This window comes from Canis lupus, chromosome 7 (assembly GCF_003254725.2).
Source record: "Canis lupus dingo isolate Sandy chromosome 7, ASM325472v2, whole genome shotgun sequence".
In the NCBI taxonomy this organism is placed as follows: Eukaryota; Metazoa; Chordata; class Mammalia; order Carnivora; family Canidae; genus Canis; species Canis lupus.
In genome coordinates this window covers 21493034-21637212 of record NC_064249.1, presented here as the reverse complement: position 1 = coordinate 21637212, position 144179 = coordinate 21493034, and the positions used below count along the sequence as shown (strand labels likewise).

The window sequence follows — 144179 nt, the reverse complement described above, 5'->3', positions numbered from 1 at the left end:
TAAATAAAATTTCTAAGGTTAAGTCCTAAAACAACTCAATGAATTTTACAGCAACAAGATTCATCATTTCTGTGCATCAAATGACACCATAAAGTTAGTTAGAAGACAGATATTTTCAAGGTTTAAACCTGTACAAAATTAATATCTAGAATCTAGAAGGATTATAAATTAACATCAATGAGAGCATCTCCATTAGAAAAATGGGCAACTAATATAAACACACAATTCATAAAGAGGAAATCCAAAACCTGAGAAGCATATCAAGAAATGCTCAAACTCATCAGTAGTCAGAAAAATGCAAATTAAAACAACACTGAGATTTCACTCTATACCAATTAGACTAGCAAAAATTAGAAAACTGGATAATGCCAAGCATTGAAGCAGGGAATGCAGGTATACTGGAATTCCCTTGCATTGATGGTGGGTATACAGACCAATGCCATTTTCAGGTGAAACAGTTTTGCATTATCCATACAAACTAAAGGTACATATTTTATGATCTAGGGCGTCTGTTCCTAGATTATGTACTTAAAAGAAATTTTCACAGAAGTCCAAAAGGGGACATGTTCAAGAGATATGCTATAAGGATTATTTGTTGTTTGGCAACTCCTGGAATGGTACAGGTGACAACCTGGTAGGCTATACACAATGGCCTGAACTTGGTCATCCATGACTGGGAGAGTATGTCAAATGTGGAGATGCGCACTATGTAGTATCATGCAGCATTAGATGCAGCAGGCATTTATATACATACAAACATGAAGAGATCACAAAGCATAGTTCTTAGTGGAAAAGTCAGAAATGTGCGATACATAATGCAAGACATACTTCTTTCGAAAACTAAAATTACATACACACAAAGCAAAAATAAACATTTTATAAGAACACATATGTACTCCACTCTGCCACTGTAACCAGAAAGCAGCCACAGAAAGTATGTAAAGATCAAGCATGGCTGTGTCCCAATTAAACTTTATTTACCATAATAGGTGGTGGGCAGGATTTGGTTCATGGGCTATAGTCTGCTGCATTAAAGGACTCTTTGTTATAAAGACTTTGTTTACAGACCCAAAAATCTTGTTGTGTGGCCTGAAAAATTCCAGTATATTGTAGTGAGCAAAAGAATGGATTAAAGAACCAAAACAGTCTCAAACAACCCTTGAGTTTAGTGTCTAGAATTCCAGGCAAGAGAAGATAGGACTGAACTGATTTCTAGGTAGAGTTATTCTTCTGAAACTCTACTAGTTTTTTAAATTGCTACTTCCATGGGAGCTACCAAATCTAAAAGAGAGGCAGAAGCTGGTCAGGGTTCTATTATTAGAATTCTTATATAAGCAGAAAATGACAGATACCAGGATTCCATATTACAGTCCTACAATCCTATAAATATCATTTTCTTCTTCTGGGAAGCATGTCTGACCACAACATATGAAGCAATGTGACAGGCTAGTAAAAGAGAATAGAGGTTTAAATGTCAGTTGAAACAATGTTCATTTCCTTAAAAAAATAAAATAAAATCATTTGCACAGCTCTTTGAGCCACGAAGTGAACCTCTTACAGTCTGAAGTTCATCCAGAAAATCCTTTGGCAAAATATTTGCTGAAACGCTGTAATATAGGAATTGTAAGAGATTAAGGTTTGTTCAGTTTCTCTACCCTCACATCTATGCTCCCTGAGCTGACTTCTACACCCTGGTAAATCCATGTGTCTGAGGCCCAGATTCCAAAATTAACATGTCACTCTCCCACTCCCAACAAAAGCTAAAATGTTACTGAACTGTCTGTCTTATAACTAAAATCTGCTTCAGTGAGTAGACTACAGGTCTGTCTGTCTAGCAATCCTGTTAGGCCCCAAACACCCCCAAAAGATCCTCTTTTATCCTTCACTTGTTCTGATATCCATAAAATCCTTGCACTGTTAGTGTTTCAAATACAGTGTGTTCCCTGCCCTCAAATCACTACTGAGCTCAGCCACTGAGGATCACAGAGAGAACAGCTGTGTGGCAATGACCCCAAGTACAAAGGTTCAAAGAGGGGAAGAATGAATGTGGGCTGCAGTGGTCTGGAGAGATTCATATAGGGAGCCCACCTTTCTGAGGGCACAATGTCCTGGAACAAAGACATCAAAGTATAAGGAGATGCCTGGCAGGGAAAAATGGCATTGTGGTTTTATATTAACTACACAAATGAGAAGGTGCACAGCACCCTTGTTTAGGACACAGAATTTTAAAAGGCTTGAGGATTTTTCACTGGCTGCTTGCTAACGTTTGTTTTTATCCACTTTTCTTAATAGAAATCCCTGTCACAAACATAGATGTTGCAATCATATTATTTACCAGTCAGGTATTTTAAAAGTAAAAAGGATTTCAGCTTTCTTGAACTGCCATGTCATCAAATTTTATAGCCTCACCTCAGCTGCTGGGTTCACACTGACCCTTATCCTATATGAAACATACGTGGGTCTTAAAATGTATAAACTGAATCTTCTCTACTTCATCCCTTTAGCCTTGGCCACATTGTTTTCCACAAAACCTTTTGCAAATACCTATACTGTATAATAGAAACTGTATTCAAATATGCCCAGGGTTTAGTTAGATAATGAATCTACAAACCCAACTTAGTCCATCCCTGTAACTAGTCTTGAACGTTGCCTTGCTAGAACAGTTGTCATTCATATTCATATGCATATGAATGTGTTGCATGAATGTCTGTGCAACAATATGTAGAATAACATTCTGCCTTCCTTAATCATTGCCTCGGCCACCTATATGCCACCCCCACCTCCCAACTGTCTATGAAAGCAGACAACCATGAGGGGAAGTATGAGAGCAGAGAGAAAGAGAACACTGGGAAAGCAAGGCATGGAGGCTAACATGGTGGTCACCTGTGCTATCAGTGGAGCATTTCTGGTTCTCCTCCCTTTGGGGAAGACAGTAGGTCCTGACCCTTCAGTGAGGATAGGACCATGGGACTAGTTGTGTAACTCATGTGTCACTTCTAGCTCAGTGTGGGGCCTCCCAGAGCTTCTTTTCCTCCCTCTGACATAGTGGCCAGCACCATTCAGGGGATAGCTCCTTTTCAGTAATGATAAACAGAGCCTCCCTACCAACAATAGAGAAGTAACTTAAACAAGATTTTTTTCCATGTTGTCTTTAACTCCCAAGGCTTAGGGGAGTTTGTTACCACAACAGAATGTAGCACATCTTATTACATTAGAAGAAAGAGTACACAATTTTCTCCTCATCTCCATCTTATGTTCCTATCATCCTCTACGCCAAAAGTGGGAGCTTAAAGAGAAGTATTTTTAGAGACCAAGGATACCAGAAGAAAATAGGAGAATGGCCTCTTTTTCTCTGTTAAATTATCTGCTTATGCAACAAATTTGCTGCCTATTTGACCAAGTGAAAAATGAACAAGAAGGAGGCAGCAAAGCAGAGAGAGAGGTAGTAGGATTTCAGTTGACTAAACATCCACCGTGATACCAAGGATGTGAGAGGTTCCTATGGGTCAAAAGAAAAGACCTTCCAGGTTACCTGGGCTAACTCTACCTAAGTGCAGATCATTAAGACCATAACACTCACCATAAGCAAACATTCACCTGGGACACATGATGCCAGTCTTCCCCATACACAGGCTCCCCCAGTTTCTATAATTGATTCTTTGGGGCCCTCTCCTCCATTGTCACCAAAATAACTTCATTTGGCTGATCAAGACGGTAAGCAATAGCTGAATAGGATACATATGTCCATTTGTTCATCTTGGTTCTCTTTCCAACATGCTGGAAGATAAAAGGAATGCTGAAGAGGGACCTTCCCTTCCTCAATGGTAGGTACATCCCTTCACCATGGGCAGTCCAGGAAATGGGACTAGCAAAGCAAGACTGTGGACTCTTAATAACTGAAAGTGGCCAAAAAGCTACAAGAAAACATCTATGATACCATTCTAAGAGAGGAAAGTTGGACAAATATGGTCAAAAGCAATGATCAAAGAAAGGAAAATTGCTTCATGCTTATACTGCAATGAGTCTGGAATGCTCACTAAAACAATACATATTTAGCTAAAAATAATATATTAATTTTTTCTAAAGCACTGAAGAAGTCGTATAAGCAAATGGTACTGTCCTTCAAAGTAATCTCCAAAGCTACAACTGTTAATCCAGTAATGTTGTCATTGCTCAAAACATTTTTGAAACTGCCTTCAGAGTCAGTTTATGAACCAAATAATAAAATGTCTCTTTATAGCCACAGCTCAGCCTTCCTTGGATTACTTCTTTATTTGTCCTCTCTCCCTCTCTTCCGACTGACTTTATGCAGTCTAAAGTCCACACTTCTCCCTCCCACTCTATCAAATAAGGCAAGCAAATTTCATGCTTCCTCTAGAAGAGTCCTATAGGTTGAAGGATATAAAGGGTTGAAGAGATGAAGCAAGGAAGCAAAGGGAGTTTTATGAGGAGCAGCCCAGTTGGATGATGCCCACTAAAAAGCAGTAAATTGCTAACAAGGGCATTGCTGACTGACCATCACAAATATGATCCCCAAAGTTTAATTCTTCTGATTTTAAAAAACCATTTGGGACCATAAAACAAGTCTCAATAAATTTAAAGGGATTCAAATCAGACAAAGTATGTTCCATGACCACAATGGAATTAAATTACAAATCAATTACAGAAAGATATGGAAATTATCTCCCAAATATTTGGATACTAAGTAACACAGTTCTAAACAATCCATGGGTCAAATAACAAATTAAAAGGGAAATTAGAAAGAATTTTGAACAGAATGAAAATGAAAACACAATATACCAGAATTTGTGGGATACTAGTAATATAGTACTTAGGGGATATTTCTAGCACTAAACAAACACCTATATTAGAAAAAAAGAAAAGTCATATATCAATGATCTCAGTTTCGAATTTAATAAACAAGAAAGAAAAGAGAAAATTAAGCCCAAAGTAAGCGAATAAAGTCAATAATAAAGGTCAAAACAGGAATCAATGAAATAGGAAACAGGAAAATAGAAAAAAAAGCAATGAAACCAAAAGCTGGTTCTTTGAAAAAAAATCAGTAACATTGATAAACCTCTAGGGACACTGATCAGGAAAAAAAGATAAAGAAAATACTAACTGCCATATTGGGTATGAGAGGTGACATCATTATAGATTATACAGATAACAAAAGGATAATAATATTATCAACACCTATATGCCTATAAATTCAACAAGTTAGATTAAATGGTCAAATATCTTGCAAGATACAAACTAAAAATCTCACTCAAGAGTAAATATATGGAGTATAATTCAATAAAATAAAACAATTAGGTAATAAATAAATAAATACGTAGCCTGAATAGACCTATTTCTAATAAAGAAATTTAATTTGTACTTGAAAACTTTCCCACAAAGAAAATTCCAGGCTCAGATAACTCCACTGATAAATTCTAACAAACACTAAAGAAAGAAATAACATCAATTCTAAAACAAATTTCCTCCAAAAAATTGCAGAGGAGGAAATATTTCTCAATTCAGGCTATGAGGACAATGTTATCCTGATACTCCAAACAAAGCATCACCACTAGAAAAGCAAACAATAGACCAATAGCCCCATGAACACAGATGCTACATTTCCAAACAAAATGTTAACAAACTAACAATATATAGAAAGGATAATACATTATGACCAGGTCGAATTTATTCCTGGAATGCAATGTTGATTTAGCATTTAAAAATCAATCAATGCAACCCACCATATTAACAAGCGAAACACCAAACAAACAAAGAAAAAAAAAAAAAACAGGTGATTATCAACATAATGGAAATATAAAGGAAAAAAGAATCAAGGATGAATTCTGGGATTTTGGGGGGAAAAAAAGTGTCAAATGTCACAGAAAACTCCAGTGGAACAAAAGAGATACCAGCACAGCCATTTAGGTTTGATATACAGGAGGTCATTTATAGATTTTTATAATGGTTTCAGTAGAAGGATGGGGACAACAGAGATGATGAGTAAAGGGAGGAAGGGGGTAAACATCACCCATCACAATCCCCAACCACAACCACAACCTTTGACAGAAGAAGAATATATCTCCACTCTTCCTATCTGGATATAAACTACAATAGATAAAATATTCTGAGTTTTGACCCAATAAAAATTGAGTCTTGGTCCTATATAAAACCCAACTATACTTATAATGTACTTACTGAAAAATATGCTAAAGAAAGTCTTAGCCACACATTGTCTCTCAGAACCTAGAATTTAGGAAAAAAGAAAATGTGGTGGTAAAGCACTAGATGCTTTAGACCTAATTGACAAATTTAGAACCAAATAAATTACCAGGAGTAGATGGCACCCACCCAGGGTCTGACAAAACTCAAGGATGAAACTGAAGCTGCTGGCCTTGTGGTTACAAATGGCCACATGCCACCGCAGTGGCAGATTGCTGGTGTGACTTCTCTCCATGACAGAGGCTGCAGGGAGGTCAGGAAAGACCTCCCACTGAGGCGAAGAAGGGTGGTCCGGGGAAATGAGCAAGAGCTAGAAATTGGGAGGACCACTCTACTGTCTGTTCTGCCCCTCCTGAGACTGTGATAACCCTGTGTCTCATTGTCAACAGCAAAATAGGGATATCTACACCCATAAAATTGTTGGGAGGTTGAGAGGCAATAACAGAGATGATTATGCTTTATGTTTAAAAAAAAAAAGCCTACATCAATCTGTGGCATTCGTGCATTAAGAAGGATAATAACAAGTATTCTGTTCTACTAAATGTCTGAAGAGGGTGAATCTCCAGTGACTGCTCCTCTGTCATGACACTGTCAGCCACCTCCTCTTGTCTCTCCTCTCCCGATTTTCATTATTTTGTATGCATCACCCTTCACCCCAGGCTACTCTGAGCCTCAATCCTGAATGAAATCAGTTTCATTCCCAACTTCTGTCTCCACCATGTTCCTTGTTTCTGCTAATGGTACAGCAATCTTACCTATGACCCAGCTCTCAGACCTTTTCTCCTCCACTAAAACTCAAAAGTGTACAAACAAAAAAATAATAATAATAAATAAATAAAAATAAAAATTTTGCTAATGCTTGTCAATTCTCTTTCAGAATGGCTCTGGAATCCATGCTTTCATTTGATTCTTCCCCCTGGATAAACGAATTCAGCCCCTGCTATCCCAGTCATTCTCTGAGAACTTGAGACTCTCCTATGTGTCAGGTATCATGAAAGATGCTGAGGATGTGATGGTGAATAAGACATGAGTCTTGCTCAAAAGTTTCTCAGAGTTGAGAGTTGTCAGATGAGGCTTTCTATAAAAAGGAGATTACATTATGTGGCAAGTGCAGTGACCAAGCTAAGAAGTAGGGCCTGATAATAACAAAGGATCTAGGAGAGACACCTCCTCCAACATAAGGTGATCAGGAGAAGTTTCCTGGAGGAGGAGATTCTTGAGTGAAATCTTCCAAGTGGAGACTGTGGAGCCATAGGCCTGCAGAGGAGACAGGAAGGTATATAGGAAGGAAAGCATTCTAGTCAGAAGCTGCAGAAAACATTCAGGAAATTATAAGCATCTCAGGATGTTGAAACATGCCTTATGAGGGAAGAGGCAAAACAAAAGTGTTTAGAGGGAGGCAAGAGCTGGATGTTTGGGGGGCTTGTAAACTATGGTACAGTACTTTCACTTTAGGAAGAAAGGAGAAGTTCTGTACACGGATGTGACACAGATGTTGTAGGGGTTTTTTTTAGTGAAATCACCCTGTCAGAGCCAAGCCCTATATCTCAGGGCCTGGTATCCTACCTCAAATGCTCAGAGCATGTCACCCACCCAGCTTTGTCTCTGTACCCAGAGCATGCCAGCCTGTTGAATGCCTCTCCACCCATTGCTGCCCAGAGACTGGACCTCCCTTTCAGGCTACAGATGAGTCCTGGGGAGCAAGCTGCACCTCACCCCCAGAAGACTGTCAGGACCTCTTGCCTTAGCAAATGTAGGCCATATGACTCAGTCTTCCTCAGTTGAGGCCCTTATGACGGTTATGCCTCTTCTTTTCCTTATTTCTAAGCAGCTGGGTGTTTCTTCTCCCTAGATCCAACTTCTGGCACTCACATTTCTCCTAAATCCTTGCCCTATGTCTCTGGATTGTCCATTTGTTAAATACCCTTGCACTCGCAACTTCACCACATGTCCCTTTTCTCCTTTATCTTGACATGCTGTTCCCCTGAGAACCCTACTTCCCCTGTAGCCATCTCAAGTGGAGTCTTCTTGTTTACCTAACACCCCATGTTCTTCAAGATCTGCAGCCAGTCCAAAACTCTGTAACCAGCAACTCCCAGACCATCATTCCACCCTCCTGCATAATCCAGCCTGGCTCCCTCCCCTGAGGCAGTTGAGCAGTCCTCAGCCTGGTCACCTACTGCCTTAACGGACACTGTGCTTCATTTGCTGAAATCTGCAGAGCCTCCCCCAAGTCTGCCACCATTCTGACCAGCCCCAAACACCCTGACTTCTGAGTAACAGTTTTTGACTTTCCAAACTCCCAAGAACTTCTCTATCTAGTTTCTTATCTCCACCAGAAACTCTTTTATTTCTGAAGACTATACCCTATAATCATACAACATGCCATCCATCCAGTTCCTCACTCAGGGACTCACATCATACCACTTCTTCCTCCTTCCTGGGGCTTCCAGTCCATGGACCTCACTAATCTCGCCTCAACTCCTCCCCACTCCCCATGCATTTTATACTTTGTAATCCATTACTTGAATCACTCTTTGGCTGACATGCTATACTGAGTCTTTGTAGAACCAATTCAGTCAGTACTCCCATTTTCAGAACCCCATGCCCTGTGCCAAATGGAGTATCTCTGTATTATCAAAAGACTCCTAATCAGTATCATACTATTCTAATATTCTTTCCACTCTGAAACACCTAGTACCTCAATTCCTAATCATTTGCCTAAGGCTGGGCTCTGGTTACTCTACTACTCTGCTCACGTATTGTCAAGCAACACCAATTGCCTAGCAAAGTAACTTCACCCATCTGAGACTTGTATTCCAGAACCTCCCCCACCCCACTCCACCTCTCTGGTCTTATCCTCCTCATTTCCTGTCCATTTTTAGTATCCTCTAATCACCCTGATCTCACTTCCCACTCATGTCTCCAACACACCACACTTTTCTCTTCCTCCAAAGGCAGGGGTAGGGGTTCGTGTGGGTGAGTGTGTCCTGAATTACTGTTGTACAGCCAGCTCAGTGCCATGCCTCCCCAGAGTCATGCCAGCTTCTGCGGGAAGAGCCCAGGGATAGCCCAGGGATAGCCCAGAGCCTTGTCTGCTGTCCTTTCCCCATCCTGCCCACAGTGGTGGTCACACGCACCATGCACTGACACACCACTCCCAGGGACAGAGCCATTTCCCATGTGTGATTCTATCCCAGGATTCCTCTGCCTGTACCACTCTGAGCTGCTTCCTCAGCTTCCCTTTTCACAGGATACCCCAGGGAACCATGATCTCATGTAATCTTTAAAGAGAGCTTTTGGGTATTCCCAACATTTCACAGAGGGTTTGTGTGAAATCCACATTACACTTTTTGTTTGCAATCTCTCTTCATAAGAATCAGCCATAAGGCTATGAAGACTGGTTGGCAGAGAAAGCCTCACATAAAGTGATCTTTCTTTGAGCCCTTTCCCCTCCCCCACTCCCAACCTCTGTCATCATGTCTCCCCTGGAGCCAATCACAGACCCAGTCAATAAAAGGCTCTCTTTTCACGGTGAAGTTTTCTGTGAAGCTTGGCAGAAAATTCTGGTGACCTTGAGAGAGAGCCACTTGGCTTTTCTGAGGGGATACCTCAGCTGCCTCATCTAGAGCAGCGCTGCTGTGAGAACCATCCAAGTGATACAGCTAAAATAAAGCTGTAAATCATCAAACATTACAGACATGCAAGCTCCTCAAAGGCAGAAATCTTGGTGTCTAGCCAAGAACAAATCAATTAACTTTCGACACTTTGGTTTCTCCATCTATAAAATGGGCTAATAAAGATGATCTCATAAAGCCATTTTGAGAATAAAATGTATAGGGGATGACTAATACTGTACTTCTGACAAGAAGGCCTCACAAATCTAGAGATGATGCGATGGCGATGGTAGTGGTGCTATTCCATGAGAGAAGGTAAATATGATGTCCCTACTGCACACCTAATATAACACCATGTGTTAACTAGACTGGAATTAAAATTAAAAACCTAATAAAAAAGATGATATTCCTATCTTGAAACCTGAAGGTTTTTAGCCTGCTTATATAAAAGTCTAGCTGGATCTTCACTGATTTGCTGATCTTACCCAAAAGAAACAAAATACCAATTAGTACTAGAAATCCTCCAAAGGGAGATTTCTTGTTACTTAGAAAACATTTGAAGATTTTCTAGTAAAGGAGTTTCAAAATTCATCTATATTATAATATTATCCAATATCCATAAAACATCATTACATGTAACAGCATTTATAATTTGAATGTTTCAAAATCTAAGATATTACAAAAATTCTATTGCTATAAAAACATATTTGCAATGTTGGCATATTATAATATTATACAGATATACTTTTATAACATCAGTATAATTGGTTAGGGCCAAGTTTAACTTTTGTCTGGTATATTTTTGCCCAAGATTTAATTTGGGGATAAACAGTCCAATATAAGCAAAGCAAAAAAAGGCACCACGTGGTAATTTCATATTTTCAGCACATTGTGTCTGGCCATACATTTTTAATATAATAAAATTGGCTTGTTCTGTAATATTTTGATTGGAGATTTATGCACATTGTTGCCACATTCTTTAAACAGATGTGCAGTAAATTTGATGAAAAAAACAATCTCTTCCTCCTGAAACTAGGGCACTTGCTCATTTAAATAATATAGAACAACAGTCACTGTGGATGTTTTAGAAACACAGGATGTTCTGCAAAGTAAAAGGCCTCAAAATGTACGGTCACGGTTTTATTCCCAATTCACTACAGATCTTCCAAACATCCAGCTGATGTACTGCTTTATTTCCTACAGTGGTCACTCCTACCCATATTGTCTCATGGTCAGTAGCAACACAACACACCAAGAAGCAAGAAGACCGACCCTCTTGGTCAGCAATGGCAGCCCATAGAGGGAGTTAAATTGATGGTGTGCAGGACCTAATGGAGACTGCACAGAAAAATGGAGACAGCCCAGGCTGTGGAATTAGACATCCAGAGTTCTGATTCCAGCCCTAGAACTTACTGCCCTATGGAACTCTGTTCTCCTTCAGTTTCCCTGTCACATGGAGATAAAACCTACTCTGCATGAAGGCTGTAAGAGTTTGAGAAATCATCCATAATGCCTACAACAGTACATGGCACACAACAGATTCTCTGTAAATTATATTCAGTATAATTTATATGTTATTATAATAATTATCTTGCTAGTAGGTATCCTTGATCTAAATGAGCCTCCAGATATATGGTGAAAGAATCTTCATAAATCCCCACCAGCGACTAGAAAAATAACAATAACCACCATCACAGTACTATGGTAAAAGATCTTATATGCAGAATAACAGTTACATTAAAAGCCTCCCTAAACCCACCTTCTTTGTGAAATTTTTTTGTAAGTTGTGGTTTTAAGTGGCCTTTGCACACCATTTTGAACAAACTTCCTAATTCCAGAGACCATACACTCTAAAACACCTGAACTAGTTTGCATATTCTGTGTGATGTTTTTATTCAGTGCTCTATCTGTATTAATCCACAACTAATCCCAAACCTCATTTAAATGAGTTGTTTCCAACTCCTCCCCAACTGAGGCTTTTACTAAATTATTTTCACCAGTATCCAAAGGGACTGATTTGAGTTCTTTCTCCTCTGGTGAAGATGCTAATGAACACCGATAGTCAAATGCCAAAATACCAAAGGGAATCCAGGGGGTCTGGATTATCTCCTAAGGATAGATAATTAAGCATAAACTATATTTTAATTTCATATATTACTTGGCCTTAGCAAACTTTACATCCGGAGTCATTCTGTCAATCAAACCCTCTTTTATCTGTCATCCTCCTCCAGCGACCACTCCATTTCTCTGCCCCCTTTGTAAGCAGAACTAGAGTCATCTGTCTTTATTATTTCCACTTTCCCTCTCCCTTTCATTCTCAAGCCCACTTCAACCAGCTTGCCCTTTAAATGCTTCACCGAAATGCTTCTGTCCTAGTCACAAATGACTCCCATATTGACAAATTTGGTGGTTATTGTTTTTCTTTTCATTTAGAATTTCTTTGGCAATATTTACACCATGCAAAAAGTATAAATAATTCAGTGATTATCTGTGTACCTACCACCCAGCTTAAAAAGCAAAATATTACCTATGTTGCTGAATGTCTCCTGTGCATCCCTACTGAATCACTCTCTTTCCCCACTCTTAAAACCAGTATCCTAAATTTCCTACGTTGTATTTCCATGTATTTCTTTATACTTTTACTATGTAGGTTCCTCTAAGCAATGTTTGTTTTGCATGCTTTAAACTTTGTAAGTGGTATTCAACTGCTCATATTCCTCAACTTTTTTCCTCACTGCCATGTTTGTGGGATTTATCCACATGATTCTCATTCATTTTTCAGCAGAATAAAATTCTACTGTGCAAACATAGCACAGTATGTTTACTCATTCTCCTGTTGATAGACATTTGGGAATGCTTCCAATATTTTGCTAAAAATAAACAGTGCTTCTATGAGCACTCTTGTATGGTTCTTGTATTGACCCCAATAGTCAATTCTCATTGCTCTCCTTACTTGACCTCCTGGAGACATTTGACGTGGAAATCACTTCCTTCTTAAAATGAAGTTCTAACAGAACTTGACTTTAACTTGTCTTTTAACCTGACACCACATTCCTGTTTCCTTCCAACATCACTGCTGCTATTCAGTTTCCTTCACTGGCTCCTCCTCTTTCCAACCTCTAAATGTTGAGGTGCCCCAGGAATGAGGCTTTATCACTCCTCCTTTCTTTCTTTTCACTCTCTAATCTCATCCACTCCTATGGCTTTAAATCCCAAAAATGAGATTTAAATGTAGATCATTACCTCTGTCCTCTCCCTTGACCTTCAGCTTCTTTAACCAACTTCCTATTCAGTATCTCTTTGGGATACATAAATTTAACATATCCAAAATTGATGGTTTCCACCTGTTGTCTCCCCAAAGCTTTTTCCTTCCTGTGTTCTCTCCATTTCATTGAATCAAATCATTCAGTTGCTCCACGGGAGGGGGGAAAAAGCTCTCCTCTTTTCTTCCTGTACATCACTTTAAACACTTCAAATCCACCCAAAAATCCTATGGGATCTACCTTCAAAATACAGTTCAAAACAAACCAGTTCTCAATACTGCCACTCCTACCAAGCCACCACAGTCTCCTACCCAGACTATGTAATAGCTTCCTGGTCTGTCTACTTTCACTCTGGTCTCCCTGCAAGCCACAAAGCAGCCAGACTTCTTTAAGAAAAGTAAATAACATAAATCATATTATGTCTTTCCTCTTCTTAGAACTCCCCAGTGACTGCCCATAATCCAAAATCCCTGCCATAGCCTGTGAAGCTCTAGGTGGCCTCGCCTCCTAATTTCTTAGCTTCCTAATCTCCAACCACATCCCCTTGCTCACTAGGCTCCTATCACCCTGGCCTCTTTACTGTTCTTCAAACATACTTAACATTCAATACCTCAGATCCTTTGCATTTGCTATTCCTTCTGCCTGATTGCTCTCCCTCTCCCTAGATTTGCATAACTTGGTTTCTCATATCAATCACATCTCTGCTCAAATGACTCCTTCCCTGACCATCTTACAGAATATTTCTCCTCCATTACTCCCTATTCCCTCATCCACACCCCTCTTGTGAAAATGGTCTAGATTCCTTTGGAATACCAGCTGCTCTTTCTCTCAAGTGTTTGGGAATTGAGGTCAAAGCAGAATTTTTCAGTATTTCTGTTTGACATTTGCATTACTATGATTCTTCCCACGAGTAAACAGAAATGCCTGACAGGAGCTTCAAGGAATGTGCTGAGGGATACATTTTTACTCTGTTTTCAGGCCACTTAAACTACTCTTGCCCAATCCAAGATTCCCTAGAATACTGGTGTAGACAAAAACTGCCAATTCTGTCAGCTGAAACTTGCCTTTGACTTTCATGGAAGCGTCATGGAGATCTGGAGACACAGAGCTCTTGTGGAAGCTGCAGGAATAAATTAAGTGTGGAGCAACCATAAGGTACAAAGCACCACTACCACTCTATTCAAAAGTACAAAAGTGTAAGGCATGGTCTCCACCCATCTCCATGTTCCAGAGGCCCATCATGCTGCCAGTGATGTACTGTGGTATCTGAGGAGTGATATACTGGGTGCAAATAACAAGACATGTGCTGCAGAAGGTCAGAGGAAGAAGGTCAGCAAGTAATAACAGCTAGCATTTGTTGAGCAGTGTGTAAGGCTCAGAGAGCTAAAAGATTTATATATATTATTTTGGTTCAGACTAAAAATAATCCTTGAAAGTAGACATTTACTATTATCCCCATTGTGCAGATAGAAAAACTGAGATCCAACATCACACCACTAGAAGGACCTAGGTCTGTTCCACAGCAAAGTCTGAGTTCTCCACCCCTATGCATGCATGAGAATTTTTTCTATGCATGCATTTTTTTTTTTTTAGCCGTTGATAATAAATTTATTGAGAGGCCGGGTGAAGGGTAGAAGCTTGCAGCAGCAAACCACTAGAGTACAGTCCAGGAATGGAGCTGGGAGAAAGCTCTAGGGCTACAAGGTGAGACGGCCAGGGCCAGGAGAAGGCCTAGCAGGTGCACAGGCCCGGGGCTAGCTGGCTAAGGGGGGCAGGGGCAGGGGCCGCGGGGCACTGGTCCGGTGCCAGCTCCGGACCGCAGAGCCGGACTGAAGGGTCAAACCCGGGGCCACCCACGGTGCTGGGAGTGGGCTTCATCCCCCGTCCCGCACCCCCCCCCCCCGCCCATGGTGGTATCACCCAGTCCCTGGCACTCAGGCTTCAATGAGAGGGTGAGTGCAATGTCACCCTCTAGGAGTTCTGCCCTCTGAGCCCGCAGGGTCTATCTCAGTCACAGTAGAGCTTGGAAGATCAAAGAACCAGAATGCATTCTATTCACAAATATTTATTTAGTATCAGCATTGTACCACAAGCTGAGGGAATAAAGATGGACAAGCTGAGCCACCATCAGCATAGAGATCAAAGCTGAGTCAGGAAATAGCAGTAAAGGTTGTGCTATGGGAGTTAGATTATCCAGGTTGAAATCCTAGTTCTTCCACTTACTTACAGAGTAGCTTAGAAAAGTTATGTCACTCTATAAAATGTTGCCTTGTTCATGCATTCATTTAGCAAATTACTTTTGAGTATATATTATTTGTTCTAGCCGTTGGGAAACAAACTGAGCAAGACCAACAAAGTCTAGGCTTCATGGATCCTTCCACAAAGGATCAGAGTCTACCCCACAGCTTTTTATAAACATAAAAAGAGATGGTAAGCATTTAATATGTGTTAGCTATTAATATATTTTCAAAACATTCATTTATTCAACAAATGTTTGTTGGCTGCCTCTAATGTACCAGGTGCTGGTTTAGGTACTAAGGATATAAAAGTGACCAAAATAGGGCAGCCCCGGTGGCTCAGGGGTTTAGTGCTGCCTTCAGCCCAGGGCATGATCCTGGAGACCCAGGATCGAGTCCCACATTGGGCTCCCTGCGTGGAGCCTGCTTCTCCCTCTGCGTGTGTCTCTGCCTCTCTCTCGCTCCTCTCTGTGTTTCTCATGAATGAAGAAATAAATAACATCTTTAAAAAAAAAAAAAAAAAAAAACAACAAATAAAACCCTCATCTTGTTTTAAAAAAAAAAAAAAAGAGTGACCAAAACAGATGAAGTCCCTTGCCCCCATGGAGTTTACACTCTAGATAAAGAGACAGAAAATGAATAGATTAATAAAAACCATGAAGAAATATAAAACAGAGTAATAAACCAGAGAATGACTGGGGCGGGGGGGGGAGGGTAGTGGTGTGGAGGGGGGGTGTTAATAATGTGGAAGAAATAGAGCAGGGAAGGCCTCCCTGGGGAGATGTCATTTGAATACAGACATCTGAGAGGAGAAAGACAGATGCTATTATTTGAGAGGAGAGTGTTCCTTTACTACTCTCTGAGGGCAGAGAGAAGGCCTGAGGTGCAAGAACATGCCACCCATGGTTAAAAAAAAAAAAAAAAAAAAAAAAAAAACAGTGTCCACAAGCAAGAGGGAATTCTCCAGCAGCCTGCCTTCAGACTTCTTCTGTCATCTCTCCTGGGTCTCTGGGCTTCAGGCCTTCAGGCCAGAACTGTACCATCAACTCTCCTCAGTTTCCAGGCCGCTGGCCCACACTGCAGATTCTGGACTTGCCAGCCTCTATAATCATGTGAGCTATCCCTTATAATGAACCTCCTTCTATACACAGACACATCCCCCAGGTTCTGTTTCTCTAGAGAATCCTAATACACATGGGAAACACTGATGGTTGTGAGCAAAGAGTTACACAGTTTAATTCATCTTTGTCTAGCTTCCACGTGCAAGATGTCTAGCTTCCACGTGCAAGATACTCTGTAGTTAGGCAGACATGGAGGCAAGGAGATCAGGTCACATAGAGCTCAGTAATCATGATTAGAAATGACCGTGGTCTGCACTGGAGTGGTAGAGGTGGATGTGGTGGGAAGTAATCGAACTTGGAATATATTCTGAATATATTCTGAAGGTAGAGCTGACAGGATTTGTTGATGGAATAATTATTATAATCATCGTAGAAATCAATTATGACAGAATGTGGTAAGAGCCATAATTAAGAGATACATAAGGTCATCTAAGATCAAAGATTAAGGAGAAATCAGTTCCTCCAGGAAGGAGAGGGTTTCTAGCCAGAAGAGCACTGAGATACAGTAAAGTGACCTTGGGTAGAGCTTCAAAGAACAAGTCCATATTTCAGGTGAGGCAAGAGGACATTCCAGGCTGAGACACACCCAGAGGTAGATGGGCAAGAATACCCACAGCGCATCCAGGGAAGGTCCAAGTAGCCTCGTGAGACTTGAGCAGAGGTCCTAAGGGGGAAATGCCTGGAAAGGAGTTTGAAATGGTGATTGGGAAGGTAGACAGGGGGGTCAGCAGGCACTTTATCCTATGCTAATAAGGTGACAGTATGTGAGAAGATGCATTTGAAGGAGCTCGTAGTGGATTTCTGGGGCCCCCCAGGCCAACAAAAGTACCTGGAAGGCATATCCAATTCCAGCTGAAAGCGGCCAGTGACCATGAGCAGCTCACACTGCCTAGGTCTAGAAGTAAAACCAGTACTTTCAGAATCAATTCCATGGATGCAGACTTAGATTCATCATCTAATGCTAAAGAAAAAGTTATTTCATTCTAAGATGAGAAAAGCAGTTGGGCTATTCATTCCTACAGCTTAAATTTGCCCTCAGCACCTGCTAAACACATTTTTTACAATCTGGCAGCAATCTTTGCGTATTAAGCATCTCTGGCCACAGAGAAGTGATATTGATTTATTTTATTTTTACAGCCAGAGGTATTTATTCCTATTTACACCCATGCTTCATTATCCCAGCCTTAAAAATATCTATGGTGGTGGTAGATCCTGGAGCTAATGATTCATAATTGGGGACATTTGAAGGAAGGGACACTGAAGGTGAATAGATGTTCATCATGACTTTCTCCTGAAGACAGAGCGAGCATGTAGTCTTTCCTGGTTTGGCTAGACAAAGTTGAAAAGGATTCATAATCACTGCAAAAAGAAGGGTCCATGGGTTCCAACCATTTATCTCATTACTCTAGATCCACTATATGCCAAATGCTGTGCTCAGAGCTGAAGGTATGAAGATGGAGGTAGGTAGGGCCTTTGGCCACAAACAGTGGTTACAGTGGGAGTCGGATATGACAATAAAGCAAACCATTATGATAGAAGATGGGCACTGCTTTAATGGATGTGTGAACACTGTTAAGGGTAGTAGAACCCCAAAGAAAGAGCACTCAGATCATCCCAGGGAGGTGAAGAATGGGCCCACTGGGAGATGACCTACAGCTGAGATGTGAGGAAAGGAGTCATGAGGCAGACAGGAGAAGGGCATTCTGCACAGAGGCAAGAGCTTTAGAGCAAATGATGCTTTGGATATAGTCTAACAAGAAAATTCCAGCAGTCTCTCTGCTCGGTAAAACTTTACCAGGGACAAAAGTTCAGCCATTCATTTCAGACTGGCTACTTTGAAAAGATACTGGACATTGGTTTTGTAAAGAAATACATGGCAGGCACTTTAGATTCCCAGTTTTAATCCAAGTGTCTCCATTATTGTTTTAAATTCTGCAAGTGTGGGAGTTTGCGGCCAACCCTCCCCTTCTGTGATGCTCTCACTGGGATCAGAAATGACTTCAAAGGCATCAACAAAGTGGGGCAGGTCTAGAGAACCAATGGCTACTCTAGTCATAGACAAAGCCACAGGCAGGAGAGAAGGTAAAAGAGAAAGAATGAAAAGCAGCAGAACAGGGGAAGGACAAATAGGGAGGAAAATGGACCAAGAGAATGGAGGATCAGTTTCATTTGAGAGCTGGGGAAAAAGGCCTTACCAACAATTGCCACCCACGTTTCTACGCAGGCACAGGACCTAGATCTGCCGTGGTGTGGCTCACTAACAGCAGTCTCCAGGAGTCCTCAAGGGTGAAACAAGGGGTGGGAGCTACCAGCTGGCAAGAAGATGCCTGCTGCTGCTTCAATGGAGTCTCCAGTCTGAAAGCTTCCCAAATATCTTATAAATATCTTAGACCTTCCTTAAAAAAACAAAAGTGGCTCCAAATACAAAAAGTGTAAAATTGAAATTAAGTGTTTAATTGAATGTCTACAAGATGTAATACTATGTCGACTCCATTAATTGTTCAATTTGGTATTCATCAAAAAAGTCATTATATTAGAAAATCATTTAAGATTCCTCATCCCATGAGAATTCTTGAATATGGATATTTCTAAAAATCACCCATCATAAATAGTTTTAAAACCAAAATTAGAAAAAAAATTTAAATTTAATAGCAAAAAAAGAGAGAAATTTACTGGGGTCCGTGGAGGCATTTCAGATTCTATCATAGACTTAGGATATTTGAGAAGATTGAGGGTGAGTCTTCATGGGTAAGAGGGCACAGGGCACAGACTTCTGAGAAGGGGCCTGGCTATCCTACAGGGTCCCTCTTGATCATTTTCTGGGACTTCCTACCAGCATCTTTCACCAAGACAACAAAAAGTATCTGGAACCACTTCTGAGTGATTCAGAATATCCTCGGGTAATAAATAATGCTCACTTGGAGCTATGTTTGATTACACTGTCTGGCGTAGGCTCAGATTCTTGGAATGTTTTCTGGAATTCCCAATAAGTAACAGAATGCCTTTCCAAGACGTCACTTTTCCTGAGGGTGGGATTTCCCTGACAAGTGAATGACTTGATGAATGCCTATCACAGTACTTAGCACTTAGTTAGTGCTTAATAAATATTTATCTAATGGGCAAAAGCTCCTTCTAGGACTCCACAGTGCTTCAGAAATCTCCACCTCCAATGCAGCATGTGTCTACTGCACTGCAGCTTTTGGTGTGTTTTTTTTTTCTTCTTTAGGCCTGAGTGTCTCCTCCACTTAGTTATGTACTCCAGGAAGATAGGCACCATACTTCATTCACCACTGGATATGGAGTACCTAACACGGTGCATACTAGGTGTTCAAAAAGTTGAATGAATGAGAGGCTAAAGGATAGAGAGAAAACAAATCTAAACGATTAAAGCAAGGTTTTCTCCTAATGGGTCAGCTTGTACTAATTCCAGTTCTAATAATTCTACCTACCAATTTTTGAATGGTTAGTGTGCCACTGCATGCCACATGCTTTTCAGTGAAGCCCCAGATGTGTATGAAGAAGGCAGTATTAAATAAAGATAATGAGACTGAGATTCAGGGACATGAAGCAAGTCGCCTAGGGTCACACATCTAGGAAGAAGTGAGATATCATTTGAACCAGTATTACTGATGTCCTCACAAAAAAAACAAAAACAAAACAAACAAACAAACAAACAAAAACGAGCTTTCTTTTACTCTGTTCTGTACTATGGTCTTGCTTGCTCTGTCCAAGAGACTCAAGATCTCATGGACATGAAGTGGGTCAGAATTCCTGCTCCAAAAAAAAATAAAATAAAAATAAAATAAAAAATAAAAAAAGAATTCCTGCTCCCCACATCCATGGTCCTGATTTCCCAGGCCTAAATTCTGACCATCCCTTTCAGGAGGGGGCCGCTGCCCACTAACCATGCAGTGAGCACACACAGGAGTGGAAAGCAGCAAGGGCGGGGGGGGGGGGGAGCGAGGGGGGGGAGGACCAAGAGTCATCACAGTGACCCCCTAAGCCCCTCCAGGGGCCACACACCATGAGGGACAGGATGCTGGCTCAGGGCAGGAAGCTGGAGCTCAGGGTTCTGCCTCAAAGCAGCTGTGTGACCTCTGTTAAGCCTGCCAGCTTTCCTGGATCATTCTCACAGCCTCCTAGGTGCTAATGTCCTCTCTGCCTACAGGCCCAACCTCACCTCCACCTTTTTTGTATCCCAGGGGATGTGCCTCTCCTCAACCTGGCCATCATGTCATGTCTGAGCACCGAGGATGAATTACCTCAGGAAATGTAGGCTTAACCAGTGTAACTGCCAAAATGGCTGTTAGTCTTCCAGCCATCTGAAAGCCCAGCTAACGGCTTGCCTCAGTTAATAGTGAGCAGGTTAGGTTCCTTCACAGGTTAATTACACATTGAGAGGAGAGCATTTCCTTTCATCAGTTCTAAATTTGCTCCCTTTTAATTTTGTCAAGTGCGGCCTCTTTCTCCTATTAGGGGAAAGGGCAAGAGGAGCCTGCAATTGGCTCACTGCTCCCATTCATTACACCGCCACCTCAGAAAGTGCTCACCCCTTTCCTCTGCTCCCTTCAGAGTGAAATGTTTCATCTTTCTTGGTGCGGAAGTCGCCCCTCCCCCCATATCCATCTGTTCTGCCCTTCTGGGAACCTTTTCTATTTCTGCTGTGTCCTATCCAAGATGAGGTGAGCCACAAAGTGAAAGAGGTAGTCAAGGTGAGGAGAGAGTGCAAATCTACCCGATAGAGTAACAATTCTTCTCCAATTGTGCTCTGGTTCTTTCTTAATGCTGGCTAATGTCTTGCTCACCTTTTGGCTTACTCTTTCCCTTTAGAAATGAAATCCAATAGTGTATTCAAGATAACTAGTAGATCCTTTTTACCCAAAAGGGTGCCAGTAATTTAAGACTCAAACTCAGAAGTTTAAATTTCTCTCTCCAGCGGTAACTGGGACCTTTGCTACTTTGCTCTTTGTCAATATGTAATGTCATCTTCACAAGAAAAAGAGAAATTTAAATTTGTTCCTTGAAGTAAAACAGCATACTACTCTCAAGCCCAGGAATCCTAGGCCCAGAAGGCATCTGTGCACTTGGCACCGAATCCCGGTATTTGGATCTGGATATGGCATTCAAGGCCATCCAGCAGGACTCTCTATTAGGGCTACCAAGCCCAAAAAGTTTACTGGGTTGTCCCAAGTATGCCATTCTCCATTTGACTACTTAACAAATATTTCTTGAGTATTCACTATAAGCAGACACCATCATAGGCATTGAAAACACAAGGATAAATAAAACAGATCTAATCATAACAGCTACCAGTTTCTGAGAGCTTGCCAGGCATTCTATAAATCACTTCATATGGTATCTCACGTCATCCTACCCACAACTATGAGGAGAACACAGCTATTCTCACGCTCATTTTTCATGTCAGGACACTGAGGCTTACAAAGGTTACAAGATTTGTCCTAGGTCCCACAGCCGGAAAGTTGTGGAACCAGGAGTCAAACCAAAGAGGTATGACATCAGATGGTGGCTACACTCACTCTCCCTCCTGGGCCTGAGTCAGCAGACTCAGCCAGCTATCTGGGAGCTTGCTGCATCCTTCCTTTAAAACTAGGCTAGGAGCTTTCCTCTCACTATGGGATACTCATTATTTCTTCCAGCTCTCATCACTCTACCATGTCTCAGCCCATCAAGGGCTTTTGGGCTATACCTAAGACCCACATTAACATTTGAGCCCTGGATTATACCCAAGCAGAGCTTTTCAGGACTTATAAGTGGTACCAACAATTCTGAGGTTCAGGGCTTTGGATTCAAACCCATCCCCCCCATCCCCGCTCCTTTAGCCTGACTCAGAATGCTATTCTCAAATCAGATGCCAGAACCCAGAGCAGGGAGTGGCAGGATGTTCCTGAAAGAGGGTGCTCACTAGCCCTGCTCCTGGAAGGGGCTTCTACTGGGCTGCTTGAGGCCCGTGAGAGAGAAGCAATGTTCATACGTGTTCATATGGGTTCTGGATGACGATGATGAAAATAGGTAACATTCAGTGAGCATTCACTATGGACCAGGCACTATGCCACGTGCTTCACCCATATTCCCTCATTTAAGACCCACAACTGCCCTATGAAATAGGTTCTATTACCTTCTTTAACAGAAAAGACTGAGACACAGAAAGGTTAATTAACTTGCCCAAGGTTGCAAAGGGAGGCAGGATTCAAACCTGAGCTATCTGATTCCACAAGGGGAATTAAGAGGGAAAGTCTCAATGTTTGAAGAAAAAAAACCTTATAGATAACCATGGAGGTCAGTGGCCCATCACAGGCTCCTGGCTCTCCTACACAGAACTAGCATATGGATTTTCTCTCCTGAGTTCAGGCCAGCCATGTGACTAGAATCCAGGAGCAGAAAAAGAAGCCTCTGCCCTTCCCCAGTAGCTCTGCCTGCTTAAAGCTGCGGCTGTTTATTACTGACTTCTCCTGATCTAATGGGAGTTGAAATTTCCATTAATTAAGAATATAAATAAATAAATGGGTAGGAAAGAAAGCGAGATGGTGGCATGGTGCCCAGAAGGCTCTGCTGAAAGCAGCCAGTTCACGCTTCATTAGCATCTTTGCTTCCTCTCCAAACCTGCTAGCACAGCCTTTCTCTGAGACATACTCAGGGAACTCCAGTTTGGAGGGGATGCTTTGGTTCAATGCTCCTGTGTATTTCTCACTGGCCTTTCATTGTCTTTAAAGACCAGCTTGCCCCCAACCCAGGTTACTGCCTCAGCTCCATCACCCTCTTTCCCACAATGCCTTCAAAAAGAAAACTATTTCTGCAGTCCCCCCAATGGGAGCCTCAATGCAGTCACAATGCAATGGTGTGATAGTGACTCAACTGGTAATTAACATTTTCTTGGTCAAGTTCTCCCCTCAGCTAGGTCTTTATGTTCCTCAGGTCAAATCTCTTCTCATCAGCCTGGGTTGAAACAGCATTGCTAGAAGTGAGCATTTTATCAGCAGGCTGCTACTATAGACCAGAAGCAAGAATTGGAAGGAAGAAATGAAGACGGGACAACAGTGGGAAGTCCATTCCACCAGCAAGCATGCCCAGCTTGAGTCGGATACAAGGTGGTGGAGCAAGTTCCCTGCCCTCCATGCACAGCCATTGAAGGGAGAAGACATAATACGACCACAGGCAGCATTTAACAGGACAAAACTGTGTGCCGTAGACTCCATACAACGGAGTTCAGGAGAGGCAATGGGGGTGGTAGAGGTAGAAAGAAGCTCCAGAACATCTATATGGTAGGGACATGGAGAGAGGACCTAGGCTACGACTTGTTTCACAGCTGCCCAGCCAGCACAAGCACACTGCTTTACTTTGCTACAGCTTAATGGAGAGAAGGGTGCCATCAGCACCTCCCATCAAGCTGTCCTGTGGTGCTGCTACACTCATTGAGGGCTATGCCATCCTGGAAGCTGAGGCTCGCGCTGGTCCAAGAAAGGATGGTAGACATTCCATTCTGCTTCCTCGTGAAAAAATAGTATTAGCAGCTAAAGTGGGTGACCAGAGCTGGGCTCAATGGAGAACTGTTGCAAAAGCAGAGTCAGAGAACTCAGCCACATGCCAAACAATGCAACTGGACCATTGTCTTACACTATCCACAAAAATTGACTCAAAATGAAAAGGCAATCTACTGAATGGGAGAAAATATTTGCAAATCATATATCTGGTGAGGGGCTAATATCCAAATTACATAAAGAACTCATACAACTCAATAGCAAATAAACAATCTGACTAAAAAAGGGGGCAGAGGATCCAAAGAGACATTCTTCCAAAGAAGACATACATACTGACCAACAGGTACATGAGAAGATGTTCAACCATCACTCATGAGGGAAATGCAAATCAAAACTACAATGAGACATCACACCCATTAGAATGGCTATTATCAAAAAGACAAGAAATAAAAATTTTTGGTGAAAATGTGGAGAAAAGTGAACCCTTGTGCACTGTTGGTTGGAATGTAAGTTGGTCCAGCCACTACTGGGAAACAGTATGGAAGTTCCTTAAAAAAAAAAAACTAAATATTTTTAGGTTAATTCCACTTCTGGGCATTTAGCTAAAGAAAAAAACACAAACTCAAAAAGACATATGCACTCCCATGTTTGCTGCATTATAGCCAAAACATGGAAACAACCTAAGTGTCTATCACAGATAAGCAGATAAAAGAAAATATGGCATATGTACATGGTGGAATATTATTCAGCCATGAAAAAGAATGAAATCTTGCCACTTACAACAACATGCATGGACCTCAAGGGCATTATGCTAAATGAAGTAAGTCACACAGAGAAAAATATCATATGATCTTACCTGTATATGGAATCTTAAACAAAATCAAAAACAAGCACGTGGATACAGAGAACAGATGAAGAGATTAGTGACTGCCAAAGGGTGGAGGTGGGAGAAATGGGTAAAGTGGGTCAAAAGGTACAAATTTCCAGTTGTAAAATAAGTAAGTCACAAGGATGTAATGCACGGCGTGGCAACTGGAGTTAATAATGCTGTCATGCACACTTGAAAGTTGCTAAGAGAGTAGATCTTAAGAGTTCTCATCATGTAAGGGGGCGCCCTCAAATCCTAGAGCCGCTTACCCACAGCCCTGCCCTGGTGACAAGGAGAGAACAGTGAACCGAAAGGGTTCCGGGGCACCTGGCCTGTGTGTCCTCCCCAAGGCCATTTGTAGCCAGCTTCAGATCCCATTCCTCATGGACAAAAACTGTTTTAAAAAATAAATACATAAATAAATAAACAAACAATTTAGGCGATGCAAACTTTCACACTTGCTGAAGTGAACAGTCTCCTTGAGGAGAACTGCAAAATTGGGGGTGGGGGGATAAGAAGATTTTATAGGATATGAAAGAAAAAAAAATACAAGGAAGAAGCTAATAATAGACGTAAAAAACATCCGATTGGCTGCGGTCACACAGCCAACCTTGTTTGGGGTGAGAAGGCCCAGAGTCGGCTTCATATTGGCGGCTGGACACAGTTTCTGATCCAGCACAGCATTCATAAGTACGAGGAAGTTGTTGAAATTCCCATTTGCTGAGGTGGCACCCTGGGCAGGAGCGGTTCCATCTTGGATGAGAAATTTATTTCAACAGACCCCAACCCTGTTCTTATCTCTGCCTTCCATACTTTGCTTAGCTTGCTTTCTTTCTTTCTTTCTTTCTTTCTTCTTTTCTTTCTTTTCTTTCTTTTCTTTCCTCTCTCTCTATCTCTTTCTTTTTTTTTTAAGTAAGGGTAAGGCAGCAGCTGCTGGTCCTCTGGGCCTGTCGCTGGCTTCCGCCTGACCGGGGCGCCGGCCCAGGGCCGCCCCTTCTCCCCGCCTCCCAGCGGCCTCTAACCTCCAGAAGCACCTTGTCCGCCACCCTCCGCCCCGCCAGCAGCCGGCGGGGCGTCGTGAGCTTCGTCGTCGTCGGTGTCGCCGCCACGGCCCGCGAGCTCCCGGCTTCACCCGAAGGACGCCAGCACCTGTGGGCCTCGCACGCTCCTCCCTCGGGGCGCCCGCTGGGCGGCGACGAGGCGCCCCCGACGGCTCGGTGACTTCCGGGCGGCCACTTCCGGCACGAGGCGTCGGTGACTTCCGGGCGGCCACTTCCGGCACGAGGCCCTCCCGCAGGCTGCGAGCCCCGGAGCCGCCCCGCCGGCCTCGCCCCCCTGCCGCGAGCCGGGGCTTCTCTGCCCGAGCCTCCCCCTGCCCCGCCAGGCACCGTGTCACCCCCTGCACCCTCTCCCGAGCCGTGGGCCAAGTGGAAACGGTAAAGCTTTATTGCGGGGGGGTGGGGGTGGGGGCAGAATATAACAGTAATATTCCCTGCAGTCGGCCTGCTTCTTAGGTTAGCCTCATCAAAAGAGCTTCACAGCATAATTATTATAAATATTGTCCTGCTTTGGATTCTTGGAGGTTGGGTTAAACTTCAGAGTCATTGACTTAGGAGTTGGGGTGGGGGTTGGGTGTGAATAAGGACAGGGACACGGTTTAGGGCATTAGAAGGAGCTCATCCAGCGTTTCTAGCTTCCTTCCAAATTAAAGTGCAAATCATGTCCCGTTTCATTTCTTCTGCCTCTCAGTCCCTGCCTAGTCCTCTCAGAGTTTCCAGAGAATAAGCTCACCCACCTTGATTGTTCAAATGAGAAAGGAGGTGCTATTCTTAGCCAAGGAGATTTCACTTGTGTTGCTCTAACAACCTGCCTTTCTCTACTTTCCCCTAGGAGCACGTCTTTTTCTCTATTGCGGTGGTTTTCAGCCCAGTTACATATTAGAATCGCCTGGGGGTGCTCTTTAAAAAAAAAATACCAACATCTGGGCCCCAACTTCAGTGATTCTGACTTAATTGCTCTGCAGAATGTTTCTAATATTCAGCCAGGTTGAGGATAACTGCTCTAATGTCTGAAATAAATTTATCATCCATTTCCCTACCCTCATCAAACAATAGGCTTTTCCTTTTCTCCGATGGGGTGAGAGTCCAGTTCTACTCACAACTTGCCTAGCTTTGGATGGATTGAGATTTTTTTTTTATTAGTTTTTGGTTTTAGTCAATTTGAGAATTAAGATCTTTATCTTTCAGTGAACTGTCAGGATATTACATGAACCAACTCACCTTTCCTTTGACCAAAATGAAACAGAGCAAAATATTTTTAAAATAAGACTCTGAAACTCAGTGTACGCTCAGAGAATTCAGTGTAACACTTTTGAGGGATAGTAGGATCACTTATTCCAGGATTCCTCAACTACAGGCTGCATCAGAATCACCTGTGTCCTGCTCAGTGTCCCATTTTAATCCAGATACCAGGGCCCATCCGTGGAAATTCTGATTCAGTAAATCTGAAGTAGGGACCAGGAATCTGAAGCTAAAACAAGTTACCCAGAATATTCTGATACATAGCTAATTTGGGGAAGCACTTATTTTGACAATTTCTCACTTGCATTAATAGGTGTGAATGCCTTAGTTTCTAAAGTCGTGTCCTTCAACCATCCTCTTTCAAAATGGTGTCCAACCTTTGAACTGTTGATGCCTCATCCCTAGCATCCCCCTCTATATACCCTCCGGCACATATAGCATGTCCTGTTTATAAGTAGAGAAAGTTTGTGTTGAAGATTCTGAGAAAAAGTTTGGGGCTAGGGTTAGGGTTGAAATAGGATCACATAACTCCCTTTGGAAATAGCACCAGACAGGTATACTGCAGTGAGAACACACTAGAATCAGGAATACAGTGGAAGGGAGAAATAGTTGAATAAGAACTTGGCACGCTCCCTGTTCAAAGACCATGAAAGGGTCCCTTTCCTGGATGTTCACAGAGGTCTATCCCCCCCTCCCCAACCCTCTGTGTGCTCTTCAATGCAAAGGAAATTAAACAGGAGACTTAGAAAACTGAGGGAAAGCTAAGATAGAGGGGAGGGTAAAAATCCTGTAAGGAACAGTACTGAGAAGAATCCTAATCGAATTTGACATTAGGAAAGAAAAAACCTCAGAGAGAAAATAGGATACACCATATGCCTCAATCCCTAGCACTCTGACTACAAGTCTTCGGGATGTCCATGGATCATTCCCATCTCTGAACACACAAAACCTGATGCAGCACCATTTTTCCAACAGAGCAGTATCCAGCATACAGATGTGAAATGGGGCTCCACTGTTTACCACACTTCTTTACCAACTTACAACATCCCTATATTGGTTCCTACCAACAGAAATTTTAGAGAAGTGGAGGGGAGCCAGCCTACAGGTGGAGTTCTACAAATATGAGTTGAAGTTGAGATCCAGGGAGGCAGTGCTTTGGGCATAAGTTATCCAATCACTCGACTTTCTCTTTTTACAATATCACTGAGCACTTGTTAGCTATCTTGCATTTACCCACACATTATCTCATTTTGTCCTCATTAGGGCCCTAAGCAGCAGGACTACCATTTACATTTTACCGATAAGGAAACTAAAGCTTCAAGAAGTAGCATGAAACATGATTGATCCAAAGAAGTAGAGCCTGATTCAAACCCAGATCTTTCTTTACCAAAAACAGTGCTCTTTCCACCATCCCCCACTGCCTTTAGATTTAAGCTTCAAGTTTTGTGAACAGGCCAATAACCAGGGAGGAAATTGAAGCAGTCATCAAAAACCTCCCAAGACACAAGAGTCCAGGGCCAGATGGCTTCCCAGGAGAATTTTATCAAACGTTTAAAGAAGAAATCATACCTATTCTCCTAAAGCTGTTTGGAAAGATAGAAAGAGATGGAGTACTTCCAAATTCGTTCTATGAAGCCAGCATCACCTTAATTCCAAAGCCAGACAAAGACCCCGCCAAAAAGGAGAATTACAGACCAATATCCCTGATGAACATGGATGCAAAAATTCTCAACAAGATACTGGCCAATAGGATCCAACAGTACATTAAGAAAATTATTCACCATGACCAAGCAGGATTTATCCCTGGGACACAAGGCTGGTTCAACACCCTTAAAACAATCAATGTGATTCATCATATCAGCAAGAGAAAAACCAAGAACCATATGATCCTCTCATTGGATGCAGAGAAAGCATTTGACAAAATACAGCATCCATTCCTGATCAAAACTCTTCAGAGTGTAGGCATAGAGGGAACATTCCTCGACATCTTAAAAGCCATCTATGAAAAGCCCACAGCAAATATCATTCTCAATGGGGAAGCACTGGGAGCCTTTCCCCTAAGATCAGGAACAAGACAGGGATGTCCACTCTCACCACTGCTATTCAACATAGTACTGGAAGTCCTAGCCTCAGCAATCAGACAACAAAAAGACATTAAAGGCATTCAAATTGGCAAAGAAGAAGTCAAACTCTCCCTCTTCGCCGATGACATGATACTCTACATAGAAAACCCAAAAGTCTCCACCCCAAGATTGCTAGAACTCATACAGCAATTCGGTAGCGTGGCAGGATACAAAATCAATGCCCAGAAGTCAGTGGCATTTCTATACACTAACAATGAGACTGAAGAAAGAGAAATTAAGGAGTCAATCCCATTTACAATTGCACCCAAAAGCATAAGATACCTAGGAATAAACCTCACCAAAGATGTAAAGGATCTATACCCTCAAAACTATAGAACACTTCTGAAAGAAATTGAGGAAGACACAAAGAGATGGAAAAATATTCCATGCTCATGGATTGGCAGAATTAATATTGTGAAAATGTCAATGTTACCCAGGGCAATATACACGTTTAATGCAATCCCTATCAAAATACCATGGACTTTCTTCAGAGAGTTAGAACAAATTATTTTAAGATTTGTGTGGAATCAGAAAAGACCCCGAATAGCCAGGGGAATTTTAAAAAAGAAAACCATATCTGGGGGCATCACAATGCCAGATTTCAGGTTGTACTACAAAGCTGTGGTCATCAAGACAGTGTGGTACTGGCACAAAAACAGACACATAGATCAGTGGAACAGAATAGAGAATCCAGAAGTGGACCCTGAACTTTATGGGCAACTAATATTCGATAAAGGAGGAAAGACTATCCATTGGAAGAAAGACAGTCTCTTCAATAAATGGTGCTGGGAAAATTGGACATCCACATGCAGAAGAATGAAACTAGACCACTCTCTTTCACCATACACAAAGATAAACTCAAAATGGATGAAAGATCTAAATGTGAGACAAGATTCCATCAAAATCCTAGAGAAGAACACAGGCAACACCCTTTTTGAACTCGGCCATAGTAACTTCTTGCAAGATACATCCACGAAGGCAAAAGAAACAAAAGCAAAAATGAACTATTGGGACTTCATCAAGATAAGAAGCTTTTGCACAGCAAAGGATACAGTCAACAAAACTCAAAGACAACCTACAGAATGGGAGAAGATATTTGCAAATGACATATCAGATAAAGGGCTAGTTTCCAAGATCTATAAAGAACTTATTAAACTCAACACCAAAGAAACAAACAATCCAATCATGAAATGGGCAAAAGACATGAAGAGAAATGTCACAGAGGAAGACATAGACATGGCCAACATGCATATGAGAAAATGCTCTGCATCACTTGCCATCAGGGAAATACAAATCAAAACTACAATGAGATACCACCTCACACCAGTGAGAATGGGGAAAATTAACAAGGCAGGAAACAACAAATGTTGGAGAGGATGCGGAGAAAAGGGAACCCTCTTACACTGTTGGTGGGAATGTGAACTGGTGCAGCCACTCTGGAAAACTGTGTGGAGGTTCCTCAAACAGTTAAAAATATACCTGCCCTACGACCCAGCAATTGCACTGTTGGGGATTTACCCCAAAGATACAAATGCAATGAAACGCCGGGACACCTGCACCCCGATGTTTCTAGCAGCAATGGCCACGATAGCCAAACTGTGGAAGGAGCCTCGGTGTCCAACGAAAGATGAATGGATAAAGAAGATGTGGTTTATGTATACAATGGAATATTACTCAGCTATTAGAAATGACAAATACCCACCATTTGCTTCAACGTGGATGGAACTGGAGGGTATTATGCTGAGTGAAGTAAGTCAGTCGGAGAAGGACAAACATTATATGTTCTCATTCATTTGGGGAATATAAATAATAGTGAAAGGGAAAATAAGGGAAGGGAGAAGAAATGTGTGGGAAATATCAGAAAGGGAGACAGAACGTAAAGACTGCTAACTCTGGGAAACGAACTAGGGGTGGTAGAAGGGGAGGAGGGCGGGGGGTGGGAGTGAATGGGTGACGGGCACTGGGTGTTATTCTGTATGTTAGTAAATTGAACACCAATAAAAAAATATATATATAAATAAAAAATATTAAAAAAAAAGCTTCAAGTTTTGGTCTAATAGAACTAGAATGTCATTTTTTCCTATTAACTGCTACCTGTAGAATATGAAAAAGCCTCTCATGTTAGAAGAATTAGTAAAATTTAGGAGATGAATGCATTAGAGGACATCCCTTTGTTACTTTCTTTTCCCTAAATTTTCCTCACTCTGTTGGTTTCCTTACAATTGCCCTTTGCTTGTCCCCAGTCTTATAATCAGAACAGTTCTCCAGCAATCTTCTCAACCAGCTAGACCATGTGGAGGGTCATCTGCAAATGGAAGAATAGTTATTATAACTATCATTTATTTATTTTATTTTATTTATTTTTAGCCATCATTTTTTTTAGTGAGAGCATATCATGTCAAGAAACTAAAGTAAGTACTTCATAGATATTATCTCATTTAATCCATACAATAAATTCTTGTGAGCAGTTCAGTTAGTATCTCCATTTTACACATGCGGAAACTAAGACATAGAATTTATGTAACTTACCCGAGATGTCACAGCCATTGAATGGGTTACTCCAGAGATTCAGACCCATATCAAACCACAGAGTTCACATGACTACACTAACCTAGATGAGTTAAGAGAACCCTGAAGCTCTCAGGCCAGACCATTCAGAAGTAACATAAAGCCCATACCAGAATTTCACAAATGGAATGAGCATGATATCAAAGTGTTAAGCAATAATTTGAATACTAAAGTTAATATGAACCATAAAAGACCCCCAAAAAGCCAAAGCAATCTTGATAAAGAAGAACAAAACTAAAGGCATCATGCTTCCTGCTTTCAAACTGTATTACAAAGAGTAATAAAAACAATAAGATATTGGCATAAAAACAAACACATAGATTAATGGAACAGAACAGGGAGTCCAGAAATAAAGTCATGCATATATGGTCAATTAATTTATGACAAAGGAACCAAGAATATACAATAGAGAAAGGACAATCTCTTCAATAAATGATGTTGGGAAAACTGGACAGACATGCAAAGGGTAAAACTAGACCACTGTCTTACATCATATGGAAAAAAATAACTCAAAATGGGTTAAAAACATGACTATAAGACCTAAAACCATAAAATTTCTACAAGAAAATACAAGCAGTAAGCTCCTTGACATCAGTCTTGACAGTCATGATTTTCTGGATTTGACACCAAAAGCAAAGGCAACAAAAACAAAAATAAGCAAGTAGGATTACATCAAATTAAAACGTTTCTACATAGCAAAGGAAACTTTCAATAAAATGAAAAATCAATCTACAAATGGGGAAAAATATTTACAAATCATACATCTGATGAGGGACTGATACCCAAATTATTTAAAGTCATACAACTCAATAGCAAATAATCTGATTTTAAAAAGGGACAGAGCAGCTGAAGAGACATTTTTTCAAAGAAGATATACGTATTAGCCAGCAAGTACATGAAAAGATGCTTAACGTCATTCATCATCAGGAAAATGCAAATCAAAACCACAATGAGGCCTAACCATTAGAATGGCTATTATCAAAAAGATGAGGAATAATAATTTTTGATGAAGATATGGAGAAAATGGAACCCTTGAGCATTATTGGTGGGAATGTAAACTGATGCAACCACTGTGGGAAATAATTCGACTTCTGAGTATTTCTCTGAAGAAAATGAAAGCACTAATTTGAAAATATATGCAGCCCCATGTTCCTTGCATTTTATTTGCAATAGCCAAAATATGAAAACAACCTGAGTGTCCATCAACAGGTAAATGGATAAATAAATGTGGTATATACATAAAATGGAATTATTTGGCCATAAAAAAGAAAGAAATCCTGCCATTTGTGATAACATGGATAACAAATACCATATAATCTTACATATAGAATCTTTAGAAAAAGAAAAAGAACTCATAGAACAGACTGGTGGTCACCAGAGGCAGTGGGATAAGGGGGAAGGGAGAAATGGATGAGAAGTTCAAAAGGTATAGATTTCAAGGTATAAAATAAGTCCTAAAAATGTAATGTTTAGCTTGATGATAGCTAATAATACTTAACTATGTATTTTAAAGTTTCTTTTTTAAAAAATATTTTTAATTTATTTGACAGCACAAGTAGGGCAGATGGAGAGGGACAAGGAGATTCCCCACTGATCAGGGAACCCAAAATGGGGCTCAATTCTGGGATCATGACCTGAGTCAAAGGCAGATATGTAACTGACTGAGCCACCCATGCACTCCTATTTGAAAGTTTCTAAAGGAGTAAAACTTTCCATCACAAGAAAAAAGATTTTGTAACTATGTGTGGTGACAGATATTAAGTAGACTTATTTTGGCAACAAAAATTAAAAGCAGTTAATAAATATAGAAAATGAAATGAGAGATTTCTTTCTCTTTTTTAAATTAAATTTAATTAGCCAACATATAGTACATCATTAGTTTCAGATATAGCTTTCAATAATTCATTAGTTGTGTATAACACCCAGTGCTCATCCCATCATGTGCCCTTAATGCCCCATCACCCAATTACCTCATCCCCCCACCCACCTCCACTTCAGCAACCCTCTCTGCTTCCTGGAGATAAGAGTCTCTCAATGTTTGTCTCCCTCTCTGATGACTTCCCATTCAGTTTTCCCTCCCTTCCCTTATGGTCCTCTGCACTATTTCTTATATTCCACATATGAGTGAAACCATATGGTAATTGTCCTTTAATTGTCCTTCTCTGATTGACTTACTTCACTTGGCATAATACCCTGCAGTTCCATCCACTTTGATGTAAATGGTAGGTCATCATACTTTCTGATGGCTAATATTCCATTATATATACATATGTATGTATATATATGTTTGTATGTATATATATATATATATATATCTTCTTTATCCATTCATATGTCGAAGGACATCTTGGCTCCTTCCACAGTTTTGCTATTGTGGACATTGCTGCTATGAACATTGGGGTGCAGGTGCCTCCTTAGTTTCACTACATCTGTATATTTGGGGTAAATAACCAATATTTCAATTGCTGAGTTGTGAAGTAGCTCTATTTTTAACTTCTTGAGGAAACTCCATACTGTTTTTCAGAGTGGTTGTACTAGTTTGTGGTCCTACCAACAGTGTAAGAGGGTTTCTCATTCTCGTCAACATTTGTTGTTTCCTGTCTTGTTAATTTTAGCCATTTTAACTGGTGCAAAGTGGTATCTCATTGTGGTTTTGATTTGTATTTCCATCATGACAAGTGATATGGAGCATTTTTTCATATGTCTATTGGCCATGTGTATGTCTTCTTGGGAGAAATGTCTGTTCATGTCTTCTGCTCATTTCTTGACTGGATTTTCTTTTCTTGGGTATTGAGTTTGGTAAGTTCTTTACAGATCCCAGATACTAGCCCTTTATCTGATATGTCACTTGCAAATATCTTATCCCATTCTGTAGTTTGCCTTTTAGTTTTGTTGACTGTTTCCTTTGCTGTGCAGAAGCTTTTTATCTTGATGAAGTCACAATAGTTTATTTTGCTTTTGCTTCCCTTGCCTTTAGAGACATGTCTTGCAAGAAGTTGCTGCAGCCAAGGTAAAAAAGATTGCTACCTGTGTTCCCTAGGATTTTGATGGATTCCTGTCTCACATTTAGGTCTTTCATCCATTTTGAGTTTATCTTTGTGGGTGGTGTAAGAGAATGGTTTGGTTTACTGTTCTGCATGTTCCTATCCAACTTTCTCAGCACCATTTACTGAAAAGACGTTTTTCCATTGGGTATTCTTTCCTGCTTTGTCAAAGATCAGTTGACCATAGAGTTGAGGGTCTGTTTCTAGGTTCTCTATTGTGTTCCATTGATCTATGTGTCTGTTTTTGTGCCAGTACCATACTTTCTTGATGATCATAGCTTTGTAATATAGCTTGAAGTCAGACATTGTGATGCTACTAGCTTTGGTTTTCTTTTACAACATCTGGTTATTCAGGTCTTTTCTGGTTCCATACCAATTTTAGGATTATTTATTCTGGCTCTGTGAAAAATGTCAATGGTATTTTGATAGGGATTGCATTGAATATGTAGATTGTTCTGGGTAGTATAGACATTTTAACAGGATTTATTCTTCCAATCCATGAGCATGGAAAGTTTTTCCATTTCTTTGTGTCTTCCTCAATATCTTTCATTAGTCTGTAGTTTTTAGAGTACAGATCCTTTACCTCTTTGGTTAGATTGATTCCTAAGTAACTTATGTTTTTGGTGCAGTTGTAAATGGGATCAATTCCTTAATTTCTCTTTCTTCAGTCTTATTGTTGGTGTATAGAAATGCAACTGATTTCTGTGCATTGATTTTGTATCCTGCTACATTGCTGAATTGCTGTATGAGTTCTAGCAATTTTGGGGTTTAGTCTTTTGGGTTTTCCACATTCTTTCTTTTAAAAAAAAAGATTTTTTATGTTAGAAAGAGAGAGCCCACACATGTGGAAGTGGGGGCAGGGGCTGGGGGAGAGAATCCCAAGCATACTCCCCACTGAGCACAGAGCCCAATGCATGGCTGGATCTCACAACCCTGCAATTTTGACCAAAGCTGAAATCAAGAGTCAGATGCTTAACCAACTGAGCCATTCAGGCACCTCCTGGAATGAGAGATTTCTAATGCTATTCCAGAACAAATAACAACTAAGAATTTTCCAAAATGAGTGATGCAAGAGTCACCAACTCAAGACTGCACTGTGACTGCTATGCAAGAAAAATAAAGTTAAATCCATATCCAACACTCGTAAACCTGCAGAACATCAGGAAGAAACGAGAGAAAAATACTTCAAAGCTACCAAAAGAAAAGTGAGACTGCCTACAAAGGAATGACATTTAGAATGACAGAAGACTTCTCACAAGCAACAAAGAGGATAGATGACAATGGGGTTATGTCTTTGAAAAGCTGAGGAAACAATGTCAGCCTAGAATTATAGACCCAGTTAAAATACTGTTCAAGAGTGGAAACAAAACAAAGGCAAGTTTTAGTCACAAAAGGGCAAAAAATATATCCTATGTATCTCCTTACTAAAAAATGCACAAAAGGATGTACTTCAACAAGAACAGAAATGAACACAGAAGAGAATCATGGCAATGTGGGAAACTAAAAATGAGAACAGAAAATAATTTAAGTCAATAATTAACTATTGGCCATAAACATTAATAACACTTTTTTCTGTAAAAAAAAAAAAGCAGGTAAAGTCACACTTTAGACAACAATAATGAAACAGGGTACAAGAGTTGTACTCATTAGAAAAGGGTACTAGGTCCATATTATGTTCAAAAGAAGGATAAAATTATTTAGCATTTATAAATGCTTCTAGTCAACTGTGTTTTTTTTTTTTAAAGGGTAAAGGAAGTGAATGATAAAAGAGCAGGAGCACAGTCTTAATCTTCTAAGCCAACAGAAGTAATATAAGAAGTTGATGGTGGAAATAAAGAAAATTGATCAATCCACAGAAGGCAAGAAGGGAAAAAAAAAATAAAAGGAAGGGAAAAAATGATAAAAACACAAAATGAAAACATTAAAGTAAGTCCAAATATACCACTATGTGTATATACAGATTAAACTTTCAAGAAAATATCGAAGAATAGCATATTGGAATTTGTTTTAAACACGACTATTATTGCTTAAAACAGATACACCTAAAACAAAACACCCAGAAATTTTAGAATAAAGAGTATACCATTTAGGGGGAACAACTGTATCAATATCTAAGTAAAATCCAAGATGACCAAAGTTCTCACTTCTTGGTAATATATTACAGAACAGTGTTTTTTAATGGTATCAATTTTATAAGACACACATATGCGTGCACGTGCACACACACACTCACAAAATAGAATAGGAAAAGGAATAAGTAGATTAGAAAGGATAGACTATGACAGAATGGGATAGATATCAATGTGTATATCACAGTGCTTCAAGGATATAAGGATGTATTGTTTCCATAAAACTTTTATTTGTGGTATCTGTGTACATGATTATGCAAATGTGCATGTTACTAAATTAAAACATAAAATGCATCTCTTCCTTTTATTGAGTTTGAGAAACCCTAGCCTAGAGAAATAAATTCTTGCAAGTGTATACAAGAAAACATATACCAGGAAGTTTACTGTAGTATTATCTGTCATCAGGAAAAATTGGAAACATCTTGAAAGTTCATCAATAGGAAAATGGATACATTAATTGAGGTAAATATGCATACAACAAAGAAAATAAACTTGATTATGTTAACATGGATAAATCTTAAAAACAAAATATTATATGAATAAAAGGAAGCTTCAGGCATGCATACACTCCATGCTAAAATTTATACAGAGCTTGAGAGCAAGCAATACTTTGTGCTCTTATAAATGTACACATGCAGTATGTGGAATAAAGGTATAAAAACCTGTAAGGGATGATAAATACCAAATCCAGGAGAGCAGTTGACTCTTGGGAATGAGGTGGGGGTAAGTAGTGGGTATAGGAAGGATTACACAATAGCCTTCAACTATATCCATAATGTTAAACAAAAAATGGAAGTAAATATAGGGGAGATGATAAAATTTGATAAGGCTGGGAGGATATATGAGTGTTAACAATTTACTCCTTATATTTTTCTCTATGATTGAAAAATTTTAGTGACAAAAATTGTAAAGTTTACCAAAATCTATTATTTTATTAATCTCTGGGCTAATCCCGGGGTCTGGCATGAACTTCCACTCCCCCAAACCTCATGCGTGGCTCATCAGTATTCTAAATATTGACCCACTATCTTACTCCTAAGCATGCAGACATAGTTTTTCCATGATCACATGAAGCAAAAGAAAATTCTCCAAACTGAGCGTGAACCTCACACATTTATTTTTACCTGCAGCAGAAGCAGAGTTAGAACTCAGCTCTATGTATTTAAAGAAAAAGGCCACCACATTAACCCTGAGTACAACACAGGTCCCATTGTGCTTCTGATGAGCGAAAGATGACTGTATCACTTTACTCCACCTAATGAACATTTCAATCTTCTAATAAACACCCTAATAAAGAAAAATTGAGACTTAACTCACTTTTATTATCCCAGCTGACATGTCGCAAGGTCTTAATTGGGCTGAAAACGACTTCCAATAATAATACCCTCCTTAATTGATTCATTAAAGGGGCCCCTACTGAGATAGAAGTGCTAGTTCCAGGAAAAGAAATGAAATAGAGCCCCCAGTTTCCCACTGAGTGGCTATGATCCCTCTGCCATCAACTCCTGGGGCCACTGAAGAGGATGTTAAGAGTGTCCAATGCCTGGAATCACTCTTCTAGTTCCAAAGTGGGCACACACTAATCCCTCAGTGAAGTAACAAAAGAAAGCAATGGAATCTCATGGAATTCTTAGTATCAGATTAATTGATAAATTAAAAAACCAGGAAATGGTAACTACACTTATCATGGTGAGCATTGAGGAATGTATAGAATTGTCAAATCACTATTATATGCACCTGAAACTAATATAACATTGTATGCCAACAGCAATAATAAAAACTTTTTAATTAAAAAAAACAGGTGAGGGGATGCATTAATAGCAAGAGATTAAAGCTTTTTATAAGACTGAACCAAAAATGACCATATCCTAGCACAGCTGGGCAAGGAGAGGAGGGGCAGATGTAGCAGAGAGAAGACATGAGGATTAAAAGAAAATTATCTGTTTGCAAGAAAGGATGGTTTTGATCATATTAAACAGGTAAGATTCTAGTCGTTAAAAGCATGAGATTTGAAGTCAGGCAGACCTGGGAGTCTGTCCCGTTCTTCCTTCCACTTACTAGCTCTGTCACCCTGGACAGGTTACCAAGCCCATCTACATCCCAATTCCTTTAGCTATGAAACAGGAATGATAAACTAATAACTTACTCCAGCAGCCAGAGAAAGTCAGATCATAGCATTCTTTTGCCCACAGTCTCCAATGGCTCCTCAATCCATTCCTACACTATCTGTGCCCTCCATTACCTCTCCCACACCAGTTCCCACTCTCCTCCCTCATTCACTTCCCAGTGCTCTGCCCTCCACCACCCCCGACCCCCATTCCCTGAAAGTACTCAGCAGGTTCTCATCTCTGGCCTTTGCTAATAGTGCCCTCCAGCTCCCTGTCCTGTTCACTCTCACTTCTGTTAAGTTTTTGATCCAACATCACCTCCTCCATGACTATTTTATTTAAAATTGAAAACTGTCTGTATATTCCAATACCACTTCCTCTGCTCTACTTTTTCCTTTTGCATAGCACTTATCACCTTCTAACATACCGTAAAACTCATTTGTTATATCTATTGTTTATTCTCTCCTGCTGTTTTGTTCACTGATCTATCCCAAATGCCTAAAACACTAAACAACATATAGCAGGTGCTTAATTTTTGTTACATGAAAACCTCATAAGATTGTTTTGATGACTAAATTAGATAATGCATGCAAAGCATTTAGCTCTATGCAGCCATACAGAAGTATTCAGTAAATATTACCTATTATTACCACAGTGGTTACTATTATTGTAATTGTTCTTACTTCCCATTCAACAGGAGGGATATTATTAACTAATCAGGTCATGGTTCTTTCAGCCATTGGTTCCTGGAGATGGAAGGACTAGATTTAATTAAGTACAGTTTTTCTGACACTATATGTCATCTTGTCATGCATACATCACTGGCAATGTCCACTGGCCAAGGATTAAAGGTGCCACATCACCTATAGATGCCAGCCCATCCCATCCACAGGGCTGAGGGCAGCGACTAAGTCAAGAATGTATATCAAGGTACATCTAAGAACTCTAGCTCTCTCTTGCCCTTTTAGAACTGTACTGCATGTAAATACCAACTTAAGAGCACTTGCATTACAGCAGATGGGTAGAAAGGGTTTTATTTTACATTTAACAAAGGGTAAGGAAACAGGGAAGGGGATTATCCCACTGGCTTCCTGAGTCTCCAGAATTTACTCTTCTGCCACACTCCCTGAGATATTTGTGCTTCTGTCCAAGAAAAGAAGAAAATAGCACCATCTGCCTACCTTATACCCTCTCAGACACTAATGAGATGCTTTCTTCTTTGTCAAACACTTAGGAGCTTCCATGATAAAACACTGTCCTGAGTAAATAATGAATGGAACAGACCCATTAGCTCAAAGTTCAACTGTATCTTCTGTTTCCTGAACATAAAGGAAGACAGGAGCAGCCAAGTCAATGAGCCATTCAGCACCCAAGAGCCAAAGCTCACTCTTTAGTTCTGAGCTGATAAACCATGTGAAGACTACACAGCTGCCAAGATGCCAAATGCAGGTTTCTATGTGTTTTCTTTCCTGTTGTGTCCAGGTCCATCTGCATGCTGCAGATGACACCTGTACAAAGAAACACAGTTGGTGCATGTGAAAGCACCAATGGAGCCATCAACTTGGCCATCTACAGAGACAACAGGGCATAGGGACAGGGCAGGTGTTCAATAGCACCAGCATCTGAACCAAAACGTACTATGTTCAAATCCTAAATCTCTCAAATCAGCATCTGTGTTACTTCCTACCAGTTACTTTAATCCCTCTGAGCCTCAGTTTTCCCATCTGTAAAATGTGATGCTAGCAAATTCATAAAGCTTGTGGAGGACTGAATGATCCATTAACATTGAGTTCGAAGGATAGTAAATGCTCAATAAATATTACCCTTTCTTTGGAGGATAGAGGGTCTGCAAGGAACAAAAAGCTTATGCCAATCATCTATTCATTCAACAAATATTTATTGAATATCCACAAGTTCAGTCAAATATTTATTGAATGCCTACAAGGCCAAAGTCTGGCCACCAAAGATATAGCAGCGACAAAGCAGACAAGATACCCTGACCTGACAGAGCTTACAGTCCAGTCGATACTAGTGGCCAATACATAAGAGGTACTTACCATGTGCCTGGCAGTTTTCTAAGTGCTTTATCTATCTGAACCTATTTGATACTTACAACAACCCTATGAAATACATTAACATTATTATTTCCATATGACAGAAGAAGCAATGGAGGCACAAATCTGTGAAGTGAATCACCCAAGGTCATAAGGATCAAAGTCAGGATTTGAAGCCAATTAAACTGACTCCATAGTCCATTCTCTTTTTTTTTAAGATTTTATTTATTTATTCATGAGAGAAACAGAGAGAGAGGCAGAGACACAGAGGGAGAAGCAGGCTCCATGCAGGGAGTCTGACGTGGGACTCAATCCTAGGTCTCTAGGATCACACCCTGGGCTGAAGGCGGCGCTAAACCACTGAGCCACCTGGGCTGCCCCATAGTCCATTCTCTTAAGCATTACATATACTGCCTTCTTGCAACTGCTAGACAGTGAGCTCTTTGCAGGTAGAAAATACATGCATTTCATTACTGTATCCCCAGTAAGCACCTGACTTGTGAGAATGCTCAGTAAGTGCTCGTTGAAGGAACGAAGGACGGTTTTTCTTTGAGGCACTAAAGCCACTTTTTTTTGCCAGTCTCATGACATCTCCCTATAAACCCTGAATATATAATGAAAATATACTATTCTTCCTCTGCATAGAGAACATTATTGATCTTCTGTCCATAGGCTATTAAATGTAAGGCTGTTTTTCCAGAAATGGTGATGAATTTTCCTTGAACCACCTACATGCATTTGAGAGGGGTCTGGCAAGGATTGAGCCATATTTTAAAAGTTCAGAAAATATGGTGCCAAGGGGACAGAATACATCACATTTCCCCTTTATTTTGGAAACCAATTAAATACCCCAACCACACTCAACACATCTCACTCAAGGCCTGAGATCTCCCACTCAAACACCTCTAACTCTTCACTCTTCTCATGACTATTTATGAACATACTAGTTGAAATCTGAGTGGGCCACAACTGAAGGAGATGTTAGAAGCTACTACTACTACATTGCGGGGGATGGAGACAGAAGAAAGAGGAGCTCCCCAGGGACTTAGATGTATTTATAGTTCAAGAGAACTAGCTAATCTGCACTGAATATGGCCAGTACTTGATCAGTAGTAATTATAACATTTATTATATTATATTAACTGAGTTAATTGAATTTTATACATTATATTAAATGTTTATATTTTTAATATGGTATGTTATTATTACAAGTGCCATTTATTCAGAAAGTCTGCTAGGTTCCTTTTTTTTTCATATTATCTCACTTAATCTCTTCAACAAACATCAATAGTAGCAGTATAATCTCTTGAAGGAGCAAAGTTCCCTTAACAAAGGCACCCAAAAGGAAGTAGTTTAAACATGATAGTTTTTCCCCTACTGTGTAACAATCTAGAAGAATCATTATGTACACTCTAAGCTGCTGTAACAAAGATAGAAAAAAATATTATTTAAACACGATCAAAGTTCCTCTTCTACATAATAGTCAAGGACTAGGAAGGCAGCCTGCCATCATAAACACATAGCTTCCATTTGGGGGATCAAAGTGGCTCCTTGACCTCCTGTGTCACGTTTCAGACAGCAGCAGGTGGAAGGAGCAGTCGGAGAACATGCACATTTATTTTATGAATACAATCCAGAAGTGATATATATCACTTGCATCCCATTGGCTAGAACTTGGGCACAAAGTTGTGGTGAGGAGTAAATTGAAAAACCAGATGCCTTGAGTAATTTGATAAATTTAACAAATGTCTACTTCTTTTCCTTCTCTTTTGGACATCAATTTCTTGAAAGGAAACTTGGCATATAATCGGCTCTGTCCACTGGGAAGTTAGTAGATATGATGCAAGCACAAGCTTTAAATGTGTTGTGTGGTTCACTTAGAGTACTCCACTGATAAGCAATAAGAAGAGCTTGTCCCCTGCATGATTCTGAACTGAAAACTAACTCCTATGGAAAAGACCTGATCCCAGAACAGCCTGGAGCCAACTCCAATCATGTGCAACTTAAAACAAGCCCCTTTGCTGAACTGAGCCTAGATCGGCTGAATGACAATCCAACAACAGACCTGCAAATGTGAGATTAAGTGCTTGTTATTGTAAGTCATGAGTTTTAGGGTAGTTTATTATACAACGTTATTGCAGCAATAGCTGGCCAACACAGAAATTGGTATCAGAAGTAGAGTACTGTCATAATGAGAACCTAAAACATGTGACTGTAGTTTGGTGATTAGGCAGCAGATGATGAGGAAAGTGTTATAGAAAGCTGGAAACATGCCATCCATGTTATTTAGTGATGAAGCACTTGGCCAGACTCATCTGTGATAACGTGGAGGACAGAAATCTGCTTAATGAACTTGAAACATTGGACAAGAAAGTGTCAAGGCAGAATGTTGATAGTGTAATTTGATTATTACTAGCTGGAGAAGGTATTGCAAGACAAAGTTGAGTTTGTAAAGGAAAGTGATCAGTATGCAAGCAATACTGAGAGAAAACATAGAAAACCCAGAAATTCCAGGACTTGCAGGTTTGAAAAGTTAAACTATGTTTATCTTACCATCTTATCAGCCTCAGGACAAAGACTAAATCAAGCATGTGATTGTCACATCCTTTGTTACAACCTGTTTTGAAAGAACTGAAGGGGTGCCTATCAGTAGTTTTCAGCTGGACAAAGTGCTTCCAGAAATATAAAAGGCATGATCCTACTGAGGCCTGATAAACTCAAAGTAGCCAAAATTAAGTCTTAAGAGGGAGATTTGTCTCAAAATGAATCCTAGATGTAACAAACATGGAGTTGACCGAAATCAAATGTAGGAAACTCATAAAATTTTTGAGATACCTGCATTGATAAAATGCCATCAACCTAACTCTAAAACTGAGATGTAAAAAAAAAAAATACTCTAACTCGTAGATTTCTATAAGCAGAAAGCAGGCTGTAAAAGCTGCTGATCCAGAAATAAAGGCTTACTCTTTAAAGTTCTCTTCAGAAGTGGCCATGCATGGTGTTGAAAAACACTGGAGCCAAAGACATAAAGAATAATGGGAAAAAAAATAAAATAATGGACCAGTAAGCCACACCCAGGGAGAAGAACTAGGGCCTAGTCAGGGGTCAGTGAAGCATGGCCCACAGACCAAAGCCTACCTCACCTGATTCAAATAAAGTTTTATTGGAACAGAACCCCACCCATACATTGATATATTGTCTACTGATGCTTTTGCCATAACACAAAGTTGAGATGTTACAACAGATAATATGGCCTGCAAAACCTAAAACATTTACTATCTGGCCCTGTACAGTTGCCAATCCCCGGCATAGTAAAAGAAGACTATACCTACCCAATAAGGAATTCTTTCTATACTATAAACAGCAGGATTTCAGAATGGCTGGGGTCACTGACTAAAATCTACCCCATTCTTTCCTTTTTTTTTTTTTTTTTTAGATTTTAATTATTCATTTTATTAGGGAAAGAGAGTAACTGGAGGGGCGCAGGGTGAGGGAGAAAATCCCAAGAAACTCCAGGCTCATGGGGAGCCCAAAATGGGGCTGTATCCTACCTCCCTGAGATCATGACCTGAGCCCAAACCAAGAGTCAGGTGGTTAACCAACTGAGCCACCTATGTGCCTCTCTTCCCTTTTGCAGTTGAGAGTATTTATTTCAATTACTCTGTCCCTGTTAATATTGTATATCAGGTGGTTAGAAAGCAAATAATTTGTCTTTTTATTTCATAAGTGTTTCAGTCAACAGAAACCATATCAGGATTTGGTATAATTTCAAGATCTTAGACATCAAACCTGATATTGCCCAGATGATATTTCAGGGTATTGAGATGGGAGTGAATATATTTTGCATGCACAAAAAAAATGAATAAAAAACCAGATTGTGATGGTTTATGTTACTAATCATTCCCCCTTCCATCCCATTGGGTAGTATATCCTTCCTCCTTGCATGGGCATGGCCACATGACTTGCTCTGGCCAATGGAATTTTACCAGATATGGTGGGAATAGGGACTTTCCCTATGTGTTTACATGTTTCATCATAGGTCTTGTATTCTAATGATCTGCCATGAGAAGAGCATCCTCTTTTATCTGGTAATCAGACTAAGTATATATGAAACAGATGTAAACCTAAGACGTAGGCTTAGTCCACAGTGGTGGACTGTGTGTTGGAACCTACAATTACCAACTTGGAAACCCATATTAAGCCAAATCCAGTCAACCTGAAGCCTGAAGCAGAGCCACCCAGATGAGGCCAGGTTAGATTAGCTAACTTCAGTAAATCGGTGGACCAATAAATGATAGCACAAATACTAGTTTTGAGCTACTGAATTTCGAGGTGGTTTATCACACAGCATTATTGTAGCAGTTACTGATTGATACATAGGGCCCCAATAAAATGGTAAGATGCCTGGAACCTAGTAAATTACACTTTAGTTCTGAAATCAAAAGACCTCAATACAAGTTGCAGCTCTGCCACTTACCTGTTATTTAATTGGAGGAAGTCACTATACCTTTCTGAATCTCAGTTTTGGGTTTTTTCTTTATTACAAATAGGAATATTCACAACCTAAATTATAAGGTCTATTATAAGATTAAATAAGACAGTATACTTAAATATGTTTCATAAATTCAGTAAGGTATACAAGATATTTTCATTATTAACTTCAATTCACATAAAGAAGCCCTGATTGTTTTTAAGATTTTATTTTTAAGTCATCTCTACATCCAATATAGGGTTCAAACTCACAACCCTGAGATCAAGAGTTGCATGCTTTTCTGGCTGAGCCAGCTGGGCACCTCAGCCTTGGCTACTTTTAATCAATGGTAAGAAGGAGTTATGCCACTTCTGTCCTCTGACTCTGAAAGATGGCCATGCTAAATCTGGAAAGCTAAATATCTATAAGCTGTTAACATTGCTAGTGTTTTAATAATTCTTTCTTTTTTTTAAATTTTTATTTATTTACGATAGTCACAGAGAGAGAGAGAGAGAGAGAGAGAGGCAGAGACACAGGCAGAGGGAGAAGCGGGCTCCATGCACCTGGTGCCCGACGTGGGATTCGATCCCAGGTCTCCAGGATCGCGCCCTGGGCCAAAGGCAGGCGCCAAACCGCTGCGCCACCCAGGGATCCCCAATAATTCTTTCTTGATTTTGTTTAATCTTATTACTGAAAGTTTTTTCTCTAGTAAACATGTATAATTTCATAATAAAAATCCAAAAATAATCTAAAGGTTATTTCTTTTAAAATTGATTATGCTACCCAAACTTGACACTTCTGAGCAATTTCTGCTTCCCCAAACCTCCCACATGAGGAATACATAGTGCCCCTGACAGCAGTAACCTAAGTACTAGAGTGAAAGAAAATTCTCTGAGCCTGCATTCCTCTCTCATTGCAGAACAAGAGAAAAATCAGAATGCTTCCCTTTCTATACCACCCACAAATCACTGAAAAGCCCAACCAGTTAGCAAGATTCCCAGAAGACAGGGAACCTCCATTAGAAATAAAAGCCCACATTATTCCACCAAATTATTTTCCATGGACTCCTGTAAACCACACAACCAGACTTGTATCTGGGGTATTGCAACACCATTATTTTGTGCTCATGTCAAAAATATTTTTCCATGTTGTACACATGAAACTAATACAATATTGTATGTTGATTATACTTCAATAAAAAATTTTATTTCTCCAAAATGCCAAAGGGAAGAGTGGGTTTCCTAGAAATGGCTCTAAATTGTCTCACAGTACCCTAGAGAGCAGAGCAGTGAGGGCATAGACACTGTCCACCAGGAAAGGGGCAAAGGCCAAATCAATACACTGACGGTATCCATTTGTTCCACAAAGACAGCCAACCCAGATTTCAGGGGAAGATTATTTGAGAAATAAATCTACCCACACAGTTCCTCTCAATCCTCCAGACAAAGTAGCAGAACCCACTAGAAATCAGATCACACCTCTCAGCTTACTTCCTAACAGAGCAGCCGAGCCAGGCAACAACACAACAAAATGGAATCATTGATCAGATTAGCATAGTGCTGAGAGCTGTGGGCATGGGGTACAGGACACAAGGGCTTTGGTGGAAAGGAGGGGATGGCTCCTGGGGAGAAGTTAGATACTTATGAGCAGAGTCCTCCATAAGGCAGAGCAATTGTGGTGCCCACCACAGGGCTAACTTCTGAGGGCTACTGTCCTGCTGTGGGCACTCCCAGGCACTGAACAAGAAAGCAACAAGCAGCAGAGGAAGGAGAAGAAGAGATAGTGGTACTGCCAGCTAGTCCTCATGATGACCTGTAGACTACTGATAGAAGACAGAAGCCTGGATCACTCATTCCCCCTATAAATACCTGTTGGCCACCTACCACATGCTTGCACTATGCAGGGTGCTGGATATGTGAAAATAAGTAAAAGACAGTTCCTGCTCTTACAGCGTGTATGTCCCATTGTACCTAGCACATAACAGGAGCCCAATACATAATCACTGTTACCTTACCATTCTGCTTTATGAAGCCTCTTTTCTCTGCCCTCCATAGCACTTTCTAAAATCCTTATTTAACAAGTATTTATAGTAGTCTGAATTTTAGTTACTGGTGCATATTTATTTCCCCTATAATACAGCAGGATTGCTCAGTATAGGATCTGTGTTCTTGTCATTGCGTCGCTCAATAATTATTTATTGGATGAATGACTATGTAATCATAACTAGTGTATCACCACCTTCTACCACCATTAGAATAGGATGGGAGGTCTAGGGTCTGCAACTAAGAGAGAGGCATGCTGGGTTAGGAGTCAGGAGACCTTCCTTCTACCAGAAGCTGCTGTCATCTGCTGGCTGAGTGACTGTGGACCACTCTTGAGTGTCTCATGCTCAGCTGTAAGAAGAAGGAGTGGGTAGATGATGGCTAAGGTACCTTCCAGCCTACGATTCATCATTTTAGCTGTAGATTACAGGTGACATTCACTGAGCACTTGGCATGGTTCAGCATTAATAACTTTGCCTGAGTTTTTTCATGTGGTCCACAGAATAACTTTTTGAGGTACAATGACTATCCCTATTTTACATAAAGAAAGGAAGTCCAGAGAGGCTAGGGAGTAGCCTAGGAAGTAACCTTCCTAGTGCCACACAGTGGTGGACTGCGTGTTGGAACCTACAATTACCAACTTGGAAATCCATATTCTCAACTACTAAGCCAGTCTGATTCTTCTTGCTCGGCCACATGTCGGGCAACTTTTGGGCCATTGCTTCTCCTGAACAGCCTCATTTTCCATCATTGCCAATTTTTTAAAAAATGTTAGAAAAGCCTTTATCAGAGAGGCACAATAGGCAAGCTGTGCGTAACTCACATGGGTGGGTGGTGAGTTTCCTTACGTTTTTCAAGGCTTTGGAACACCACTCAAATTGCAGGGATCACTACAACAGCAAGAGAAACTCAGCAACAAATCACAGGGGGTGCCAGCCATGGCCCAGGCATAAGGTAGTTTAAGCCTCATTGAATAACCATCTGATAAGAGAAGAAAAAAAAAGATAGATATAATTTTGTTCAAGGAGCTTTGGGGAACTGTAAAGACTTTGACCATATTCCAAGTCCATCTGACAGATGCTTCTATTCATTCTCCCCCATATTTAAAGCATAGAGAAGAGAGATGTTTACTCTCCAACAGACAACTGGCAGAGTTTGCTGGGAGCCCCAATAGTGAGTGTTTCTAGGCCCTCACCAGTTTTGGGAGAACATGGTGCCTTACACATGGGCCTCAAAACACCCAAAGGTGGCAGAGATCAATGGCACTGATCAAAGTGTTTGGAGCAATATAGGAAAAAAAAAAAAAAAAAGATTTCTCCAAAGGAATATACTTCTAAAGCTGACAGAAAAGCCAAGTAAATCTCTAAACCTCTTAGAGTTGTATCCAGATTTTTCAAAAAATGACACATAACAAGAGTGAATTCAAGAACTGAAGAATTAAATGCATGGCCCCCAAAAGTGAGGATAATAAACACATGCTACTTAAAGGGGAAAGCCAAGGAAAACACAGCTCCTGTTTAGAAGTCAAAGATATTCAGGAATTTGGCAAGAGGAAAGTTTCTGATTAATTAACCACGTGCAAGTGAAAGGATGTCCCTTCCAAACCAAATGACCTTGAACCCAAGGCAGGGAAAGAATACAAGTATGGGATTTGAAGGAAAATAAATACATTTCAATTGTCTCAAAGAGAAATGTGTGAGTAGAAATCCAGGAGTTCTTTGGGGGGTGTGTGTGTGTGTTGTATTGAGAGAGAAAGAATGAGAGAGAGAGTTTCACTTGGTGGCAGAAAAATAGAAACCAGTGGCGCTAGGTGGCTGTTACTCCCACAGTGAGAGGAAGTCCCATTACATCTCATAACAAACGAGCACAGTGAGCCTTCCTATTAGTACTGGGCAAATGATCTTCCAGATATGCCTAAATCCAAACCACACAAAAGGAGCCAGGGCAGAGAAAGGCAGTTTGCTCTGAGGCAAAATGACATTTTTCATGCTTAAATTACCAATTCCCTCCTCCACCATCTTCCTTTAAAATGCTGAATTGTTAGAGCAGTGGGCATTCTGGAAAAATAGGCAGGTAAAGATTTAGGTTTGTTACCAGAGAGCAAAACCTGACTGCATTCCCCTGCCTTTGTTGGAGCCAGCCAGGTCCACGCTGCTTAACCCTGCCACCCTCTCCTCTCCCTCTCCTCCTCAGATGGGCTCCCAGCAAACTCAGCCACCCTCCTCCTCCTGAGTTGAATGGAAACATCCTCTGTTGATACAGCCTCGTGCCCTTCCTAAACCTGATTGACAAGTCAGTTTTCAGACCTGCCCCCACAAAGCTGAGTGCTTGGCTCAGCCCTGACACCCACTATAGGTCCAGGAGTGGAGGTAGATAGCCAGACATGTCTTGAGGCCATTTTGAATTATTTAGTTGGCTGCTTCTAAAAACAACTGCTTCCTATCTCCCCTTCTCTGAAGATCATAATCCACTACACCTCCAAAATTTATATTGGGTCTATTAGAAATATTAAAATTGACAATTCTACATGAAGGGTGTGAGGGAGGAGGCAGGGTCTCCAGCTGGCCTTGTATGTTTTCCTCAGGGCTTACAATTATGCTTTGGTGTTTTAAAAAATCTGTGAAGAATAGATGAAGAGAAACGAAGGTGGGAGGAGGGTGGGGGAAGAAAGGAGAAAGGGAGGGCGAAAGGAAGGAGGGAGGAACAGAGGGAGGAAGAGGAGACAGGAAGGCAGGTACCCAAAGGAGTTGATAGAATTTCCTAGCCTGCCGCTCAACTTCCTCCTTTGAGCACAGTAACACTGCCACCTAGAGGCTGAAAGTACCTTCCTGAACTTGTACACTGGTGTGCAAGATGTATTTATTTGTGTAACTAAGCCTGTTAAGGATCTTGAAAGGGGGAAGGTAGATGATTGGGGGGAGAGGGGGAGTACTGCTATCAAGAACTCGAATATTTCAAAGTGGCTAATATTTATTAGGTGCCTACTGGGTGCTGGGGACTGAGCAAAGGGCTGAAACTACGAACATAGGTTAAGACATTCCTCTGCTCAGAGATCTCCATGTAAGGGTGGAGACAGACACATACAGAAATCATGCAGGCAGTGATAGTAACCATAACATATGGAAACATTGTGCTCACAGTATCAGTGGGATTAATTCTGGCTAGATCTAGAAAGAATTCAGGGAAGAGATGCAGGTGAGCTGGGTCACAGGCAATCTGGACAGGCAAGTGGAGCTTTGGGTGAAGGTAACTGCCCAACAAGGCATGAAGAAAGGACACTGAGAATACTTAGTATGACTGAACAACAAGGAATGTGAATATTGCCTGCAGATGTACAAAGAGATAATAAAGGCCAGAAAATGAGTTAAGCCAAATTGTAGATGACATTGAATGTTAGGCTGAAGAGTGTGCACTTTTTAAGTGACACAGGGACAGGGCTCTGTAACTGCTTTGTTCACTCTGGTATGCCCAACACCTAGAAGAGTACTTGGCCCTTAGCAGTTGCTCAATTAGCATCTGAGGAATGAATGACTATAATGGGAAGCTAATGAAGATTTTGGAGAAAGAATAATCAGATAAAATCTGTTTCTGGGAAATTAACAAGATAATTTGTAGGCATGGTAGAACAGTGGAGAGGCTCCATTAGACAGGTACTGCCAAAGTCAGGTAATGTGGGTTTAACCTAAGGCACACCAGTGGGAATGGAAAGACTGGAAGGCCCACAAAGCAATTTTGTTGAAATCGAATCTAGAAGTCTTTTTTTTTTTTTTTAATCTAAAAGTCTTCAACACCAACACCCATTATATGTGTTTAGCCTGAGTCATGGCATTGGCCAAGATAGAGAATGCAAAAGGAGGGACACTGCTGGGGAGGAGATAGAAAGTTTAAGAGATAGAACAGTTCAGTTTCCAGGAGTTTAACCAAGTGGGTATGGCCAGTAGGCAGTTATAGACACAGTGTGGAGCTCTGGGAGGACTTTTGGCACACACATACCCTGTGCTCACACAGACATGCATTTTTTTTGCCCAAGTTGAATGCTACTGACATTTTTTAAAAAATCCTAGTGTCAAAAATAAAGTAAACCTGTAACAACCTTGAGATTCAATTGTAGTCTATGCTTTGGTAGCGTCGGAAGGTAGATGGAATGTTCTCATCTTCCATATCTGGAAAATGGGAATTATTGTAACCCATGTAAAGTGCTTACCCCAGTGTGTGGCATAAAATAAATACACAATAAGTGTTGGTCTACAATCTAATCTCTCATTATGATGTGATAGTTAGATTGTAAGACTAAAGTTCAAAGTCCAGTTCATCCACTTATGATCTGTATGATCTTGGACAGGAAACATGGTATCTTTGACTTTCCATTTGTTCATCTGATAAAGAGGAAAGGCATTACTTACTGTATTTGCCTCACAAGATAAAATGAGATAATGCTCATGAAAGAGTCTATAAACTTAAATTTATAAATATTAGTTACAATTTATCAAATGGAAGATTGAAGTTGAAAAATCTCTGAAATCCTTTAAAATACTGTGGTTCTAGATAAGCATGTATCTTTTTAACACCCTTCAGCCCAAAGAGAGAGATTCTTCTCTGCCCCTATTTAGCAAGAAACTCCTCATTTGCCACCTTTCCATGTTCCAGACATGCTTTCATCACAGCACATTTCCTTTATCCCATCTTCAATTGAGATTTAAAAAGAAATCTTTGAAACTCCCCAGCTGGTAGAACCACTAGGGAATCAAAGCACATTTGTTCTCTCTTCTACATATTCCCCACATGGTTGACCAATCAAACTCATGCTGTTAATCTCAACTGACAGGAAATGGAGTATTATTTAAAGGAGACAAAGATGAGCAGGGCAGAAAAAGAGAAACAAGATTATTTAACTTCTGACCCACAAAGTATTTTGTTTGTTCTTTATGCTGTCGATTCCCTCTAGAACATACCTGTAACGAGAAGTCAAGAACCTGGACAGCTGCTGGTTTTAGCCTTGTGGCCATCAACCCACCTCTGCACCTGTGTTGAGGCAATAGGAAAATCACAGAATCATTGGGCTGGAACTGAAGGAAATAGAATATGATGTGACTTTCTTCAGACCAATTTATAGCACAATATAGGAAGTCTTTTTACAGTCAGTGACTAGCAAGTATTTAGCTTCAACTTAATCCCATTCAGGACCAGGCATTCATCACTCTGTAAGAAGCTCATCCCACCAATAGGCAGACTGAATGAAGCTTTAGAAGGCTGTGTTACAAGTTGAAGCCTACTTCCCTGCAGCCTCCAGTCATGGCTCTCAGAGCTGCCCTCTGCTGTTGCACAAAATGAATCTCCTTTCCCACCTCAGCCTTCTTTTCTCTAAATAGCCTTCATTCCTTCACAGTGTCCTTGTATGTTTGGCTGCCTCAACTCATTGCTGAATAAAAACCATGACTGCAAAAAAAAGATTTGAGATCTCCTTGTTGTCCAGTTACCCCCAGGTGGTCACTGTGAATTAACCCTCTAAAGTACCCAAACTGTACTGGGTAGCCCAGTTCCACAGAAGGGCAGCATCTCTGTGTGGTATTTTCTGAGTTACAATAGGCCTGAGGGTGACTGATAAATCACAGAGCCCCTTCGATGGAGGATAACCATTACCACAAATTGTAGAGGAAGATTGGAGGTATTTTCAACTTATCTCAAACTGAGGGTAACAGCACTCCCCTTCCTCCTGCAGTTCTGCTTGTGGGCACTACCATGGTCTTGGGGATATGGACCCAGCCTCAAAGCCTCCTTCTTCATATCCACATACCCAGTCAACTGCCAATTCCATCCATTCTCCACCTTACACCATCTCTTGCATTCACTGCTCTTTATTCTGACCACTGCCACTTACCTCTGCTCAAGCCCTTTTTGTGTTCAGAAACACTGAATGATTTCCAAGTTTCCTGATTAAAAAAAATACATAAATAAAATATTGAGCATAGCCCTCAATGTTCTCGAAAATCTAGCTATATCCAATCTTTCTGTCCTAGTCTCCTACTACTCTCTATATCAGTCAAGGAAACAGATGGCATACACACTACAGGGTTCAACTATAGAGAATCTACTCGGGGGAGTGCCTGTAGGGACTGTGAGTAGGATTTAAGGAACCATCAAGGGAAAGTGAATCCCACAGGAACCAGCAGCCAATGGGAAGTCATGCTGTGACTAAGAGTGAAGAAGTGAAGGCTAGGAACAGTGTTATACCAATCCCTGGGAGAACCACAGGTGGAGGGAGAAGAGCCTGTGACAGAAGTGTCCCTAAAAGACTGGTGGACTGTAGCTCTGCTGAGACCTCAGCAGCTTGGGGATGGAGAGGAAGAGGAGGTGAGAAGGAAGGGAACAAATAACCCCACCTCTGCTTCCCCAGCTCTGATAGCTTGCTGTGCAGCCAATTGTTCAATTCCAACAGGAAACCTCAGAGCAAGGGAGCCCCTGTGAAGGAACCACAGAAGTCAGCTTTCTGGGGCACAGAGCAGGAATAATAAAGGCAAAGAATAGGTATCAGGGGCATCTGGAGAATAACCCATACACTCCCTTACTAGTATTCTATCTTCAGTCAAAGGCACAAGCTCACGATTTTCTAATCATATACACAATTTCCTGATCTTGTGTCTTTGTTCCCACCACCTCCTCTCTTTGCAATGCCTTTCCCCTGCAGGAAAGACTTGCTCAGGGTTATATCTGAGAGTCACCGAGGGTTACACATTCACTCACATGATTCTTGCTGCAAGCCTGGTTCACAGTAACATATCTGGTAGAATGAATAATTGAGAAGGAGGGCAGTACTCATAGGCAAAGCCCCACAGGTGGGGTTCATCAATCAGGAGGGAGGCTCAAAGGAATCCCTATAGGCTCTTAAAATGCTCCGTTCATTTAAAAAAAAAAAAAAAGCAGATACTAGAAATGCAAATATGGACCTGTGTGTGATGACATCTGTCACTGGAAATTGGAAGGCAAAGCCTGTCTCTCTGCAGTACGTCTCATTCCTCAGGTCAGGGGCTGGTGGCAGGACCACTCACTTCAGATCCTGGGTCCTCTTGAGCCAAGCCCCTGTCCCAGCTGCCAGGCTCCTGAATTGATCTGTGGAACCATAAGGCGGGTTCTGCACTTAGCAATTCTTTTCAGAGTAAAGGTTTTCCTCTCTGCATAGTTCTTGCCTTTTGTCAAGGAAAAGAAAAGAAGAATCAACCCAGAGTGAATTCCTTGTAGCTGGATGTTTGTAGGCAGCAGATGCTGCCAGAAGCACACACAGCGTATTTGTCTGAAACTGGCTCCTGCTGCACAAAGGCAGGAGGCCCCTGCCTCCACCTCATCAGGGCCACCCTGGGGGCTGGAGCTCGGTTTCCAGTCTTCAGGGGGCCAAAGAAGCCACATTTTCCTTCAAGTAGAGTAAGTGGGGCAAGGTGGGGGGCCTCTAGGCATTCTAGATGGCTCTGTAAAGCTGACAAACACTTCAGCTATCATGCAGAACACTTTCAAAGAAAAATCAGGAGAGCTGATGAGGAAGCTTCTTGTTTATGTATTCAATGAACATTTGCACTTAGCCTGGCAAAGCAGTGAAAAGCAAGGGCTCCAAAGCCAAACTGAATGGATTCAAATCTTGTCTACACCCTTAACAAGCTATATGCCCTTGGGCAATTTGAGTATTCTCTGTGCCCCTCTGCTGGGAGGCCTAAATCAATCCGTATTAAATAATTAGCACAGTACCTGGCATAAAGTAATAGCTCTCAAGAAAAATATCTCCATTTACAAATGAGATTATGTGGGTGAAAGTTGGTTATATAATTTGCCCAAGGTCATTCAGCCAGTAAGTGTTAGACCTAAAATTTGAAGAGTAGCAATGAACCAAAAGGTAAATTCATAATTGCCTGGTAAGAAATGCTATGAAGAAAATGCAAAGCATACAGTGATAGAGCGGAGGGGAGGGTCCACTAGTGACAGTGGTCAGGGTATCCCATGCTGAGACTTGAAATGAGAGAAGCGATCAGTTGTACGAAAAGAAGAGATAGAAAATTCTAGGCAGAGGGAATGGTAGAGAGGAGATACTCAAGTGGGAAAGAGATCAGAAACTGAAGGGAGAAGGTAAAAGACGACTACCGTGCTGGGATGGGGTGATCAAGGAAGAAAGGGAAGTGGGATGTATCTGGAATGGAGGGCAGGATCCAGAGGATGGCAAGAACCTAATAGGTCATTATAGAGACTCAGATCCAAATGTAGCTGGAAGCTGCTAGAGGGTCCTAAAATGAAGGGCAACCTGATTTGAATGTTTCCATGTCATGAGCCAAGAATGAAAGCATGGGGATTCTTAGAAGGCAACTGTGATCATGTATAGTGATTTGGACTGGTAAATGTCAAGCTTATTATAGATAAGGGAAGTACCTTGTGATCAGTATAGAATAAAGGCCTCACTCACATCCTCAGCCTAGACTTGATACAAAGAAAACATTGTGTTTTTCTATCATCAACATCATCATCACTATCAAATCATGGGTGCATTTTGGAGGGAAGATGGCAGTGGAGTAAGAGGACTCTAGGCTCATCATGTCCCAAGAACACAACTATCAAATCATGGGCAAGGATCAAAGTGGTCCTGGGCTAGTGATGACTCCATTAAGGCTCCCAGCATGGGGTCTCCCCTCTGGGATGACAGCTGACTGCATGATGCCCCATCCATAATGCATATGCAAACACCTAAAGAAACCCTAAACATAAAAAGCCCAGAAAGAGAGTATATACCACCAGCCTCTAGCACAGATGGAAGGATGAAGACCTAGAGCAATCATGGGAGTTGCATGTGAGATACAACTGTCCTTTTGGTTGTATTGCCAATGAGGGACCGTAAGTGCCCGCTGCCCCATTCTCTCAGCTGCATGTTTGATACACAACTGCCAAGTATTAGGATGCTTATCCATTCATTCATACAACAAAAACAATTGAATAAACATGCTATATCTCCTGTACTGGGTATTGGGAAAATACTAAGACAAATAAAACACCATCTATGCCCGCAAGAATAGTAAGGTTTCTTACTCCACAGACAAGTAAGAGGGCAATTACAGTGCAATATAATTGGAGCTAGGATAGAGGGGGAACAATGGCTGTGGAAGTACTTAAGATGACCATTAACCTAGGGGCAAGGGCAGAGTCTCAGAGTAGGAGTGCAGGGAAGACAAAAGGGGTGGGGTAGCATGTATGAGACTGGAGAGCACCTCTGGTTACCAAGGGACTGGAGGCATTTAGTGTGATTTAAGCCCAGCATCAAAGAGGTGATAAAGGACATGGGAAGAGCGTTTAGGTTATGCTGAGAAATTGGGACTTTTTCCAAATGCTATGGAAAGTCATTAAACATTTTAAGGGAGTGTACAATGGTTGTATTTCACTTCAGAAAAGCCTTCTGTGTGTGGTATGAAGAGCAATGTAGAGGGGGAAAGATTGGAAGCAGGAAAATCAGGGACATGTCTTTTGTGGTGAATTACCACAAAATTATTAATTATTGAATTAGTAAGTAGGAAGGTATGTGCCAAGGCAGGAGCAAAGAAAAAGGACGGAAGGAGGGTCAATCAGTGACATAAGGACAGGGTAAATCAACAGGAGACATGACTAACTGGATTTGGTGAGAAGACAGAAAGAGAAAGAAGGATTAAAGCTTCCTCCCTTATGTGAGAAAGGAAGCCATACATGAGTGGTCCTGCATGCCAGCCTAGGGTGTCTGAGCCTGACATGATAGGCAGTGGGGAGGTACTAAATGCTTTTAAGCAGAGGAGTGAGAGATCATGGCTGTTACTTAATATGAATAATAAGCCAATAACATATAAGACAGGTTGGATGAGAGACACTAGAGAGGAGAAGATAAGTAAGGACTCTCTTATGACAGTCTACTACTAAGTGGGAGGAATTAAGGGGCATGCCCATGGAGGAAAAGGGGCATATCCCATGCAGGGTAGAGTCAAGTGCAGGCAAGTTTCCTGAAGGGAAGGCTATCATGAGCAAGAGTTGAAGTGTTTGCCTTGCCAAGGACATAGGGCTCTTCAAGCCCTGAGATGGGACAAAGCAGAGGGAGGTACATTCCACATGGAGAAGAGCAAAGCTGGTGAACCCTATCTGCCCCCAAGCTTCTTAGTAGCATCAGCAGCCACAAGGACCAACTAAGAGTGAGGGGTTTATGCTAAAAATCATGTTGAAGGCAAATACTGAAAGACATATAAAAATGTTCAGAATTTATTGTTAAGTAAGAAAGCAACTTACAAAATGACATAGGTATTATAATCTTGTTTGTTAAAAGCATGTGTGTGGACTGCAAAGCTCCATGCCAGAATGTTAACAGTGGTCATCTCTCAGAAGGGGAGTTTTAGGTGATTTTTACTTTCTTCTAGATGTTGTTTTTTTGTATTTTCTACAATGAACAACCATGACTTTTGTAATCAGAAACCCAACAGAGTTTAAAATATATTTGTTAAGCTTATATAGCATGGCTGTCTCCCAGAATTGAAGAGAGGGACCTATTTGTTAACTTCTTTTTTCCAGTACATTTATGGTTCTTGAGACACAGAATGACTTAAATGCTCCTGATAGGAAAAGTTGTGGCCTCCATTTATAACATACAGGGTCCGCCTTCATCACCCAGAAGGACCTCACTGCTCATCAGAAGGTCTTCAACCCTTTTTCCCAATTCATAGGGTACTGGCTTCAGGCATCCCTCCCAGAAACTCCATGCTGGAGCAGCCAAACCCATCAAGCTCTGAGCCTCTGACACTCCCACCTCTCATCCACACCTCCAGCCATCCTTCCTTGTCCCCCATCCCTCCTTTCATCTTTCTCCCAATTTCCTTCCTCCCAAGGCTCAACCCCAAGGCTCAACCCCAAAAGCTCCTGTTCTGACGACCGGCTTGCCTCTCTCTTCCCTTTGCTTCCAAATTCTTTCTCAAGGTAAACATGTCATTCAGACCCAAATCCTGGTGGGGCCAGGGACAGAATAAAATAAAAGAAATCAAGTTTCTTTGAAGGAGGTTTGGGGGAATGTGAGCATGAGAATCAGAACCTTCCAGATCATGTACCCCCACTAATGCCAAGTGTGTTCACAGAAGCTCCTTAAATATTCTGCACACAATAGATTCCCTGTCCATGGGGGACACATTTCAAGACCCCCAGTAGATTCTTGAAATACAGATAGCATTAAACTCTACATATACTATGTTTTTCCATATATATATATATATATATATATATATATATATATATATATAAATAAAGTTTAATTTATAAATTAGGCATGGTAAGAGATTAATAACCAACGCTTAAAAAACAATTAAAATATACTATAATAAAAGTTATGTGAATGTGATCTCTTATTCTTTCTCTCTCTCTCTCTCTCAAAATCTCTGTATTGTGTTACCCTTCTTGTGATGATGTGAGATGATAAAATACCTATGAGATGAGATGAAGTGATGTGAACAATGCAGGCCTTGTGACACAGGTAGGCTGCTACTGACCTGACATCTCAGCAAGGGAGGATCACCTGCTTCCAGGCAGAGGGAGAAGCAGGCTCCATGCAGGGAGCCTGACATGGGACTCGATTCCAGGTCTCCAGGATCACGCCCTGGGCTGAAGGTGGCGCTAAACCGCTGAACCACCTGGGCTGCCCGGGGATGTTATTTCTTATTATACTACCCACTCCTCAAGAGCAGGACACTTTTTGTCTTGTGTCTCACTCAGATCCTAGCCCTGAATTTTCTGTGTTATTTCTGAGAAATAAGACGCAGAGAAGTTAAACAAGGTACCCAAGATCACTCAGTTATTTATTTTTATTATTTTATTTATTATACTTTATTTTATTTATTATTAGATATTTATGAGCATTGCAGGCAGTGGGGATTCAGTCCAGGTATTATCCCAGGAGCTAGGGAAGCAGAGCTCTGTCCTCAAGGGGCTTAGAGTCTAATTATGATAGAGCTGGGACATGAACCCAGGACCTCTGACTCTGACATGCTATATTTTCGCCTCTAGAATAACACTTTCTCTGAGTTTGATCTCTTTACTTATGAAAAAGAAATCATTTTAATTTTACTCCAAATTTTCAAACATCTTATAAAAACTTTTAACTACAAAAACAATTATTTATAACTATATAGTACAAAAAAGAGTATAACTAAATTCTGGGGGAAGTATTTTCTGGAGACTCTAAAAACAAATAAATACTCTTTTGTTACATCAGAGAAATCTTAAAATACTTGCAATTCTAGCTTAGATTTATAATAACTTTCTTATTATTTCATGAAACACTCAAAGACTTTCTATGAATGGTATCCCATTTCTTCTTAAATACTGAGACTTTTAGCAGAAGATTCTATGAGGAAAAAAATAAGATATAGAATTTACAGTCATATGATTAATGAAAATACTAGCCTACATACCAGTTGCTTGATTTCCTGCCTATATATTGTTTTTTGGTTCCGTGAATCTAAAGTGAAACTTCTTAAAACCAGCATTTATAGAATCATAGAAAGTTAGCGCCAAAAGGACTAAGTGTCTTTTAGAACAGCCCCATAAAAAAAAAAAAAAAAAAAGAACAGCCCCATGCTTTCATAGATAGGGAAACTGAGGCCATTCAGTAAAGTGGCCATCCCCAGTTTCCAAGCAGCTACTCAATATCACATCCACCATTAAAATCCAGCCCATACTTGGCTGCTGGAAATTGGGTCATAGAGACAGCCTTTAGGTAATAAAAGATAAGAGGAGGTGGCAAAGGTCTATGATAAACTGGGCAAGGAATTAAGAAGTGAAGTAGACCCAAAGAGCACAATCATTTGGGGACTGTATTCTCCTAATACCCCCAAGATCAAAACCAATAGAAGGAGGCCTGCTTGGCAGGGTTAACAGGAGCTTGGCTGCCAGGCTACCCTCCCAGGCCATAGCCAAATGAGGGCCAGGTAGCAAGCAGCTGGGAAGCCACGAAAGACCTTCTGGCAAAGGAAAGCTTACACTCTCCAAGGAGAATGCAGTGTAGCTAGAAAGGGAGCTAGGTTTTAAAATATAACAAGAAACAAAAGGAAATGTCTGACATGTTCTGATTTCCAGCTTTGTGTTTTTCTGATTCAGGTCAGCCCGGGGTCACCACCCTGCACAAATGCAGGCCCCCTTACACAAGTGTGATGTAGTGGTCCTAACTAACATGGCCAAGGGCACAGTTACCTTAGAGAGGTTCCTCTAATGTGGAATGAAGAGCCCTTGGTGGAGGGTCTGTAAAGGGGGGGACAGCAGAGATAGCAGGAAGCCAGAAGGCCCAGAGATGTTGGCTGGGCTGACGGGGGTCTCTCTGGCCACAGGCCTACTGGGGTTCACACAATGGATTCTCATTTATCCATGGTAACCACAAGAAAGGTAGCCCAGCTCATTTAAATCCATGGCTATAATAATCAAAAAAATCCACTATAGCTAAAGTCAGCCTCCCCATCCACCAAATCTCTTAAAAAGAGCTGCTAATAAGGAGCAAAACTGAGTGGCTTAAGTTTTATTTCCCTTTATATTTCCTTTCTGGTAGAGGTGTTAATGAGAATGGAAAGGCCCAAAGAGCACAGAGAGACGAGATGAAAATGGTCTGGAAAATATAAACTGTGCGGTCAACCTTCAAATAAGGATGGGCTGATGCTAACATTAGCAGCGACAGACATTTGCAGACAGTTCAAAGAATTTCCTTGTAGATGGCCATGGAGATTGTAATGCAAGTGAGGGGAAACATTGAGTAACAAAGGAGACCTGGCCTGAGAGTCAGAGTTCATGGCTTCTCTTGTCCTCAGTTGTTTCCACTACAAAACAGTAATTGTGGACACAGTGATTTAATGTTCTAAAATCTAGGATATAAATTCTCACAACTCTGTAATATTAAGTTCCCTTTGCAGAATGGCAGTATAATCAAACCTACTCTTCAGGGTCTTGTGACGATTAAATGAGAGCAGGCAACATAAATTTATGATGTGCCAGGTAATACAAGCACTTAATATGCATTAAGTCATTTATTTCTATCTAACAACCTAACAACCTCTGCAGATAGGAATTAATATGATCCTCATTTCACAAATAAGCATGTTGAGACTTGGAGAAATTAGTGGACATATCTAACATCACACATGTACCAAATGATACAACTGTGATTTCAAACAGATCTGTTTTGAGTTCAAAGTCCTATTAGTAACTTCAATGCACACAGTCACTCTGATAATATGTATGCAAGCTCCTGAGACATAATAGATTATCAATAAATATCAATAATGCTTAGACTATCACTCAGTATGATGCACTATTTTAATATGTGTTTATTGAATAGATGAATAAATGAGCAAATAAACCACATGTCACATAAGACTGTCACACTGAGACCCTGGACTTCCAGTGGCCATCCAACCCCACTGTACAACAAACCTAATTACTATGGGAATTCTAGAGCAGTTGCCTTTTCGAGTCAGGAGCCAGAGTCAAGGAAGTTGTATCTATCCAAGGACTAAAGTATGGAAGAGTCTCAATAAAACACAGCAACCACATTACAGCACAAGAGCACCTAAGATATACTTGGGCACTATGATTTGGCTTTTGTTGAATTTTAAGAAGAATAAACAGACCAGGAAAGAAAGTATCCTATTTAATGACATTTTCCTGCTTAGCTCATTCAAGAAGAAATGAAAAAAAAGAACTGGAATTCCAATAAGGAATTTTCCTATGTTCATTACTGCTTTCCTAAAGTTCTTTTGACTCTTTACAACCATATGCAAGACAGCTTCTTCAGAACAGGGGTGACATTTAATGATGAGTTGTTGAGCAGGGTATATGCCCTTGCTCACCCTCCAGAGCAGACTAAAACAATAGCTGAGTAATCCCTCCCAGCGCTAGGGTAGTAAACTTTTCCCTTCACACCCCCACTTCCTATGGCAATCCCAGTCTCCATAGCTAATAAGCAAGGTAAGAGGTTGTCTAAAAGAAAAGAAGTGGGCTTCTTGGAAGCAGGCCTCTGTGCAAGCAGCACCGCCTGCCTTTCCCTCATTCCTGTTCAAGTCAGCCCCATTTCTCCCTGTCCTCTTCTACTTCTGTTGCTGAAGACCTGGGTCACTGGGTGCTAAATGACCCTGTCTCCACTCTCAAGAGAACTCTCACAACCACACACAGCATCCAATCCAAGAGGTGAATTCTCTCTACTTCACCAACAGAACCAACAAATTGTTTGAAAAACAAGAAAGAGGAGAAAGTAACATTAGAAGTAAATAAATCACTAGAGCATGAAAGGAATCTTCTCAAAACACACAGGCAGACACAACCGGCAGAAGGAGGCTAGGGAATGAAGAACAATGTGTGCTGTCCTCCAAGGCACAGAAGAAACAAAATGTGTGCTGGAGCCCAAAGAATGCATTGTTTCAAATTGCTAATCAATGTTAGACACCAACACCAGCAACTGCTAATAACGAAGGAAGAATCACCTCTCCTCAGTTGTAATTATTTCTGACATGGGTCTCCAGGAGGAGTGTCAAGACTCAGGTTAGCAGCTCAGTGTGATAATAACCCAAGATTACCAGCAATCTGCAAGGTCTGAAGAAAAGGAGGGCTTGGAGGAAGGGAAGTGGCAATTAGAAATACTTGTCATGGTAATTGCATTGTGAATAGCAGGCATCCACTTTTCTTCTGTCTGACTTTAGAAATACATCTTCCAGCAGGTAGAGCAATGAAGGAATACATCAAATTTTCAGAAATAATAGTGTGAAAAAAATTATTATTTCTGTCCAAATAATGGTGTGCTAGATAATAAAAACTCTTGAAATCTATAAGGCTGAGAATAGGATTATTTGACCAGCTAGTGGAACTGCCTTATGTCAACTAGTAGCCCCCTGATTTTTTCACTCATGGTGATATTTTCAGCCCATGTCAACATGTTGTCCTTCGCCAAGACCAAGATAGCCCTCTGAGGACAAAGAGTTGAGGCCCTTTGACATTATTCTTCAATCATTCACTCTGTCAAAAATGGGCACATCAGAAGCTCTCCATGCTGGAGCTGATCTAAACATTCAAACTGAAAATCGTCAACCAAGGTCTCTCAAATGTCAATCCTCTAGGATTCATAGCAGCCCACTCATGGCTCCAATAAATAGGACAACATTACTCTTCCATGGCTTTGAGAAACCAGGAAATGCAAATACTCATTGGAGTCTCCAACAGAGTTCTATCTGAGCTTTAATACTGAATGATGCAGCTACTACTAAACTTGGAGCTTATATGAGCAGTGAGCATTCTAAAAAGCAACTCTAACCATGTCAACCCATGCTCAAAATCCATCAGTGGTATCCCATTGTTTTTTGACAAGCCATAGTCTCCTTAACATGAAATCCTTCACCTATAAGGCTATATAACCAAGCTTCTCGCCAAGTCTCCATAACTCAGCCCTGATACACTCACATCAAAGTCTAGGCACCAGAGGCTGAACTCTATTATAGTATCTTCTCTGGCCAAATATCTGTATTTTAACAATACTTAAAGAGTTTTTTTAAATATAGAAATGTATTAAGGATATTTTTTACAAAAGCATTTATTGAGAATTTATAAAGAGAGGCAGTGACTTCCAATATCCCTCCTCTGCTTCCTCTCTGAAGAATAGAGATGAACAGTAAAGCAGAGACCATGCTGGGCCTGCCTGGGCTCTCTTTGGCAGGCCCCACAAGGTTATGCCTAAAGGTTGGAATGCCATTTGAGTCTTACCTTAGGCACTTGCCTAAGGAATAATCTTTTAAGAATTGACTTCAGTTAATTTCTAGAAAGGTGCTGCTCTTCTCTGCAAAATGCTGGTTGTGCCTTTATAAGCCTACAGTAGCAAATTCCCATCCTGAGCTCCATTTTCATGATCCCTCCCTCTAACCAGTAGATTCTCTGGGAAGGCTCCATATTACTCTAGGCAAAGTGTGGTGTAAAGTCTATTTGGTAGAGTCTTTCCCTGCTCTGATTCAAACTTATGTGGACCACATTTGCATAATGTCACATCATTTCCTGCAAAACACCAGTAAATATCCCCTGGGCAAGGCAATTTGAGACTTGACTTTAGTTGAATTACATGATGCTAGGTGATTGTGGCCTGTGTGGGGCCAGAGACACTCACAATCCTCATGTCAGATACTTGCTTACATGGAGAGAAAGTGGCTTATAAGGAGAGTTGGGGTTCCAGCTGTGGAGACAGAAGGAACATAAGGAAATAATATCCTATGTGTAAGATTTCCAGTTGGGCTTTGCTTGATACAGGCTGGGCCCACAAGCAGAAGTGAAGGAGCTGTTTTCATTGGAATACTTGTAATACTTCAGGCATAGGAGTCTCACACTAGGGCAAAGAGGACAAAGTACAACCCTGATGTACTTTATTTGCATAGTAATGTCAGGAGAGTTTGCAGATAAGAATATCTAGAAGATAGCACTCCAGTCAGGAAAGCAATTTTCTAACGAGGGTACCAGCTACAGGGTACCCTCCTTGTAGTGTCTTGTGGGTTAAAAACACGATCAGGAGCCTGAGCCAGGAGAATATGAAAAGCCCATTTATGATCAACCCTCTGCAAATGCCCAGAAATACCTAGGTGGAGGATGGTGATGGGCAAGACTTCAAAGATGCTGTGATCCTGCAAATGTAGGTGGGGCTAAAGTCTGACTGAATTAGCACTCATTAGCCAGGAAATTGTTAAAGCAATTTCAGTCATATCCTTCATGTGCAAAATTATCAAAAGCACCTAAAACCATTTCTGGCATAAAGAAGGTACTCAGTATATGTTATTACATTTAAAGTTGAAGCAGAAAAAAAAAAAAAAGAAAAGCTGAAGCAGAATCATGGAACATGGGACCAAGCTGACATGCAGCTAGTGCACACCACAGTGGTCAAGTGCTCACCACCAACATCTGCTCTGAATGGTCTCTGTGCTATTCCATTCATTGTTTTGAATATTGCTCCTAAATGAGACATTAAGAAGTCTGAGATGACCCTGCCCTCTCCTCTGGTGATTGTCAAAGCAGTTCTGGACTGGCTCAAAAGATTGCAGGTTCAGCAACTTTCCCTGAAAGAAGAGAGAGGAAGCAGTTCCCCCACACCTACTCCTCTTGTCCCCACCCTCCCACTTGCCTCCCCATCCACACTCCATCAGAACCAAATACATCCCAAACCAAGTTCTCTATAGTCCTCTCACGGAAAGACTCAACATCTGTGACTTGGGAGTAACACAGCTCATCTTTTGTAGCATTTTGTAAGTTTTGCCCTTAACGTGGGTGCTGGCCCATCTGACAGTTGTTTTGTGAGGAGCAGGGAAGGGTGTTTTACAGCTCAGCTGCTGGGAAGCACAGATGTTGCAGGCTGTGTCGTGGTGAGGTGGTAAAGGCTGCAAGGAAGGTGGGAGAGCATTAATTATCTTCTCGCAGCTGTTCATTAGCCTGCAGATGCCTTGTCTTGCCGTCTTTGGGACTGACAACCACATGATTCCGAAGTAAAGCAAACCAGGAAATTAGAAGGAGGAAGGGAAGAACTACCTGAAGGTTAAATTGGAAAGCAACATGCAGAATAGCTTCAGAAGACACCCCGAACTACGGCTTCTGGGAGCACCGGTGATCACAGGGGTCTCTGGGAGATGACCTAGGGCTCAGCCCATCAGCGCAGCAGTGAATCCCAACACAGCCTGCAGATAAAGCTGTCTATCCAGATGCTGGCAGACCAGCCATATAGGTATCAGGAAACAAAAGGCAGGAGCAAAGCTTCTCCTTTTAAAATTTAACTTGCAAGTGTTAATGAAAGATGCTGCTTCCCTGGCCTTGTCAACTCCAAAGCTCAGCCAGTTTAGTCTGAGTAGAAGCAGAGTCCTTGCCAACAAATCTCAAGGACAGCATTTCAGATCTGGGTGTATCTTACCTGCTGAGATCTCACCTGAGCTTCATCTCATTTTGCTCCACACAGGGAAGGCGCATGTGATATCCCCCAAAACCAATGGAACAATGTTCAAACCAGCACCCATGAGTTTTAGCCTCCCTGCTCTGTCACCAAGTGCCTGGTTCTAAGATGGAATAATTATGTCAGTATCTTCATTTTCCACATATGGTGCTCCCTTGCTCCCAGACCGTCTTCCCAGAGCAAGTACCTTTCTTGCTTCAAAAATGACTTCAAACCCCATCACTTTGTAAAACCTTGAAATCAAGATGGGAAGATGAATACCTCTTCTTGCTTACCCCTGTGCCATACACTCTTGTTCCTCATGTATCCCATTCAAAAAGGAATGAAAAAGGTAATATTGTATGGGGCGCAGATTAAGAGTCCATCTGATCAAGCCAGATGTCCCTAAAGTAGAGCATGTAATGTGCTTCCTTCCAAGGCTGGTGGGCAATTGCAGCAAGAAAGGGTCTCAGGCAAAAGATGTAGGTGAGGGCACCTGGGTGGCTCAGTGGTTGAGCATCTGCTTTTGGCTCGGGGTCCTGGGATGGAGTCCCATGTCAGGCTCGCCACAGGGAGCCTGCTTCTCCCTCTGCCTGTGTCTCTGGTTCTGTGTGTCTCTCATGAATAAAAAAAATACAATCTTTGGGGAAAAAAAAGATGTGGATGAATGAAGTGCTTCTCTGGCATTTCATGGGAATTTCTGCAGGCTGGGATATGGCCTCAACCTGTTAGGCCTTCTGCTGGTTCCCAAAATGGGAGATTGCCCACTCAAGTTCCAGGGTTGAAGCACCACTGTGAGCAAGGAGCAGGGCTCTGTCCTGCCCCTACCACTCCTCCCTTCCTGCAGGCGATCATGCTAACCTCCTTTCACTGGGATGGTCACATCATCACAGACAGCCATGTGGGTTTCTACTAGCCACAGAATACCAGTCAAGTATTGACACAGCTATTTCTTTAATGACCTTGTATATGGTATTAGTTTAAGTGTTTCCACATGTCCTAGAAAGACACAAGCATCCCAGTCAGGTACAATCTGAAACCAGTCCCTGGACTCAAAGGGCAAGAAGAGACAGAAGAGGCAGCCACTGCAGGTTGGTAGGTGGCAGGTGTAATAAGCAAAGAGAACTTTGTAAGTTCTCTTGAGGCTTGCCTTAAGTGGCCGCAAGATGAGTAGATCCCCACAACTGCCTGCGCATCTTAAAAGTTTATACAGAGGACCTCATTGGGTTTAGCTGTGTACACCATCCAGATGGTCACAACACTACATCACCATCTTAAGGCTCTGTCCTTTTGGCCACTTCTGGGAGACAAAAAGGCAAATGGAACCCATATTCCAAGGATTGGAGAGGGGGTGAAGAGCCTCTGAGTGCTGGGGTCCATCTCATGGGTCATCCAAAGGTCACATTCTTTCAATGACCTCCTCAAATTAAGACAGAACTCAGGCTAAGGGGGAGTGCTGGGTGCCATCTTGTCTGTCCCATCACCCCAGACCCTGACTGTCATTTGAGAGAAGGGACTTTCATTTTAGAGATTTCTGGGGAAAGGAACTCATTCTTTCATCTGTCATCAGGTCACTAACTTACTTGGCCTTCTCTAAAAAAGTTCTCCCTCATGTCTAACCTGAACTCTGTTGAAGCTTTGAATCATTTCTCCCAGCTGTGCACATTCCCTGTGTCTATGGAGTTTCATGACCTATTTCACATGTAGGCAATAGGAGTTAAAGGCTGCTCTGTGACAAATTAAATCAAGGACAAGGGATTAAAAGTCGGCCTGCCATCCCAGGGCCAGTCACTCAGCCACTTTTCTGGTCCAAAGTCCCTAATCAAATGAACAAGATCTAGGTTCTTTCAAAAGCAAGCATTGATTCCTATTCTTTTCCTCTTCTTCACCCCTAAGTGGTAACTCAGAGCTATCCATTTTTAAGTGATTTTCTTCTTTCTGAGTAGTTCCACTTTGGGCATTTTGCTATTTTTATATTATTTATATGGGTGTGATCCTTTTGTGATGATTATCTGTGATTAATCCTCGCAGCTATGGGAAAGTCAGTGTAACAGCTTGTACTGCATCTAACAAGAGTTGATGTCTGTGTAGCTTTTTGTGTTAAGCAGCTTTGCAAGTTCACTTTAATTGACAAGAGAAAAAGAGGATATGCAATTAAAAAGGTGTTTATTATTTATTTTTTAATTTATAATTTATAGAAATTATGTATATAGTAGACAGATAATAAGGCATGCTTTCAGTGGGATTTAATGAAGCCAGGTGGCACACTGGCAGGGCCCTAGTGCCCTCCAGCAAAGAGCTTCTCATGCCCTCCTCCCCACGTCTAGGCTCCCATCAGAATGAAGCCATCTTCTGCCAGTTGGAGGCAAGAGAAAGGGCAATATTGTGATAGTCCTAGGAATACGATCACAGCATGGATCTCCAACTCCTATTAAAACAGGAGCTGCATTTAAATCATCACACCTCATTTCTGACGAAAGGGACAAGGAGAAGTCAATTCACTCCCCAAGAGTGGCTGGCTCTTCAGACTCTGGCAGTCAGGCAAGAACAACTCAGCTCTTGAGTTTAAAGGGTTAAAAAGGAGATTTACACCACCATATTTCTTTCCCTGAAACATCAGGCAGTTCATATGTACACATTTCTCTCCACTAAGACCTAATTTTCCACCATTTCCCTTGATTTGCAGCTCCCTTTTCCCCATTTCCTTGATTTAATGCCCAATTATTTTTTGTCCCATTGCCAGTAAAACAAAATATTTCATAACTGCTTCTGTGAGGTTTTAGATACTGTTTTAAACACATGACTTACACACCTTATATTGCAAAATTTAGAGAAATCTCATGAACACTTACATATGAATTCTGCATTTTTCTCAGCCAGCTGACCTAAACTTGATATTTAAAAGCACCATATCATTCTTCAACTAATCTCTACATTCCCCTGTCTCTCAGGTTCCCACTCAGCAGTCTTGGTGTCCATTTGGAAGAAGAGACATCAAGACGGCATTTTTCCTCCTTTCCCTCCTCTGGTCATGAAGGGACACAAAGGGACAGAGAACTATCTGGGAAGTCAGGAGACTGGCACCTAGTTCCACACCTGCCGCCAATTGACTGTGGGGCTTTGGTTGCCTCATCTCACCAATTGGGTTATTAGTTACTTAATGTCTAGAACAGGGGTTTTAAATCAAGTCACTTCTAATTTTCTTACAGCTCTAAAAACTCTAGATCCCCTTCTGTGTCCTAGAAACAAAAATTAAACATCCAGACTTATGGGCCTGGTTTTGGTATTTGAGGAGGGAGAAAATAAAACATCAAGAGGCAAGGCTTCTCTACTCTTAGAATCTTTTTTCCCTACTTAAGCCTCGTTTGGCCTAATTTTCACATGCCATAGATACAAGGACAGTAAGATGGAAAGGAATCTTATAGGAGTTGTCGCTGATTTGTTTGATAATCCTACTTATTTTCCTGCTCACCAGCTTTACATCTAACTGTTTCTGTTCTCAATAAAATAAAAGTAAAAGCAACTTTGTTTTGAAAACTTCATGAAGGCTATAAAAATACTGGAGACAACCTGGAGTATCTGAAACCATTATTACCAAATTCACTCTGGAAATGTCACGGAATGTGGCTACTCAATCGCACTCCTACCAGTAAGAAGGGACTACTTATAATTCAAGGCAAAACTCCCTCATGTAAGCCCCTAGTCCTGTCACATTTACTCTCAGGCCTGATTTCCACTACCCAGAGGGGGCAGAGCTGGCTCTAGCCAGGTCCCAGCCAAAGGTCCAAGGCAGGGATTAAGTTCTATAAAAGGCACTTCTTACTAGATATAAGATCTAGTGGAGCAAACACAACAAAGTCCTGGGGAAAAAATGAGCTTTGAATCCGAGACCAGACACAGGGGGCCGAGAGGCAAGGAAATCAGAAGTGCAGAATTGAGTAGAGAACACCCAAAGGAATATTAGATTGGACTAGATAAGAAGGGATTCCCAAGAACACCAAGGTAAGAGGGCAGCCTGGACAAATTACCAGGCCCATGCTGGAAAGGGGTCAGATTATATTGCACATCAATCAAATCAGCCCTTGCTAGAGGGCCTGATGTTGTTTCCCACTGGGGCCAAACATACCGTTAAGTTCCTGGGGCTTCTAAGGTGATTACTATAAACCACTGATAGTATTTGCTTCTTGGGGACAGACAATGGCCTGACAGCAGGTTGGAATAGGCTGAAATCAAGAGGATTTGGGAAAGATGGTGGATTGACTACATAATGTTCCCCCCCCCACACACACACACACACACACATTTCCATCTCCAACTACCTCTATTTCCTGAGCAAAGGAGCCATTAGAGCCTGAAGGCACCAGGGTGAATATGGGGGAAGGCTCCCGGGACTCTGTGGAAGAAGTTGGTGGAAGTTTCTCCACTGTGGGCCTCCACTGAGATGCAGTTTCAGAGTGCCCAGGTCAGAACTTGCAGGTCCTAATAGCACTTGATGTACACAGTTGCCCTATGCGTGCACGCACGCGCACACACACACACACACACACTAGCAGGGGCAGGTCTACATCTGTCCTGGGTGAGGGTCCTGTTCTCTTTACCCCTATGAAGAGCTGAACTAAGTCCTCCTTGCTCTTGGAGTTGGAAAGGCCCAAAGAAACCAGGAAGAAAAGAGAGTCTTCCTAGAGTTTAGCTGCAACACGGGTCTTCAGGGGTGACAAACCTTTGGCCTTTCTTCAAAATACCTCCACTTAATATTCTCCAATAAGCACACCTGAGCCTCAGTGAGGAGCAACACAACCAGCAGCAAAAGAACTGAAAGAACATTGAACACAGTCCTGACCTGTGGGAGCTTATATTCTAGGAGGAAACAAATACCATGGCAAGAGCCATGCATTTCCATCAGTACTAAAAATAAGCCAACAGGAGAAAATCATCCTCTTTCATAAGGGGCAAGAAGAGCTTCTCACAGACTGCTTCAACAAGCAGGAAATGGGCATTTTTCTCTTTTTCCATATTTTTGGAGGAATTTTTTTTTAAATAAAGGGATAGGGCCAAGGAAGACTTTCTCTCTTGTGACTCCTTACTTTTTACTATGTCAGACATAACTATACCACAAGGAAGCTGGCCTCATAATACAGGCAACAGAAATTTATACACCCAAATGAACATAGTCGATGGTGTTTTAAAAGACTGATAAATAACACCTCTTTCTTTATCAGCTGGAGATTAAAACCAAATGAGAGATATACACAGGAGTCATATAGATAGGATTCAAAATATCACCAACATTATTGACCATGAGGTTTTAGATCTGTGGCCAAGAGGGCTTACTAATACTTTACTTCCAAGTTAATCAGACCCACCCATGCAGACTTCTCCAAGGGGTGTCTTACTCCAGGCCAAGACATCTGAAGGCTGACAGATCTGAGAGTAGAGCCCAAAAGAGGCTGAGCCACCCATGCCCAGTCCTACTCCCTAACTCAAAGTCAAATGCAATTATCATTTGCCCCTGGAAGGAATAGGCATGGGTGGGGAGTGGGTGGAGATTGGCCAACAGAGTTATTCTAGAGGATCGCCCTCTATGCAGGTGCATATAATCGGGAAGACACCTCTTTTGCCCCCAACCTAATAACCATCTCCTTCCAGGTGGACCCCAGGCACAAAGTCTCTCTTTCAAATGCTACAATTGTTCAGAATATTTTGGAACTCCTCTCCACTCCTCTATTCAGAGTCTGCGGTTACACTGTGAATACCTTCAGCTACAGCAAAGTTTCATCTCCAGACAAGAGACAGTCTAAAGTCATTGGAATAAAGCAGGCAGAAAACTCTGGAGCCAGTATGAGAATGATAGTGGAGAGATGAATGTGCTTTTCTTGTATGACGTACAGTAGTCCTCCCCTTATCTGCGGCAGATATGTTCCAAGAACCCCGGTGGGTGCCTGAAACCACAAAGAGTCCTGAACCCTGTATATACTCAGTACATACATACCTATGGGAAAGCTTAATTGATAAATAGGCACGGTAAGAGGTTAGCAACAATAACCAATAATAAAGTAGAACAATTACAACAATATATGTAGTAAAAACTATGTAAATGTGTTTCTCTCTTCAAAATATCTTATTGTACTCACCCTTCTTGTGATGACGTGAGCTGATAAAATGCCTACGAGATGAGATGAAGTGAGTCGCAGTAAATACCGCAGGCGTTGTGATGTAACGTTAGGCTACCATTGACCTTCCGATGACTCCATGATTTGATGATTTGTCAGGAGGAGGATCCTTGACCAGGAGGAGGATCCTTGACGAGGGGTAATTGAAACTGTGGAAAGCAAATGGGCAGATAAGGGTGAGGGGGTTGTTACTGGTGTTACTGTATAAAAGGATCCTGAAGTTCAATCAGTGTTTTTACATAAGAGCAGCACTCTGGGCATGAAGGTATGGTTACTGTGGTGATACTTTCTGAAGCTAAAAATTGAGACACATGGGCTGACAAAGACTTTTTGAGCCACTTTCACGTGGAAGAAGTGATCTTGCAAATATAACTTAGATGCTGAACTACTGAACTTTCTGACATATTTCAATGGTTTATGAACAGAGCCAGATGAAACTTTGATGGAGAACTGCATTATCAATTCTAAACACACAAGTGGCATGTGTGGAGTACTTATAAGTTGACAACTTTGAAGAGGATAGTTTTCATTTCACAAAATTCTGGTATATTTATATATTAAAAAAAAACCACACGGCTTTACAGTAAAACCTCAAATGTGAACACTGGTGAGAGGCTTTGGTGCGTTATACTGACCCTCACCAGGAAGCCCAAACAGCTATACCAGCTCAGCTGTTACTGGAACAAAGGAGTGAGCTGCAGACGAATAAATCCTTTTTAACTGCATATCCATTTCAGAAGAGGAATTAATCATATTTTCTACTACATTTACATTATCCATTGGTTTGCAATTAATTTTGTGGGATGGCCTCTTTTATAAGACGGGAAACAAGTAATAGGGTTCAGAAGGTGGGTGGAAGAAGATGAGGCATTCAAAGGTAATTAAAAGTTAAAAACCCAAAAGCCAAAAGGAGGTTCAGTAGCCACATAGGAAAAACCCTGGTGTTTAGAAGGATTTGCCTCTTCTTGGTGAAGAGAAAAGCTCCACACAGGACTCTGAGGAAGAGAGGGAAAGACCTGAGGGTTGGGGAAAGCAGACAGGGTACAGCTTGTGATGGTTAGAAAGAAATGAGGGTATTTTCTAGCTACTTCCTCATAAGGAGGGAAGGAGGGGGAGAGGGGCCCAGGGAAGTAAGGCAATGGGAAGCTCAAATAAATAACATTTCTTAGAAAATCATAAGAAACATGGGACTTGAGGCACCTTGGTGGCTCAGTGGTTGAGTGTCTGCCTTTGGCTCAGGTCATGATAGTGGGGTCCTGGGAAGGAATACTACATCGGGTTCCCCACAGAGACCCTGCTTCTCCCTCTGCCTATGTTTCTCATGGATAAATAAATAAAATCTGAAAGAAGAGAGAAGAAAGAAAGAAAGAAAGAAAGAAAGAAAGAAAGAAAGAAAGAAAGAAAGAAAGAAAGAAAGAAAAGAAAAGAAAAGAAAAAAGAAAAATATGGGACTTACTCCTCTTGGCAAATAATGGCATTTAGAAATGCATTGTGCAGGGTGGAACACGGTGGCCCCCCCAGGGTTGCGCTACCAGAGCACACTGCTCCCCTAGGGCCATCCTGGAGGACTCCCATTAGAACATCAAACTGTTCACCCCTCTGCTCAGAAGATACTTTGACGCTGTCGGGAAGACAAGAACAGCTGGGCTGTTACAGTCAACAGGCTCCCACTTCCACACCGACCAGATTGTGTCATAATTGGAAATGTGAAATATGCCTTCCTCTGTTTAGACTTCTGAGGCAGGGTACACCTTGTTTGTGTTGCCTCCAAACCCCAGAAAGAGACAGTCCCAGGTTTGCATAAAGGTTCCAGGCTTGTCAGTGAGGAGAAGGGGCCAGGGCCCCTGCCAGGTCAAGAGTGAAATGTATGGGCTCAGTTGGAGGGAGAAGGATAGGAGACGGGAGAGGTTAGGACTGAAAATGTGCCAGCTTAGCTATAGTAGTATTGCACACGGAATGTCCTCACCAATCCCCCCGAACTGCCTATAGAATCTTCTGGTCCTTCAAGTTCAGGTCAAACCCTGCCCTGTTCCATGAGGCATCCTTGGTGTCTCAAGAAACCCTCACTCCTTATGGGAGGTTGAACTCCCATAATGCCTGCAGTTTGCACGTGGACCCCCCTGCCCCGGGACCCAGAGAAGTCTGCTGTGAGACCAAGCCCTCTGTCCCTAAGCTGCTCTTTCTTCCTTTTCCGTCAGTCCTCATCTTACCCATCCCTTCCCTGAAGTTCTCCCTTCCTTACCCTCCCCCACCCACCCAGAACCCACTCCCTCCAACCACATAGCACAGAGCCCCAAGACCTCCATTACTCAGGCTCTGCTGTCTGTGGTGGGTCAAAGATCGCCCTCCTCTGCCCCCGATTTCTGCTCCCAGACCTGTGTTCCTAGGCTGTGGGTTCATGTATGGGAGGAAGGACTTTGGGGTTTACCATCCAAGTTTGCACTTTGCTCTCTCCCCAAATATCTAAACATACCAGATACATCTCAAGCTGCAAAGATTCATTTCCTGCCAAGACGCATCACCAGGCCTGCTGAAATGACACGCAATTATCCCGTTAATGCGGTTTTGAGCTGAGTATTCTATCAGATGCCGTCACCCCTCCTCACCTTCCTGCCGGTGGAAGGTACTGTGCCCAGCAACTCCTCCTCAACTTCTGGGTTTCTTTGTGGCTTGTTGAGGGCGTAGAGGTGAAGAAAGTCAGAGAACTATCCAGCTACCCAGAAATTAAGATTTTTTTCTCCCAAACCAAGATGCAAATTCCTTTTTATTGCCCATAGGATGTAACATGGCACTGGGCCCATTTAGCTGCTTCAGGGCTGTTGCTAGCTAAGCAACAGGATGGGCCTCAAACTCAGGTCTATCAGACTGGGGACTTCCACACTGTCTCTGCTTGACACCACCTGCCTTCCTGTGTCCCATGATTTTCCATGTCTGGGCTGACCAGATGGTTCTCTGGGGAAAAAAAATAATAATTATTATTATTATTGGATCTGGGGATAAGAGGACAGGGGTGTTTGGGACAAGCAGAATTCCCTGCCCCCTGTCCTGTTGTGTGTGGCCTCCTAGCAAGCACATAATAAGTGGGGTCCAAGGCCATTAATGTCCATGGCAATGTTATCAACAGCTCCATCCTAGCTCTTGCCAAGGAATTTGACCCCCAGCCTGTGGCCAGGGAAAAATGGTGAGCAGGCCAGCCCAAGAACCCTACTCTTCCATCATGATTTGGCTGAGAGTAAGAACAGCGAGCATTAGTAATTTGTATTCTTTTTTATTGACAAGAGTCATGCCACTGAATCAGTACAACCTGCTAGGCCCCACACCCAGACTGAGATCTGACCCTGGGTCAGCAGACAGAGGCTTTCATGCATTTTCTAGTATTACAATCCCTTTTCTCCAGTGAAATCTTACACAGAACCCCAATATGGAAAAATAGTGAAGGTGGTGGGGGTGGGGATCCCAGAGCCCATCTACCCGGTCCTCCTCCCATCTCGGCTCCCTCACCCACCCCGGATACACCCAGGGTGAGGAAGAGTCCTAGAATTATAGCAGCAGGGCAGCAGGGCAGCGGGGGGAGGGAGCGGTTGGGCAGGAAAGCTGAATAGCACATTTGTTCTGCACAAGGCCCCTGGAAGTGGAGCTACTTTTGTTTTTAGAGACTAAATAATGGGCCAAGGGATCAGAATGAAGCCTGACACAGGACCTGTCAATGTTTCTAGCATTCATCGTCTTTAAATATTCAAACACCATGATTTTGAAGGATCTTTGACTTTTCTCTTCAATTTTTTTTCCCAAATGTCAACAAACACTGCCTCTGCTGAGTGAAGAGTCTGGCCTTGCCTTTCCTGGTGGAAAACAAAAGACGGAGAGTGAGGGAGAAGGTGAAGAAAAACAAGGACAAAGAATGATAATCCTCAACCATCCTGAGAGAGAGACCTAGAATTCAGGGAATGGGAGACAGGTGCAAGAACTTGAGAGCCACAGGTGAGCAACCCTTCGTGTGCTGGGTTGTTCCATCATGCCCTTCACCCTACAGATAAGGAAACTGGGGCTTCAAGAAGTAAATGGACTTACATTAGCTCATAAAGCCAAGTTGAATAAAAAAAAGTAAAGTTGAACCTGGAGTTCACCGTTTCCAGTTTCACATGGTAAATATTTTTAAAAGGGAAAGGCTGTTCTCACAGACTAAGGGAAAAAAAGATGCCCAGACGTGAATTAATGCTGTCAGCAAGCATTTATTGAGTCCCTACTGTGTGTCATCCATTGCCCTGCAGGCTGGGGAATAGAGATAAATAAGACATAGTCCCCGCCCCCAAGGAGTCCACAGGCCAGTGGGTGAAGCAGACACATAACAACCACTGCAGTACAACCTCATAAGTGTCTTGACTGTGCTGTGTGTATGGGGCTTGGAAGTGTCAGCAGCACAAGATACATAATTTACGGGCTCCAGTGCAAAATAAAAAGGCAGGGCCTTGTGTCAAAAAACAATTACTAGGAATTTTAAGATGGCAACAGCAGAGCAGTAAACCAAATGTAGGAGTCTTCTGAGCATGGGGTCCTATGTGACTGCACAGGTGCCACATAGCACTTCATAGCAGAGGTGCTTCTACAACCAAGTCTGAACGACAAAGAAGTCACCAGGATACAGGAGAGGAAGAATGTTCTGGGAGAAGAGAACAGCATGTTGGGGCGCCTGGGTGGCTCAGTCAATTAAGCATCTGCTCAAGTCATGATCCCAGGGTTCTGGGATCAAGCTCCAAGTCAGGCTCCCTGCCTGCTCAGCAAGGAGCCTGCTTCTCCCTCTCCCTCTCTCTTTGCCCCTCCCTGCCATGCTCTCTCGCAGTCTCACTCTCTCAAATAAATAAGTAAAATGTTTAAAAAAAAAAAAAGATAACAGCATGTCTAAAGGCATAGTGAAGTAGAAACGCACAGTATATTTGAGAAATAGAACAAGTTCAGTTAGGCCAGAGTGGGAGTTAGGTGGGAGAATAACAAGAAATGAGGCTGGCAAGGAAGCAGACCCCAAATAGCAAGATGCTTTTCTTTCTTTTCTTTCTTTCTTTCTTTCTTTCTTTCTTTCTTTCTTTTTTTTTTTTTTTTTTTTTTTTTTTTTTGTAAATTTGTATTGGAGTTCGATTTGGCAACATATAGTATAACACCCAGTGTTCATCCCGTCAAGTGTTCCCCTCAGTACCCATCACCCAGTCACCCTAACCCCTGCCCACCTCCCCTTCCACTACCCTTTGATCATTTCCCAAAGTTAGGAGTCTCTCACGTTTTGTCACCCTCTCTGATATTTCCACTCATTTTCTCTCCTTTCCCCTATAATCCCTTTCACTTTTTTTATATTTCCCATTTGAGTAAAACCATATGATGATTGTCCTTCTCTGATTGACTTACTTCACTCAGCATAATACCCTCCAGTTCCATCCACGTCGAAGCAAATGGTGGGTATTTGTCATTTCTAATGGCTGAGTAATATTCCATTGTATACATAAACCACATCTTCTGTATCCATTCATCTGTCGATGGACACCGAGGCTCCTTCCACAGTTTGGCCACCGTGGACATTGCTGCTATAAACATTGGGGGGCAGGTGTCTTGGCTTTTCACTGCATCTGTATCTTTGGGATAAATCCCCAGTAATACAATTGCTGGGTCGTAGGGTAGTTCTTTTAACCCTTTGAGGAACAGATGCTTTTAAACCATACTAGGCAAGGGAGCCTGGGTAGCACAGTCAGTTAAGTGTCCAACTCTTGGTTTAAGCTCCAGTCATGATCTCAGGTTTGTGAGATCAAGCACCCTGTCAGGCTCCATACTCAGTGTGGAGTCTACTTGAGATTCTCTCTTCCTCTCCCTCTGCCCTTCCTGCTCATTAATTCTCTCTCTCTCTCTCTCTCTCAAATAAATAAATCTAAACAACACCATACTAGGCATTTGGTATTGGTGAGTCATTGAAACTGCTTAGGGATAGGATCTAATGGGTACTTTGGGGAAAAGCAAAACAAACCATTTGGGCAGCAGAAAGAGTGTGAGTTGGAAGACAGTGAGCCTGAAGCGAGACCCAAGTATGAAGGTTGGTACAATGACCCAGGCAGGAAGAGGAATATTCAGAGGACATCCAAATATTGAAGAAAGAGTATATGGCTGGAGATGGAGATGGAGATTTAGGGGATCGTCCATGCACAGGGCAATTGAACTCTTGAGACTAAAGTTGCCCAGAGGGAGAATGAGAATGGTCATGAAAGGTAAAGAGGCAGGTGAAGGAAGGAGACTTCCAAGAGGATGACCAAAGGAGCAAATCACATGATTTAAGAGACAAACAAGCTTCATGGCGGACAGAGTGGCCAGCTTGTAAAATAGTCCAAAGAAAGGCAAAGACTACAGTGTCTGAGATAAAAATGTCCAAGGATGCAGATGGAGTCAGTGGCTGTTTCCCAGACATGGCAGTCCAGGTGAGCACAAAGACAATAGAAGGTTCTGGCTCTGCACCTCCATGTGCCCCGTGGCTGGATGCCTGGCTCTCCTCAGGTTCTTGGGGGGCTGCAGTAGCCTGAATCACTGGCTGTTCCAAGAGCTAGAGCAAAGTAGCTCTTCTTCCCACCTGCTCTCCTGTAGCCACCATGTGCCCCTGTGAGGGTTGACACTGGGAGGACACTAAGGTGTGCAGCTACCCCATGGATGCCTTCCATCTTTGTAGATGCTGACCCAATTACTCAGCCCATTGCCAGCCACACTGTGACCTCTGCAGCTGCCCAAGCTGTTTGCACAGAGGGTACACTACTGCCACCAACTTTGAAACTCTCTCATGAGGCCCCAAATAGGAAGATCCTCCACCATGCTTGTTAGAAGGCAACAGTACATTTATTTGACTTATTCTCCCAGCATAATAAATAGCTCATCTGGCTTAGAACTTAGTACAAGTTTCCCAGAAGGACCTGCTCAGGTAGGTGAGGAAGGTCTATACAGCAGGTAAAGCCCGTTCCTCCATTGGCCCTCAGGCAGTAGACTGAGCCCCCTCCAAGCCCCAAAAGAGCTCCTGCCCTATGAAGTACATGCCCTGGGAGATCAGTGGTCCAACATGGAATTTTCTTTTGTTAAGTTCCTACCATGTGCTAGGTGTTTCACATCGATTAGCTCATTTCTTTCTCAACTCAAGCCTATAAGTACTAGGATTGTCCTTTTTCCCAGAAAAAAATAAACCAGTGCAGCCAATGGTCGTATGACAGTACAAAGAGTGCTCAGGTCCTCTACTGCATATGGGGGAGGAGGCCTTTACACATTCTTTTGCGCTCTTTAATATCTCAGGCAATCATTTCTATAAATTCAGTATATTCTGCATATTCAATAGCTCCTGGCCTTGCCTCTCCCCAAAGATAGCATAGTAAGATGAATCAATCAGTGGGATCCTCTCTCATTCGTGGCTTCACATCCACTGGCTACAAGACTGTGGAAAGGGAGTGGGATGGGCCAAACTGGCTATGGTCCAAGGTTTCCAAAAGAAGTATCTCTCCTGACCCTGCAACTGTGTGGCTTCCAAAGGAGAGCTTCCTTTCCACTCCCAGGAAAGCTTCCTGCTGTTTGCTGAGAACACAGCACACACATGCATGTGCGTGCACACACACACGTGCACACACATACACACCCACACACACACATCGATCTCTTCCTTACTGAGTAAAACCCATTTCTCCTGCAGAGATAAACCACAGATGGAATCCACATCATATTTGAAAATGCAAGCCAGTCCACACTGGTTCTGGCTTGTTTACAGCTGGCATTGCTTCTGATTTGGCTTCCATCCATTCTGACTAGTTGATGCCCATGCCGTATCTGTTGGCTAAATATTTTTTGTATCAGCCTTGCTTCTGGAGACAATGAGGCCCAGACAAGTTAAGTAATATGTCTATGGACTCTCAGCTGTTAAATGGCAGAGTCAGCATTCATAACCAGCCCTATCTAACTCCACAGCCCAACCCTCCTAGCCCCAACACTCCATACATCAGGACTCTCTCTGACTGAATGCCTATTGGGTTGCCATATATATATAGACTCCTAGTGGTCCACCGAAACATGTTTGATGTCTCATGATAAAAATTCAAAGTTGACCCTGTTTGGAACCTTAGCTATACACTTAAAAAAAAATCTCTAAGGAAAGGCAAATGGTGAATCCTATTTCTACAAATCTCATAAATTTTGGATAAACCATCCAGTTGGAAGAATGAGCCAGGGCTTTTTTTCCCCTCTGAAGTGGATTACCAGTTCCTGGGAAATGCCCATAAATCAACATGCTTTCAGTTTCCAGGCCTTTACTAATGTTTTTCTTTTAAAGATCTTAGCTTGTTAGCAGGTGACCCTCACGAGTTTAGGGCAGTAGACCAGCCTAAATACTACCCAGATGAGAGACACTAAATTGAAACAGTTGCAAATAACCACCTTTCTGCTCTCCTGTGAAATAATTTTCAGGAAGCACTCAACAAGCCACAGGTGCTACAGCAGCATCGCCCCACTGGCACCCTGGACCAGAGGGGCTGGGAGCAATGGGTGCCTCGTTCCCACACTTCCGGGCTTCCCTAATCCACTAAGACAGTGGTTCTCAAAGCGCAGCTGTTACCAGCGGCAACAGCATCACCTGGAAACTTGTGAGAAATACAAATGCTCTGGCGCAACCCCATAACTGCTAAATCAGTGTATTAACAAGCCCACCACTGATTCTGATGTGTACTAGTATTTGAGAACCACTGCACTAGAGGTCTGCAAAGATTAAAATCACAAGAGTCCATCTCTTTGACAAAGAGAACTTCGGAACCGTCAGCCCTTAAAGAGAAGAATGTCCAAAAAAAAGTGATGTGAGAGAAGTATGAAATTCAGAGTATGAACATGGAATTGTATCCCAGCTCAGCCACTTACTAATCATATGGCCTTGAGCACCTCATTTAATGTTTCTAAGAATTAGTTTCATTGGCTGTAAAATGGAAATCATAAAACCTAGCACAGTGCCTGGTATACAGAAGGTGCTAAATAAAAAGTGACTGTTATAATGATGCTTCATCTCAATCAGCAACTGAGCACAGCCAACAGCTACTGTGTACCTCTCTCTCTGGTAGGTAAACTACAGGGAACATCCACGCAAGGGGAGGGATAACCTCCCTGGGGACAGGGGGACAGACTCCTCCACCCTCATCTGGAAATCTTGGTGGGGGAGGTTCAAACTTGGATGAGCTCTATTTGTGCTCAGCAAGGAGAATAATGGGATCACAGTGATCTCATCAGCACAGTTGGGGAGCAACAGATATGAAGCCCAGATCCAGATCTTCAGAGACAGAATGTCACCAAAGGAAAGCTGCCTCTCTTCTTCCTGCCGACATTCCCCCAAGAGACCATTGCTTGGAGAAACTTCAAGTTCTGTGCTGAAGTGCAATGCAAAGCTAAACAAGACCCTGAAATGCAAATGTCTTGTCAGCACAAGGCAGAGCAAGTCTTTACAAGGTAAACCAAAGGATCCTCAGCTCCCAACCTCCTGGGAGAGAAGGGATAGAGGGCAGGATCGGAGGCAAAGAATCAGAAGCCAAGTGCACACCTGTCACAGGGTCAGAAGGTAGGGCATGAGTCAATATAATTTATATCAGAGCTGCTTCTCCACTACACAATGAGTATAATTTACTCATTAAAATGCAGATTCAGAATCACCAAACCTGGAAGGGTGCCTGAGACTCTGCATTTCTTCAAGGGGAGAAAAAAGGACTAGATAATAAGATTATTTTTGATGGGCTGGAAAAAAAGGGAAATTTATAAATGCTGGCAACTTCATAAATTTTGTCTTCTTGCATAGGAACATGTCCTAGCCCTATGCTTCACACAATGTATTGCTTAATAAAATAAAGGATAAATTATAAAATAGTCTGTAGAAAAAACCACTAGTAAATGAAATGTTATTGTCATAATCATTACCATGTTACTCTGGACTCTCCCTAGCATGTGGTGTCTTAGAGTGCCAATCGGTCCTCATTTATTCAACATCCTGAGGCTCTAAGGACTACAAAACGAGCCCTGATTTTAGCCCAGAATTTACTGAGTCCACACTATTATTGTTTATTCATAAATACTTGTGCTTGCAGTTAATGAGAATAATATTTTATAATGTTATTCTACATATGTTTCATTTCTGATAATTTTATGGTTTCTGTTGCCCACCAGCCCTCCATCCTCATAGTCTATTTATCCATGATGTGGGGTGGGTGAAGTAAAGAGCAAACAAGGGATTAAATTTTCCAAGAAGAAGGCTTTAACATTAAAGTTTAGTTTTTTAAATTCACAGAAAAGATATTAATCTTGAGAGACGTAGTTTTCCAGTACAAGAACTAGGCACTTGAGAAGATGAAAGAGTCTTTCTGAATTCTGTAGACTAGGCAGGATGGAAAACATGAAGTGGGAAGAGTTTACCTCCAATGAAGGAGGAGAAGCTCAAGGGAAAAAAATCACAGAGTAGAGAGAGTTATGTAAGGTGGATGTCCTGAGAGGACTCCACCTGTCCCTTCTAGGGCACCTCTCCAGATGGTTGCTTACAGAATCCAAGTGGAAAGAAAGTCTCCCTATCACGAATTGATTGGGCATTGGTCAGGGTCCCTTGTTCTGAACCAGGAGGACAGACCATACATTACACCAGCTGCAGATACAAAGGCAACCAGTGCAGTGATAAGAGAGGGTAATGCTCACAAACCTGGTAGGACCAGCTACTCTACCTCAGAGGCTAGCCAGGACCAGAGGCCAGAAGACGAACCAGACAGGAATCTTCCCACCTCTTGGTACCATGATTCCTACTGGCAGGTGCCATCCCAGGTAGAAGAAGAGGGAACAGTTGATCAGGGACAAGGGTACTGATAGAAAGTTTAAATTTAAGTTAAGTGAGTTTTGGGGCACCTGAGTGGCTCAGTTGGTTAAGAGTCTGCCTTAGGCTCAGGTCACGATCCCAGGGTCCCGGGATTGAGCTCCACATCGGGCTCCCTGCTCAGCAGGAAACCTGCTTCTCCTTCTCCCTTTACCCTCCTGACTTGTGCACTCTCTCTCTCTCTCTCTCTCATTCTCTCAAGTAAATAAAGCCTTTTCAAAATAAAATGAGTTTTAACTATCTGAGTAATTAGGGGAAAAAAAAGACTAAAAATCAAGCCAGAATTTGACTATGCTACCTTTAATTACGAAGAATAAGTCTTTCACAATAGCAAAAAAATGATGGCTAGTGGCAGTTATAAGAAAATAACATTACGCTTTGCACATCTAAGTTGTAAGTTTCAAACCCACTACATGTTTTGGCTTTGGACAAGAGCAAGAGCAAAACAGATGAAGTCTCTATTCCCCTATGGAGCTCCTAGTTCAACGGGAAGGCAGTCGTTAAACAGGCAGCTCCACAAATAAATACAGGACAAAGTCATGCTCAGCTCCATGAAGGGAAAGTACAGGGAGGAAAGGAAGGAAAACCCCTGTCCCAAATCATCCTGCCCACACATCTTGATGCCAGAATTTCAGCATCTAGAAATGAATTCTATTGGTTAATCTTTGCTTTCTCCCTTAATCCTCTTTTACATGTGAAAACTGTGCAAGGAGCTGCTCATGAACTTGCTAACCTTTTCATTTTCAGAGTTGAATAATTGTCATTCTGTTCGAAAGTTCAAAAAGCAGGAAAGTTCCAAAAGTCTACTAGGGAAGGCAGGGAGGAGAGAGCAGTGGGAGCCCCGCAGAGGTAAACCCTTTTAGGGGGACGGTGGAGGATGGAGAAGGGAAGGAGGGGAGGCAGGGGGCTCAGGCAGGGGTGCGTGGGGTTGGAGGTTTCCATAATAAACTTGCCTGGCAGTCTTGCCTGAGGTTGCTCCACCCTGTACAATAGGATTTGGAGCTTAGCAGAAGTTTAAAGTGATCCTGTGGGTATGGTCTGATGTCTGCTCTAAGGTAGAATAGAGAGCCCCTAGATGCCAAGACAAGCTTGACTTCCTGGAAGGAGGTTTAGTCTCTTTCCCAAACCCAAGCGACTTCAGCTTTCATCTTAGTGCCCAGTGGTAAGTAGGGTCCTTCTTCCAGGGAGGATAGGAAACCCAGTTAACCAGAAACCCCTCTCACTTCCAGGAAGGAGCACGGCATTGTGGCCAAATTCATTGCTCTGACATCCAGCAAAATTCAGACTCCGCCACTTACCAGATGAAGCACTACAGGTGAGTTACTTGATCTCCCTGCACCACTACTTTCTCGTCTATGAAACAGGAAATATAAATGTAGTTATCTCATGGGGTTATTGAAAGATCAAACGAGACACCTTATGCAGAATGCTTTTTTTTACTAACCTGTAATTTACTGGCTTTCAGAGAGAGGCCACAGCCATCTTGGCAGGTGCACCCCAGCATCAGCATCACTTGAGTGTTTGTTAAACCCGGGCTCCACCCCAGACCTATGCAACCAGAATCTCTAGGAATCTGTGTTTTAACAGACTTTCCAGGTGACTTCTATGCACCCAGGTCTAAGAAGCATGACTCTATACTCACAGGTAAGCCTAAAGTCATGCATAGTATCTGTAGTGTGTGAGTAAAACGTTTGGGGAGGGTCAGGGGTGTTGAACTCTTGCTGGCAGAGTATCTTAGGCAAATCCTTTCTTCTCTGGAGGCAGTGATAAGATTGATGAGAGGACCCCATCACATGCCTGAAAGGGCTTTGCAACACATCAAACAATGTGAGAATGGAAGAGAATGCTATTCTCACCGCCACATCTGTAATAGGGTTTTTAAAGGGAAAACAGCCAAGTCCTTGGCTTTCCTTCCTTGCTCTTGGCAAAACCTCCTACTGCTCTAGGAGGATTGCAAGAACATTGACCCAGAATTCCCGGCGTGTTTCCTTGGAAAAGCAAGCTAATTCTGACAGCTAAAACTTCTACACGGTGTATCATAAGATCCCTGCGGCTCAGACCCGACAGTTATTCCCTACGGTCTCGCCTGCACAGCTGGCCCACAACAGTGAGGCTCCCTGTGCCTCGGGAGCTTTCTGCTGATGGAGCATAGCTTCCAGGGAGCCCCAGGATTTAAATCAAGACCAATAAATGGGTAGAAGCTACAAAGGGTCAGGTTTCATGCCCAAATAAGGAGAATTTTGCAGCTGTCAGAGTTGCCCAAACGTGGCATGAACTTCCCTAGGAGGTGGCAAGTGAGATCTGTGACCCAGAAGATGGTCACTCACAGGCCAGTGAGTGGGGCAGGGCTCTGGCAGGGCTATTTTACAATTTTTTTTCTTACCCAGCTCTAGTTGCAGTGTGCTCTGCCTGACTCCAGAGGGGCCGGTCTTCAAAACATCCCTAAATCCCTACTTTTCATTCAGCTGGTATTTGCTCATCACCTACTGCACGTCACGAACAGTCCTAGACACTCAAGATGAAGGGCCCTGCTCTTGGTTTAGACCAGGTGAGCAAGGAAGGCCTCCCTGCACAAGCAATGTTGTAGGCTGAGATCCAAATCACAAGCAGGAGCCAGAAGTGGGAAAACTATGTGGAGAAGCATGTCAGACCAAGAAAACAACTGGTGGTAAAGGAGGTCCTGCTGCAGGAATCCTGGAGTGCAGTCAGGGGGGCAAACAGCAGGAGAAGGCAGGGAGGGGCCACATCCTATACCGAAGGCTTCATGAGCCAGTGGACAGGCTGGCTTGCTTGCTTTTTCCCTCCCTCCCTCCCTCCCTCCCTCCCTCCCTCCCTCCCTCCTTTCTTTCTTTCTTTCTTTCTTTCTTTCTTTCTTTCTTTCTTTCTTTCTTTCCTTCCTTCTTTTCTTTCTTTCTTTCTTTCTTTCTTTCTTTCTTTCTTTCTTTCTTTCTTTTCTTCTTTCTTACTCTTTCTTTCTTTCTCTACTGCTGCCCTTTAACAGGCCTGCTGATTGCCAGCATCACCAAAATTCCTTTGCTGAACACCTACTTCCCTCTATAAGCCTCAGGAAACCAGGGCTGCGTCCTCCCACCCAGCTGCTACTTCCTCTGAACACCCCCCAAGTCTGGCCTTTGCTTTCAGCATCTTTCTTTACCCAGTGTCATCGAAGAACTTGGATCTGGGCAGCCCCGGCAGCTCAGGGGTTTAGTGCCACCTTCAGCCCAGGACATGATCCTGGAGGCCCAGGATCGAGGCCTACGTCAGGCTCCCTGCTGTGTTTTTCTCTCTGTGTGTCTCTCATGAATAAATAAATAAAATCTTAAAAAAAAAAAAAGAAGAGGAAGAAGAACTTGGATCTGATAGTCAATTGCTTACTTTCTGCTTTACCAGCTCACTACAGAAACAACATCCTTTTTCTTCTTTCACTTGTCTTTTCTATGTGATGACACACAGGTACATTGTGGACATGGGTCCAAATACAACTGGGGAACAAATTACTCAGTCTCTCAGGGTGGGGTCGGGAGGGGTCAATGTAGCACAGGGGTTAAGGCACAGGGTCCAAGCACAAATGTCTGGGTTTCAAAGCAGATTCCTCCTCACTTGCCAGCTGTGTGACCTTGAGCAAGCCACCTCCCAGAGCCTCAGTTTTGCCATATGTAAAATAAAGACACTGATAGTCCCTACTCCATGGGAGGGAATGGAAAGAATTTAGAGCCGGGGCTGGTGCTTAGGGAGTGCTTATAAAGCTTAAAGGTTTATTTGGCTCAAACTTTGGTTTTATGTGAGTGTTAACATTGTTCAACACCAAATGAATATTTGTTGAGCATCTACTATGTGCCAGGCACTGTGCCAGGTGTGGTTTCACAGAAACAGCTTTGGTCTAGAAGTCAGACAACTTGTGTTTAGGTCTCACTTTGGCCATGAGCTGGGTGACCAAAGATCAACCTTGTCAGTCCTCTTCCCCTTTAAAAGAGTCCACTAGGATCATGTGACTTGCAAGGGCCCTTCTGGTCCTGGCTTGCCTGAATGACTGTCCTCAGGAGGACACCCCCACCCCGCCTTGTGCGCCCCGCTCCCATGACCCCTCCAGCTACTCACATCTACCAGGCCTAGTGTGCAATCGCACACTCTGGAGAGAAACAGGTCTGATCACTGTCTTGTGCTTGCCATAAAATATTGATTAGGGAATTTAAAATTTCGAAATGATTTAGGAGCCCCAAGATGGGGACGTAATGTGCTGTGCCCAGCTGCGTTATGAGCCATCTATCTCCTGTCAGCAAGCAGCACGAAAGTGACAGAATCAATACAAACGTGTCTGAAGAGAGTCTTAACTCATTTCCTTCCTCCAGGGGCTGTGGTTGGAATGGGTCAGCCCTGGGAGATCAGCGCTGAAGCTGGAGCCTGGACATTCATCTACTGGGTGCAGGAAAGGCAAAGCTGCTAGGGTACCGCCTATTTTCACTCTTTTTATTGGCTGCTACCTCAGGAAAAATTAATGAATCTAGAACTTCCATTCCCTCTTTTCCTTTACCAAGGCTTTAAACAGGATCTTCTGGGAGGTGACCTGAAAGAAGAATGATAATTATAGCTGCCTCATATTTAGCACTTGCTGGGCACCAAGAATCTTCTAAGAATCATCTTAACTTCTCAGAGCCCCAGTTTCCCTATCTATGGAAGGAAGAGGATGATCACACTGCCTCATAGGGTTGATGCCAGATTAGCGCAGATGCATTGTGAATGCGCTTCATGCCACTGACTTGTACGTCTCAAATGGTTAGAATGGCAAGTTTCGTGTCATGTATTTAACCACTATAGAAAAAATAAATCCTAGCAAGGTTAAAGCCGAGAAATGGCAGTGCATTGTGTATAAAAGGTTCTCCAAACATGGCAACTCTTGAGAAGACTGGGAGGCAAAGTGTAACAAGTAATGTGTCCAAAGTAACAAGCTTCAAAGCCATGGAGCTGGCATCTGAACCCAGGGCTCCTGATGCTATCACAGAAGGCACTGTCCTCCTGGCCACACTATGCCACAGAAGAGAGGGCAAGTGTACTGCACGAAGATCTTCTACATCCTCCTTTGCCAGGTTCACCTATTTCCCGACCCGGCATCCCAGGTGCAGGTCTTACATTCCTCAGCGAGGTTAGTAAATATGTTGCTGTTGGGGAATGGCTTTGCTCCTTCCTGCCTCACACACAGTTCCATGTACCTGAAGCATTTATCAAACACACTGAGAGGCTTGCATAGGAATTTAATTTTTCTAGCTAAACAATGGTGTGTGGAGCAGACAAATAGAATTACTCGTTTAACCTTAACTTTGCCCGCCTATTCAGCTTTAGGGGGTTGGATTACCCCAGGAGCAGCATGACATCTCAGGATTTAGGATACTAAAGAGCACATCTATAAAGGATGTATTTACTACATCAAGGAAAAGCCAATCCATAGGTCTTTTAAATTCAGGATATTTTTTTCATAATAAATTTATCTTCCTAAGAACATATATACTAAAGCTGCTTTTCCCCAAGACTGTGTTGACCTCCTCACAGTACAGAGTATAGAGCTACTGTTTAGTCATGCCAAGCCTCAAATTCTAGAATGTTAGTGTGACTTTTGCTTATCATAACTTACCTTTTATTCAACCTCTTCCTGCAGCCTATTATTTCTTTACTCCGTTTATCACATTCATTGATTAAAAACGTATTTTGGGGGGACACCTACTACAGGCCAGGCAATATGGACTGTACAGAGAAATCGTTAAGACAGAGTTTTTGCCCTCAGAAAACTAATGTTCTAGCAGAAAAGACAAACATGTAAATAAAAGAGTACAATACAGTATTTGAAGTGGTGCGACTCAGGGATGCCAGTGGAGGGAACAGTTAATTCTTCTGGAGGATCAGTAGCAACGTCAGGCTATGGCTGACTTTTGAAATGCATCTTCATGCAAAAGAAAGTGACCCAAGTGGACTGAGTGAGGAAAACCATTACAGAAATGGCACATGGGCCATGGCATGGAGCTGAAGAACAGGATAGGGAATTGAGTATAATTTGTCAAAGCTAGAGCATAGGGTGTAGGTAGGGATGATGTGGTGGAGATGGGGAACCAAAAACAGTTGCTTTGGTCATTAGCAGCCAGAAAATCTGAACAGATATTTTTCCAAAGAAGGCATAGAGATGGCCTACAGGTACATGAAAAGATGCTTAAACATCACTCATCATCAGGGAAATGCAAATCAAAACCATAATGAGATATTACCTCTCACCTGTTAGAATGGTTATTAAAAAGATAAGAAATAACAATTCTTGGTAAAGATGTGAAGAAAAGGGAACCCCCATGCATTGTGGTAGAGTGTAAATTGATACAACCACTATGGAAAACAGTATGGAGGTCCCTCAAAAAATGAAAAACAGAAATACCCTATGATCCAACAATTATGCTTTTGGGTATTTATCTAAAGGAAACAAAAACACTAATTTAAAAAGATATATGCACCCCCATGTTCATTGCAGCATTATTTACAATAACCAAGATATGGAAATGACCTAAGTGTCCATCAGTGAATGAATGGATAAAGAAGATGGAAGATTCTACAGTCATTAAAAAGAATGAGATCTTGCCATTTGTAACAACATGGATGAAACTCAAGGGCATTATGCTAAATAAAATAAATCCGACAGAGAAAAACTAATTCTATGTGATCTCTCTTATATTGGAATTAAAAAAGAAAAAAAAAGCCCACAGACAAACAAAAAAACCAAGCTCATAGATACAGAGAACTTATTGGTAGATACCAGAGGTGGGGGCAGATGGGAGAAATAGGTGAAAAAGGTCAAAAGTTACAAACTTCCAGTTAGAATACAAACAAATCTTCGGATATAATGTACAGCATGATGACTAAGGTTAACAATACTGTATTGCATATTTGAAAGTTGCTAAGAGAGTAGATCTTAAAAGTTCTCGTCACAAGAAAAAGGTTTTATAATTATGTAAGGTTATGAATGTTAACTAGACTTATTATGGTGATCACTTCACAATGTGTGAAGATATGGAATAATCACGTTGTATACCTGAAACTAATACAGTGTTCCATGTCAGTTTTACCTCGATTTAAAAAATGGTGTGCTAGATTGTATTATTGTTCTGAATTGTTCCTTTCCCTTTCTGTAAAAGAAATATGCATCCCTTCCTGTTGCCAAGCAATAGCAATTTACAGAAACTTCCTGTGAAAGGAATATATTCCCTGCCCCCATTGACCACAAGCTACATGAGACTTGCTTTAGCCAACTGAATGTGAACCAAAGTGACATATGCCACATTCTACATAAGAACCATTGTGTGATTCAGCCACGTATCTTTTTCATTTTCCGTAAGAATAGTTATCCCAGATGGTGGCTGTTTCTTCAACCTAGATTCTCAAAGGAAGAATATATTTGTTGTAGGAGCAGTGCCATTCCAACCCACAGACGATCTGAAACGTGATCAGGAAATAAACTTTTATTGTAAGCCACTGAGTTGTGGGGGTTGCTTGTTACTGCAACATAATTTAATGAGAACTGACTAATATAGTTGGAAACCTATTTTCACAAGGCTCCAAGAAACAGGCAAATGGAGCTTTAATGTTTAAGACTTTGCCAACCAGAATGGAAGTTGTGGACAAGTGAAGAAGGGACATTCATTCTTCCAAAGTCATGGTCCATTTCGAGCATGACACAGTTTTCTCGCTTACATTCACTGCACAAAATCTCTCAGATTTCTCACAAAAGACCTTTGATCATCATCTTTCTGCTAGGGGAGAGACATTAGTAGAGCTTCCAAATTCTCTAAATTGAAATTATTCAGTTGAAGTCGAATACTGAATAAATCTAGGAAATAAGATTGAGCTAGCTGATTTCATGCTTTAACTTTTTTTTCATTTCCCAACCTGTTTCTATGTGTAAAACACCAAGGCAGTAGACCATCTGCCACTTAAGTTTCTGCAGTAGCACTTAAAGCAGACAATGCTTTTTGCCTGAGGAAAGTTATCTTCCTTCTTGTGTTAGCTTATCCAAGAGAGACAAAGATAGAGTTCTGGTATTATCCAGAGAAAGACATTGCTAGAAGGGTTTCCACAGATTATTTGAGCTTCCTTTTTAGAGATGTGAAAATCGAAGACATAATGGGACTTATATATAGCAGCTGGCACATAATAGGTACTCAATAAATAACTATTGAATAAATGGATGAATTAAAACCTGAATGAATGAATGAATGAACACTCAGCCTTATTGCTGATGGCAGGAGTGGCCCTAATTAAACCTGGTATGCCATGTCAAATACACTTTTCACCAGGATAAATTGTGTTTTATCATTCATTCATCTGCTCATTCAATATCCAAATTCTGTTGAGCTCTTCCTGTGCGCCGCACACTGCAAAGGAGAAAGATGGCTTGAGCAGGTCACAGCTTCTGCACTCCAAGAGCCCTGGTCTAATGTGAGCCCTTCACAATTCTAACTTCCTTGCCAATACCACTTTTGTATTCTATGTCTTTAGTTCTTCCATCATCCTCTCTTTCACAAAGGAAATTTTCTACTGGTATGCTTTTCTTTAATGCAGGTTTTTTTTTAATTTTCCATAATAACTGTTAATACTAATAATATTTACCATATTTGAAATTAAAAATGTTTATTTAGGGATCCCTGGGTGGCGCAGCGGTTTAGCGCCTGCCTTTGGCCCAGGGCGCGATCCTGGAGACCCGGGATCGAATCCCACATCAGGCTCCCGGTGCATGGAGCCTGCTTCTCCCTCTGCCTATGTCTCTGCCTCTCTCTCTCTCTTTCTCTCTGTGACTATCATAAATAAATAAAAATTAAAAAAAAATAAAAAAATAAAAATAAAAATGTTTATTTATTTATTCATATAACTAGAATAGGGGTACCTGGGTGGCTCAATGGTTGAGTGTCCACCTTTGGTTTGGGTCATGATCCCAGCATCCCAGGATCAAGTCTTGCATCAGGCTCCCTACAGGGAGGCTGCTTCTCCCTCTGCCTATGTCTCTGCCTCTCTCTGGGTGTCTCTCATAAATTAATAAACAAAATCATTTATAAATAAATAAATAAATCTAGAATAAACCCACTACATGGAACTTAAACAGCATTTTTCTTTTTTAAAAGATTACATTTTTCAGAGAAAAATAATTTTAGGGAAAAGAATAGCATTGCTTTACATTTTTTTCAAATATCTTTAATACCCAGCTTGAAAAAAATAACTAGATTCTCATGTCTGGTTCATATATTGAATCTCTTGTGATATCACATGTCCTGTAACCTTTGCAAATTTCCCCTGTACACTGTGAGAATATGGAAAGTAAAAATAGTAAATAATGTCTTAATATTGTTTTGAACACAGTTTCAATTTCAGAGACCCACTAAGTGGTGTTAAGGACATCTCAAGGATCCCTAGACCACACTTAGAGAACCACTGTTCTGAAGACAACTTAATCTTCCCTTTAAATGGGGGTGGAGGGCGGAGGGAAATTGGAAAGTTAAAAGGAAAAATGCTAAGGGACCTGGGTATGTCAAACCTCTGAACACATGCCCATTCGGGATGTAGAGAGTGAAGATGGAACATGGCCTTCCCCCAAATTAATTATTTTTTTTAAGGTTGGACAGCAACTCCCCAGGAACATTTAATACTCTTTACATCAGGCCCCATGAAATTTAAGGCAGGGTCATTGCTATACCAGTGTTTCTCCTCCATTAATCCTGTTTCATTCTCTTGAGGACCAAATGACTTACAAGGATAAAGGAAGTTGTTTTAAAGGAAAAGGTACAATCAATTACCTATACACCTATCCCATGTCAAATAAATAAATGTCACCTTTACACCAATGAAAACAAAAATAATATACCCAAAAAACGTGTATAAGTCTATGAAACCTTTGTTTGTGTATATATTATTAAAGAGTAATTCTGTACCTGAAAGGATACTTGAGAGATTATAAAAATATGCAAAATATGTCATAATAAAATACAAATAAAAAAGTGCCATTAAAATAAAGAAATAATCAACATCTAGCAGTAATATGAAGTTATAGAGGACAGTAGACAAAAATGCAAGACCAAAAGAACTGCATAATTATCTAAATCATTTAAAATTGAGGTCCAGGTTCCTTTTAGTCCTAGCAAAGGCAAAAACACAATTAGCTACAAGAAAATATATGCTAACTTTATTTAACATAGAAACCCATGGCACTGGCACTAAAACTGTGGGTCCTCATAGAGGTGGACAGTAAATAGCATGGAGAAAATACATTTCTTGTAACTTCCCTCAATACAAGCTTAGGGCATAACAGCAAGGCCTTTAGACCACAGATTTAATATCTGTAATATATTGAGGGTTTCATGATTCTCAGTAATTCCAAAACTACTTGTACAAAGGTTTCCAGTGGCTTTTCACCTTCAATGACTCACATCCACACTCTCTAGGCCAGCATTCAGAGCCACAACCTAATTTCCTGAAGTTATCTATCACTGCATCATGTTCAAACCCTCTACCCTAGACAGGCTGCTATAGTCAGCCCTTCAACCTTGATTCCTGGCTCCACATTTGTGTATATGCCAAGTCTCCCACTGACTGTGTACCTGCTGGGTATTTGTTACTTCAGGGCTTATGCCATGATCAGAGAAATATATATGAGTAACCTGCCTTGCCCGTAAGCTCTTTTTCACTCATTTTTATTGGCTTGTTTTGTTGTGTTTCAGGAAGAATAGAATGAAATGGAACAAGTTGTGTAGACCAGGGTACCACGTGTACAATTCATTTAGTGTCTCCATACAACATACCCTCCCACCCCTTTCCCTTTCCTTGACTAAGTTCCATGAAAGCTGGTCATTCGTTCCATCATTAATCTATTCAACAAAGATTTAAGAGTCAGGTGCTGTTCTGAGCTATGGAGATATAGCAGTGAGTAGAAAGACATAATTCCAGTTCATGCAGACAAAGCACAAGTGAACAAAGAAATTGCAAGTTATAATTGATGCTATAAAAGCCAAAACAAGGGACTGAGTATGAAATTAGCACTTTAGGTAGGGAAATCAAGGAAAGTATCCTTGAAGAGTGATATTTTAGCTAATACCGAAAAAGAAAAAAAAAAAGGAGGAAGTTATTACAGGAAAAGGGGGAAAGAGCATTCAGATGAGTATATGTGAGTCAATTTCCTCACCTGTTAAATAAAAGAATAACAGTTCCTATCTTGTGTGGGCGATAGGAGAATTTAATGTGTTAATCCATGAAAAGCACTTAGAACTGGCTAGGCTCATAATAAATGCCATTAAGTTAGTGATGTAAATTACCATTCCTGGCAAAGGGGACAGCATGTGCAAAATCCTTGATGTGTAAGGGAGTATGATATGTTCAAGGGATTAAAAGAAGTCTGGTATGACTGAATCATGGTGAATAAAGAGGAAAACATGGTAAGAAAGAAAATGGAGAGGTAAGAGTCAGAGCAAGCAAAGTCCAGGACACACAGTAGGAACTTGGATTTTATCCTAGAGGCAGGGCAAAAATTTGGAGGTTTTTAAGTAGTAAAGTTGCTACTGTGTGTAGAGTGGACAGTAATATACAGGAAGACTGGAAGAAGAAAGGCCAATTAGGAGGTGGCTGCATTAGCCCAGGTGAAGATGACAATCTAGGCTAACACTAGAAGTGGCAATGGACATTGAAACATACATTATAGAATTTGGAGTGACAGGACTTATTGATGGATATGATGTGAAGAGTTGGGGAAAAGGCAGCAAGAGCACCTTTCTGGTCTCACTCGGTTTGAAATGTCTATAAATAGCCATGTCAAGTAGATGATTGGATTTATAAGTCTAGAACGCAGAGGAGAGGTAAGATAAAAGATAAATATTGTGGACATCAGTGTAAACATATTTAAATACATGGGACTTGAGAAGATCAGCCAGGACAAGACTTTGGAGAGAAATGGAGAAGAAACAAATCTAAGCTCTAAAGAATCTCAATATTTAGGGGTTGGGTGAAAGAGAAAAAGCCAGCCAAGGAGACTGGGGGTCATGGTCAGTGAGGTCAGAGAAGAGTCAGGAAAAAAGAAGCACCTGGGTGATTCTGTCCACTGAGTATCTGCTCTCAGCTTTGGTCGTGATCCCAGGGTCCTGGGGTGGAGCCCCACGTTGTTGGGCTCCCTGTTCAGCAAGGAGTTGGCTTCTCCCTCTCCTTCTGCCCCTTCCCCTGTCTGTGTGCTTGTGCTTGCTCCTTCTCTCTCTCCCTCAAATAAATGAATAAAATCTTTTAAAAAAAAAAAAAAAAGGAGTCAGGATAAGAGAATTTTCAAGGAAGCCAAGAAAGGAGAGTGTTTCAAGAGGGAGGAAATGGCCAACATTGTTCCAAGATGTCGAGGCCTCAAACAAAGTGATAATGAAGAGACACCACTGGATTTGGTAACTGGGAGGTCACCAGTAATCTTGGCAAAATTGAGTTCAATCAATTAGTAGAAGCAAAGGTTTGACTTGAGTGGATTGGAAAAGAGAGATTGGAAAGTTAAGAGAGCTTAACTGGCTTATTAGCTGAATTGTTAACAATGCATGTAGACAATTCTTTTGAAAAGTTTGTGTAAGAAGACTATCAGAGAAATGAGACAGTGACTGGAGAGCATGTGGATCCAGGGAAGGAGTTCTGTTGTAACTGATCCCTGGTATTTACAGGCAGTGAACTTTGGTGTCCATGGTTTTACCTCAGAAACTCTAAGTTCAGCCAGCAAATGGGTTACATCTTTTGTCCCCTGAAGGGAAACATGAAGTTGTAGGAAAATGTAGGAAAGTAATATGTAAGTAGTCTCACCTGGACATTCCTCCTAATTCCCCCCACCCCGCCCCCAGCTATTATTTTACTCAGTAAAATATTCCTAAAGTTCCCTTATCTTAATATCAAAATAACCATGTATGATATATTTCAGAAATTAATTCAATTTGTAACTATTCTTGGCTGGAAGACATGTGTTCCATATGTCCTCATCCCTGACTGAATGCCACAACATCCCCATCTCTCACCTGGATGCAGAGTAAATCATTAAGTTTCAATGTGCCAAAGCAGTGTTCATTTAGATAGACACTACAGCAAGCCAAATATACTCATTTAAACGTCAATAAACTCGACCTCCAGCTGCGTTCATTTGTGCAGAGGAAAGTAGGATAAATTTGAGGAACATCAGTGAACCCCGTTAGCTCTCAAGATGTTATTAAAGTGGAGGAAGCACCAACCTCCCACCAATAGTTCCTAAATGTGATCACTTTCAATTTGTTCAATTCAGCAGATAAGTGATATACAGATTCGAGGCTTGGAATAAATCGTAATAAGAATTCCAAAGCTGTGATGGTCCAGCAGGAACTAAGAACACATATCCCCATCCTATTCTGCTGAATTAATTTGGGCCTATTGTGGCTGGGTAGTCTGCTAGTATCACAAACCAGCAGACTTGTGAAAAGCAAAGTCTGCTTCTATCAGCAACTGACCAAAACACTAATGGCCCTATAACCTCCAAATGCAATTTGAGTATTGATTTTTTTTTTCATTTCTGTACTTTATCTAAGGGCTGTACAATGTCCGTTGTATATGATGCCATAACAGAAGACAATACAAAGCCAATTCCCTAACAAAGATTCTGTTCGAACTCTCTATATTAAGATCATCTTTGGTTAGTTTGAAGTTAGAGGTTTTGCCTTGGGTTGGGCCAAGCACCTTCATTTCACCCAAAAACCTGGGCTCAGTAAACATTTCCATTAAAGTACTTTATCAAAGCAGAGGCTTATTCTAACCTAACAAATGAGTAAAACCGTAATTAATTAATCCACTGAATGTTTATCCTTGGTATGAACATTAATCATTTTAAAATAATATGGTGGGGAGGGAAACTAAAAGGAATCTAATCTTCGCTCGGGTTTCTAATGTAGGCTAGGAGCTGCATTAGGTGCTCTCCTTTTAGTAACAAACTTAATTCATGCACCTCTCCTATAAGGTAAGTATTATTACCGCTGATTAGGAAGTGGAGTCTGGCATGTTAAGTGATTTGCCCAAGGTCGTACACTCAGTACAAACTGAATCAAGATTTGGCTGATCCCAAAGTCCATATGTTCTTCCCACTCCACTGGACAACCTCCCCCACAAAATGACCCAAAACATATTACAAATGAGAAAGGGGAGGAAGTCAAAACAATTATTTGTAGGGTCAAGACCCTAGAGCATTCACCTTTGCAAGAAATAAATCATGTTACCACACTGATCCATGCCAGTGAGTTAACTTCTCATTTATTCATTCCGCAAAATAATCTAATTATTTCAAGCCACCAGAGAACATGAAATTACCGCTCTAGTGCACTAAATTGCTCGCCAGTAACTTTAAAAAGCTAACCAAAAGGTCTAAGTTATTCCTGGAAAACCCATCAGCCTATTAATCAGAGAGAACTCATCCACTTCCCACTATAAATTGAAGCATCGCTTCCTATTCAGCTCCTGAAATTTCACACACTAAATAGTTGGATCTGTGCAGCCATAATGCCATGTAGTACTTTTCTTAGAAGAGGTTACTTGATCAGTCCTACTTCCCTAAACCTGAAAATGGAGAGGCAGGAAGGGACAGAAAGACACAAAGAAAAAGAGTGCTAGTGGGCTGCGTATGTGTATGCACATGCATATCCACTATTTATTTTTCTCTGTGTTGGTATGTTTAACCATCTCTAATGGACTCCATAAATGCTTTCAAATCCAGTTTCAATGGTCTATTTGCTGCCTAGTATAGCATATAATCTTTTCCAAAAGTGGTATTGATCTTGTTAAGTCTCCTCCTCATCTAGACTTTGAGCATCCCTCTGCAGCATCATTCCTGTGGACAAACCAGGCTCTTCTTCCATACAGCTGTCCACTCCCAGTATCTGAATGCTCTTTGCCTACTAAATCCGATCAGGAGGCAGGGGGATGAATAATCACGATAATAGCCACCAGGCATTGAGATACACTATGCTAAACACTCCACATGCATTTTCTCAAAGGAGCCTCCCTCACAGCAGCCTATGGGGAAGTATTATTATCCCCCTGTTACGCCAGGTGTTAAATGCGATCCCTATTTACGACAGTGAAACTGGACTGAAAGAATTTAAGTAGCTGATACAAGCCCATTCATTCCACTCAGAGGCGCTCCACTGGCTCCTCCCTCCTGTCCTATCTTTCCCTACTGCTCATCACCCCCAATTTTTTTGAAGTGTCCAAGAGAACTGTGTGATTATTTCCCTACTCATCTCTAAGAGCAGTATCTAATTCCCTTGAGAATCCTACAATGAGAGACAAAATGGAATGTGAGGTAGCATTCTGTCCCCCAACCCAAAGTTGAACATGAAATGAAATTCAAACCCCTAACACTGTGCCCAGTCTTTTCTCCCAACCAAACTTTCTCTAGCTCTTCTTTTTCCTCTCCCTCCACACTCCACATCACACACAGTCAAATCTGGCCGCATCTAGACCCCAGAACACCCCGCACCTTTCAACTGGCTGAGTTCCTATTCTTCCCTCTAGAGTCTTTTGTCTGCCATTTCCACCTGTTCGGATCCTCTTGAGCCTTCAAGGCCCTGCCAAATTCCACCAGCTCCTCTCAGTGATGTCCTTGTTCCTCTCAAGTCAAGATTCATCCTCCTCCTGTTCTTACTATACCCCTTCACCTCTTGTTCATGGCTGGCCTTGAGTCGTGATTCCTCAAATGTGACAAGCCATGGCTTATTCATCTTTGCAGCCATTCCTCTGTCTCCCCCCACCCCCACCCCAAAGCAGTTGGCATATTGCTCTACAGAAAGTAGATTCTCACTACATGTTTAATGGGTTGAATTGACTGTTTGGGTCCCAGGTGGCCCCTCAGCAATGGGTATTGAAGGCAGAGACCCAGAGAAGATTTCAGCTCAGAAGAGCACCTATGAGTAAAGGAAAACTTTTCTCCAGGCAGAATGAAGAAGGAAATTGAAAGTGAACAATTACCACCTAGAATTTAAGAGGAAGAAATGGAAAGATCCATTGCCTGGGCTGATTGGCAAGACCCAGGAGGGGTTGCTGGGTGAGAGCCAGAGATGAGGTGAGCCTCCTGGGTATATGGAAGGACTGACAAGAAAATGTAATCAAACAGGGCAGGCCTGGAAAAAGATGACGTTGAATGTTAAGGACAAACGTTGCCTAGGTCTTTGCCTAGGACCGACTTTCTTTGCAAGGTAACTCAGTTGTCACTGCTGAGATAGCAGGAGGCTCTGCAGACAGCCTGCTTCTTTGCCCTGTGCCGCTGACAGGAAAGATTCATAAGGCCCGGTGAGGAGCAGTGACCTGCCTGCTATCTCTTTATGATCTTCAGCAACCTACTATGGACGTGGTAGAGAGGGAGGGGGAGCCAACAGAGGAGGAGACACCACCCTCACCCCCTCGACATTCACATGACCCGATTGTGTCAGCGCCACTTGTCCCCCCATCTGTCACAATGTCAGCTCCTGCTGGGGCCCCAGGATCCACAGAGGTTGCTCCACGTGTCGCCCCATTTATCTTTGCAGGCGGCAGCGCTGATGTGTTTGACACTTCTATTTGTTATCCTACAAAGCAGGGTCCCCACTCTTCAAAGCAAAGGGGAGAAAAGTCAGGGATGGCACAGGACCAGGACAGAAATAAGCACTAGGAGAAATCTGGAGAAGAAGGTCTGCGGCATCTGTACATCTAAAGATGAGAAGGGAGAGCAGGCAATTTGGGGAAGCAAGCCCTCCACCTTGCTTTCTGGAGGATGGCTGAACCAGCAGAAAGTGTGTATGTGAGTGTGTGTAGAGACCGTGGCATCACACTACAACTCTCTGACAACAAAAACAGTCTAGTATGTTTTTGTGGGACTAACTACAGTGTCTGGTAGCCACCACATTCAAACTCTCCATCCCTCTCTTCTCCTTCCTCCACCCCTTCTTCAAAGAATGGAGCAAATAGAGACATGGGTCCTCTGCCAGCTGACACCTCAAGCTCCCCCTTTTTAAGCTATGACATTTATCACAGTCTGTGCTCAGAACACAGACTGTCTTTGAAAAGATGCTATTCCTAGAGGAGCCCTTGATCCCCCACACACATATCCTTCCAAGCTCCCATTGTCATGAAAAGCCCTCCACCTGGATAACACACACCCCACAGGAAGTTGCCTGCAGCTGCACAGATGCACTGGTGCTCTGTACCAAACACTGACACCAAAGGGTTTAGGGGTGTCTGGGATAGACTAGATTCCAGAAATTGTGCCCATGGGACTGGGCTGTGAGATGTTGATTGATGTAAAAAGGAAACCAGGTGTGACTATCAGGTGATGAGACTAATTGTCTTGTGGCTCTTTAACTGATTCCAAATGAATAAATGATCTGAAACTCCAAGACTGGGGAATCCTTAAGAGTAAATGGTGCATAAGGAAGGCAGGATGATCAGGCCGCCATGTTTGGTCAACGTTTAGTGGAACAAACATGATCTTGGAATCCAAAAGGATTAGGTTAAGAATTCAACGACATGATAAGGGAAAGCACCTAGACATAGCAGATACTCTGCAGTTAGTATCTATTTTGACATTTTTATCATCATTATTATTAAAACCTGCTGTAGCTTGGCCAAAAGGCTTCTATCTGGGCACCAAACATCCCCCTCTCTATTGCTCCATGCTGAGCCTGGGGAAGGAATGGGAGGGAATGAATAAAAGCATCCACATTTGCGAGTATCTGGAGCAGGCTGGCAGGGTGTGCTACAGTGCATTCACAGAGCTCAGTGATCCTCTTTGTCAAGGGGACAAGAATGAGCCGTTCCTCAAGGAACTGTCAAGGGAAGTCCAGCAGTGAGAGTGTGACGGGGACTGGGGCAGGGAAGGGGATTGCCCAGGGGAAGTCAGAAAGCAAGCTCTGCTCTAGAGCCTGGGGACAGAGGTGAGGGTTTTCCCTCATCCTCACCCTCATCCAGCTCCACTGAACAGTTAAACTGGCTTGTTCAATGTCACTCAGTCAACAAAAGGGCTGCACCTAGAGACTTCAGATGCTAGTTTGGGCTCTTCTCACAATGCCACATGCTTCTCAACAAAGGAATGATTTCTCAATTGATTCAGACCAAGCTAAAGAGAGCGTATGGTTTGGAATATCAAAAGACTAGAGCAGGAGCTCCTGAGCATGGGCCATGGGCTGTGAAGAACCACAGGCCTGTCACCTGCTGCTGCCCAGGCCATAAAAACCCAAAGGGCTTCAGGAATCCACTGGCTTCTCTGTGCGTCTTCCACCCCTAGGGCTCTTCTTGGACAGCATTTTCTGGGCTTTGAAGCTGCCATGCCTCTCACTCATATCTCTCCTCCAGGCTGGTCTCAAGTATCCCAATGACATCCCTACTTGAAAGAGTGGACTAATGAGAAATTGGGATAAGATCATAAAGCAGGCCTGTGGCCTAAGGAAGGCTGAGATGTTGGCTTATTGAATCCTGGTTCAGCAGCCACCCACCTGCCAAGTGATGCTCAACCTCCAGCACTCTGAGGGAGCCACTGGAAATATAGACCAGGAAACCACCATCACTTGACAATTTCTTAATATGTAGAGTTTCTTGCCCCAGAATGAATACGAATAATGGCACTTATTGTCATGAAAATATGCCCACTTATTCATGCTGGAATTTGTGTTGTATTTTTCAAATGACTTTACTATGATTCATCAGTTATTCAAAGAATGCCTCTTGAGAAACATTTTTTCTAAACATACATTTTTTTTCTAAACCATGTTTTCTAAACATATATTATCTCATATTACAATCACTAAAGTCCTCTAAATTATATTTTCATTAGCCTCCCCTACCTTGCTGCCATAAGAGACTGGTTACTGAGGAATACCATTCCCATAATTTCACCAAGGACATGGGGTTTACCAGCAAATGTTTATAACATATCATTTTAAAATATACCCTCTCCTGGAAACTCTTTGTGAGTGCCTCCTATCTGCCAGGCAGATGGCATGCAGAGGCTTAACAAACAAGTAACCAAGAAAAGTAAGATATTTTCAGCCCACCCTTTCCTCTTGCCCATCACCCTAGGCTGTAAGTCAAGGGCTGCCAAGGTGCACATACACTTTGTCAGGTTCAGACATGAAGTTTAGTGACAGTACTTGAGTTTCACTAGCTACTGAGCTGGAAAGAAATATGTGGCAAGGAAAAATAGTACCTATGCATGAAAGCAGAAAGCTATTGTATACATACATATACACAAATATACATATATACATATATAATTATATATGTATATATAATTAATGTATTGTTATTTATAATATAATTGCAATATGTTATGTTATGTTGTGTTATGTTATGTTATGTTGTGTTATGTTATTTAATTAGTGCTCCCAAAAGAATTGTAGTGATTTTCTGGAGAGAAAATCACAGTAAAGGGCCCAACAGTCAAATGCAACAGCCAGGCACATCCTCTGACCAGGGAAACAACCAGGGATTCAATGGAGAGGGCCCCCTTCGATAGGAGAGGCGGATGTCACCCAAGTCAGATCACAACATGCTCACCTAGAGGATCTAATTTCAGGCCCTATAGAGTGCACTGTTTCTTGCCTGTTCTTGCCCAAAGAAAGACAAAGTGCTGGGACAGAGGCAACACCAGACTTGGAGAAACAGTTCTGGCTGCGTGTTCCAGATCTACCATAGTGGTTAAGTCATGTGCTTCCTCAGCCTCAATTTCTTCATCAATAAAATGGAATTCACATCTTTCTCCCGGATATCAGAGGACTGCTGAGAGATACACATTAGAGCTGCAATTTATAAGTTATAAAATGTATAAAGCAATAGAAGGAAATTTCCCTGCACTGCAGCTAGAAAACTATGTAATAACTTTCAGGTTTACAGGCAGATACAGAGTGGTTTACAGACCAACCCATGCCTCTAATCTCCAGGATGTGTGTTGAGGTGTGCTTGGAGGCTGTACAGTCACTTATGAATATGAAGGTGATTCACTGTACACATGCAGGTCTTTCAAGGGAGAATACAGTGCCATCTCGGAGATGGTAGAGACATGCACCATACCCCATGTGAACATAGAGACAGTTTCAAATGCATTTTTCACTATTGTGGCTCAGAGATTTGGATTTTGTGGAGGATGGAGAGGCAGGGATGAAAGCAGGCAAGGAGAGAGAGAGAAGATAGGAATTGAAACAACCCAGAAAACAGTCTTCAAGTATTCAGGGTACACTTTGTCAGGCTAGATGTCTCAAGAATCCTCCAACATAGCATGTTCTAAGCCAAACTCATCATTGTCCCAACTCTAGCATGCCTGTCCTCCTCTGTTCCTTGTGACAGACAATGGCTATACCAGCCACCCATTGTTCCAGATCTAGGCATCACCTTGGCCTCCTCCATCCAGTTAATCCAAATCCAGTAACAATAAATGTCTTTAAATGTCCAGTCCTAATAGGACTATGTCTGAAGTCCTCTGCTGGCCTGAATTATCACAATTACCTATCAAAGTTCCCAGTTCTCTCCCTTGAATCCATTGTCCACATTCCTGATTCCTAAAACCAAAAACCTGATCTTGTCCCTTCCCTTGGGCTCCTACCTTCTTCTGTGAATTTGTTTCTTGTCTTTCTCTCTTACACATCTAGACATATTACTCTTGCTTCTGGGTCTTTGCATATGTTATTACCACTGTCTATAGGTACCTTTCCCCACTTCCCCTACATAAGTCTTTCTCATCCTGGAGTTTCCAGAAAACTTTCTCATTCCCACAGGCTAAATTCAGTGTCCCTCTTTAGCACTTCCTGTTCACACCCTCTTTGACATGATCAAGTATTGAGAACATTGAATAGTAAGAATTGGTTTGCCAACTGATTTCAAGACTATGAACAACTCTGAATCAGGGCTCAGTTCTCTATGTTAAACACCCTCAAAAGTGACTGGAGCATAGAAGGTGCTTGATAACTATTTGCTGATTTTTTAAATTTAAATTCAAGTTAGTTGACATATAGGGTAGTATTGGTTTCAAGAGTAGAATTTAGTGATTCAGGACTTACATAATACCCAGTGCTCATCCCAACAAGTGCCATCCTTAATGTCCATCACCCATTTAGCCCATCCCCCACCCACCTTACCTCCAGCAATCCTCAGTTTGTTCCCTACAGTTAAGAGTCTCATGGGGCACCTGGGTGGTTCAGTAGGTTAAGCGTCTGCCTTCAGCTCAGGTCAGGATCTCACGGTCCTGGGATCCAGCTCCACATCTGGCTCCCTGCTCAGTGGGGGTCTGCTTCTCCCTCTCCCTCTGTGCTGTCTCTCTCTCAAGTAAATAAGTAAAACCTTTTTTTAAAGAGTGTGTTACGGTTTGCCCCCTCTCTGTTTTTATTTTACTTTATTGTTCCTTCCTTTCCCCTATGTTCATGTGTTTTATTTCTTAATTCCACATGAGTGAAATCATATGATATTTGTCTTTCTCTGACTGACTCATTTCACTCAGCATAATACCCTCTAGTTCCACTCACACTGTTGCAAATGGCAAGGTTTCGTTCCTTTTGATTACTGAGTAATCTTCCACTGTATATATAGACCACATCTTCCTCATCCATTCGTCAATTGATGGACATTTGGGCTCTTTCCATAATTTGGCTATCGTTGATAGTGCTGCTATAAACATTGGGGTGCATATGACCCTGCAAAGCAGCATTTTTGTGTACTTTGGATAAAGTCCTAGTAGTACAATTGCTGGGTCATAGGGTAGTTCTATTTTTAACTTTTTGAGGAACCTCCATACTATTTTCCAGAGAGGCTGCACCAGTTTGCATTCCCAACAGTGTAAGAGGGTTCCCCTTTCTCTGCATCCTCACCAACATCTGTTGTTTCCTGAATTATTCATTTCAGCCATTCTGACAGGTGTGAGGTGGTATCTTATTGTAGTTTTGATTTGTATTTCCCTGATGATAAGTGATGTTGAGCATCTTTTCATGTGTCTGATAGCCATCTGGTTGTCTTCTTTGGAAAACTAATCTTCGACAAAGCAGGAAAGAATATCCAATGGAAAAAAAGACAGTTTTTTCAGCAAACGGTATTGGGAAACTGGACAGGCCACATGCAGAAGAATGAAACTGGACCACTCTCTTACACCATACACAAAAATAAATTCAAAGTGGATAAAAAACCTAAATGTAAGATAGGAAACCATCAAAATCCTAGAGGAGAAGACAGGTGGCAACCTCTGTGACCTTGGCTGTAGCAACTTCTTACTAGACACATCTCTGGAGGAAAGGGAAACAAAAGCAAAAATGAACTATTGGGACCTCATCAAGATAAAAAGCTTCTGCACAGCAAAGGAAACAATCAACAAAACTAAAAGGTAGCCTATGGAATGGGAGAAAATACTTGCAAATGACATCTCTGATAAAGGGTTAGTATCCAAAATATATAAAGAACTTATCAAACTCAATACCCCCAAAACAAATAATCCAGTTAAAAAATGGACAGAAGACATGAATAGACACTTTTCCAAATTTTGTTGATTTGGGTAGCAATAAATGGATGTGGGTCTGGTTCAATTAGTATGAAGAAATCAAAAGAAAGCTTTGCTCTGACTATACCCCATTCCAGAGGACACCTCTTCCATTCCCTTGGTGACTATCTGGAGCCTTTCCACAGGTCAGGTCTCTACCAGAAGTCATGAAACTTACTCCAAAGCTCCAAATACGCTGTTTGCCCTAGTGAACCTGGCTTCCTGTACTCCCCAATGTAACCCATCTTAGAAGTGGGTATTCATGATCTTAGGCCCAGAAAGGGCCTTGAAAGTAGTCCTAAGACCATCACTTCAACCTCTTGACAGGGCCATTGAATGCATATTTCCCGAATAAATCAATGAATGTAAACCAGGTTTTGACACATGCCCTATGTATTCTGCAGCATAAAGGAATAAAATTGTTCCCATTCCTTCCAAGCTTTATTCATCACTACTTCAACGGGACTTGGGGGGAGATAACATTCCCCTGCTTTCAGAAAAGTATAAGGATGCACTTTGTGATAGCTATTTTCTTTCCTTTTTTTCATGCAGGTGACAGTCTATATGGCCAAACTTGCCAAAAATCAGGCCCCATTGTCTATATATTGTTATGTAAAACACAATCATTAAGATTTCTTGGGCATTTAAAGCATCACTTCACCTTTCTTACTGGCCTGAATTGTCCACAGGCTTTAGGAGGTTGCACAATGCAGTAGAGTGCAAAAAATGGTCACAAGGCTTCATTTCTCCCTTTATCCAATCACTTTCCAATGTGACTTTAGCTCCTCCCATCAGAGGCAGTCTATTTCTCCTTCCCTTGAATTGGGCTGGCATTGTCATGTGCTTTCCAAAACTTAATGCAGTGGAAGTGACAGTAAGCTAGTTTAGAGCCTAGGCCACAAGAGACCTTTTGCACTTTGGCAGGAAAGCTACCCTACCTAGGAAAGCTAGCTACCCTGCAAACAAGCCCTGTTGAGCCTGCTGAGTGACTATATAACTCTATTCCAGTTATCTATTGCTGCATAACAAGCCACCTCAAACTCAATGGCTTAAAACAACAATTATCATTCATTTTCCTTACAAATGAGCACTTTGGGCAGGTCCTGGCAGAGGCTGTTCATCTCTGCTTCACACAGCATTAGCTAGGGCAGCTCAAAGACTGGGGGTGACTCATCTGGGAGCTGGAGTCAGCTAAGTGTTACTTACTCACATGGCTTCTGGCTGATGCTGGCTGTCATTTGGGACCTCAACTGGGACTATGTGTTGGACACCCAGCCATAGCCTCTCCTTATGGCTGGCTGGACTTCCAAGCATTGTAAGTGGGTTCCTAGAGCAGTCATAAAGGGAAGAAAATGGAGCTCCCAGTTTCTCAAGACTAAGCCTGGAAATTAGCCCAGTATTATTTCTGACCTATTTGATTGGTCAAAGCAGTCACAAAGTTCTTCCCAGATTCAAGGGGAAGAGATATAGAAGAGTAAACTACAATGTCCCATTGTAAAAAGAACACATGAGACAGGATGTATTCTGGTGGTCCTCTTTAGAAAATAGAGTCTTCCACACTCCCATATCCTAACCAATAGTTAACCAACTGCCAGACACCAGTCAGACACACACACACACACACACACACACACACACACACACACACCAGCCAACCGGCAAACTGGCTGCAAATGTATAAGCAAACTCAACCAAGATTAGCTGAACCAGAGCAGCAGGAGTGCCCAGCTACCCTGTCAAGAAATACTGGCTATAGGCTTGAGGGTATTAATAGATGACTATCTTTGTAAGTTATCAAGTTTTAGGGTAGCTTTGTCCCACAGAAATAATCCTGGCTCTATCATCTACTAACAAGTTAACCACTTTGAGTCTGTTTTCTTGCCAATGTATATGTCTATGTCACAGGTTCATAAATTATTAGGATTCAATGACATAACGTCTTATGTGCCTAGCAAAGCACTGGCACTGAATTCATATATGATAATTCCCTTCCCTTCCCTTCCCTTCCCTTCCCTTCCCTTCCCTTCCCTTCCCTTCCCTTCCCTTCCCTTCCCTTCCCTTCCCTTCCCTTCCCTTCCCTTCCCTTCCCTTCCCTTCCCTTCCCTTCCCTTCCCTTCCCTTCCCTTCCCTTCCCTTCCCTTCCTTCCCTTCCCTTCCTTTCCCTTCCCTTCCCTTCCTCACACATTCAAAGCTGTAATGAAGGTCATGTTCTCATCATTCCCTATGCTGCATAAACCAAGGTCATAGAATCTTGACTGTATGTCAATCTTGGTTCTGCTTTGCAGAAGGTGACTTTCAAAAATAACTCTCCTTACTAATCAATTAAACTAGTGAGAATTTTCAAAATCACTCAACTATTCCAGGAGAAAGGATAAAGGGCAGGACAAGAGGTGAACTGTATGATCCTCCTAATGAAAATTTCAAGGAGTCTTGGTTTATAAACACTGCAAAAATCCATTCTAAACAAAAACATCAGCTTTTCACTGTGACTTGGATATTAGCCAGCAATGAAGGAGAGATTGACCTGATTTAGGGTTGGTTGCACAATATGAAAAGTGATTTTTTTCCCTTTCCCTAGACCTAGAGCTAATAGCTTTGTTTGTGTCCCTGATCAACAGAACATTGTGCTTGTCCCCTTTAAAATCTGTAAGTGCACAAATGGAACTTTGCTTATAGTTAACTCCACATGCACTTTGGAGCTGCTGCAGTTGACATAAACTCAACTAAAGCAAGGGTTCAGAATAAATGCATCACATTCTGATATTCTGCACCTAAACTCCTGAGGGGAGGGGAATACCAAACACAGAAGCAAAAGATGACTGGTTATCTCAGCTTTTGCCCCTGACAACAACAACACAGGCTTATATTTGAAGGGAAATTTTCATCTAAGAGAGGCTCCAGGTCCCTGACTTCCTCTTAACCTATACAACAGCTCTGTGTGACAGCAGAGTAAATGTTAATATTCTCCATCTATAGATGAGGAAAGCTCTGTGATTTGACTACTTGTTTAATGGTTGCCAAACTTTTAATGAACTCTCAAACTGAGGACTTTGTTAGAAATTCAGATTATTAGGTTCTACCCCAGATATTTGAACTTAATAAAGTGTAGGGAGGGGCTTACAAATCAGTATTTTGAACAACATTCTAGATGGCCCTTTGATAACATTGCCTCAGTCTGATACTCTGCCTACCATGAAAAATCAAAGGATGATTTTTAGAACTCATGCATACAAATAAATCCTATTTTTTCATGGCTTGTTACTCTTGAGAATTTGGAAATACCATGGGTCACATCATGCCCTCTTGAAACATAACTATTACCTTCAGTGAAAGCCTCATAGAGCACAGTTAATGCATTAGGTTGGTGCTTGATCTGACTGCCAACACCACAGTATTTGGCTTTGGAATGCAGATTTTTTTTTCCAGTAGATTTGTCTTCCTAATTATGTCTGACTTCAGATAACATTAAAATTAAATTGCTTTTCCTTTTTCTTGGGCTCACACCAGGGCAGGGAACAAGTAAGGAAAGCTATTCCTTAAGTGTACAAGATGGAAAAAAAAAAGAACCAAATGATAAACTCAAAGAGCTATAGTGATTACCTGGTCCAGCTTCTCATTGACTGAAGTAGAGAAACAAAGGAATTGAGATATTAAAGTTCAAGACAATCCAGCCTTGACCAAATAGAACCAAGCCATACATCATATAGACCAAATGGCTTTTGAAAACTCTATGCGGGCAGTCTTGAGTTCTTCCTCTCAAAGTTAATCAACACTCTATCATATTTGCCCACCCTCTCATGGAGCTAATAACTCAAATGAGAAGCCAATGGCCATATAGCATGATTATTCCTTTAGCACATTGTCTTGTGCCTTTATAAATTATTGTTATTGAATATTTGCTTGATGAACTGAAAGTTCCTGCCACTTTATAAAGCCACCTTACTATCTGAAGATTAACCAAAAATGATTCTTATTGTCTTTTCATAGTAGACACTCAATAGCTGTTTGATGGATGAATGAGTGAGTGAGGGCAGGGCAGGAATCATTTTGATGATCCAGACAGACTAGAGGCAAAATTGAAGCATGTGAAGGGTAATTCTAGAGAAGACATAGGCAATATCAAGTTGACATCAAGTTGAATTAGATTAGCCAGATGAAAGCGGTTTCAATATCCTCTGGAGGGGTCTTTTTGTTATGAGAACATCTAGCAAGCATGAGGTTACCACCACTTCTTCAGCATCTTAATCTAAGGAAGCAAAAACAAGTTCCACCTACCCAGTGGATCAGGAGCCATCCTACTCGAAGAGGTCCTCACTGCTGTTCATATTAATGTGCATATTCACATTTTGAAGTACAAAAGACTCTTGCCTTCATTTAGTGGCCAAGTTCTCTGAACTTCCCTTGTTACAAACCACCCTATAAAACCTTACCCAATACAAAAACTAATTTCACATTAACGAAAGTCATGAGGCAGGGGCTAACTAAATGCTTGCCAGTCCTTTTTTCCCATCATGGGAATACAGGAAACCTACATTTCCTAGCTTCCCTTGCAGTTAGGTTGGGGCCATGTGACCAGGTTCTGGCCAAAGGAATAAGAGAAAAATAATTGTCACTTTGAAGATGGATATAAAATATCTCCCACAATCAACCACATTCTATATCTTTGTTAATCAGCTGAGGAAAGCTAAAACTCCAGTGGAGAACATCCAAAAAGTCCTAGGAAACATGGGAACCACAGGACAAAATGAGTTTAGGTCCCCATATCAACACTGAAGTAAAGCCCTCAGAAGACATGCCTGATCTCCAGGAGGTTCTAGCATGAGGCAGAAGGAAAATTCTGCTAATATAACCTTCAATGAGAGGTCGGGGTTGTTGATTACAGCAAATATTCTAATATGGGTCACATCTTCACAACTCAATAATTGAATCTATAATGGGCATGTCTATAAACTATTATAAGACAACCTAGAAGATTAAACAAATTTTATAGACTTTTTTCCTCTCTTCTAGAGAAGAAAGAGATTTAGTAAACTAAACACTGAAAAGTAGAATAAACTAAAAGTCCCTCTTTCTATTTGTAAAAGTAAACACTTTCTCTGCCACAATTTTGCCTCTTTTATATCTGAAACTGAGTTTTTTATTTTTGTGATTACATAATCAAATCTACTCAATAGAAAATCTGAACTACTATCTGTTACTAGCTTGGATCCACTAGTCTTACCTTACAGCTTCTCTTTATTTGAAATGCTCATTCTTTGTATCAGACTCCTGGGGCCTCCAGGAGAAAAAATATATATATTATTACCAGATTTTATAATATTTACTGAGCATTCACCTTGTATCAAGGACACTGCTAGCATTCTCACAAGCACCCTATGAGATAGGTCCCAATTTATAGATGAGAAAATGAAGGCAGAGAAAAGTTCTACTTATTTCCAAGGCCACCTAGATCATAAGTTATTTAGGCAGATTAGGATCTGTTCACTCTCACTATAGAACCTGTTCTCCTAACCACCTCAGCTTATTTTCTTCCTTGAGTTTTGTATGCTCATTTTCTTGGGTTTGTCTGTGACTATCACATAGTAACCATTTTCCTGGAGACAGAATTCCAAATTGGCTATGACGCCAGTTACTTTAATTATGATCTGGTCAGCTTCCTAAATGTACCTCTGAATTGGCCCTTATTTTATTACTCTAAGCTCTACATATTTATGAATATAAGTGAGGTTCTTTTTGAGTTAGGAATTCTTCAAACTTTTCCAACTATTTTTCAAAGGCTTGGGGCTACTCACGCTCCTTAATGACTTAAAGGGAAATTTTCTCTCCATTACAAATTTCAAGCCTGCTTACCTTTTAAATATTTAATATTTAGGTATTATAAGAGCAGTAGGATTATTTGATGTCCTAATTGCCTCAGGCCTTGTTTTCAATGTCTTTGTAGCAAAGTGTAATGCCAGCAGTAGCATCCATCCTGCTGCTTAGTTTAAAGAGCATCCAGACAGCCTGTCTGATGTGAGACCCAGGGTTGAACTCAGACGAATATAAGGGTGCAGCCTAACCACCGTCTGGAGAGTCATACTTTGCCCCTCTCTCCCCACCACCTCCAAACACACATGCATGCATGCGCATGCATGCACGCCTACAGGTAAAATGACATCACAATTCACACCCAGGACAGAATTAAAGGAAAAACAAAGAAAAGCAGTGTGAGGCACAATCCCCTACTCGTTTTTTGTTACTGGGAGTTCTACAGACTGATAATATTTGTGGATAAATGTACACCCAGTATGTCCATTTCTGTGTGTGTGTGTATAAAATATGAAAATGGGGCTTTAGGCTAAAGTCTTGAAACAGATATCATTTTGCTATGGTGTCAAATTTCAAAGGAGGGAAACAAAAACTATTTGACCCTTAATCCCTTCACTCACATCAAGTGTGTTAAGATTCCAAGATTAAGAGATAAGTATGATATACACATGTGTGTATGTGTGTATAATGTAGATATATGTATAAATATGTATCCCATTGGTTCTAATTCTCTGGAAAAATGATGATACAAAGGGAAACTATTAACAACTATACCCAGGCAACAAGCAACTGGGACCAGACTGAGTAAACCAGGATGCATGATCTCCTTCATCAGAACCCATGAGTTAGCCAAAAGTGGAAAGAGGTTTAGAAGTGCCAAGGAGAGGACAGGAGAGAGAGGAATCTGAGAAACTCCTTTTCCCTGATCAGAGCCTCCTGCCTGGAATAAGCCTGAGGTGAGAGAAAGGGAAAGTTTTTTTATCTTAAAATTTGAGGGTTTGGTTTTGTTTTTTTAAATATTTTATGTATATATGTGTGTATGTATTTAAGAGAGAGAGAGTGCATGAACAAGGGAAAGGGCAGAGGGACAAGAAGACTCCCTGGTGACTGGGGAGCCTGACATGGGGCTCAATCCCAGGACCCTGGGATCATAACCTGAGCTGAAGGCAGACACTTAACCAACTGAGCCACCCAAGCGCTCCCAAAATTTGAGTTTTAACTATAACACATGGGGTCAGATTATACTGATTTCCATCCTGAGATGATGTGGGTGCCTTGAAGTGATGGAAGAACCATTTGAGTTACTCTGGCTTGGACAGCAAGGTCATAGAGCATGTCTGTATTTCACTGGGTGAAAGAAGAAAAATTAGTCCCACAGAGTGTGGACTTAGAGAGGCAGTAGGAGGCAAATACAAGTAACTACCTGACTTCCCTCCTTGGTTATGTGTATGTATATATCCTTCTTCTTGGTAGGAGAGCCCAATTGAGTTACGCTCAGGTACCAGCTCCTGCAGCACCAAGGCCTACCCCTGGGACCCAGGCAGGCACCCGTATTCTCCAATCTTGGGGATAGCTCTGCTGGGCTCCATGACCTGGGATGAGCTCAGCCACAACTCCTATTTTGGTGCTCAGCATCTATTCTGCTCATACCTCAACTAACATGATTAGCCCATCAGAGCATATGGTAACTGCAAAAGCTGTTGAACACATTCATACATACTTTACATATTCAGTACGTATTTATTGAACATCTCCCTGTGCCTGGCGTTACGGGATAGAAGTACGAATATAGGACTTCTGGCTTCAAGAAACTTGCAATCACATGTAAACTTTGACATATATACATATATACATTCAATGTTAATCCTCTTATGTATCTTAGTCAATGTATTTTAAACTCTGAGAGTTCTGAATTTGAATTACTTGTTTTTCCAAACTTACCCCTGTAAGTTCTGTTCCTGGCTATAAAAATCAGAGCAAAGACTAATTTTGTGGTTTGAATGAGAAACCTAACATAAAACACCACAAACCTTAGATTTGGAAGACTTTCCTCTTACTAGAGACTCAGAATGTGTGCAAAACCCTTTTATTTTGTGTAGTACACAGAGACACACACATATACAATCATTATTTTTGGATCTTTCAGGTTGCATTTATGTGATCTACTTTTTTTTTCTCTAAATGCTGAAAGAGGGCCTAAGGACTAAAATAAATTGCTCTTCCTAAGATATGGGAGTAGCACTGAAATTATCCTTTCGAAAAGCAGAGGGCCAGATGGCCAATCTATACAATTCTTTGAAAAAACTTAATTCCACAAGAGAGAGCTCATGAAATGGCCTCAGATTTTCTTTCAGGAAGTGAGCTAAGATGAAACCAAGTGGCTAACATTCTTAAGCACAAGATCCATGCTGCAACTGAGGGAAATGAGCAGGAGCCAAAGCTTTGTTCTGAGCTACAAAGTTCATATGTGAGTCAATAAGGAGAGGACCAGAAGCAGACCAGGGGGGTCCCTGGGGCTTGAGAACAGATCAGAATGAGACCTGTGGACTAAGCTAGGCAGAAGGGACATTGTCCTAAGTGTAGTGGTGTGGGCTCTCAGCATTTGCTGCCTTATTTCCTGCAACAATGAGCTACTGCCACACTCGGCTCCCATGCCACCTGCCCCTTGCCAATCCCATCAAGCTGCACTTTAGTTCCCATTTTAGCCAAAGCCAGCTTCACTGTCACTGAAGCCTCACTCTGCACCAATATTTCCAGAAGTAAATCGGAGACCATCCAGGGACCTATTTCATAAAGGAAATGGGAGTAGGAGTGCTATTGCTTTATCTAAAACCAAATGTATTTCTTTGCTCCCTGTCTGGCAGTTTGCTATTGTCCATAAAAACAAGCAAATTTCCTTGCTCCCTGTGAAGCCCACTACACCTGCCCCAAATAAACCAAATTACCCTTGGCTAACTCAATGCCACTCACAGCTTGCCCTCCCCCTCGTCCCTATCACCATATCTCACGAGAGTTGCCCAGCCTGGATAAGCCTTACTCCCCTCGGAATTCAGTTAATTCACCTTTTCCCCTCAAGGATACACATGGCTTCTGCCTCATGGAGTATCCTTGGCACATCGCTGGCGCATGCCTGTTTTGTACTACCAGAATTTCCTGAACTTTATCAGAGATGATACAGATGTAATTAAACCTGAATTCTACTCTCTCCTTGTGACAACTCAGCGGACAATTAATGATGATAAAAGAGCCTGCCAGCTGCTGTCTGACATACCAATGTGAGCTTCCAACTCCAATGAAGATGGAGGGTGAAGGGCAGGTCCCTCTGGCTCCATTTCAATCTGTCTTTTATCTCACACTAGCTAAAAATTAACACTCACTTTGGGGAAATTTAGATTCTTTCTTCTCCTTTCTTAAAAGCACCAAATAGACAATCTGGGGTAATGTAACGTCTATGAAATAAATAAGAACGCTTCTGGGAAGAGTAATTTAAGCTTTATCACCAGGGATGGTAGATTCAAACCTAATGCCAGAGAAGCAGCCTCTTAATCACTGACCCCAGCAGAAGAGATGTGCCCACTGCCTTTTGGTCATGGTCCTGGGAACTTATCAGGTGATAGGGAGGGATTTTCATAAGGAAGGCACTTTTGGGGTTTTTTCACATTAATGCTATTCCCCTAAAACTAACTTTGATCTCATTTGTCCTTCTCTCTTTCTCTCTCTCTCTCTCTCTCTCCAAAATCTCAGGTTCAGTCATGATTGCTGCCCCGTGCAATGAAATGCTTGGAGTGAGACCAAGGCTGGAGGGAGACATAGGCTGTGGAGGAAGATGACTGGAGAGAAAATAATCAAAACAAGGAAGATGAGAGGGAATAAGAGAATCCTGTTCCCCACTCACACTTCAAAAACACGTGCTGAGGCTCCCTGGTAACAGAGCCGTGCTGCTGGCTTCCTGTGCTGCTTTCTGTTCAACAGTGTGGTGTTTGGGGGGCTCGAGAATCTGCTTAGACAATTCCCAGGAGAAAAAAAATGCAAATGACTCATAAACATATGAAATAAATGTTCGACATCACTTGTAATCAAAGAAATGCAAATATAAAACAACAAGATAGCATTTTCACCTATCAAATTAGCAGAGATTAAAAGGAATTCAAATTCTAACAGTCGAATGAGGTGGCAAGGTGGGCCATCGCTTGCTGCTACAGTGCTGATTGATACAACTTTTCTCCTGGGCAATTTTGCAATATGCAGCCAAAAGTCTTAAATATATTCTTACTTCTTGCCTCAGTAATTCCCCCTCTAGGTTCTACCCTAAGGACATAAGCAGCAATGTGAGCAAATATGTCACTGGGATGTTGTTTACAACAAGAAATAGTACAAAAATAAACTATTTGTTGTTAAATATATAATATAAATAGAATATAAGTGTAAAAACAGATTATAACATTCCTTCACTAATACTGCATAATAAATTTATATATTTTAAAGACTATTGATATAATAAAAACCAAAAGCAATAATATTGCATATATAATGTGATCTTAGTTTTTAAAATTTCATATATATGAGAGGAAGAGAGAAAAACAAAATATATCAAAATATTAACAGAAATTATTTTTATCTAGGTGATTTCAGTGCATGTTTATTTCTGATATTTTTATGTATTTTCAAAATTCCTCATAATGAATACATGATAATCAGAAAATAGAAGCAGCATTTTAAAATATATATAAATAAAGAATTAAAAGCATATCAGTCAGGATGGGATTTATAACAAACAAACCCCAAATCTCAGTCACTTAAAACAACATAGGCTGCAAATCCGCTAGAGACTCATCCCCACATCACATCACTCAGGAACAAAAAACGAATAGAGCCTCCATCATCTGGAACATCATGGTCACCATAAGGGAAAGGAAAGGTAACAAATCCTGAACTGGCTCTTACGTTCATCTAGAGGTGATGTATGTCGCTTCTACTTACATTTCATTGGCTGAAGTCAGTCATATGATGAGTCTTTTCTAATGCAGATTGGGAAATTCAATCCTACAATGTGCCTAGAGGGAAAAGAATCAGAAATATTTGTGAACAGAACCAATATTTACCACACAAAAAAAGTTCATTGTTTTCTAAAGAATTAATTAGCTGTCAGAGCAGAAATATTTTTCCTCTGTGCTTCATTCGCAATCAAGATGTGACATTATGCATCATTCATAAAACCCTAAACGACTTGGTTCTGCCTCTGAATCCAGTGTATGGAAGGTAAGCTGTTTGGGAGATGTCATTATTGCAGGCAAGAGGCTATTTAAAAGGGTAAAAAGTTACAAACATTCCAGAGCTACACTAAAAAAACATCCTTTCTTTCTAGGTCTCACAAAGTAGCCAGAGAAATGTCAGCATTTCCCCGGCCAGCATCCTACACACAGAAAAATCTAAATTAACAATGTTGGAAATGTCTCTCATTTTGTCTTCAGTGTTGGAGGATGGGGCCTAAGTATATATACAAGGTTGTTAACCCAACCACAGAGAACATTTTTTTTTTTTTAATTCATGAGAGAAAGAGAGCACAAGCAGGGAGAAGGGCAGAGGGAGAGAGAAAGGGAGAGGCAGGCTCCCCACTGAGCAGGGAGTCCTACATGGGGCTCTATCCCAGGACCCCAGGATCATGATCTGAGCCAAAGGCAGACACTTAATGGACTGAGCCACTCAGGTGCCCACTGAGAACATTTTTCCTAGTTAATATAGCCTGTTTTCTTTTTAAAATCTGTATTCTGCAAATATAAAAAATTAGAAGACACCAATTCCAAAATACAACTATCAATGTTAAAGAAAATACTATTATAATCCCCTGTGCATTCTAACAGTCTATCATACCCTGTTAAGCATCATTTAAATGCTTTTGTGTCCACAAAAAATGAATATGACTTTGTGAATAACAAAAATGGAAGGCAACATCATTTGGACATTAATTCACACTGTTTTGTTAAAGTATAACTTGAACCACATTAAAAATAAAAGTTAATTAGGGATCCCTGGGTGGCGCAGCGGTTTAGCGCCTGCCTTTGGCCCAGGGCGCGATCCTGGAGACCCAGGATCGAATCCCACGTCTCCCACGTCGGGCTCCCGGTGCATGGAGCCTGCTTCTCCCTCTGCCTGTGTCTCTGCCTCTCTCTCTCACTGTGTGCCTATCATAAATAAATAATAAAAAAAAATTTAAAAAAAATAAAATAAAATAAAATAAAAATAAAAGTTAATTATATGGAATGTTAGCTTGTAGCTTGCATTGATAGACCTCTCTGAGGGATTCAGGTAATTACAGAAAATCCCATCCAAGCCAGAACCCTTAGGGTTATCATGGAATCTTTTCATCACCCACTATATCTAATTGGTCTTCAAACCTTACAGATTCTAAACTTTATAAATATCCTTTTATCTGATTCTTTCTCCCCATTCACAATTGCTAGATTCAGGGCTTCGACATCCTTCACCTGGGCTACTGCCAATCACCTATTTTGCTTGTTTTCTTCCTTCAGACTCCCCTCCCTCAGCCACCCTCCACACTACCACCAAAATATGTAATCTTGACAGTTCTCTTAGAATCCCTCAGCGGCCCCCTACCACCTGGAAGATACAGTCCGAACTCTATAGCAGAACATGGAAAGTTCTGTACTTTATATGGCTCCAGGCTACCTCCCAAGCCTAAGATGGCCTTCCTCAAAGTATATTCAATGGATAACATTTCCACAGTTATGTAGAGGAATGTGGGTTCTATGGTCAAATAGATCAGGAAAAGACATGTTCAACCTGTCAGAGTTGAGAATTCAAGTGCATCCCAAGGTTCAGTCCTGGCTCTTCTTCATCTATACTCATATTCGGGGTGACTTCACCTGGTCTCCTAGCCTTAACTACTGATACATGCTGACAACTCATCGGTTTGTATCTCTGGCTCACACCTCTGCTCTGAGTGCCAGACCACCTATTTCCAATCTCCTGAGAGATATCTCAGTGACATCTGAAACTTGACATGACTTCAACCTCCTCCCTCAGACTTGCCACCCAACTCAATAGCTACTTCATTCTGTGAAGTTACTCAGGCCAAAAAGTGAATGCCAATCCTGATTTCTCTATTTTTCCACACTCTTTATTTTTTTTAAAGATTTTATTTATTTATTCATGAAAGACATAGAGAGAGACAGAGACATAGGCAGAGGGAGAAGCAGACTCCCTCTGGGGAGTCAGATACAGATCTGTTTTTCACGGGGCATTTCACAGGACAAGTTATGAACAAGTGTCCATACCCTGTCTGCTCTCCTGGTATGCTCCAGAGGCCTTGGCTTTGCCTGCGTGGCTTTTTTTCTCCCCGCCACCCTCCACTCCTGAGAAGCGTTCTTCCTTTGGCAGTTCTTGGGGTCCACTAATGCAGATTATGGAGAATGGATCTATCTTACCATGGTAGGCATTTATATACAAAACATGAAAAACATTTCACTAATCTTTCCTTAAAGTAGAATTTTTCACCAAATCTACTTCACTTAGTAAAATATCATTCACTGAGTGCCAGGTACCAGACATGCATTAGGCCCCTATGGCTAAAATGACTAATATAACACAGTATTTGACCTCTGGGGAGACAGACTTTGAACTAGTTGGAGAATTGTAATAAGGAGGAGAACAGACATATGACCAAATGTTATGAAGACTCAGAGGAAATGCTTCACTGCCTACAAAGGCCGAAGAATACTTTCCAAAGCAGGTGGCCTTTGTGTTAAAAGGTAATTGGAAACTCTCTGTGAGGGTCACTCCAAGCAGAGAGAAAGGCAATGCAAAGGCATGGAGGTGTGAGAGGAAACTAAGAGCAGCTTAGGTCAGTCAGAGGAAGATGAGGAGAGTTCTAGGAGAAGAGACAGGGACGGTAGTCAGGGCCCAGGCCAAGGAAGGCTTTGTAGGGTTTGCTAGAGAGCTTGCCTCACTGGCAGCTAAAACTTTGCTCAGAGACTCCACAGAGGAGTGAATTCCGCGAAAGGAGTCCCACGGAATGAGAACTCTAAGATAGGCGAGGGACTGAGGTGGCTGGTGCACCTGGGTCCCTCGTGCCCTCTCTTCATACTCAGCCAGTTGGGCCACCACAGACATATATGTGGTACAGGCTCACACTGCACTGGTATGTGTGGCACATCTGTCTGTTGTGTCTGCTAATGAACGAAGTCTTGCTGGATTCCACGTCAGCGTGTTGCTCCTCCTAATCATGCCACCACCCTGTCTGCTAGAACTGAAGTCATGCACCATGTTTCCAGTAACACTCAAGGTATAAAGAGGAGAGGGAAAAATGCCAATGAGGCACAGCCCTCCCCGACACTGCCTCCTCCCCCGCTGTGTTCTAATTACATCACCTTCCCCAAATCATGCATATCACACACATGAAACAGCTCCCATACACCAGACATTGAGACAACTGATTCGGTATAAGTCCTAACACTTTCGCCATCCCTCTGCTAACATAGCACTTAAAACTCCTTGGAGCTGTAGAGCTTCATGGTGTCAGCTACCCATTCTGCTTCTTTACATATAAGTCTGTCTCCTTTAGCAAGTCATAAGCTTCTTGAGATCAGGAAGCATGTTTTGGGCATTTGTGAGGCTCATGGAAGTACCTCCCATGATGTCTGGCATATGGTGGGTGTTCAATAAACATTTGCTGCGTTGCAAGTAATTGTGCAAGGGTAGTCAATCAGAGGCTGCTGTTGAGAACGGGCTTCACTAAAACTGTTCAATGACCCATGTGAGCCTCACACCTGAACTGGGCTGTGACTCCAAAGGGGAGCACTGAATCCAAAGGAAATTAGGATTCCCAGACTTCCAATAGAGGGCAGCACGTTTATAACATCTAGACATAATCTAATGCCTAATCACTGGTCTGTGATGGTAGGAAATGTGCCCCAGCCCAATAGACAGAAGGAAAACTGCTAAGAAAGCATTTATGACTATAAACAATTTTTCTTTATTCCTCATCTGGGTCCTGAGGCCTGTGATTTGGCTCCAATTTTTCATTTGTGGTTGTTTGTTTCAGATAATAAAACTGTTCCTTTAAAATAATGGAGACTATATTGAACCTAAAAATAAATATCAAAAGACCAAAGTCCCTGAGTGGGAGCAATTATTGCAAAAGGACCAGCCAAGCTCAAAACAGCTGTGAAGGGATCCTGGCCCAGGCTGATCTGGAGTCAACGTGAGCAGGTTGACAAACCAAAGTAGACAAAATTTTAAAATACAGAAAACAAACACACACAGCAATGGTAAATACACCACCCTGTGAACGTTGCTCTTATTTGATCATTATTGACCACTAACTCCTCACAGTATTGTTAGCGCACTTCACAAAATGGATAGAGAGTGAGCCTTCGACATGTGAAGGAAAACAACACCCACCAAGAAGCACCAGGAAAAGCCACTTGTGAATTTCCAGGAGAAACAGCACCAGGGTCCAATTTTACTGTTAGATGTAATAAGACCCAGTAAGGAAGCAAATGAGACATAAGTCAAACTGATGTGGCTTCATTTCAGTGCTAGGTTTGTGTGTTCTCTGACGCATACAGAGGAAAACAGTGACAAAATCATTCTCCACATGCAATAGTTACCAGGAGTCTGCAGCAAATTTTTTTAAGAAAGAAAGAAAGAGAAAGAAAGAAAGAAAGAAAGAAAGAAAGAAAGAAAGGAAGGAAGGAAGGAAGGAAGGAAGGAAGGAAGGAAGGAAGGAAGGAAGGAAGGAAGGAAGGAAGGAAGGAAAGAAAGATTTATTTATTTATGAGAGAGCATGAGCAGAGGGAGAGGGACAAGCAGACACCGTGCTGAGCACAGAGCCCAATGTGGGGTTCAATCCCATGACCTTTACCTAAGGCAAAATCAAAAGTTAGATGCTTCACTCACTGACCCACTTACATGCCCCAGCAGCAATTTTAGAAGTGACTCCTCCCACAGGATCTGGGCCTAAACAATTAAAAACACAGTCTATGTTTATTTCTTAAGAAATCTCTGCATAGGGACCCCTGGGTGGCTCAGTGATTGAGCATCTTCCTTTGGCTCAGGTCATGATCCCAGGGTCCTAGGATCAAGACCCTCATCAGGCTTCCCACGGAGAGCCTGCTTCTCCCTCTGCCTAAGTCTCTGCCTCTCTCTCTCTGCATCTGTCATGAATAAATAAGTAAAATCTTACAAAAAAAAAAAAAGAAAGAAAGAAAAAGAAACCCCTGCATAAAGACAATTCTCTCAGAAAGTACAGCATCTCTAGGCATACCTTGTCCCCTTCTTAAATGAATATTTCAATATTTATGTTGTTTAGGGATGCATTTCAACCAATAATCATTTGATCCATTATTTTTAATAATAGATTTTCTCATCATTCATTTATTTAATAAATATTTATTGAGCACCTACTATGTACCAGACCCTCTGCTAAATGATACCAGATAAAAAATGTTAGTTCTGTCCCCAGAAAAGCTCAGGGTCTGGTGGAAGAGATGCAAGGAAAGACACATGAATGATACAGGAACACAGAGGATTGGCACTGGACCCAGCCTGGTGGGCAAGGGCTGGGATCAGAAAGGCTTTCTGAGAAAATCTAAAGAGGGATCATAAGGGAGGTATCCCTTAATCAGATGACTTTGCCAGGACCTGTGGAGAAAACAAGAGACTTATTGTCATCTGCTTTTCAAAAGCAAAAACAGAAGCTAATACTGATCAAGAGCTTACTCTATGCTTGGCATTGAGTTTAGTTTTTTAAATATTAGATCTCAATGAAGAGATATTATTAATATATATGAAGCAACAGGCCATCAATATCTGGCTATGGTAGGAATACTAATGTCCCTAAAGATGTCTATGTTCTTATTCCTGGAACTCATGACAGCATTACACTGGCTGTCACATGCAAAGGAGTTTTGAAGATGAAATTAAGGTTATGGACTTTTAAGATAGGGCTGTGGATTAGCCCAGATTATCCAGGTGGGCCCAATATAATGAAATCACATGGACTCTTTAAGAAGGGAATAGGGAAACAGAAAAGGAGGTCAGAGTAAGGCAGTGTGAGAAGGACCCCCCCAACTGTTGCTGGCTCTGAAGATGGAGAAAGGAGGCCACAAACCAAGCAAGTTGGGTGGCCTCTAATAGCTGAGGATAATCCCCCTGCCTCCAGCCAGCAAGGAGATGGGACCCCGGTCCTACAACCCCATGGAACTAAATTCTGCCAACATGGAGAATGAGCCTAGAGCCAAATTATCCCCCAAGACCTGCCAACACCTTGAGTTCAGCCTCTCCAGACAGGCAGAGAAACCAACAGAGCCCACTGGACTTCTGATCTGCATGTCTATGAGACAATAAATATGTGTTAAGTAACTACATTTGTTGTGATTCATTATGGCAGCCTAGAAAAATGATACAATGGCATCATCTGATGAAATGGCAAAGTAAATTGAATGGGAAAATCTTACTACCACACCTACGATGTGCATAGGGCTTCTCAAATATCATTCTCCTTAATCCTTGTAAACATGCCAAGTCAATATTATTCTTCCCATCTCACAGATGACAAAACTGAAGCACAGGGATTTTTAAATAACTCGAGTCACAGTTAATAAGTAGTACAATTAGGATCTGAGCCCAGTTTTGTCAGATTCCAAGACTCCTGGTCTTTCCACACCACCATGCAGCTCCCAGGTAATTATTCTTCCTATGTATATGTGCTGGGTCAGAGCACTTCTCTGTGCATTATCTTAATTGAACCCTGCAATGGTCTGTGAGGCAGGCTGGAATCAGACAGGAATCATTTACCCCGTTTTCCAAATGAGGACACCCAATGTCAACATAAATTGCGAGCTGCCTATGGGAGTTCACAGGTGAGAACACAGGCCTTCCAGTGGCCAGTCCCACCCTCTCTGCTCCACCACCGCAGTGGTGCAGAGTGGACAGGAATTACACCCTCCTCCAAAGTGACCTCAGACCAGTCAGGTTTGCCTTGATTATGCAGCCTGTTCTCATGAGCGGTGGGAGTGGGTCATTGCTAGGAGTGACAGTGCTGATAGGGCCCTGGGTGAGAAGTCAGTACTCTCCATGAAACTGAAACCTACAGCTATGTTGCTAGTACTATATTAGCATTCTTTGCTCCAGTTGGGATGATAATTATCAATAAATGCTGTAATGTGACTTTAGTGCAGAGAGCCACTAAAGTGCACTGAATTGTCTTCAGTGTCCTCAACAACTGTGCTAGGGACCAGCAATGATGCTCTAAATGTCTCATTTTTACTCAATTATTTAATATATGTGTTCCTAGAGTCCTTTTGTGCCCTGTGCTTTAAAAAAAAAAAATCTTAGTTTTGAGAAGGCTCCAAAGAAATCTGCTTTATCTGTAACAGAATCCATTTACTCAAAGGTCTTTCTGGAATACCTCTATAGGCCAGGCAGGGTGCTAGACACCAGCAATGCTGGCCCCTCCCTTCATGGAGCTTACATTCTATAGGAAGATAGATAATAAGCAAGTCAGAAAGTGAATAAAAGAATTACAGTTGAAAGATACAGTGAAGGCAATAAATAGGACCTGAAATAGATGAGAGGTGCCTATTTTAAAAGCACAGAGGGGCAGAGGCTCTGACCATGAGGATCAGAAGCCTGGAGCAGTAGGGCCTCTGCACATAGTAGTAATCTCTGCCAGCTGTGCCCTGAGAGGCACAGGGTCTAAAACAATGGAGAGAGCCTCCATAGAGAGCCTGTGTTGCAGGAGGGTAAGGATATAAGGGTTAAGTAATTCAGTTCATACAAAATATATCTGATCTGCTTCTCTTTCCTTATCATGTGAAGCTGGGCTGTTTATTGACCCTGCTGGGCCTCAATGTCTTCATGAGATAGTGTCAATGCCCGTAAATCACTAGTGTTCAATACGTAGAAAGTGCTCAAGAAACACCAACAGTTCCTGGTACATAGTTACTGCTTGATAAATGGTAGCTGTCTTGCGGGTGTGTCTGCCTGAAAAGAGTAGAAAAGGGAACTACTCCCTATCCTGGGTTCACAGTGAGCATAGATGAACATCATCTCACTATAACCCCCATAAAATGCTGCATGCTATTATGGGTTGAATTGTGTCCCTCAAAAACAATGTGTTGAAGTCTTAACCCCCAGAAAGCGTCTCAGTATGTGATTTTATTTGGAAATAGGATTATGGTAGATATAATAAGTTAAGATAAAGTCATACTGTAACAGAGTCCCTAATCCAATATGACTGGGGTGCTTATAAAAAAGGGGAAAATTGGGGATCCCTGGATGGCGCAGCGGTTTAGCGCCTGCCTTTGGCCCAGGGCGCGATCCTGGAGACCCGGGATCGAATCCCACATCGGGCTCTCGGTGCATGGAGCCTGCTTCTCCCTCTGCCTATGTCTCTGCTTCTCTCTCTCTCTCTCTCTCTCTCTCTCTGTGACTATCATAAATAAATTTTTAAAAAGGGGGAAAATTTGGACACAGACATAGTCATGCATAGAGGGAAGACAATATGAAGAAAATATGAAGACACTGGAAGATAGCCATCAACAAGCCACGGAAAGGAGACTGGAACAGATTCTTGCTTACAGCTCTCAGAAGGAATCAGTCCTCCCAACCACTTGATTTCAGAGTTTTAGCCTCCAGAACTAGGAGGCAATAAATTTCACCCAAGTTATGATACTTTGTTAGGGAAGCCCTAGCAAAACAAATACACATTCCTTAAGAGTAAGAAGTATATATTCCCAACTAGGAATAAATTTAACCAAGGAGGTGAAAGACTTGTACTCTGAAAACTATAAAACACTGGTGAAAGTAATTGAAGATGATACAAACAAATGGAAAGATATTCCACGTTCACAGATTGAAAGAATCAATATTGTTAACATGTCCATACTACCCAAAGAAATCCACAGAATTAATTCAATCCCTATCAAAATACCAACAACATTTTTCAAAGAACTAGAAGAGATAATCCTAAAATTTGTATGGAACCACAAAAGACCCCTAATAGCCAAAGCAATCTTGAGAAAAAACAAAGCTGGAGGTATCACAATCCTAGATTTTTGTAGATCTACTACAAAGCTGTAGTAATCAAAATAATATGTTACTGGCACAAAAATAGACACATAGACCAATGGAACAGAACAGACAGCCCAAAAATAAACCTACACCTATATGGCCAATTAATCTATGACAAATAAGGCAAGATTATACAATGGGGAAAAGATAGTCTCTTCAACAAATGGTGCTGGGAAAACTGGACAGCTGCATGCAAAAGAATGAAACTGGGCCATTTTCTTACACCATACAAAAATAAATTCAAAATGGGTTAAGGGCCAAAATATGAGACCTAAAACCATACAACCTCTAAAAGAAAATATAGACAGTAATTTCTTTGACATCAGCCATAGAAACATTTTTCTAGATATATCTCCTCAGGCAAGGGAAACAAAAGCAAAATTAAACTATTGGGAGCACACCAAAGTAAAATACTTTTGCACAGCAAAGGAAACCATCAATAAAATGAAAAAGCAATCTACAGAATGGGAGAAGATATTTGCAAATGATATGTCTGATAAGGGGTTAGTATCCAAAATATACAAAGAACTTATACAACTCAACACCAGATAATCAAACAATCTGATTTAAAAATAGTCAGAGGTGGCTCAGTGGTTTATCACCAATTTCAGCTCAGGGCGTGATCCTGGAGACCCAGGATCGAGTCCCACATCGGGCTCCCTGCATGGAGCCTACTTCTCCCTCTGTCTTTGTCTCTGCCTCTGCCTCTCTCTCTCTCTCTCTCTAATAAATAAATAAAATCTTTAAAAACAAAAGGTCAGAGGACCTGAATAGACATTTTGCCAAAGAAGACATCCAGATGGCAAACAGACACATGAAAAGATGCTCAACATCAGTTATCATCAGGAAAATGCAAATCAAAACCACAATGAGATATCATGTTACACCTGTTAGAATGGCTAGAATGAAAAAGACAAGAGATAACTATTCTTAGCGAGCATGTGAAGAAAAAGGAACACTTGTACACTGTTAGTAGAAATGCAAATTGGTGCAGCCACTGTGGAAAACAGTATGGAGTTTTCTCAAAAACTTAAAAATAGAATTACCATATGCAGTATTTCTGCTACTGAATACCCCAAAAGTGAAAACACTAATTTGAAAATATGCATGAACCCCCTATGTTTACAGCAGCATTATTTACAATAACCAAAGCATGGAAGCAACTTAGGTGTCCATCAATAGATGAATGGGTAAACAAGTGGTATATCTATACAACAGTATATTACTTCACCATAAAAAAGAATGAGACCTTGCCATTTGCAACAAGGTGGATGGAGCTAGAGGGTATAATGCTAAGTGAAATAAGTCAGTCAGAGAAAGACAAATACCATATGATTTCACTTATATGTGGAATTTAAGAAACAAGTGAACAACAAAGAAAAAAGAGACAAACAAAAACTAGACTCTTAGCTATAGAGAACAAACTGATGGTTACCAGTGAGGAAGTGGGTGGGGGATGGGTAAAATAGGTGAAGGGGATGAGGAGTCCATGTATGATGATGAGCAATTCTATATAAGTAATGTATAGACTGTTGAATCACCATATTGTACACTTGAAACTAATGCAGTATGTTAATTATGCTTCAATTTTTAAAAAGGTGAGAGCAGTAAAATAGAAAAAAAAAGAAATACATATTAACTCCGAGTCCTCAGCAGCTTACTGAGGGCCTGGCACATACTAAGTGTTCAACAAACATATATTAAGTGAATGAATAAATGTGTATATATATATTCATAGATAGATATTTATGGCTCACACTCTCAGCAAGATATACCAGAGGAGGGGATCGGGTGGCTCAGCGGTTTGGCACCTACCTTTGGCCCAGGGCGCGATCCTGGAGTCCAGGGATCAAGTACCGCGTCGAGCTCCCCATATGGAGCCTGCTTTTCCCTCTGCCTGTGTCTCTGCCTCTCTCTCTCTCTCTCTCTCTCTATCATAAATAAATAAATAAATCTTTAAAAAAAAAAAAGATATACCAGAGGAGAGATATTTAAGGCCTATATCCAGGCCACTGCTAAGAAGATGGGGCTGACACCTACATATGGGGATCTGCCACATATGAGACTGGCCATTATCAATCAAGAGGCACACTTGATGTTGTGATGAACCTTGGAAGCCTCAAACTGGCAGGGAGGCACAGACATGCAGAAAAGGCCTGTGGCCATATCTGTGAGGTGTGCCTAGGAGCAGGTGCCCTCGTCACAATGCGCTAGAATCAAGTACCAGGCCCTGTGAAGGAGGCTGGCAAGAATAAGCAGCATCCTTGTGGGAAGAAAGAGGCCAAGGAGCCAACAGGGTGTGCAAAGACAATCGCAGAATGAGGAAAAGTCTAGAACCCCAGGCCCACAGTCTGAGAGGCCACTGGGGATGTGGGTTCCCACCTGGGAAATGAGGTGACAGTTCAGGGGTCAGCCTGACCCATGGGGGTGCTCAATTCTGAGCCCACTCTCTCAGGGGGAGTACAAATGTGAGGCCTCTTCCAGAAAGGACTGGGAAAGGAAGGGGGATGAGGCGGGCAAAGGAGCCACAGCCATCAGATGGAGAGTGTTCTGGAGTCAGAGGCAGAAGGATGAGATGGAGTAGCAAGAGTTAAGGGTGATAATTCTACAGAGCCAAAGAAGAAGGGAGAAAAAAGGATTTTTGTAATTGAACTATTCTAATTGACTGCTGACTCTACACCACTCAGATTCACCAGGTAATTGTTCAATCCCCATTTCATTTCGTCTGTGGTGCTAGAGCGGCAGCCGCTGGTCGGAGGGGGGAGGGCGGCTTTAAGAACTGATTAGGGGAAATCACTCCTTGCAGGCCTTAGGTTATTCTTGTTAAAAATGATGCCAGGAAAATCATAATTAAAATGGGAACATGGTGAATAACAAGTGCCTCTTTCCTTGAATGTGAAATAAATTTTAACAGCTACCTTAGCTAAAGAACCCAACACATTCGACCTTCCAATAAGGGTAAGCAGAGTTTTCTATCAGAGTGAAATAGAAACTATAAATCAAACGTTTCATATCTAAAGTCCAAGCTGGCTTCAGTGAGTAAAATTCCACTCTCCAATAGTCTTACGCTTTTTTTTTCTTTCTTTCTTTCTTTCTTTCTCTCTCTCTTTTTTTTTTTTTTTTCCTTTGCACTGGCTGGCTTCTTGACTCAGGAACTATACAGATACTGTTTCTTCATCTTAAATCTGTGAAAGTACCTTCAAGAGCTATAGTCTTGACTACTTGTGACATACTATCCAAGAAAAAAAGGCTGGTCAATAATAAATGCGCCCGTGTGCAAGATTCTATCAAGTGCATATGGTTGAGATGAAATCATCCTCCTCAGGAGGAGAGTGGGAGAGAGAGAATGGGATGGGTATGGAGATGGTTGCAAAAAAGATTCCAGAGAAGGAGGCGGGCAGCAAGAAGCACAGTGTTGGCTCAAAGGCAGTTTAGAGAAGGGTTTATGTTGATGATCTAATTCTCCTGCTCTGAGTACAATGAAAATTTTCCTTCCCTGAGCTTATGACTTCCCTGGTCTCCTCAAACTCAATAAAGGACTCCAAAGCATCCTACATTGCGGGAGCGTTTACATCCATCAGGAGACAGGCTGCCTGTAGAAACTTCTCGTAGTTTTTCCAGGATGCTGTTTGCAAACCTGAAGAGCGCTCAGAGCTGTGTGACTACTGCTATCTTCGTCCTGTTGAAAATATAAGTGAATCATCCCTCAGCAGTTTGGTTCAGTGCAAGAAGAAATATGCTCCCATGGTCACAGTCACACTACAAACTCTTCAGAGGCTCTCACAGCTCTCCAGTGACTCTTTGATCATCCTAATGGGCTTGACAGTGAGAGTCCCAGGGTGCGGTGCAGCTGCTAAGGGGAGCCAGATCTCAGGAGAAATTGTCAGCCTTTGCAAGAGGGGAGTGGAGCCTTCTGCTGACCCAGCCCAGCGCCTTCAATGGGACCAGGTCTAGGGTTCCAGATACCTCTGTGCCCCTTCCCCTTCCTTACATCTCCTCCATCCCCATACTCCCTCCCCATCCCCATCAGGTTCCTAGCCTTAGGCTATGGGAGATCTCAAAAATTATAGCAATGAAGTAGTTGAAAGTTCAGTGCCTGTTCCAATTACTAAAGCTTACCTCCTTCTCTGCAACCATCCTTCCAGCACCCTCCATGCCCCTGTGCTGGGCTGTCTTCAATCCAAGCTCAAAAAGGTCTCTTGGAAATAATCCTAGAAGCCTAAAGGGTAGCCAACACACTTCCACCCTCATGCAAGGAGACCTGAGGTTTACCTCTGGCCCACTGCAGACCAAGGCTTCTGGCAGATGCCACCAGCCTTCCCATCTACAGATGCCTTGCCCAGCGCTTTGCACCCCCAGATCCCATTATAAATGCCTAGGTAGTCTCTGAAAAGAAAAATGCCAACACCCAGGCCCTGCCCCCAGAGATTTTGATTTGATGGTCTGGAATGAGGTCCAGCCTGGCACCCGTGTATTTCAAAAGCTCCCCCAAGTGATTCTAAGCTGCACCCTGGGTGGGCTACCAGATACCACCCCCACCCCTCCTCAAGTCCTCTGGGTCATTCTCTGCAAGCATAGGTGAGTGCTCTAAGGGAGCTTCTGACAAAGGTGGTCTCACTTCTTGCTTGTTTTCCTGAATAAATTCTCAGAGGGTAAACAAAGCCGGAATCTGCAGCTCCTAGAGGTCATCCTCAACATATGGACGAGGATATAAACCATCTATTTATTCAGAGTGAGCAAATATTTGTTGAATGCCTGCTACACACTGGACAGACGCACTGCTGGGAGTCAAGGCGTGGGCCTATACATCAGTTTCTCCATTTGTTAACCTCTCCTCCTGCCCCTTTGTGTTCGGAAGCCTAGCCTTCTGCTTTGAATTCCTTCTCTCCTTCAACTTACATATATGACACATCAACATAGACACATCTACTACTTATAAATCTTACTGTTAATGCTCACCAATAAAGAGCTAAATCTCCAACATATTCCTGAAGTTCCATGTAATTAGATTATGAGAACCACCACCACCACCACCACCACCCCGCAAAGAGTGAACACACCTCACACACTGTCCTTTCACAACTTCATCTCCTGATCAAGTTTCTATTACATAGCCTAAGGAGCTAACCAATGTTTAAATACTCAAGAAGCCCTAATAAAAGACTTTTTCTACTCTCTCTGTCCTGTCCTTTCAAGTGTTAAAGTTTTATCAAGCTGTCAGGAAAAACACAATCATGAAACTCCCAACCAGATTTCATAATTCTTGTATATGTGTGAAACCTGAGGGAGAGGAAAGAAAATCTTACTGCTATAAACACTCTCCTACCTGAGCCTAAGAGACCAAAGATCTAGGACCACAAGAGTGAATGGCCCTCATTACTCACAAGTCACTCTGCCTCCATGCTTCAGCTCTACCTCCTACCTGCTTTCACCATCGTTTCTCATTTCGGTATGTCTACATCTGTCTTCTCCCCTAGACTTCAGCTGACCCACAAGCTGTGACTTATTTTTTACTGTACTCCCCGCCCCAAGCAAAGACATATTACAACAGTTCTCGTGTTTTGCACACTCACGATCTGCCAGGCACTGCCCCACATGCTTTTTGCGTGTTACTTAATCTTCAACTCTGTGAGTTTCCTACTTTCTCAATGGTGTACAGAGTTTAAACAGCTTGCTCTCATTTATGCAGAACCCAGGAGACAGAATTCTGATTCAAGCCGAGGCCACTACCTGTAGATCAAACTCTCTTAGCAATTACTATACAACGCCAGGACTTAGACAAAAACAAACAGAACAAAACACCAAAACAGTTATTTCCAAGGTTTTTATGACCTTGAGAAAATTATTAAGCCTCTCTAAGCCTCAGTGTCCTCTTCTAGAAAATTAGAGTAAGAGTAACTCTGAGCTCATGGGGGTTACATGATAATTAAATCAGATGATGCATGTAAAGTGCTTCACACAGTGCCAGGCATTTAGTAAGTACTTGAAAGCTAGATGCGACTGCTGTTATTTGGCACATGGGTTTCTATCCTCAGGAGCATCTGGGATTACTCCCCAATCTGAGCAGCATTGCCTCACTATACAAGCAGTGAACAGTAGTCACGAATTTTCTTAGACCTCTTTGGGATGTAATTCATACACCATGCCATGCACCCATTTAAAGTATACAATGGAGTGGCTTTTAGTATATTCACAGGATTGTACAACCATCATCGCAATCGACTTTAAGACCAATTCTTTTTTAGAACCAATTTAGAACCAAACTTAGAATCACTTCTGGGGGACTCTTCGTCACTCAAAATGAAGCTCTGTAACCATTAGCAGTTACTCTGTTTTTCCACACTATCTCCCACCATCCCCTGACAACCATTAATCTATTTTCTCCATATTCTGCATATTTCATGTAAATGAGCTCATGAAATATGTGATATGTGGCCCTTTATGACTGACTTATTTTACTTAACACAATGTTTTCAAGGTTCACCCAAGCTTAGCATGGATCAATACTTCGTTTCTTTTCACCACAAATAATGTTCCACTGTGTCAGTAGACCTCACCTTATTTATCTCTTAATTAACTGATGGATATTGGGGTCACCCCTACTTTTTGGCTATGATGAATGATGCTACTATGAACAACAGTGTACAAGTGTTTGTATGGACGAATGTTTTCATTTCTCATGAGTATATACTTAGGAGTCAAATTTCTGGGTCAAGAGTTTATCAGAGACACCTGCTCTGTCTACTGTCTTTTAGGGCCCAGGTAGGTGTCCATTTTTGCCATCTTTCACTATGTCAGAAAGGACTTTTCTCTATCCAGACTCTTTAGGGTGAATCTGTCCATGTGTCCCATGGCTATTCATGGTTCAGGACCAAAGTGGTGTGTCTACACAGATACCTCATAAATCAGGACCAAGTCCAGAGCAGTGACCTACCTCATGAATACAGTTCCCTTTCTGTATAGAACACAGGATTTTTCCTTGTATATCATTCCATGCTTGTTAAAAATGCAATAGTGTACCTCCCACACTTGAAAATATTTGTTCAAACCTCATTTTCTGTGAAAACTTTAGGTAGGAACTTTGCTTTTTGATTGCTCTTTAATCAGAATTCACCATTTTACTCATCCCCCACTAACAAAAGAGTTGAATAATAAAAAAAAAAATTTCTGGGCCATGTGGTAAATCTATGTTTAACCTTTGGAGGAACTGCTAGACAATTTTCAAAAGTGAATAGCCACTAATCCTGCTTCCCTTTGAGGTGACTTGGACCAAACCACCAACCTCAACAAGCCTCGATTTTTTCATCTGCAAAATGACGATATTATCTACCAGATGAGCTATTCTAAGTACAATGCTGTCTATTGCCTGATACACCATCAGGTGCTTAACAAAGGGCGAGCACTCCGTTGCCGTGGCAAATGGCTTCCTGCCTATACCATGGAAGGCTTGAGTACAGCCTGATAGAGGTGTTAGGTAGAGAAAATCAGAGTACAAAGTCACATTACCTTCCTGGACCATGTCACCCATCTCTAAAATAAAGAAAATAAAGAAAGAAAGGAATGACTCTCCATTCAAGTGTGTGTATGTTCTCTTTGCTTCTGGAAACTGGACTTCTGCCCAGAAACCACAACAAGTAAAGAAGAAATCAATAATCCAAGTTTTATATGCTAATGTAATTTGGTGAAAAATGTACTACAATGAGTTCAGTTAAAACAACATTCTCCTGATTGCCAAAATTTCTACAGACCACATCTCCAGAAGGACCTACAAAAACAAGATTCAGCAAAACTGTTGTCCACGTGGGCTTAAGCAAAGCATGGAAGTGTGAGTCCCCAGTCCCATCATGCTGACGGCCTGATTAGCATTTCTGTTTCTGGCAGAAAAGACTGACAGTCCATCAGTCCCAAATAACAATAAGAGAGCTCTGCAAAAAAAGAAGCTCTTCAGTTCTTAGGGGAGTTAGTGTTTTTTCAGGGTAAAAAATATCCCTTGGGCAGATTCACTTCACTGCAGAAGTTGGTTTCAGTTACTTTGCAAAACCTGGGGGGAAAAGAAAAAAAAGAAAAGCAGAAAAAATTGCACGTGCAATATTTCACGTTGTGAGGAATCTTTTTGCTTTGGGGACAATAGACAGGACATTTGGAGAGACTTCTCCTAGCATATGGGAAAATAGAAGGAATTTTATCTTTAGCTGCAAAGATAGTAACAGGACAGACTTGAAGATTCAAGGCAAGTGAGGCTGCCCTATTAACGGGTGTGGGGGTCACACATGAGCTGAATCCGTTGTCCTAGGCTTGCTTCCATGGGTTCCAGTTTCTATCTCCTTCTGCAGTAACGCTAATTATGGGGTGAGAAAAATTAATCTTTTCTTTTTCTAAAGACATTAATCAAACCTATCAAAGAAGCACACACAAAAAAATATAAAGCCTTCAGCTGGGGATTGCAAGGAAAGATTTAAGAGAAAAAAATATATATAGGATTTGCTTACTATTAGCCATGTGAAAGTTAAGGGGAAACATGATAATTGAGTAAAAGCCACCTAGGATGTTCGTTATGTGTTTTATATACACACACCAAAAAAAAAAAACAAAACAAAAAACAAAACATGTAAAGCTGAGTATCATAGCCTACTTCTGAGCTCTCAGTTGTCACTGGGTAAAATATATGCCAGATAAATTCACTGACAGCTCCCGCAGGTGGTATTACTGTTTTGAGGCTAAATTCTATATGAAGCAGGTGTGGCATAGAGCCCATCAGTTACTGAAGGACTAACCGATCTCATTAATTAGGTGTCGGTGCCTGAGAGCCTGAAAACACTACCAGTGTGAGTGGTGGTGGGGGGAAGGAGATGGAATGTCTGATCTTAGAGCCAGAGAATCAGTATAATGGCCTTGAATGAAATTGAGGTATGGTGGTGGGGGGAGGGGTAGATTTTTTTTTCCAGGGATATTGCAGCTCAGGATCAAAAGAAGACTTCAGTCTCTAAATCAAAAATGTTCTCTGTGGTCTCCAGGGCTTTGTTTAGGTGGTTCCTTCTGCCCCACCCCATGCTAGTCTACTCATCTTTGGTCTCTGCACAGACACCGCATCCTGTAGCCCAAGTTCCCCAGCTCCCCAAGGCTGAGTTATGTGACACCACCATGTACTTACCCAGCTCCCTATAATCACATCGTAATAGAAACTGCTTACTTCTTCATCTCCCCCACTGGACTGCAAATTCCTAGAAGAAACAGAAAAGGCATATCTTGTTCATGGCATATCCTCAGCACCAGTGCAACATGTATTTAATGGGCTCAATAACCTTGCTGATTTCACTGAAGTCTCTAGCTGAGTGGGAAAAACAGAGCATCTGAACTCAGGAGAGGTTTCAGCTCACCAGCCAAGGTAAACTGGGTCAAGTATTAGGGGACAGACAGGTTCTGGAGAGATGGTTCTAGAGAAAAACATCCCAAGTACAAGACTTTTACCCTTGTCAATCAATATCCATTGGAGCTTCTTTTAAGAATCTGTGGCTCCTGAAAGAATGGGTTCAAATTAAGTGATCATCAACTTCATTTAGGCTAATAATACAAAACTAATGGTAACCACAAATGAAAAACCAATGATACATGTGCAAAGGATTAGGAGAGAAGAATCTAAGTATATTACTAAAGAAAACCAGGAAACCATGAAAGAGAGCAAGAGAAGAAAGGATCAGAGAAAAACTACAAAAACAACCACAAAGCAAGTAACAAAATGGTGACAAATATCTATCTATCAATAATTGCTTTGAATGTAAATGGACTCAATGCTCCAGTCAAAAGACATAGGATGACAGAATGGATTAAAAAAAAAAAACAAAAAACAAAGCCCATCTATATGCTGCCTACAGGAGACTCATGTCAGACCTAAAGACACCTGCAGATTAAAAGTAAGGGAATGGAGAAACATTTATCATGCAAATGGAGTCAAAAAACAGCCAGAGTAGCCATACTTGTAACAGACAAAATAGACTTTAAAACAAAGACTGTAACAAGAGACAAAGACACTATATAATAATATAAAGGGGTCTATTCAACAAGAAGATCTAACAATTGTAAATATCTATGTACCCAGCATGGGAACACCCAAATACATAAAACAGTTAATAACAAACATAAAGGAACTACTCAGTAGTAACACAATAATAGTAGGGGATTTTAACACCCCATTTACATCAATGAACAGATTATCCAAACAGAAAATCAACAAGGAATGAGTGGTTTTGAATGGCACACTGAACCAAATGGATTTAACAGATACATTCAGAACATTTCATCCTGAAACAGCAGAATACATATTCTTTTCAAATGCACATGCAACATTCTTTAGAATAGATCACAAAACTATTTTTTAGGCCACAAAACAAGTTTCAACAAGTTAAAAGATCAAAGTCATACCATGCATCTTTTCTGACCACAATGCTGTGAAACTACAAATCAGCCACAAGAAAAAACATGGAAAGAGCACAAATACATGGAGGTTAAATAACATGCTATTAAGCAATGAATGGGTCAACCAGGAAATCCAAGAAGAAATCAAAAGTTACATGGAAACAAATTAAAATGAAAACACAATGATCCGAAACTTTGAGATGCAACAAAAGCAGTCATAAGAGGGAAATACATAGCAATATAGGCCTTACTCAAGAAGAAAAAGCGCAAATCAACAACCTAACTATACCCCAAAATGAGCCAGAAAAGGAAGAACAAACTCCAAACCTGCCGAAGGAAGGAAATATTAAAGATTAGAGTAGAAATAAATGATATGGAAACTAAAAAAAAAAAAAAAATAGAACAGACCAATGAAATCAGGAGCTGGTTCTTTGAAAAAAATCAACAAAATTGATAAATCTCTAGCCAGACCCATCAAGAAAAAAAAAAAGAAAAAAGAAAAAAAGAGATAGGACCCAACAAAAAACAAAATCATAAATGAGAGAACAGAAATAACAACCAATACCACAAAAATACAAACAACTGTAAAAGAACACTATGAAAAATTATATGCCAATAAATTTTACAACCTAGGAGAAATGGATAGGTTCCTAGAAACATATAACCTACCAAAACTTAAACAAGAAGAAATGGAAAATGTCAACAGACTGATTACCAGCAGGGAAATTGAAAAACTACCCCAAACAAAAGTTCAAGACCAGACAGATTCACAGAGGAATCCTACCAAACATTTAAAGAAGAGTTAATACCTATTCTACTCAAACTTTTTCAAAAACCAGAAGAGGAAGGAAAACTTCTAAATTCATTCTATGAGGCCAGCATTACCCTGATACCAAAACCAGATAGACACCACTAAAAAAGAGAACCACAGCCAATATCTCTTTTATCATATCTATGATAACCATAGATGCAAAAATCCTCAACAAAATATTAGCAAACCAAATCCAACAATATGTTAAAAAAATTATTCACCATGATCAAGTGAGATGTATTCCTGGAATGCAAGGGTGGTGCATTATTCACAAATCAATCAGTGTAATGCATCACATCAGTAATAGGAAGATAAAAAAAAACATATGATCATTTCAATAGATGCAGAAAAAACATTTGACAAAGTACAACATCCATTCATGATAAAAAATAGGTTTAGAGGGAACATACCTCAACATAATAAAAGCCATATATAAAAAACCCACAGTGAACATCATCCTCAGTGGAGAAAAACTGAGAGCTTTTCCCGTAAAGTCAGGAACAAAAGAAGTATTGTTAAAATTGGCACTCTTGCCACTTTTATTCAACATAATACTGGAAGTCCTATGTCACAGCAATCAGACAACAACAAAAAGCATTCAAACTGGTAAGGAAGAAGCAAAACTCTCTATTTGCAGCTGACATGATACTCTGTATAGAAAACCCTAAAGACTCCACCAAAAGACTACTTACTGATAAATGAATTCATTAAAGTCACAGGATACAAAATCAATGTACATAAATTGTTTGTATTTCTATATACTAATAATGAAGCAGCAGAAAGAGAAATTAAGAAAACAATTCCATTTACAATTGCACCAAAAATAATAAAATACCTAGGAATAAACTTAACCATAGAAGTGAAAGACCTGTACTCTGAAAACTATAAAATACTGATGAAAGAAACTAAAGACACAAAGAAATGGAAAGTCATTCCATGCTCATGATTAGAAGAACAAATATTGTTAAAATGTCTAGACTACCCAAAAATCATCCACAGATTTAACGCAATCTCTACCAAAACACTAACTCCATTTTTCACGGAACTGGAACAATCCTAAAATTTTTCTGAAACCACAGAAGACCCCGAATAGCCAAAGCAATCTTAAAAAAGAAAAATAAAACCAGAAGCATCACAATTTCAGACTTCAAGTGATATTACAGAGCTGTAGTAATCAAAATAGTATGGTACTGGCACAAAAATAGACACAAAGATCAATAGAACAAAACAGACCCCCAAGAAATAAACCCACAATTAAATGGTCAATTTTTTTTTAAATGGTCAATTAATCTATGACAAAGGAGGCAAGATTATACAATGGGGAAAAGACAGTCTCTTCAACAAATGATGCTGTGAAAACTGGACAGCTTCATGAAAAAGAATGAAACTGGACCACTTACTTACACCATACACAAAAATAAACTCAAAATAAATTAAAGATCTAAATGTGAGACATGAAACCATATAATGCCTTGAAGAGAGCACAGGCAGAGAAGTCTCTGACCTTGGTCATAGCAACATTTTTCTAGATATGCCTCCTGAGGAAAGGGAAATGAAAGCAAAATTTTAAATTATTAGGAGTAAATCAAAATAAAAAACTACAGAGGGGCACCTAGGTGGCACAGCCCACTGAGCATTGGACTCTTGGTTTTGGCTCAGGTCATGATCTCAGAGTTGTGAGATGGAGCCTCGCATTTGGTTCCATGCTCAGTGTGGAATCAGCTTGGGATTCTCTGTCCCTCTCTCTTTGCCTCTCCCCACCATGCTCTCTCTCTTAAAAATCTTAAAAAAAAAAAAAAAAAAAAAAAAAAAAAAAAAAAGCTTCTGCACAGTGAAGTAAACAACAAAACTAAAAGGTAACCTACAGAATGGAAGAAGTCATTTGCAAATAACATCTGTGACAAAAGGTTAGTATCCAAAAAAAGATAAAGAACTGATACAACTCTGAGCACTCGGTATTGTATGGAATTGTTGAATCACTATATTGTCCACCTAAAACTAATATAACACTGCATGTTAACTATACTGGAATTAAAACTTAGAAAAAATAACACCCAAAACACAAATAATCCAATTAAAAATGGGCAGAAGACATGAATGGACATTTTGCCAAAGAAGACATCCAGATGGTCAACAGACACATGAGAAGATGCCATCATCACTCATCATCGGGGAAATGCAAATCAAAGCTGCAATGAGATATCTATCACCTCACACCTGTCAGCATTGGCTAAAATCAACAACACAAAAAACAGCAAGTGTTGGCAAGGATATGGAGAAAGGGGAACCCTCTTGCCCGGTTGGTCAGAATGTAAACTGGCACAGCCACTGTGGAAAACAGTATGGAGGCTCCTTAAAAAGTTAAAAATAGAAATACCTTACAATCCAGTAACCACACTACTGGGTATTTATGCAAAAAAAAAAAAAAAACAAAAACACTACTTCAAAGGGATACACGCACACCTATGTTTATTGCAGCATTATTTACAATAGGATGATATGGAAGCAGCCCAAGTGTCCATTGATAGATGAATGGATAGAGAAGATGTGGTACACACACACACACACACACACACACACTGACACACACCACACACTGGAATATTTTTCATCCTTAAAAAGAATGAAATCTTGGCATTTGCAATGACATGGATGGAGCCAGAGTATAATGCTAAGCGAAATAAGCCAGACAGAAAAAGACAAATACCATGCGGTTTCATTCATATGTGGAATTTAAGAAACAAAACAAATAAGCATGGGGGGGAAGTGAGAGAGAGAGAGAGAGAGAGAAGTCAAGAACCAGACTCTTAACTATAGAGAACACACTCATGGTTACCAGAGACGAGGGGATTGGGGGATGGATGAAATAGGTGATGGGGATTAAGGAGGGCACTTATTGAGATGAGCACTGAGTAATGTATAGCTGTTGAATCACTATAGTGTGTACAGCTGAAACTAATATAACACTGCGTAATAACCACACTGAAGTTAAAATAAAAAATTAAAATAAGAAAAGAATCTGTGTCTCTTTCTTCCTCTTAGAGCAAAGAAGCCTCTTAGCTCTTACCTTTAAAAAGTCAAAAGCCCTTTGCAATTGTGAAATGTTAGTAAATAAGACCTTAGAGGGGTGCCTGGGGCCCTTAGAGGGATGCTTAGAAGGTTAAACAGTCAGCCTTCAGCTCAGTCATGCTCTCAGGGTCCTGGGATGGAGCTCTGTGTCGGGCTCCCTAATCAGCAGGGAACCTCCTTCTCCTTCTCCCACTGCCATTCCCCCTACTTGTGCACTAGCTCTCACTCTCTCTCTCTCAAATAAATAAAATTTTTAAATAAGTAAATAGGAGCTTAGATCCTGAATACAGAGTAGAAGAATGGAGGTAAATAGACCTGAGTTTAAATCCTGACTTTGCTTAATATCTCAGTGCTTTCTTATTGTAGTATAGTTGACACACACACAATGTTACATAGTTTCAGTGTGCCTCAGTTTTCTTACCTGCAACATAGTGATGATAATAGTAATTTCATCACAGAATTCTTACAATGATTAGATTAAGTAGTGCAAGATAAGTTGGTCACTCCATTCAGTGATATTTCTTGGTGATGGATGTGTGTGTGTGAAGATGTGTTTCAACAACAGGTAAAGGTATGATTCTGACATGTTTACTAAATTTGTTCCTATTATGTCAAGCACTATAAAGAAAAACAAGCTGTATTTCCTACCCTGGGGGTGATCATAGTGTACTGGAGTCAACTGATCCAGGACCTGTTGCAGAAGAGATGTTGAGACACTTGCCCAAGGCTCCCATGTGACACAAATGGAACAGAAGTATAGGTCTAGAAATTCCCAGACACTGCTCTTTCCAATGGCTTCCATTTCGGGCGAAGAGGAAAGAGCATTTCTTTAGCTCATGCCCCCTCTGTGGAAGGCAAGTAAAAGGAAAAAATAATATGATGTCAGATGGTATCTTAGTCCACTCAGGCTGCTATAAGAAAATATCATAGACTGGCTCGTAGACTAGCTTCTGGAGGCTGAGAAGTCCAAGATCATGGCACCAACAGATTGAGTATCTAACAGGGACCCACTTTCTAATTCATAGACAGCCATCTTTTCCCAGTGTCCTCATATGGTAGAAAGAGTGAGGGATCTCTCTGGATCTCTTTTTTTTAAGGGCACTGATGTCATTCATGAGGAGTCTATCTTAATGACCCAATCACCACCCTAAGACCCCATTTCCTAATACCAACTTGGGTGTTGGGATTTCACCATATGAATATTGGGAGAACCAAATATTTAGTCCATAGCAGATGGCAAATGAGGTGTTTCCTAATAAGGATGCATTAAGGCTTATTGCACAAAAAAGAGAGAGAGAGAGAGAAAGGCAAAAAACATGTTCGAGTTTTATCTAACAGTGTTGTCTCATGGGTCACTCCGAGCAGAAAACTATTTTCTACTTTTATCCAAAACAGGAGCTATTTTTCTGCTATAGAAGGAAATGCAGACAGGCTTCCATTTTTCCCCCTACATTTTAATGACTTCTCTTCCAAAAAAAAAAAAAAAAAAGCTGCCTGTTGCAAAAACTCTCCATATCTGACAGGGAAAAATTTATGTGTGAAAGGAACAAAATCATTTATTAATATTCTACCTCCCACTACCACCCAAAAGACTAGATCCTGATATCTAGAACATTCTCTGTTTAACAGGTAGAGTAGGGGTAGTTCAGATGTGGGTTGGGGGCAATAGATTACTCTGCATAAGAAAGGAAGAGCTATTCCTGTGGAAGAGGGCTGTGCAGTGTTCCTAGAGCCGCTTGTACACAGCTGGCAGGAGCCAGGGTAGCCAAAAATGACCCTGTCCTTCAGATACTTGAATCAGCTCTCTGATCACTGAACACTACTTTTAATCTCAGAGGTGCAGACAAAATGGTGGGCAGCCATTGTTTTTGTGCCTCCCTCCACTGATGCAAGCCTCTCCTCTCCAGCACAAGTGACTTCCAGGGGATTTAAAGGGCTGGCACCCTTCTCTCTCCTCCTTTTATTTTTCTCTTTCCAATTTTTGGAGCCAGACATCAAAGACTAAGATATTCAAAAGCAACTGTGTGTTTGGTGGGGGGGGGGGATGGGGATCAGAAAGTCACTGCACGCACAGGGAAAGATGCAGGATCAGAAAACACCTGAGAATCTCCTAAGTTCACAGCTCAGGCTGGTCCTCAGCAGAGGCAGCTGACAACAATCAAACAAAAATTTAGCAAAAACAAAAACAGGAAACCCTAGGGAAGGAGAGGAATCTGATTTTTTGAGTTACTGTATTATTAGATTAAAAAAAACAAAAAACAAAAAAACAAAACAAGAGAGGAAGAGCTATTGAGAAGGGCCTTGAAGAAAGTTCCCAATCTAAAATCCTCCTAATAAAGGGATGCCTTGGTGGCTCAGCCATTTAGCGCTTGTCTTTGGCCCAGGACGTGATCCTGGAGTCCCAGGATCAAGTCCCACATCGGGCTCCCTGAGTGGAGCCCGTTCCTCCCTCTGCCTATGTCTCTGCCTCTGTGTGTGTGTGTGTTTTCATGAATAAATAAATATTTTAAAAAATAAAAATAAAATCCTCCTAATAAAAACATTCTGAGTGTCTACTGGTCTTTGGCATTGACTAGCTGGGTTCACACGTGGTCCTCACTATAAGTCACAGTGCACTCTGAGTCACAAGCTTGGTGTTACTGTTGTGTTTCATTTTTTAACTCAGGAAACAGGCTTGAAAGGTGAAATTATTTCCTGAAGGTGAAACTATGACCTGTAAATGCATTGGTGGAAATGCAGTTTGTACAAAGTTTATGCGTTTAGGGCTGAGCCCAGAGATTGGCAAGAGTGGGGAAGGAGACCAGAACATTTGATGAGGCACAGGGAGGGGGTGGGAGGAGTTTCAGAGAATACCGTGAAGTTAGGAACACCGGGGCATCAGGAGAACTCCTCAGGACAGCAACAGAAGTTGGGAAAGCAGAGGAAGAGAAGAGCCTCCTGGAGGGAAAACAGGGCAGGGAGGAAGGCTGGGCCTCCATCAGAATTTTACAGAAGACCACACGTGGGGAGAGCAAGTGTGACTAGAATCAGAAGACGTCGGCTTTCATCCTCACTGTGCTACATGCTTGCAAGTCTGACCCTAGTTGGGCAAGTTACTGAATCTCCTCCAGCTCTGGCATCATCTCACCTGCAAAAAGGGCATTATTTGCTTCAGAGCAATGATGAATTATTCTAATTGCAGGTGGCTTGAAAACTGCATGAGCCTCAGGAACATGACCTGTAGTGGAGCTCCTGGATGGTTTCTCAACCACCATCACCACTTTGACGCCCACCATCTACATCTCAAGCTTTATTTGTTCAGGGTCCAATTATTTCAGAATTGTACCTGACCTTTGGAAACTAATATAACACTATATTATAATTCTGTTTGAATAATAAAAAAATTGTACTTGACCACGTTTATTTCCTTCCCTAGTTAAGAGAAATACCATGTAGAGAGCAGACCTCTCACCCACACTGCAGAGCTAATCACCATGCAACCCTTGTTCTAGTCCCAGTTGTACGAAGTCATTGTCTCCTTTTGACTGGGTTTTCTTATCCTTAAATGAGAGGGTTGGAACCAATGATCCCTAAGGTCCCTTTAGGCTCCAAAGCTGTGTGGTAGCTTGGAAGACCCCTCCTGAGGCTGTCCTGCCAACCCAGTGTTCCAACTCTTTCTCTTGCCCAATTAGCAGCATTTACTCAACTTTTTTTTGTCAGGTATGTGCTTTATTCCAGGCATTCTGAGCCAATTCTGCAAATCAGACTTCTTGGAAGACTCAAATGTTTTAACAATCTTCAAACATATGACATCAA

The 144179-nt window shown here is 41.4% G+C and overlaps 1 long non-coding RNA gene across 3 annotated transcripts; it reads right to left on the bottom strand.

Annotated features, from left to right (window-relative positions):
• Positions 1-31301: 31301 nt before the first annotated feature.
• LOC112648553 (uncharacterized) lies at positions 31302-112292 on the bottom strand. Of its 3 annotated transcripts, none has more exons than XR_004817564.2 (5): positions 112040-112292; positions 75386-75731; positions 72741-72928; positions 52613-52682; positions 31302-31549 (listed from the first exon to the last, which is right to left on the bottom strand). It is a non-coding gene; the product is annotated as an uncharacterized LOC112648553 (long non-coding RNA). The 3 variants fall into 3 exon arrangements; XR_003129124.3 differs by lacking the exon at positions 112040-112292 and adding an exon at positions 76480-76975; XR_004817565.2 differs by lacking the exons at positions 72741-72928; positions 75386-75731; positions 112040-112292 and adding an exon at positions 60876-61001.
• Between the last annotated feature and the right edge of the window lie 31887 nt (positions 112293-144179).